The following is a 144,179-nucleotide window of genomic DNA, read 5'->3' on the forward strand; positions in this document are numbered from 1 at the left end:
AAGGTTCTAAAGGGATCCCCCTTTAAAGTGATATGGAGTTGGCAACCCCCACTCTGTGTCCAGAAAGTCCACTGCCAACAACCTGCTCTTCAGTTACTGAGAAACATGCTGCCCAAGAAGGAGTCTGACACCCAGCAGCTGCCAGTTCCTTGTGGGTATAAACCTCCCTGTTTTCTGGGTGCTAAGCATGGCCTGGGTTGATGCAGAGGTAGGATCTCCCCAGAATGTGGGACTGATGTGATGAGGTGTTCACTGGGGTATAAAGGACAAAAGCAGGGCAACGGCAGTGAAGATGGCTTTTGAGAAATATCTTGTCCTTTTCAAGTGGAGTGGACCAGTTCTATGAAAAATTGTGTCATAGGGAAAATGACTCTTGAGTTTCCAAGTTTTCTTTGTGCAAATGAAAAACTTAAAGAAAAACATGATCTCCTTTAAGCGCATGCTGAGTTTTAGGGAAGAGCCAGAACTGAAACCTTGGTGCTCTGACTTCAAGGTCCATTCTCTTGGCACCCCAGCACTAAGGATGACTCTCTTCAGATGGGGACCCACCCAATGGGGCCATCAAATATTGGCCATGCAAGCAGAATGACAAGTTTAGAAGCTGAGGGTTGATTGGATGTTTTTCTTTTTCTCCTGCTTTCTTTTCCTCTTCTTCTCTTCCTCCTTCTTCTTTACATCTCAAAAAAGGCAAAGGGTAGATTATTATCTTTGTAACTCTCAAGGCCAAGGTAAGTGTAATGAGTTGGTGTTTTTGTTATGATAAGAGACACTGTTGTGACAGCAAACCCTAAACTCTTACACAATGCCCATGCAGGTGTTCCTCTTTGGCAGGTAGCCTTCCATATGGTTGCTCATGGCTGAAAGAATTCACATGTTGAAGTCTGAAGCCCCAGTGCCTGAGAACATGACCTTACTTGGAAAGAGGGTTGTTGCAAATGTAATTGGTGAAAATGAAGAGTACAGGCCTCTAGTACAGCAGGATTTGCATCTTTATAAAATTGTATACAGGCACACGTATAGGCAGAATGCCACGAAACCTGAAGACATTCTTCTGTAAGCCAAGAGAGCATCATGACAGAGACCCTCAGAGACCTTCCCCTCAGAGACCTCAGAAGGCTCTGATCCTATCCTTGATAGCTTTTTGCCTCTAGAACTGTGAGACAATAAATCTCAGTTGTTTCAGCTGCCCAGTCTGTGAGACTTTGTTGTGGCAACTCTATGGGACAATTTATCCACCTTGGGGCATCATATAAAGCCTCACTGTGCATTACTAGAGGCTCAGCATTTGGCCAGTGGAAGAAATTGGTGAGTGTGTGGAGCACCTTGTAGGAAAGCTCTGGGGCAGGCCTGGAAGGGATCTACATGTCTTCAAGAGAAGTCACATAGTCAAACCTAACTTCAAGAAAAGTTGGGAAAAGTAGGCTAGTTGTGTGCCTATAAGCTAGGGGAAACACATCAACAGATAGCTTAGAGCAGAAAGTTACTAGAAGAAAGATACCTCTTCCAGGACGTTGGACAGTAATAATCTATCACCCATTCATATCTTAAAAATTAAATGGTGAGACTCCCCGGTGGTGCAGCAGGTTGAGCGCCGATCTGTGAAGCTGTTCACAGACTCTGCAGCACGAGTTCAATCCCGGCTGGCTGGGGAGAATCACACATGGCACGGTAGACCTCTCCTGTCTCGCCTGCTGCTCCCCTCAGCAGTGGATTTCATCAGTCTGCCTGTTCTGCTCCCTGCTCTGTCTCTAGTGAATCCTCTCACCCTCCCACACCTCTGCTCTGTACCCCAGTTCTTGTATAAAAATAAATAAATCTTTACTTTAAAAAAAAAAAATTAAATGGCCATGTGGCTAATCGTTAGCATTGGAAAACTCAGGTACTTTTTTCATGCAAAAAAATCACACTGTGATTGGATTACTGGGCTAGAATCCGGAGTGTTGTCTTTTGTTTCCTTTTAAATTAATCTGACACACCAATTGTGGGACATTTTTTTTTTAAGATTTATTTTATTTATTTATGCATACAAGAATTGGGATGTAAGCCAGAGGTGTGGGGGATGAGAGAGTGGGGAGCAAAACTGGTGGATCTACTGAAATACACTGCTGAAGGGAGCAGCAGATGATACAGGAGAGGTCTGCTGAGCCTTGTGGGTAGCTCCCTGGCTGGGGCTTGAACTCATGCCACAGTGGCCGGCAATAGCTTGATAGCATGGAAACTTAACCCCTGTGCCACTCCGGAGACTCTAAGGCACATTGGCTCTAAGTTTCATTTCTATAATTTTATTTTTCTAGAAGAGTATTCTAGCCTATGAGGGACCTATGGAAAGACTCTTTGCTCTAGAAGCTATGCTTTCAATTATTTACCTTTACACCTTTAGTTTTTTTCTCCCCCCAAGAAGTAAAAAGAGGAAAAAAAGATAGCGCAAGATGAGTACACTGGTATGTAGAAAACTTAGCATTTGACATTTACTTTATTTTAAAGATTTATTTATTTATATGATTGCTGGGGTACAGGTCAGAGACACGGGAGGGTGAGAGGATTCATCAGAGACAAGCAGGGAACAGAACAGGCTAATAGACCAAAAGCACTGCTGAGGGGAGCAGCAGGAGAGATAGGAGAAGTCTGCCACGCCATGTGGGTAGCTCCCTGGCCGGCCGGGAATCGAACTCGTGCTGTAGAGCCTGCAGACAGCTCAACCGCTGTGCCACTGGGGAGGCCCTGACATTTACTTGATTAAATTATGTCCATCCCACTTCTTTTGGTGGGATTCATTTACTTCTGGTTTCAACCTTTTTCCTGGTAACAAATAAAGGTGTTCTTTTTAAGAGCCAGAATACATTTATATATCTATCCTTGTGTGGTAGAGTGTCTGGTACTTAACAGGCACTTGTCAGATGGAATAGCTTATCACAGTAATACAATGTTCATACATTTTCATAGTCACACAATTTACCAAGTTTACTTGGTGACTATTAAGTATGACCTTTCTCCAGATACTTTGGAGACTCCTAATACAACCTACTTTAAGTCGGAGACTAAGGCCAGGTCTACAGAGAATTTGACACAAAGTGAAATTTATAAGCAGAGATGAAACATGGTTGCTCTACAGGAATGGAAGGTTGATATGAAATCTTCTGGTTCACAGACATTTTAGGACATTGTCAATGCAACCTCTCCCAAATGTTTTACACTAACTTTGAAGGAAGAAACAAAAGGGAATCTCAGTTTTTTCTAGTGCTGAATTCTTAGTTGGGAAAATTGAATTAATTTAGTCTTACAAACTCTGAAACTTCTCCTTATCTAAAGAAAAGACAAAATTCTAAAGCCTTCCTCAAATATTCAATAATTGAACCATTGTGGATATTTTTTGAGAATCCTTGCACTGAATTACTGATTTTTTTTTTTTTTTTTGGTACTAGCCATAGCAGTTCTAATTTCCCATTAAAATCCACATCCCTGGAATAAGTAAGTACCTAAATCGAAAAACAATCCCACAACTATAAAGAGGCTTATAGAAATATTTGTGCCAAATGGTAGATATACATAAAATGGCATAAAAAATAAAGCATTTTTTCCCTCTTCATTATATAAATGCTTAGCATGGTAGATTTATTTTTACTCAGCATAGATTTAATGATAATCATTTGCAGAGGTGCATCTGGAAGTACAATTGCAATGTTTCTGCTAACATCCTCTGGATTACCCCTAAATCCATATGGATTTCCCCAACTGGGGTAACACCTCTAGCTGTACTTTCCTTCCTTTGTTCTCCACTATTGATTTATATGCTCAGAAAGGAGAAGGGAACCAGGTGAAGGTGCTAGCATTGCTTGAAATTCTGTCATACCATTCTTGAACTTGCAATTGTTTAACCCTGGTTTGCTATAGAGTCAATTAATGGGACATTAGGATCTCATGACATTTTTTATAGGCCTTTTTGTCTAGTCTAATATCATTTGTTCATGTTTGCAGGTGACAGAAATACATATATTTTATAATCTATAAAGATCATTCCATGTAACCATATCATAAGCACAACTTATTTCACCAATTAAAAAAATAATTTCTAATATAATTTGTGCTGCATGATCAATCCTCTGAGACATATTTAGAAAGTACTGGACTGGGGACCCCTTACTAGGATCCTTCCAACTTTCACCATTCTTGGAGCATAGATTTCTAATTGAACCACTTCAAATCTTATTTACCTGCCTCTATACAGTATAACTGTATACATAATGTGGATACAGCGGTATTTTAAATAAATTACAGATACTATAAGAGAGTGACTGAGGGAATGAAAACTGGAATTGAGCTAGGAACAACTTTCAAAGATCTGTCTTAAAGATTTGGGGAGTTGCATTCTATCATCCACCTTAACTATGTCTTTTTTAGGACTATCTTTACCATTATTCTTCTCATCTACCTTCAGCTGAGATCATTCCTGTAAAGCAATATTTATAAAAGTAATTCATTTTCTCTATGTCTTCACCTCCTCACCCGGAAAAAATGAGGACAATAATATACCTATGCTATTATGTTGTTTTGAGAATATGAAGTAACTAAAATAAAAGCCTTGGCACTACGCCTCACATCTAAGAAATATCCAATGACTATTTAAAGAAAAACAAATGTGTGAGTACAAGGATGGGATTGTCCTAGGCAGAGGTACATAGGATAAGAGATGTCAGAGTTGCTCATGGAGTTCCTGGTCTCAAGGACATCATGACCCTATGTGAGAGACAGACAACAATGTAGTTGTTCAGTCTTATGCAAAATATAGCACCTGGACTAAACTGCTAATTATCATCAAACAGGTATTGATCTATCATAGGCCACTGGAAGTTTCCAATATGTACTAGGAGGATTAAGATACTGTATCATTAATGGTGGTATACAGAGCAAATTTCAGTAGAGAAAGTATTTGAAAATAACTGATATCTTAGAAAACAATGTTTTCTAAATGTTATTTATTCTAAATGTTTCACATTAAAATTTTGTGTTTCTTGGATGCTGAAAACATTTTCCAGGGCTCTTTTCCAGTTAGAAATGAGACTAATTTAGACAATTCAACAATTAACTACATTCGGTTGGCCTTTCTAAACTACAATATAGTTATTGAGCCCAAAAGCTGTAACTACAAAACATTTTGCCAGCCACAAGACAAGGTTGCATCAAATTTGAAAGCATATGAATTACAAAAGAGCAGAAAGGTTTATCTTTTTGGGGTTCTTTTGTTTATTCATTTTAGTGGGATATCTACCATATCACAGCAAAGTTCAGTGTTGCCATTTTCTTTGCCAAGTACAGTTCTCAACTGAAATTTCAGTGTGTGAATGTGAAGCATTTCACAAGACAAAGTGGTCAATTTAATAAATCCTGGACAAGAGCTAAAGTTTGTGTTGGAAGAGAAACACAGAATGAAGATTACTAACCTGCTGATCTGCAGATGTTTTCAATAGTTAAGTCTATGGTAGTTTTGATGCTTTAAGGTACTTTTTCATGACATGATAAATTATACATATCCTTCATATTTATGGCACTGGATAAATTGCATCAAATATTCAGGAAACAGGTATAGAACATTTTTCTTACATATCTTCTGTTCAAGGTGTGGAAAATCTAAAGTAGTAACCAAAAGTCACCCAAGTACTTACCATTTTGTTTTCTTACATACTAACTGTAATATAATTAGAGTTTATTTTATTTTGTTTTACATAATACATGTGTAGGTTCAAGTCTGAGAAAGATTAATTTTGAAGACATAAGAAATGTGTATACTTCAGTTTTATAAGATTCTTTATTCAAATCTATATGCATTTTTTTCCATTGGATCTTTAAGACTGTTACCATAATTCTAATAACTTAGATAGGAAAACATTTTAATCAACAATTGGGAGTTGGGTGGGATTTCTGTAAGGAATGAAAGAAAGTGAAGAGATGCCAAGATAAAGAGCTTCACAGAAATTACGGTTAAAACCAAGTCTCTTTTCCATTTGAAAATGTAGAATCTGGAAGCCACCGGAAGTGGCTGTGTTTGACAAGGTGAGAAAAAATTTATTTCTACTTAAAATCATTTAGTATCTCCAAATGTAATTGATTTTCATTTTTAAATCTTAATTAGATTCATTAATATGGACCATTAATATCTAGATTTTATACCTGCCTGTTCACCCAGACATTAACCTTACTGCACTTGATTTCATCAGCTATTTCATTTTCACAGAGACTCACAAGTGGAGAATGAAATTATAACTTTATTCTTTTGCAAAGTTTGATCTTACAAATTTCTTCCATTCATTTTTCCCATGAAGAGAGCTTGAAAGAGCAATTAAAATAAGATTGCTGAAGAGATCAAATACAGAAATGGGTTAATAATTTTCAGACTCATTTAGTTTTATGTTCAACACCATGTTAACCATTTAGGAAAGAATTCTTCATTAATTCCTTTGAAAAGTAACACACAAACTGTGAATCCTTTCTGAACCACCATCCATTTGGCCTCAGGTTACTCCAAGAGCATCTCCTTACCACTAATATGCACAGACTTCAGCATCCAGTCAAACTTGTCCACTGCAAGGTACAGTCACTTATTTTAAGTTCTAAATTAAATTTTAAAATAAGCTTGAGCACCCACATGCAGACAAACAGGAAGTTCAGTCTTTTACTCTCGAAGCTACTTCCTCCCCTTTAATATCTACGAATCCCAAAGGCACACACAGATTAGGGATTCAGCCCAAATTCCACATCCAAGCATTGCTCAGCCCCTTACTGCCATAATTCTCACCAACATAGTGTGACTAAAGAAAAGTTGCCCATAAAATCTAAAGGCCTTCAAGGAAGCTGGTTCTACCATTTGGGATTTAGAATGAAGTTAATTCCCTTCTTCTGATCAATGCTTAAATAAAGAGCACTCTCACTGGAATTCCTAGGTTCACAGTTTAATTTTAAGCTGAATTCCCAGGCAGCAGCTGTTTCAGGAATGCTGTGTCACAAGTGGTCTAGCAGCCCATGCTCTGAGGACCCCCAGTCAGCACTCCATTTGTCTTCCGAAGAATCTGAATAGTGAGAGTCAAACTAAGTAGCTTGTGATTATCAGGTCCTCACCCACAAGAGTAACAGTCAAATTCTCCTCACCTTTCCCTGACATTAGGCCTTACTCCCAATGTGGTTGGTTTACATTCTCCACCCTCTTTTCATAGATAAAATGTTCTTGCCAACGGTGAGTTTTCTAGGATGACCTAGAAACAAAAAAAAAAAAAAAAAGGAAAGAAAGAAAACAACAAACAAACAAAAAAAAAAACCAAAATAAATGCACAAGTTCAAGTTTCCAGGAAGACAGCCACTAATTTAGGTTTAATGCTATGCACTCATTCCTTCCTAGCAATAGTGTGTTAAGTCCAACTACCCTTTGAGGGATGTAGTCATTGGCTACAGCTGCTGTAACAAAACACCATAGACCCGATGGTTTAAACAGCAGAAACTGATTTTCCCACAGTTCTAGAGGATGGAAGTATGAGATCAAGGTGTCAAGTGGTCTGGTCTCTGGTGAAGCTCCCTTCTTGGCTTGCAGATGGCTGCCTGCATGCTGTGTTCTCTCAGGGAGACTTCAGTTGTCCTCCCGTGGCAGAGAGTGAGGTGGGCCTCTCCCTGGTATCTCTTATAGGTGCATTAATCACATCAGACCAAGCTTCACCCTTCATGACCTCACCTGACACCAATTACTTCCAAAAGACCCCATCTTAAATACCAATACATGGGGGGTTAGGGCTTGAACATAGAAATTTGTAGAGGAAAGAAGCATTCATAAGAGTAGATAAACCTCATTCCCACTTTTTTTCCACGTATAATATTTAGAAGGTACCTCTTATTTAAGATTTGTTACTGATATGAACCTATCAACCACAGTGAAACTTATCAACAACAAAATTTGTTTTTAAATGATTAAACTTTTTGAAAAGTTAAATAGAAAACAATCCATACTTTTGTCCAAATCTACTGGACTTCAGCTTTTATTTGTTCCTGCTTATTTCTTATTGTAAAATGTTACTTTTTAGAGAAATATCAGAAATTATCCCATCGTGGAAATACACACACATGTTTATATATTTATCTGAATGCAGTTAAAAATATATTCAGAAACACTGTTTACATTCTGAAAGTTTTCTTATGTAACCAAATAAATCTGAACATTTTTATATCTATGAATTCTGAGGTTTTATTGCACCATGACTAAATGCACCTGCAACTTCATTTACATGTAATTTTTATTTTACATTTACAGGAGACAGCAACATGCCCATTTCTAATATGTTAAATAAAGATTCATAACTTATTACAACAGAAAATAATAATATTTTTTTTTTATAGAGGCATGTTTTCTTTATTTTATTTGTTTGTTTGTTTGTTTTGTTTATGCATGCACTGGGCACAGCCAGAAGCATGGGAGGGTGAGAGAATTCACCAGAGCCAGAGCGGGGAGCAGAGCAGGCAGAAGGACCGAAGTACACTGCTGAGGGGAGCAGCGGGCGGCAGGAGAGGTCTGCGCGCCATGTGGGACCCTCCTCCGGTGGCTGGGGAGCAGCGGGGGATCGAACCAGCACCCCAGAGGCCGCGGGCAGCTTCGCAACCCAGCGCTCAACCGCTGCGCCACCGGGGAGGCCCTGGAAAATAATAATATTAAATAAATATTAATATCACTTCTACATGAAGGCTGATAGAATATTACTAGAAATAATATAATGCAACTTTTATCTTATCGATATGTATCCAATTTCTAAACTGAAAACTTTCTGCAATGAAAGTTTTCAATAACATAGAAAAACAATTGTTTCCTTAGGTTACCCTTTTCTAAAAACACACACCCATTGGAAGTCATCCTTCTGTATACAATCACAAGGAAAAATAGCATGACATTAAAGGCAAGATAACTCAACAATTTAAGACCCAGAGAAAAAGTCTGAAAGGGAGTTATGCTAACCACTATACCACCAACAATCCAGAAAAAGTTTGAGGGAAGAAGACAGCATAATTTTTTTTTAAACAGGTACTCATCCAGAGGTGTTCTTTTTTAAATATTTATTTATTTATGCATATAAGAATTGGGGTACAGGCCAGCGGTGCGGGAAGTGAGAGGATTCACCAGAGACAGAGTGGGGAGCAGGACAGGCAGACTGACTGAAATCCACTGTTGCGGGGAGCAGCAGGTGGGACCGGAGAGGTCTGCTGTGCCACATGGGTCATCTCCTTGGCTGGGGATCGAACTGGTGCTACGGTGGCTGAGGATAGTTTCATAGTGCTGAGACTTAACCCCTTGCACCACTAGACGTTTTTAATACAATTATTCCATTGAAAGTCAGCAGTGTCTCTAAGGTGAGAAAATTTCTCAAAGTGTGAAAGGGCCAGAAATTCTGAACTGGCAAGTGATTTCATGTACCCCTCAGTGTGCCTCCATGCGCCATTAATTTTAGATAAAGGAAGCAAAGATCCATGCTTTTTATAAGGTGGGCTGCAAATACTTTTCTATGTTGGAAACATTCCATTATTCAATTGCTCCAAAAAGAGTGTAAGTATTGTAATTTGTAAAACAAGCAGTGTGGCTACCTCCCCTACACTAGGGGAGCTCCTACACTAGGAGTTTACCATGTGTCATCTTGCTAGGGCCCCTATGTCAGAGACCCTAGGCACAGAACCATGACTTGGAAAAGCTTTGTAAGATTTTAATCCTTAGACATTTTCTTGTGTTCTATGTTTTGTGTCTCATTCTCACACACAGTAAGGCAGAGGGAGCTGAGGAGACTATATTTCTATACCTTACAGTTCTACTTGGGGAGAGAGGCATAGTGAAGGAACATACAGGGCAGCAAATTCTGCAGGAGAGAAGGGAGACAGGAATCATGTCGAATGAATGCCCACTGCCTCCCAGGCTCTGTGCAGGCCACTATGTTTACATTGTCTCATCCAAAGAGCCCAACAAATTTATGAAGTGCATGTGTTATTCTCATTTTACAGGTGAAAAAATTGGAACTGGACACCCAAGACTGCATACCCTGCACAACTGGGGTTTGAAGTTGAATCTGTCTTCTTGTGAAGCCCACCCTTCTCTGTAAACTACACAAACACGCACACATACACACATACACACGAACATACCATGTTGTTTCTAGAACACCTCAGTGTTTTCTTTTAACTAGCATAAAGTCACTTAAGTTACAGACTGTATGTATATCATTCTTATATATTGAACAAGTTCTCTTGTATTATGAGACAGTAATCAACTGGATCTTTAATTTTGAAACAGAACAATTATCATAAATGAAATGTTGCTTGAAGTTCTGAAAATGTAAATGGAACTGAAGAAAGGGTAGATTCATGACTTTTTCCCCATAGATATTTATATTTTTGTGACTGTCATTGAAAAATGCACAGAATTGATATGTTTGGGACCCTAATTTTAAGTAGAGTTTCTCTCTTACCTGGTGTCAACTTACGCACGTCAAGACCAACGGTGGATACTGTCACTGGTCTTGCAGTCAAATTTCAAAGGTGGCCTTAACACATTGCTGTTTTATGGGGAAAGAGAAATGCTGAGTCATGTCTTTCATCCTAGAATCTTGGTTCTTCTCCACATTACAGGCCTTGAGGCTGTTCACTTCTGGGCCTGTCACCTGCCTTAACATGCAGGGCCCTCTCATTCTGACATTCTCCAGTCAGCATTCTCTGCTGCACTGGCACTGCCTTCAATTCCTCTCTCTTCCAGGAATCCAGCACAGGTCATTGGAATGTCATCTTTGACAATGGCTTTTTATAGTGCCCTTAGGTGGCAGTCTGGCCATCATCCCAGCCATTGTACATCCTGTTGGGTTGTTGTAGGGGGAAAATGATCATGAATCCCATTTAATTCTTCTTCACTGCAACATTGTCACTCTACAACAAAGCATCTTGACGAAAAACTTGAGGAGAGAGAATCGTTCTATGAGTAGAGAGGCAAGATGGTGCCGTGGACAGAATGCTGCTCTTCAGTCACTCAACCACACAGAAGGCGGAGGCCACACCGAGTCTTTTGTTGCTAACTGGCTGTGTGTGTCATTGGGCAAGTCACTTCATCTTTGTGACTCAATGTTTCATTAACATAAAGCAACTGTAATACCTTCTCTACCTTCCTTAATCTGTTATAAGATTAAATGAGATTGTGTGTGTGAAAGTGCTTTGTAAAACTATAGGGCATGATATGAAACTCCAAGCTGCAGTGATCTTACCAGTTCCAACGTTCACCACTTTTTATTGTCTCTTTTAAAATTGTGGCACCTCATCAGACACTACTATCTTTAGGGTAATCAATTCACCCCACTTTGCCAGGAATTACTTTATTTATTTATTTTTAACATTTTATTTTATATAATTCTTACATCATTTTTCATTTTTGCACAGTGTATGCATTTTTATTTTGGTTATATTCCCCATACAATTGCACCCCCCTTATTCTGACCCTAATCTTTCCTCTCCCCACCCTCCCTAGTGAGTCTCTGGTTTATAGTTGCTTGTTGATTTTGATTTTCTAGAAAAAGAAAAATACCAGGTGGTCTCACTCATAGCAGGAATTTAGAAAACCCAAATAAGGGACCAGGGGAAAGACTAACTATAATAAAGGAATTTCTTTATTTTAACAAAAAAGTTAACATTCCGGAAATGCCGCAGTCTTGGACAAAGCAGGGAGAGATTGTCCTGGCAATAATGAAGTTACCTGATAATAAGTAAAGCTGACTGGAGCCAACATCTCCTTTTCACTCCCCTGCCCAGAGGTGTCTAGCAAAGTGTTTCCCTAAGTCTGTGCTCTATTCACAGAAACCCTCCTAAAGCAATGAGTTTCTCTGAAAAAGATTAAACTGGAGGGTGTCCTGGGCAGGACACCACCCCGAAAGCCAGGACTGACCCCCTTTTCCGTGTCCATCGGCAGGTCCTGGTGTTCTCTTTTTGGGGAGAGAGTAGGAAGCAATCTGAGCCCAGAACCTGCTACCAGGCAGCTCCCTCTCTTCCCCGCCCCCTCCCATCTCTTCCCACTCACATCCAAGGATCTCTCTATGTACCATTGCAGGCACTTGCACAATCATGTGAAATTTTCAGTCCTGTGGAGATGATGTAAGATGGTCATTTTTGGTTTTTAACCCAGAGCTAATAAAGGAATTATCTCAGCCAGCACTGCCCACTCTCCGCCAGCCTTGGGCTAGTCAATTCAATTTTCCAGTTTGGACCACCATGCTCCCACCCACGGCAGGAGAATGAAATGAGGTGGTGCAGTGAGGCCCCTCCCACAGGCGGTGACCCTGCCCCACTGTGGATGCAGCTTAATCAAAGGGCCGTTGTTTTCTCTTGGCTCTGAAACTCAGGCTGGGTTTCTCTGTAGCCTGATCATGGACAATTAAAAAAAAAAAAAAAAGGGACAGATCTACTCCCATTATGTTGACTCTAATACAGCAGTTTATGGAAAGAAAAAAAATTAAATTCTACCAAAATGGTAGCAGTAGAATCAATCCCTGGCTTTGAAACAAGAAGGAAACTTTGGGTGATGAAAGGAGGCTCCATAGCTCCACGGCTATTCATGACTGTCAGGAAAACAGTTCTCAAACTGGCCCAACGAGCTCGGCTGCTTCACTGTGAATCATCAGAACTACCACAGGCCTCTGATGGGCTGGCACCAAGACCATCTCACCTGTGGGAAACAGGCTCTTCAAATGGAGAGTTGCCACCATCACCTGTCATTGGCTTCTTGGTCTTCACCAGGGCGGGATCGAGGAGTCCCAGACCTGCCTTTATGGTTATGCTTTTCTTTATTAATCCCTTTACAAATGCAATGATGCATTTTATAGTGCATTTCTTGAAATGCTGATAATCTTGACAATGAAATGGATTTTAGGACTTGAGGGGATTGGGAACATGCATAACAGCCTGGTGTCTCTCTGGAAAGAATTAAATTGTGGATGTTTTCAATGATTCCATGATGTGCTAATAAATGTTTAACAGGTACTGGGGGCGGGGGAAGGGAAACTAAACCTGATTTGTAATGTTTGCAAATTTTCATGGTGTAAATACTCCCACCATGACCAATTTAGCTGGCTCCAGCATGCCCCTGGAAGAGAGTCTTGTTTTCCTTTTCCAAGGTCAATCTTACCAGATGAATGTTCTGAAAATAAATTAGGAATTTAAGTTCGGGGCCTCCCTGGTGGCGCAAGGGGTTAAGACTCATCACTATGAAGCTATCTGCAGCAATCCCAGCCAGCGAGCTATCCCAGCCAGGGAGCTAACCCACAAGGCACAGCAGACCTCTCCTGTCTCACCTGCTGCTCCCCTCAGAAGTGGATTTCACTCAATCTGCCTGTTCTGCTCCCCACTCTGTCTCTGGTGAATCCTCTCTCCCCCCACACTTCTGGCTTACACCCCAGTTCTTGTATGCATAAATAAATCTTTAAAAAAAATTTAAATTCATCAAAAGGTTTTAAATTAGAATAATCTTTCAAAAATTTCACTTACTTAGCCACCCTCCGCAATTTGATTTCTTGTTCATACTTTCAAGACTCTGCCATGTTTATCTTTGTATTTGAAATGTTTCTTTTTCTTATCTTTCTTTTATCCCTTTCTCAATGCCAAGAACTTATCTGTAGCTAGGAGATTTTTTCCCTGTGTTTATCTTTTACCTTTGTTCTTTCCTTTTTCTTAGATTATCTAAAAAAGTAGCATGTCACTCAGTAACTCTCTTTTATCAGTACTTAGAATATCAATTGACTTTTTATGACTTTTACAATAAAGTTTAAATGTCAGGGCTTCCAAATTCCTGTAGTAACATGAAAATACTGGACGCTACAACTCTCCATGCCTTTCCCCCTGTAACCTGCCCTGAGGACTCCTCTGGTAATCCCTTCCCCAGGTTTGTTCCCCAGGTTTTGTTCTGGGCATTTATCTTGGTCCCTGCTGCGTCCTTTGGTGATCTGTTTCTCAACAGTGACAGTTGCTGATACTGAATAGTCACCCTCTTGACACAAAGACAGTTGTCCTACTTGAAATTCTTGGTGCCTAACAAAATATCTGGCTCTACAGTAGGTGCTCAATAAACGTGTGTTGAGGGCCTCCCTGGTGGCACAGTGGTTGAGCACTGGGCTGCAAAGCTGCCCGCAGCCTCTACAGTGCAGGTTTGATCCCTGGCAGCCGGTGAGGGTCACACATGGCGCGCAAACCTCTCCTGCCATGCCTGCTACTCCCCTCAGCAGTGTACTTCGTCAGTTTGCCCGTTCTGCTCCCCGCTCTAGCTCTGGTGAATTCTCTCACCCTCCTGTGCTTCTGACTACACCCAGTGCTTGCATAAATAAATAAATAAATAAATAAATAGATAGATAGATAAATCTTTTAAAATAAATAAATAAATAAACATGTGTTGAACAGATGAATAAACTGAAAAATGATCATTGAGGTGATGCCATTTTTGATCCTTATTTTAATTATAAAATATCATAGCTTTTTCATTCCTTAATCATTATTTAAAAACTATGCTCATCAATACAATTGCTAAGGAGAGTGGATCAATAAAATATGATATAGCCATAGAGTAGGATTAAAATATTGAAGTAGAGTTTCAATATTTTCACCAAGAAAAAAATTACCTTTTCAACAAGTAAAAATTCCAGATGCAAGGAAAAATAAGCGAGCAGCATTACCTCTCTTACGTATATAAATAAAAAGAGCACACATCTATACATATGTATGAAAGTTTTCAGAAGCATATGTAAATGGATTTTTACTCTGTGTTTTATATTCTTCTGTTTGATTTTTGTTTGCCTTATACATTGTCTATATTTATATAATTTGAATATATAAAATAATTTTGTGTTATTATTTATATATTAATTATTCATTGAAATTATACACAGAAACATTTATATGAGAATAAAATGTTAGCAGATTATATGATAGGATTATGAACTTTTTTCTTCTCTAGAAATTAAATTCTTCTCTAGCAATCTTAAATGATACATATTTTTTAGCTGAAGCTAAAGGTAGCAATGTTCTCCACACTAGCAGATTAATCAATATTTTATATGAACCCACCTCCAGTAAGTGGGTTATCTTCCTAATTTATAGCTTCACTGAGACCTGCTTCCCTGACAATGGTTGCCAGGCACACCTCCTTCTTTCTCTCTCTCGTTTTCCATCACTCTCACTTTAAAGGCCTAAAGGTATGAAGGATACAGACAGGGAAGCAAGATGTAGCATTAGCATCATTTTGTGTGTGCTGGGAAAAAAGGGAGCTCTAAATGCGCTGAGCACAGCACCTGATCCTGTCCAAGTTACTCAGAGAGGAGTGTCTCCTTTGAAGCCTATTGGGAAAATCCTCAGAGCACAATCAATGAAAAATATTACTTCTTGCTTTGGTGCTGGCCTGTACTGCATAGAATTCCTATAACTGTCTTGAGAGGAATAATTCTCCTCCACACCCATCACATATTACTCTCTTAACCTTTTGCCGCAGACTAAAAAAAGAAATAGGATACAAAATAATACAGAGAGTAATTATTCACAAAAAGAATCAGTATATCAATATTAAAAATAAAGAAGATGCAAAGCACAAAGAACAGCAGAGACACCCTGAAGGAGGCCGCCCCACCCAAAGGCAGATGGCAAACAACACCACACGCCACCAGCGTAAGACCTTAGATTGATTATGTTGTGACACAAGGTAATTCCGGTTGGAGACTGAGTTCTAATTAGCTCTCTTGAGCTCTGGCATCATCAAGAGCCACCATGGAAGGGGAGTTTAGAGTCAGAAACCACAGCAAAAATGTAAAGATTAGAAGATGGGGTGTTGCCCCACCCTGGCACCCAAGGACAGCAGCAGCTCTTACAAGGCTTGGTGCTGGGGAGATGTGGGTGGTATGGAAGAAAACTTTAGGAGAAGAAGAGAAGGAAGCATAACCCAGAGGGATTTAAGCCATTCTAACAGTGGAGGCTGAGGAGGTGGCTTCAGATCTGCTAGATACCAACATACGTTTTGAGATTTCTGGGATCTTTATAGCTGGAAACAGATATCAGTGAGAAAAATCTTTGAGCCAGTGGAGATTTGGAGTCTTTGAGGTCCAAAATCTCTCCCATATGGACTGTTGCTTTTTCTTTTTTTTTTTTTTAAGATTTATTTATTCATGCATACAAGAACCGGGGTACAGGCCAGATGTGCAGGAGGATGAGAGGATTCATCACAGACAGAGTGGGGAACAGAACAGGCAGACTGACTGAAATACACTGCTGAGAGGAGCAGCAGGCGAGACAGGAGAGGTCTGCTTCGCCATGTGGGTATCGCCATGGCCGGCGGGGATCGAACCGGCACTGCAGAGGCTGCAGAGAGCTTCATAGCGCTGCGCTCAACCGCCTGTACCACCGGGGAGGCCCTGTTTTTATTTTTATTCTTTGTACAGATCTTCCTCAGCTGAGAGCCATAGCTCACTGCTGCTGACTAGAAACACAAGAAAATGACACAATACATATCGATAGCCCAGGAAAACATCAATATTCAAAGTATGGTTTCTACTGAATGTACATCAATTGTGCATCATCGTAAAGTTAAAAAGTCTTAAGTCAACAAATTGGGGACTGTCTAATGTGCAATCACTATATCCACAATATTTGGGTATGTAATCCCTTAAAAGATTTCTTCTAAAGAAAAAATAAACCAAATTTAGGAAACCAAAGCAGTGATATAGATAGCATTGTTTATCTTTTAAGACTTTTAAAAACTATTTGCATGGAATTACTCCATGTAATGCCAGTGTTGATGCTGTTTAAATTCCTTCAAGTCTTCATTTCTCCACCTAGATGTGTGGATAACAATGCCCACCCCACCATGATAACATGTGTAAAAGAGTATTATGAAGATTCTAGCACAACCAGTGCCTCACTGTCCAAGCAAAGGAATGAGAACAAAGACACTTCCTCTAAAGATGTCCATCCAGTTGAAAAGAAAGGCGTCTTCTATAATCAGAACTATGTGCAGCAGAGCAGTGCATTAATTTGGGTTTGCTCTCTTTGAATTCTCTCTCTCATTTTTAAATGAGCTTTTTTAATTTCTACCTCTCAGATATATTTCCTGGGAAGAAAGCAGAAGCCACCTGAGTGAATTGTTCTTCCTGTCACTTGCAAAATCGTAAGCCCACTGAAAAGATTGTGGGAGGCATCTTGGTGAAAGCTGGGAGGTGAGTACTTAAAAAAATGAGGAAAGAGGGAGATAGTGGGGAGGGGAAAGATATCTGTGAATCCCATGAGCACATAAGACTCCTTGGCTGTGAACCGAGGAAGCTACAGGCCTCAAGCTGAGTGATCTGCCTTAAGAGAGCAAGACACTAGCAAGAAATAATAGCCAGCAAACCCTCCAGGACCACTGCCAGGTAAAGTGAGGTGTAGCTTAATCTCTTGGATTACCTGGTATAGTCCCAGCAATATGTGACTTTTAGGGTTAAAATCAGGAAAATTCTGGGCAATTACAGATGAGTTGGCAACCCTAGAAGGAACTAAATGGCTGCTGTGAAGAAGTGGAGATAAGAAGACCATCTCTTGTTTTGTGGGCACTATGCATATTTCTCCAACGGGGAGTTGCTTATGGAGGGAGAGGGTGTTTCAGCCATGACTCAATGCTTTGGGCCACTCCGATTCAACTTTCATGCCTTAAGCTTCATGTCTCATACAGAGGTTAAAGAGACTGACAATTCCTTAACAAACTTGGGGGCAGATATATTTTGGAATTCAGAACTTTGTGGATTTAGATACTGCACTTCTAACACACAAACAATGATATAGCCAAAGTTACTGCAATTAAAAAAAGAAAGCTATTACAATATGTGTTCTTTATATACATGGTAGCTCTAATACAGTATCCCACAATCATACCCATTGATATTTCTGTAGAAATATTTTGTAATATTTACATAAAATGAGAAAAATTTAAGAATGTTAAAGAATAATAAATAGGCACATGTCAGTTCAGGTCAGATTATGTTGCCAGTGAGTTCAGTCTCGTTTAAGTTTTGCCACCAATTTGGTCATAATGTTCAGAAAATTCAAGATCTTGGAGTTATGGATCATTGTTATATTTATAAATATTCATAAATATAAGAACAAGTCCTCAATTTATTACAATGTTAGGTTAAAGATAAAATCTATCTCATGTTTTCCAATATTGACTTAAAATTCTGGAAAATCAATTAACATATGATGCTATTTAATGCATCACAAAATTTATCAGACTCTCATATTGGAATTAATAATGCACTGAAATTATAATATAAGAACAGTCCAATGTCCTATTTACACATTATAGATTTTTATCTAGAAAAACAAGGTGCAATTATCACAATTTAAAATAGCTTTCTATAAAGGTCAATTGAAACGCTGCACTTTCTTGACCTGATAATGAAGAAGTAATGCATTTTGCCTTGCTGATACAGTTATAGGCTGAAAACCATGGGGGTTTTGGCCAAGAAAGCATTGTTTAATATCACTGTGAAAGCAAAGTCAAGGACATGCGTTTACAAACTGTATCAGGGCTCTAGGAGAAACAATAAAAACAATACCAATGAAGAAGATGACAATGATGGTGATGATAACAACTTGCTAGTAAGCCTAGAAGGTTTGGTTATAGTGATGGTACTGAATGATGTGAAAGAACAGTTGTTCTCTGTCCTGTTTTGAAAATCATGATCTTCAGTATCTGAAAAGCTGTGCCAAATAAGTGTACCAGCTCTCCAACTTTGGTGGTGTCATTATTATTCTTCAGAAAGATAGCCTAGATCTAATTTATTCAGAGCTTTGAAGATAAGATTCAGAGTCTTAAATCCAATTCAGTTGTTTATCAGTTTTAAGTGAAAGAAGCCCAGGCTCTTTTGTCATAATTCTTAGGTTCTCCTTTCCACAGGGAAAGCCACAGGGGATGAGAAGCTATCTTGGACATTTTCCCTCTAATGAAGCCATGTAGAACATGTACCTACATTGAACTTTATGCCCACATTGGCACTGATTTTAGTTTGCTACATAATATGCAATTTCTTTCCTAATTACATATGATGGTTTGTAAACTTTGACACTTTGGACAGGTTCTTTTCTTCTTCATTTCATGTGGTTTTCAAAAAGCTTCCAAATCATTCTTCTTGTCAGAGCCGTTTACACTGCCTTTTGAGATCTTGGTGTCCTTATTCAAGGCAACCTCTTATTCTTATTCCTTCCACCTCCATATTCATGACAAACCCATTACATGCCCTGAAATCTAAAATATTTATGTCTATATGACACTGTGCCTCTAATTATTGCAAATGAGGTTCCTTATCTCTTTCATGCTATTCCCTCAGAGAAGGAGTCTATGAAGAGCTGTGATAATCATCTTTTTTTTTTTTTGTCAGCTTCTTTCAAATCTTCATAAAAATTCTCTTCACACCAACTACCCAATGGCAAAATAGTCCCTGAAGTTGCTTGGCCTGAACCCTGGGCTTACAGTACTCTTATGACCTGTGGGTCGCCTCAGTGCCCTGTGGGATTCTGTAATTGGAGCAGTGCCGGCAATTACATAGTCACAGCCAAGGCTGCCTACATTTTCCTTATTCGTTCTGACCAATTTTGCATTCTTTTCTGCTTCTGAGCATTATAGACTAAGAGGACCCAAGGAAGTTTTAATTCAATACTGTTCTCACCCAATTTTCCCCAGGATTCCTGTTCACACTAACCTGCAACAAAAGACCAGAATGGAAGGCCAGCCCTCATGTTAGATCCACTATTAAATGTAATAACTTCTTTCGTTAAGCCTTAGGTGTGGACGTCTATTTCTTCTCCTTGTCAATCTATAATTAATCACCCTAAAGAGTAAGAAATTGGAGAGAAATAGAAAGTCATGGAAATGAGCTCATAATTAAGAGTAAATTATACAGATTTTATTATTTCATGGTATAAGCCCCAAACCATCCATGCTACAGTTCAAGCTAAAACCTCAGTGGGCGGTTTCTGTTTTTAAAAGTCTGCATGTTGGGCCTCCCCAGGTGGTGCAGGCTGTTGAGTGCAGCGTTGTGAAGCTGTCTGCAGCCTCTGAAGCACCGGTTCGATCCCAGCCGGCTGTCAAGAATCCCACATGGTGCAGCAGACCTCTCCTATCTCACTCGGTGCTCCCCTCAGCAGTGTATTTCATCAGTCTGCCTGTTGTGCTCCCTGCTCTGTCTCTGGTGAATCCTCTCACCCTCCCACGCATCTGGCCTATACCCAGGTTCTTGCATAAATAAATGAATAAATCTTTTAAAAAATTTAAAAAAATAATAAAAGTCTGCCTGTTCGTAAGGATATAATTATAAGTCAGAGATATCTAGACTTACTTAAGGTTTTTGCTTGTTTGTTTGTTTTTAAAGATTTTTTTTATTTATACAAGAACTGGGGTACAGGCCAGAGCATAGGAGGGTGAGAAGAGTCACCAGAGACATAGGAGGGAGCAGAACAGGCAGACGGACTAAAAACATGCTGAGGGAAGCAGCGGGCAAGACCGGAGAGGTCTGCCGCGCCACGCAAGTATCTCCCTGGCTGCCGGGAATCGAACTTGTGCTGCAGAGGCTGAGAACAGCTTCACTGTGCTGCACTCAATCTGCACCAGGAAGGCCCAGGTTTTCTGTTTTTTGGTTTTTTTGTTAGAGTGACTCTGTCCTATAACAGTTGATGCCATAAGAACTCAATCAATGATGCCTACTTATTCCTTAAACCAGCTCACACACCCCATAGGGTGGAATGAAACCAGGAGGAAGCCGGTGTGTGGACTGTGTAGGGACTCTGAGCTCACAGAGACTAAGAGAGACACACTATTGATTTTTATGTGTCAGTTTGAAAAGGAGACACTGTTCCTTCATCAGGGTTGTAGCTAATGTCCTTTCTTTCCCACTGGGAGCCAACAATTTCCCCTAGAATTTTAGAGACTTTGAGATCTGTCTGCCCAGTGCCCAAACTAATAAGGAATAACATTAAATGGCCAGCACAGAGACTACTCCTAAAGTGAAATAATTAGGCTTCCGCTTAAAAATCATCATTGTGTCTCCTACTTATGATGAATTCATAAATAATATTACTTGAATTAGTAATGCTTTGAGTTTTCCCTGCAAACACAGAACATTTGGTATTCTTTTTTTCTTCCCACCGCCTGTTACCTTGAAAATAAAATCAGGTCATCCATAAAAGCATTAGATTGTTATTTTTAAGGTGAAATACTTTTTGCAAGAGTTACATCAATACCACAAAGTATATTTAACACAAAACTCCTAAAGAAATGAAGCACCTGAGAGGAACACACCCCCCCCCTGGCCCCACCACCAAGCATGCTTCGCAACAGCAATTTGTATTTAGGAAGGTAATTTTTAAGTAATCAGGTGAGCTGCCACAAAGTGACTCCTCAGATACCACCTTCACGATACCCTGGAGAACTTCCTACTGAACAAGGCCAGGGAGCACTGAATGTTGGTCTCTACTCACCCTCTAGCCAGTGGGAAATGCATCGGTCTCTTGTTCCCAATGCATAACATGGGAAATAATGCACTTCAAAAAACTGCCTTCAGATTCAGATTCATATGACATGCAAGCTAGGGCAAGAAACTTTGCTTTATTTACTGATATATCCCAAGCACCTACAACAATGCGTGGCATAGATATCCAAAGAGTAAAAGAATCCCTACTGACACAAAGAATAGAGGGCTTGGGCCTCCCCAGTGGCACAGTGGTTGAGCGCTGGGTTGCGAAGCTGCCCGCAGCCTCTGCAGCGCCGGTTCGATCCCCGGCTGCTTCCCCGCCACCAGAGGAGGGTCCCACATGGCGCGCAGACCTCTCCTGCCACCCGCTGCTCCCCTCAGCAGTGTACTTCGGTCCTTCTGCCTGCTCTGCTCCCTGCTCTGGCTCTGGTGAATTCTCTCACCCTCCTGCGCTTCTGACTGTACCCAGTGCTTGTATAGATAAATAAATAAATCTTGAAAAAAAAAAAAAAAGAAGGGAAAGCTTTAAAAAAAAAAAAAAAGAATAGAGGGCTTACAATCACCAAAGGGAGGACTTTCAAAGCCATAGAAGACCAGCACAGTAAAGAGGGATCCCCCAGAGTCCTAATCTACCATTTCTAGCTTCTCTATGTCTGGGTCACTTCTGGCCTCTCCCTCTCTCTATGCAGAAGACAAAATGGAATTTTCCTTGGGTACAAGTCTAGGAGTGGAATTGCTGGTTCATGGGACATGAGCGTATTTACCATACTACGTTATAATCATTTATTTGTCTATCTCTTCCAAGATCAATGCATCCATTGGGCAAAATGGGCACACACACACACACACACACACACACTGAATTTGAAGAAAGTTTTAGTATACAATATTAAAACTTTATCTTTATACCAACACAGTGGTAAAATACCACTTTTGATATTTTTCAGTGGAGTAACAGGCACAAGTGCACAGAGCCCATGACAGTCATGCTGCCCACCCACCTCCAGGCAGCTGTGAGCTCACTTCATGTAAAATCACATATTTCTCCTTTTGTAAATGCATGGTCTACCACAAGATCTGAGAAACATCTGGTGCTTAATATGTGTTTAAGCAACCACTAAAATGAAATTAATGAATATGCATTGCTAGTGAAAGTCAGGCAGAAAAAATATTGGACACCAATATGATTTAAATGCATTAAGAAGAAAGGGCTGATACAAAAACAAGTCAACAGGAATAAATCAGATTTTTAGGAATGGGATGCCAATAGTAGGTGAGGATGTCTTGGAGGAGGCTTGGGAAGTATGAGGCTGAAGCCAAGGAGGTATGGAGGGCATCTGGGGGAACATGTGGGTGCCAAGTCTGTATTTGGCAGGTGGAGAAGTATTTCCTGGCAGACTGATAAATAATGGAGTTTGAATGGTAAAAGTGCACTTGAAAATGGTTCTAGTTCCAATTCCTCATTTTACAGATGAGAAAACTAAAGCCTATCAAATGATTGGGAAGTTGGAACCTGATTCTTTCTTTTTTTTAAAGATTTATTTATTTATGCATACAAGAACTGGGGTACAGGCCAGAGGTGTGGGGGATGAAAGGATTCACCACAGACAGAGTGGGGAGCAGAACAGGTGGATTGACTGAAATACACTGCCAAGGGAGGTCTGCTGTGCCATGTGGTTAGCTCCCTGGCGAGAAATTGAACTTATGCTGCAGTAGCTGCAGACAGCTTCATAGGTTGCATCTTAACTCCTTGCACTACCAGGGAGGCCTAGGAACCTGATTCTAATACACTTTCACTGTTCTCTCAACTCTTCCAGTGGCCAGAACTGTATTTCCAAACAAGGCAGGGTGAAATGAAGGACAAACTTATCATTCATATGTTTATTATGCATGTGTATAATCACATAGTGTGAGCAATTCCACGTAGCACATAATGAAAGAGTCATTTTCAGAAATCTTAATAGACTGCAAGGTTATCCTCAGGTCACATAATGGAATATTTTCATTTCTTATCTCTCTCAGGCCTACTTGCAACTTTGACTTGGAATCAAAAGCAATTGCCCCACCACCTCCCAAGTAAGAAATATCATCCTGTTGACACTGGTAAATTAGTCAGATAGCTAAAAGTTCAGTGGCCAAATCTGCCTAAAGTGCAACAGAACCCAAAGTCTCTCAGCTTGTCTGTCAACACGACAAGGAGGAGGTGAGTTATAAGCAAAGTAAACTGTGACTCCCCTATTAACAAGCAGAGGGGCATAGAAGGTGTTTTTACCTTCACACCAGAACCAGTGGATTATTGATTCCAAAACAGTCCTGGTTCCACAGGGTCTCTCTGGGGTTTCTTTTATTCCCACAGTTGACTGTGGGAATACAGTTGACAGTTGACTCCGAATACCTGACCCATTCTTAAATCATTTAATCAACATAATAAAGAGCCATTCTGCACAAACCACAGACCAGGATATGGAGATGCAAAGATAAATGAAGTTTGGATCCAGTCCTCAGCAAACTTAAATCTAGTTGATCATAAGAGTCTTACTGTAGGCCTGCAAGATGGTGTTCGGATCACGAGCACCATGTTCAGGATCAGTTGGCTCCATTTTAACTCTAGATTTTTTTTATTAGTGAATATCTAGGAGCTTCTGGAATAAAATCATTCCCCACTTGCGAACCAGAACTGAGGATGCTAAAGAAGAAGGGAATTATGGCGGGCGGGCGTGTGTGGGGAGAGGTGAAGTGAGTGGGGGTGGAGAGGGCATTGCAATCTGAGAAGTTCTCAGGGACATTCCAGTTCAGTAGAACCCTTGACAGGAATTAAACTCTATTCTGGGATAAGCTTCACTGTGCAGTTTCCCAAATGAGAGAACTATTGGGTCAGTACATTTACCATCCTTGTAAAATCAACCTACATGTAGGTCACAGCGCCTGGCAGAAAGAGGCAACCTCCGCTTTCCATGTAGAGACAGTTATCACCATGGATACATGGGGTAGGGAGGAGGCCCTGGTCATTATCTCTGGTTCAGAAAGTTGAAGTCACCCTTTAATAAACTGACTCCTGCCCCAGGTTTTTGGAAGGCAGACCCACTTCTGTTTGTTACTAAGGACCCAAAACTCCACAAGCCCTCTTTCCCATCAAATTCACCTATGCAATAGGAGCCAATGAACCTTTCTAAAATGCTACTTTCCATATGTCCTTCTCACAGTCCAAAATGTTCAATGATTCCCTTTGGTCAGTAGGAAAAGACTAAACTCCTTCTCTAACATTAGAGAGTCATCCACATTTCATAGTGCCCACTGCTCAATCATGCATGTCGACACATATGCAGGAAACTCATAGCTTGCCTTACACCCTCCTATCTCCACATCTTGCCTACACACTTCTGAAACTGATGAATATCCATCCCCTCTCTCTGCTTATTTATTTATTTGACAAATGTTTATGGCGCACTTGCTCAGTTCCAGAAACATTACTAGGTTCTGGAGATCCAGAGATGAGCAAGACACGTTCCCTACCACAGGAACTGTTTTGTTCAGTGCTATGCAGAAGTATAAAACATTATGAGACAGGGGCCTCCGAGGTGGCGCAGCAGGTTGAGCGCTGTGCTGCGAAGCTGCCCACAGCCTCTGCAGCGCTGGTACCATCCCTGGCCACTGGCAAGGGTCCCATAAGGCGCGACAGAGCTCTCCTGCCATGCCCGCTGCGCCCCTCAGCAGTGTATTTCATCAGTCTGCCTGTTCTGTTCCCCACTCTGTCTCTGGTGAATCCTCTCACCCTCCACGCCTCTGGCCTGTACCCCAGCTCTTGTATAAAAATAAATAAATATTTTTTAAAAAATAAAATAAAACATTATGAGACAGGTAATGGTGGCATTTTATCCAATCCAGCAGGTTGGGGAAGGATTCAATGATGGAGTGATTTTTAATCTGAGATATAAAATATTAAGAAAATCTAACCAGTCAATAGTTTGTTCCATGAAGAAAGTATCATGGGTAGAGTTACAGGTCAAAACTGCAAGTTTTGGCTCAACTTGAACTTCTTATGAAGCTTTTCCTGGACTCCAAAGTGCATAATGAAGAACCGCTTCCTCATCTTCTGAACTCACTGACAGCCAACATTCTGATGGTGGAGCATTTCCCTATATGCTTAGTCACTGTTGGGGCTATGATAATGTTAACATTTATTCTTCATCTTCACCTGGGTTAAATCATGCTTTAAAGGTCTTACAATACTTATGAGCACCTGGATTGTAGTAGGAGCTCAATAATATTTGTTAAATAAAATGCTTCCATATGGATAGCATAATGACCTTGCGAACATTAGTTCACTGTCCCCTTAGATCCGCTCAACTGGCCCATGCCAACACCAAATAGCCAAATCATGTATAATACTAAGATAGCAGAATAAACATAAAAGGGACTATGGATACATGTAGTGAAAAATGTAATTCTTGGAGGTAGGGTTTGTGTACCTTTATACCTGCCCAATCCTTCTATACTGTATCAAACAGATACCCAGAATATTTGCATATAATTATTCAATATGCTATACAATTTTAAATCATGAAAGAAGGGGAAAAGTTCATTTATGGATAAGTGTGAGTAATTTGACCTTAGCCCAAGGCTAAAATTATCATGTTGAAAAGATTTCTAATTTTGCCATAGATGCTCAGCTTTATTACTTTGTACACAAAGGGCAATTAGCTTCGATAATGGTTTCTGATATTCAAGCATTTTTCTTTTGTACATCCAACTGAATTGCATTTGGAATAATCGCTCTCTCTGAAGCCAATAGGTCTCTGGGAAAACACTGTGAAGAGAATGGAGATGGAGATCCAGGAAGGACAAAGTAGTGAAGCTTAATACAGTCTTTTATCTTCTCTATTAAATGGTCATGCAAATAAGCAGCTCAAGTGAGCCAACCTTCTTGAAACTGATATGATTTCCTGGATGCCTCAAGAAAACATAATGTCTTTAAGTTCTGAGTTGAAACACTTAAATAAAGCAGTAAACTGAAAAGCTATATTTAAATTCAGCTGTTCATTGTCTTTTCAATTCTAATGCTTTCCCACTTACTGTATTTTTTTTTTCCTTTCAGACATAATAAGCCTTAGTTATGAGGGAAAGAGACTGGCAGGAGAGACAACCAGGCCATTCAGGGTTCCTAACGGTCTCATCAGATAATCACAAAGCCCTGGGTCCACTGAGAGAGCACAGTTGTAAGGGGTGGGGGAGGCATGATGGCATGGCCGCAGCTACCTAGTCTGTTCTGAGACTCTGCCACAATCTTTTCCACCAATTCATTCAAACAATTGTTTTCTTCTACTCTGAATCAGCTAATTATTTGATTGAACAGAGAAACAAGTGGTTGCTTTGACATTAGGCACTAGCCCAATGCTAAACTGAAGTTTGCATTTTATCCTACCTGTTTAATTCAACAAAATTTGAGATTCAGTTTGAGATACAAACTAGCTACAAATCATGTTCTAAACCCAGTAAGTCACTGAAAGCTTATTTTGTGCCTTCAGAATTATACAAATGTATGTAAAAATAGTGTAAGTTAGATACCATTTTTTGAAAAATCCCAAGAGCCAATGAGATCCTTTCCTAGTTTATTTTCTTTCTCGTGTGTGTGTGTGTGTGTGTGTGTGTGTGTGTGATATGATTGTATTATTTTAAGAGTAGTTGGTTCTAGTTTATTTGCTTTTGTTCACAACCATCAGGTGTGCTTCCAAGAACTCTTGGATTACTTGGGATGGTCCATAGTGAATGATCCTTCTTACCTTTCCCAACTTTTCCTCTTCATCTGTCAAAGGACGAAAGAGTTTAATGACACCAAGTCTGTGGAAAAATGGCAGGTATTCACCTGAGGGACCTAAACTTGTCTCAGCTTTCCATGATGCTCTATGCTTCTTCTGCCACCCCCCTTGCGCCTCCAACCCATAATCTTACCTTTCATAAAAGAATTACAGACATGCAAAATTTACCTAAATATTTAGGAGAAAGTTGGTAAAGAGATCTCATTTGTCATGTCAGTTCAGATTGGTAGATTGAAGGCAGTGGCTTGGCTAACTATGTTCAGGCTACGTGGAAATAAAACAGTGGCTGACAATGCCTAACAAGTGGGGAACACACCAGGCATTTGCCAACCCTCCAGCACTAACATACTGGCCAGGCTCTATGCACTGGTTCAGAGGGAGCACCACATAGGTGGTGAGAGAACGCTTCTTCTCAAACTGACTTACAGAGTCTCCACCACCCAGAAAAGGGACCTAAGCAAAGCCAGACAAGAATAGGTCTGTAATGAAATGGTTGAGTCAGAGCAGCAGAGTCCAGAGTAGAGATTCTAGTTCCTTCCTCACTCCCATTCACTTGCCCTGTACTGCACAAGACACTTGGGAGACAGCAAGGCTAGAGCTTCCAAGATGGTGAAAAGTGGGGAAATGACCCCTGCCTCTTGGAGCTGCCCCTCCACTCCACTAGCTCTGGAGTTCGTACTAAATATCTAGGATTGCCTCCAGCAATCCTGGAAAACCCTAACCCCACCTTGAGGCAGTGTCCAGTATGTTTTATGGGCATTGTTCACCCTTCTAGACAGCATGTCCCTTTCCAATAAGGAGGTCTATGACTTCATTCTGTGTGTTTATTCAGGTGTTTCTTTTTAATGGCAGTATTGTGCTTAAGCTAGATAGGGGCTCAAAAATGACCTCATATCTATGGCTTCTCTCTTTTAGTTTTGTTCCCTGAAAAATATTTTGATTCCTTTTGCTTTTTAATTTTAGCCCACAGTTCTCATTTTCATTTTATCCCTTCCTCCTTCTCTCTTCAAGCCCTACCCCCTCACTCTTACTTACTCTTTATCACCATGCCATCTTCTGTTTTAAAAAAAGTATCTTTTATTGCAATGGTCCCTATAAATAGCATAACAACAAGCACACATATCCTTGCTGTGGATTTCACATGTGTGTTTGCTGCGAGTCTGATGAGCTAGGTGGCTCTTCTCTCTCACCAGTGGAGTAAGGCAGGCAACAGGGGTGCACCCGGACACCGAGCCTCTGCCACTTAGAAGCTGTGTGCAACATGGATGGAGCTAGAAGGAGTTACACTCAGTGAAATAAGTCAGAAGGAAAAAGAAAACTATCAGATGATTCACTTATAGGAGGAATATAGGGGAACCAAATAAGACATCAGGGCAAAAATATAATAACAATAAAAAACACAGCAAAAACAAACAGACAGTTATAAACCAGAGACCTCCTGCCATGGAGGAGGAGGGAGAGGGATCAGGTGGAGGGAGGAGCACAGGGGACTGAGGTGATGGTGCACGGGTGAATTGATGAAGGAAACTCTATGGGGACTGCAATTGAGGGGGTGGGGGGAAGCAAACATTGTTTAAAAGTGAGCAATGATGTAAAATATAGACAGAGAGATAGATAGATAGATAGATAGATAGATAGATAGATAGATAGATAGATAGATAAAAATTAAAAATTAAAAATTAAAAAAAAAGAAGCTGGGCCTCCCCGGTGGCGCAGTGGTTGAGCGCTGGGTTGCGAAGCTGCCCGCGGCCTCTGCAGTGCCGGTTCGATCCCCGGCTGCTCCCCGGCCACCAGAGGAGGGTCCCACATGGCGCGCAGACCTCTCCTGCCGCCCGCTGCTCCCCTCAGCAGTGTACTTGGGTCCTTCTGCCTGCTCTGCTCCCCGCTCTGGCTCTGGTGAATTCTCTCACCCTCCCGCGCTTCTGACTGTACCCAGTGCATGTATAAACAAACAAACAAACAAACAAATAAATAAATAAAAACATGCCTCTATAAAAAAAAAAAAAAGAAGCTGTGTGATTAGGGGCAGATCAACCTCTCTATTTCTTCCTCTACAAAAAGAGGGTAGTTCTTCCTCCCCCTCTGCTTCTGAGGTTTTTTTAACAAGGATCAAATAAAGAAAAATGTCCATGAAATCTCTTTGTTATGTGCAAACTTTTATGTAAATGTTATGTTGTCATTGCTATCTTTTTGTAAATCTGGTTACCTCACTGTAAGGTATGAATTATAATGGAGGATTTGATTGTCCTTTGTAGCACTGGGTCAAAGAACTTAATGCTTATTCCAAGTAATTTTTACTCATTTTGAAGCCTCTTTGTGGTTCCCCAAAATGGCACCTGATTTCCTAAGATCAGCAGTTAATAACCTCACTTAAGAGGGAGAAGCTACTGGGGCAGCCTTCAGCAGTCAAAGAAATGCCATCACCATTCTCCAGATGTTCCTACATCACTCAGGTTTTGGTCTTTGCCATCCTTAAACTTCCTTATGAGTGGTTTGGAAATCTCCAGATCCCGTCCAGCTAGCTAGAGATAAAATTGTGTAGGAAATGTGCTTCCAGGCCAAGGATATGGATTTTGACAGCCTTGCATTTGTATCTCAGTTGAAACACCTTCAATACTGAATCTGTTACCCTACAGGATCTTAAAGACAACTAGTGATCTCCTTTAATAAAATGATAAATTGTGTCTAATCTGTGTTATGCTGCTTGAGAACACTTTTTTAAAAATTTCCTCCTTGCTTATATTAAAAAGTGATTTGCATTGAAAAGGCAATGAATATTAATGTGATGTTTTAGGAGCTGACACCTAACCAAAATCTCAAATATTACATAATATAATCAATTCATCTTTCAGTGTAACATTTCCTCACCAACTGTGGGAATTTGATTTCTGAGAGTCCCCATGGTAGAAGAATTCATGAGAAATAAAATGTCATACAGGGGGAGAAAAGATTAGTAGAGCTAGGGTACATGGTAAACCAAAGGCTCTTTAAAAGACATTTCTGTCAATCTCAATGAAACAATAAAGGCAGCACAATCTGTAAAGGAAGAATCAACGAGACGATGAAGATATCACCATTTAGTCTCTCTACCCAAAAGGGGGTTGGCAAGTAGGGACAAAGATGTTGCTGAACAGGAGAAGGTCAGTACTTCTGGCCTCCCTGGTGGCACAGGGGTTAAAGACAGCACTATTAAGCTATCGCCAGCCCTTGCAGCCTGAGTTCAATCACCAGCCAGCCAGGGAGCAACACACATGGCGCAACAGACCTCTCCTGTCTTGCCCACTATTCCCCCTCAGCGGTGAATTTCAGTAGACCTGTCTGTTCTGCTCCCCACTCTGTCTGTGGGGAATCCTCTCACTTGATCCCCCGGTCCCCTACTGCACTTTTGACTTACACCCCAGTTCTTTTTTTTTTAAGATGTATTTATTTATTTATACAAGCACTGGGTACAGTCAGAAGTGCAGGAAGATGAGAGAACACACCAGAGCCAGAGCGGGGAGCAGAGCAGGCAGAAGGACCAAAGTACACTGCTGAGGGGAGCAGTGGGCAGCAGGAGAGGTCTGCGCACCAGGTGGGACCCTCCTCTGGTGGCCAGGGAGCATCCCAGGATCGAACCGGCACTGCAGAGGCTGCGGGCAGCTTCACAACCCAGCGCTCAACCGCTGCGCCATCAGGGAGGCCACACCCCAGTTCTTGTATGCATAAATAAATAAATTTTTTTTAAAAAATCAGCAAACTAGAAATAAACCATAAAAAGAAGGCAAGGAACTTTCCTACCAATGGAGATTAAAAACCACACTACTGGAAGACCACTGGACTAATGAGGAGATCAAAGAAGAAATTAAAAAATTCTTTGAATCGAATGACAAGAGGGCACCAATATCCTAAATGTATGGGATGCAGCAAAAGCAGTAATAAGAGGAAAATATATAGCAATAGAAGCTCACATCAAGAAACAAGAAAGAACTCAAAGAAACAACCTAATCTTGAAGCTCAAAGATCTAGAAAAAGAACAACAAAAAAACCCCAAAACCAGTAGAAGAAAAGAAATAATAAAAACTAAAGCAGAAATAAATGAAATCGAAACTAAAAAAACAATCCAAAAGATCAATGAAACCAAGAGCTGGTTCTTTGAAAAAATCAATAAAATAGACAAACCCCTAGCCAGGCTCACAACGGAAAAAAGGGAGAAAGCACAAATAAACAGGATCATAAATGAAAGAGGAGAAATCACAACAGACACAGCAGAAATCAAAAGAATAATCAGTAACTACTCTGAACAGTTATATGGAAACAAGTTCAACAATCTAGAGGAGATGGACAAATTCCTACAACTCTATAATCACCCAAAGCCAGATAAAGAAGAAATAGAACACCTAAACAGACCAATTACAAGCAGCGAGATTGAAATGGTAATCAAAAACCTCCCCAAAAACAAAAGCCCAGGACCTGATGGATTTACAAATGAATTCTACCAAACATTCAGAGACGAATTGGTGCCTATCCTTCACAAACTCTTCCAAAAAATTGAGAAGGAAGGTATAATACCTAATGTTCTATGAAGCCAACATTACACTAATACCAAAACCAAACAAGAACAACACAAAAAAGGAAAACTACAGGCCAATCTCCCTAATGAACACTGATGCAAAAATCCTCAATAAAATTTTAGCTATCAGAATCCAACAATGTATCCATAAGATAATTCAACACGACCAAGTAGGATTCATGCCAGGGACACAAGGATGGTTTAACATCTGAAAATCAATCAACGTTATCCAACACGTCAACAAAAAGAAATATAAAAACCAAATGATAATATCAATAGATGCTGAGAAAGCTTTCGACAAAGTGCAGCACCCATTCATGATAAAAGCCCTTGAAATTCTTGGGATACAAGGAACATACCTCAACATCATAAAGGCCATATATGACAAGCCAACAGCCAGTATCATTCTCAATGGTGAAAAGCTGAAAGCAATTCCATTAAGATCTGGAACAAGACAAGGATGTCCACTCTCACCACTGCTTTCAATATAATACTGGAAGTCCTAGCCAGAGCAATAAGACAAGAGAAAGACATACAAGTAATCCAAATAGGAAAAGAAGAAGTCAAACTATCACTATTTGCAGATGATATGATAATATACATAGAGAACCCCAAAAACTCCACAGAAAAACTAATTCAACTCATCAATAAGTTCAGTAAAGTGGCAGGATACAAAATCAACACGCAGAAGTCAGTAGCCTTCCTATACACAAAAAATATATCTGAAGAAGAAGAAATAAAAAAAAAAACATCCCTTGTATTATCGAAACAAAAAAAAAATCAAATATTTGGGAATAAATCTAACAAAAGAGGTAAAGGACCTATACAAAGAAAACTATAAAAAACTGTTAAAAGAAATAGAAGAAGACACAAAGAAATGGAAAGACATCCCCTGCTCATGGATTGGAAGAATAAACATTATTAAAACGGCCATCCTACCAAAAGCAATATACAGATTCAATGCTATTCCAATCAAAATTTCAATGTCATTCTTCAAAGAAATAGAACAATTATTGATGAAATTCATATGGAATCACAAAAAACCCTGAATAGTCAAAGCTCTCCTGAAAAAAAAAGAAGGTAATGGAGGCATCACATGCCCAGACTTCAAACTATACTACAAAGCCATAATCATCAAAACTGCATGGTATTGGAACAAGAACAGACATACAGACCAATGGAATCGAATAGAAAATCTAGAAATAAGCCCACAGATTTATGATCAACTAATCTTTGACAAAGGAGCAAAGACTATGCATTGGAGCAAAGAAAGTCTGTTCAATAAATGGTGCTGGGAAAACTGGGTTGCTACATGCAAAAGAATGAAGCTTGACCACTACCTCACACCATACACAAAAATCAACTCAAAATGGATTAAAGAACTAGACATAAGACCTGACACCATAAAATACATAGAAGGAAATACAGGTGAAACACTACGTGATATGCACATCAAAGACATCTTTACAGACACATCACCCAAAGCAGTGATAGTGAAGGCAAAGATAAACAGCTGGGACTACATCAAATTAAAGAGCTTCTGCACAGCAAAAGAGACAATAACAAAAACAAAGAGAAACCCCACCGACTGGGAGAACATTTTTGCACACAACACTAATGATAAAGGACTGATCACAAAAATCTGCAAAGAGCTGATGAGACTCAACAACAACAAAGAAAATAATCCAGTCAAAAAATGGGCAGAAGAGCTAAAAAGAAACTTCTCTGAAGAGGAAATGCAAATGGCCAACAGGCATATGAAAAAAGGTTCAACATCACTTGTAATCAGGGAAATGCAAATCAAAACTACCATGAGATACCATCTTACACCAATGAGAATGGCACATATTAAAAAAACTAGCAACAACAAATGTTGGCGAGGGTGTGGAGAAAAAGGAACTCTTCTGCACTGTTGGTGGGAGTGCAAACTGGTCCAACCACTATGGAGAGCTGTGTGGAGATTTCTGGACCTACTAAACATAGAGCTTCCATATGATCCAGCAATTCCACTCCTAGGTATTTACCCAAAGGACACAGAAACATCAATTCCAAAGAACACCTGCACCCCTATGTTTATAGCAGCACTATTTACAATAGCTAAGCTTTGGAAACAACCCAAATGCCCAAAAATAGATGACTGGATCAAGAAGATGTGGTACATATACACCATGGAATATTACTCAGCATTCAAAAAAGATAAACACATGCAATTTGCAGCAACATGGATAGCGCTGGAAGGGATCATGCTCAGCGAAATAAGCCAGAAAGAAAAAGAAAAATACCGTATGGTCTCACTCATAGCAGGAATCTAGAAAACTTAAATAAGGGACCAGGAAAATGAATAACTATAAGAAAGTGAAAATCAAAATCAACAAAAAACTATGAACCAGAGACAGTTTTTGGGGAGTGGGAGGCGGGAGGAGAGGGATTGGTGTCAGAATGGGGGGGTTGCAAATGTATGGGGAATATAAAAATAAAATTTATTATTTATAAATAAATAAATAAATAAATAAATAAATAAATAAATAAAAAGGTCAGTATTTCCCATCGGCTTGGGATGGAATGGGATGGAAGGTGGGCTGGTTGTCTTTTCACTCTAAGCAGGCCACGTGAAACCAAGAACAAATTCCAAAATTGCACTTTGATGTGCTAAAGATAGGCTGGGGAAGTATATCCCCAACAGCCCCAACAGATCAATTAATGTCATGGGGATATATGAAGGGAATATAGGCAAACTATGAAAGGTGAGCATAGAGCCCAGTCAGGTGCTGTGGAAGGAGAGAGAGAAGCAAGACAAGTAATAGGTCAGAGCAGAAAAATCAGAGAAGAGGCATTAATATTGCAGTTTTCACATATTTTGGGTACACTATTGTGTAGACAAATCAGATCCATCTAAAGACACAGAAGAGTGAGAAGCAACACATTAATATCATGCCAACTATTCTTAATAAATAGGAATCACAATTTAGATACCTGGGAAAATCCATTCTTTCAGTCAGTCATAAAAGGAAAAATAAAAATGTATACTAGAGTGTTACCCAAAAACTTGAGATTGGGAATGATTACTATTACATTTAAAAACTTCTGTCTTCTTTCATAGAATTTCTCTCATGTTTCATTTTAGATGTCCTCCAATCTGCTCAAAAGCAAATGGTTCAAAGATCAACTGATTTCAAAGAAACTTAAATTTTAGAATCTATTTTTAACTCACTATTCTACATCTGAAGAAAAGATGTTTCCTTGACCAGCCTTCATCATCTTTATTTCAATCATAAGTGATCCTTATCCCCTCTGATCTAAATGTTGGTATTAGAAAGACCGACCTTCTTGTAACGCATTTGTGACTGACTTTGTCCAGATCCCAGGAGGCCTAGAAGCATCTTGAGTTGCTGGTTGCTCTAACCATTAACCTAGTCTGCCTTTGTAATGTTAAAAAACATTTAGTTGTTTCCTAGGGCCACTGTTACAAATTACCAGCAGTGGAGTGGCCTAAACAGCAAAACTTTATTATCTCACAGTTCTGAGGATCAGAAGTTCCACATGGGTCTAAGTGGGATAAAATCAAGGTGTTGGCAGAGCTGTGTTGCTTTCCAGAGGCTTGAAGGGTTAAATCCCTTCCTTGCCTTTTCTAGCTTGTAGAGGCCTCCTGTGTTCCTTGATTTTGGTGCCTGTCCATCTTCAAAGCCAGCAAAGGTGGTGGATCAAGCCCTCACTGGCATCACTCTGACAGTCTTTTCTGTCTTCATCCTTCATGTTGAAGAATAGTCCTTGTGGACATTGTTTCATCCAGATAATCCAAGATTATCTGCCCATTTGAAGGGCAGTTGATTAGCAATGTTAACTCTATCAGCAATTTAAATTCTCCTTTGGTGTGTAAACATATTAGAGGTACTATAAAAATCTGCTATAGATGGACCGATGACCCATAGTCAGAAAAGTTACTGCAGCTTAGACAGGAAACCCTTCTTTTTCAGGACTGTCATAGCCACCATTTACAAAATGTGTAGCTACCAATGAATGCAATATAGTGTCAACTACACGAACATCCCTAAAGTCTTCTATTTGTTCTGATTTTTTCTTTTTCTTTTTATTATATCAGATATATTGCCCTAAAAATTGTGGTAGTGATATCAGGAATAAAAAAAAAATAAGGGGTTTTTAAAAATGTTTATTTGAGTACCTACTGTGTGCCAAGTATAAGTTCTGGAAGCAACTACTGCATCCATGAGTAAATCAACTGGCCAAAATATCTGCCCCCAAGGCACCACAAAACAAGTAGATAAATACATAGTATGGCATATGGCAATAAATGTTTGGGGGGAAAGGGAATCAAGGAGGATTGAGAGAGACAAGGAGAAGGCAGGGTATTCTGTTATAACAGGTGCTCAGAGATGACTTCTCTGTGAAGGGGGCATTTGAGCAGATGACCTAAGGCTAGGTAGGGAGCCAGGCTGATATATAAGTAGAGTGATGCGCATATGAATTTGAGGGGAAAGACATGAGCACACTATGCATGTCTGAGAAGCACCACAGAGCAGTGTTCTAGAGTGAGCCAGGGTCAGCGTGGAACAAAATGTGTCAGAGATGGAGCAGGGAGTAGAGGACCTGGGGAAAGTGCCCACCTACCACACTCACAAAAAGTACCCCAGTGCCAGTGTTAACTAATGTGGAGCTGCCCTTCAAGAAGAAAGTGATTTTATGCTCTTGTGTTCACAGAATTCTGCGGGACCTGGCTGCAGACCAGTCTCTGAGCATGGTGGTACTCAACCAAAAAGACAAATTTTTTCCTTAGACAATGGAAAGCCAGAAGTTTATGATTAACTTACACATCTGTTAGATTATCTTTTCCATTATTGTTTTTATCAAACAGAGTAGACTAAACAGTTGAAATGATCAATTAGCTTAATTACAACTTGGAGCCATATTCCCTACCGTGAAATGAATTCTCCCCACACTGATGAGGTTATGCGTTTGAGATTTACATGTGATGTTGCTACCATGATTTTGGTTTAGAATTACTCTAATTCCCCTCTTTGTGGGTTCCTGTTGAAAACTCAGTGTTAACTCTCAATATTCAGAACACATTGGGGGAAGCACACTGTGGATTCTGCCAATAGAACGTTCTTTTAAAATTCTCTTCAGTTTTCAGATGTCGCATGGAAAGCTTGTGATTAGAACCCAAGTTTGGTCAAAATCAAGGTCAAAAGCTGTGTTCTTTTACCAAGAAAGAGTAAGGGGGTAGGAAGGTAACCTTTAAAAGGAAAGAATGGTTTTTAATTGGGATTGAGTTTTTGTACTAAGAAATTGTATTTCCAAAGAATAGGGGTTGGCAAAATTTGGGAAGTATTATTTTAGTCTTTGTGAGCCATATGTCTTTTTTGAAACTACTCAAATCAGTATGGAACTAGTAAAGGAATGCATGTGGCTTGTTCCAATAAAGCTTTATTTACAAAGCAGGTATGGATCCAGCTTTGGCTCACAGAACTTAGCTTGCATCTCCCGTGATGCAGGAAAACAGATAGGGAAGTTCTTTCTTTGCCTTTTCTCTCTTTGTCCCCCTTGCTCAAGGAAGGATATCCAAATTAATTACAATTATTAAAAAAAAACAATCAAACTAATACCAAGTGGAGTTCAGTATATAAATTATTTTCATAGTCATAGAATGATACAAAATATATTGATGCTTAACCTAACCTTCACAAGAATAACCCTGCTTTTGTAATAGGACATAGCAACTTTATTGTTAAAAGAGGTTTCCCTTCAGTCATTTCCTCCCTCCTGCTGTCTTTGTTATCATGTGAATTCTGATGAACATTCTGGGGGTCACCATGACAATTGCGTCAAACTTCTATCAGACTTCACTGCCTGAGGCCAGAGAAACTTTCTAATTCTCATTGGACTCTGGCTATAAAGCAGATGAGCCCTCCTCAGTCCTGATGTGATGTGCTAGCCGTGCCAGTCTCTCTCAGGCATTCTAGGACCTGTCTGCACAGTATCTACAGCATATCATGCAGTTCTGTGGATGGATACAAATCATTAGGAATTTGAACCTCCGGAAAGAGGAGAGAGACCCAGATAGGACTGCTTCACACATCTCTTCAACTCAACTATAAACTCTTGGAAGGTTAAGGCCATATGGTATCTTTCCTCTACCCAATAAGAGCTGTTACAGAGCAACCCCAATATAAAACAGGTTGCCTGAATGTGGGTCCTCACCCATGCACTTAAAGGGAACTTAAACTGCAGACACACACAGAAGGTTAATCAAAGGTTTAGTTACAAGGAAAGGGGAAATGAGGAAATGAATAACTCAGGGAGAAAAAGCGGTAGATAAATTTGTAAATGCGTCTCACCTGTTCTGCTGACCTGGAATCCCAAATGACCTGCAGAGAGCTGGCTAAAAGCCCAGTGCTATAAGGCCAAGAGGCTGACCCCTGCTTACATGGCTGGTTAAATACTCAAACAGAGAACATGGCTGCTTTACTCTACCCTCATCCTCACAACTCTCCCTCTGGGGCTCATGGGATTTGTAGTTCCCAGTGTCTTGATGGAGTGGGGGTGGAGTCCACAATGCCTGTATGGAGTTTGCTCAGGACATCCTTTCCCCCTAACAGGACCATTATTATTCTCCAGAGGGAGAGAAGAAGGAAGGAGAAGGGGCGGGGGGTATTAGTCATAATGGAAGTAGGGAGCGAGGGAAGGAAGGTGAAAAGGAGGAAGAAATTCTTTGGGGAGGTTTTTAAAATTTGGCTTTTGTTATTCTTGCCTCATTCTATTGATCCTACTGCCATTTTCTGTTAACCAAAGATATTAATGTACCCATCAAAACAGGGAGGTAGCGCTTTTTCCCACACCAGAACAGCAGGGTCCTGTGTATAGTTCTAAGCTGGTAAATGTTTAACAAATGACTCGGGGAGGAAAACAAAAGCCCTGATTCATAGCATGTGCCAATTTCCATAGTATAAACACTCGCCATGGCTGATTTCAAGCTACCTACAGGACTGACAGAACTCAGGGCTGGGAAGAGATGCTATGATCAGTTCTTGGGAGCTGTGACAAGCTGGCCCCAGCACACGACTGCTTGTGTGGGAGTTTCCAAGATGCAGGAGACCTGCAAAGACCAGAGCCAGTAGCTGGAACACCACAGAACACAGGTCACAGAGGCTAACTTCCCGAGGCACTCTGCCAGCTTTTTGCAAGAGGCTACTTCTCAGAGTACCCTGAGAAGTCACATGGTTTGTAGACTCAGTTCTGTGGGAGGTGGCTTGGACAGCAGCCACAGTGAAGCTCTGATAAAGACCTAGACAATCAATAAAGGCTTAGCTGCACTTCAGGTGAAATCTGAAGTCCACAGCAGCGGACCCTTCATATTCCCTGAAAGCTGAGAAGCAGCTGTGCCCCCCTTATTTTGGCAGCAGAATTATGCCTGGAGCTGCACACACAGGCACCCCCTTAAACAAGTGCTGGAGGAATTAAGTGCTGTGTTGTGACTGGCAGGTAGCCAGTTCCACTAGGGGATGAGGAAGCCATGCAGGCCCGTGAGCCTAGACAGTTCCCAGCCTGCTCGCAGGCATCCAGGTGAGATGGGGACATTATCTGACATGGAGGCATCACAGGGAGTGAGTGAAGGGTTAACTGAACAGAGGACAGTTTAGGCATGTTGTTGGAACGATTAAATCATACCGGTTCATACCAGTTCTTGAATTTTGCCCTGTCCTTTTTCTTACCAGCTGGGAGAATTGGTGAGTGGGCACAGAGGGAGTGGGAGTAAAACAAAGAAACTCTTTATAGTAAAACAAACAAGAGGCTGTGGTTTGTATGCATAAAACAGAAACCCCCCCTTCCCTCTACCAGGCAAACTTGTTACCTCGCCCCATGTAACACCCTCTGCTTATTCTGCCTGGGTTGTGATCAGAGAGTCCAGGCAGATTATTAAAATGTTGAGAGTTGTGTCCATACAAAGACTTGTACATGAATGTTTATAGTAGCATTGTTTATAAAAAGCAGAAGGTGGAAACAACCCAAGCTTCCCTCTACTGATGAACGGATAAACAGAGCGTGGTGTATGCAGACAATGGAATGCTATTTGGCCGCAAAAAGAAATGAAGTACTGATGCATGCTACACCATGGATGAATCTCGAAGATACGATGCCAAGGGAAAGAAACAGGACACAAAGAACCATGAGTGACCACATAAGATTCTGTTCAGATGAAAAGTCCAGAAGAGGGAAATCTCTGAGACAAAAATTATTTTAATGGTTGCCTAGCGCTGACAGCAGGATGGGAAAATTACAAAGTCATTGCTAATGACTATTGGGCTACTTTTTGAAGTAGTGAAAATAAATGTCTAAAATTGACTGTGTTGATGGTTGTATATAATTGTACTACACTAAAAGCCATTGATTCTACCCTTGAAATGGGTGAATTATATGGTATGCAAAGTATATTTTAATAAAGCTGTCCTCAAAAAACGCTGAGGGGGGCCTCGCCGGTGGTGCAGCTGGTTGAGCGCAGCGCGCTGTGAAGCTGTCCGCAGCCTCTGCAGCGCGGGTTTGGTTCCCAGCCAGCCAGGGAGATTCCCACATGACACTGTAGAACTCTCCTGTCACACCCGCTGCTCCCCTCAGCAGTGTATATCGGTAGTCTGCCTGTTCTGCTCCCCTCTCTGTCTCAGGTGAATTCTCTCACCTTCCCGCGCCTCTGGCCTATACCCCTGTTCTTGTATAAAAATAAATAAATCTTTAAAAAAAAATGCTGAGGGAAGCTGATCAGAGTATGACCAGCTGTGCCTCTATCCTGCCTTCCTGTTACTCCCATGGGAGTTTCAGAGAAGCTGGATGCTGGGTATAGGACAACATGGGACACTGAAGCAAAAGTCTTCAGACATTGAAACTAATGGGACAAAGCATAGTGAAAGAGAGATTAAAATTATACATAGGTGTACCATCACACCCTTTCAGGTACCCTATTCTGACAGCCAGGAGATATCCTTGACACATCCTTGTCACTCATCCTTGCCCAATCGTGGATAGCACCTAGGTATTTCAAGCCTCTCCTCTTCTCTCCGCCTCTACTGCTAACCCTAGTCCAAATTATCACCTGAACACTCCCAGAGCTTCCTCATTTCCATCTCTGTAGAAATTATTCCTTTTCCACCATCAGCAAGAAAGCTCAGCTGTAAGACTTGCACTTGTTTCTCCTGTCATTCCTTTGTTTTTCCAAAATTGCCACATAATATCATTACTTCTCGGTCATCCCTTTTTCTTTTCTCTTTACTACCCTCCTATTTCTCTTTTATTTATTTATTTATTTTTTATTTTTTTCCGTCCTGCTGGCTAACTGGCAGCATTTTTTTAATTTTATTTTTATATTCCCCATACAATTGCAACCCCCTTATTTTGATCCCAATCCCTCCTTTCCCCATCCCCCCCATAGAATGTCCTTGGTTCATAGCTGTTTGTTGATTTTGATTTTTTTCTTTCTTATAGTTACTCTTTTTCCTGGTCACCTGTTTAGGTTTTCTAGATCCCTGCTATGAGTGAGACCATCCGGTATTTTTCTTTTTCTTTCTGGCTTATTTGTTGAGCATGATCCCTTCCAGCTCCATTCATGTTGCTGCAAACTGCATGTGTTTATCTTTTTTTGATTGCTGAGTAATATTCCATTGTGTATATATACCACATCTTCTTGATCCAGTCATCTATTTTTGGGCATTTGGGTTGTTTCCAAAGTTTAGCTATTGTAAATAGTGCTGCTTTAAACATAGGGGTGCAGGTGCTCTTTGGAATTAATGTTTCTGTGTCCTTTGGGTAAATTCCTAGGAGTGCAATTGCTGGATCATATGGAAGCTCTATCTTTAGTAGGCTGAGGAATCTCCACACAGCTTTCCATAGTGGTTGGTCCTATTTCTCTTTTAAAACAATAATTCTTAACAAGAGTGCTTGTGATTTCATGAAAAGTCTCAAAACAGAGAGACTTTGACTTGTATTGAAGACCTCTTAATGCAGAATTGCAGTGATTTTGGTGACACATTTCATCTATTGTCTAAGCAATGAATCAGAGGGTTTTGGCAACACCCTTTTAGACCAGAAACATATAGGACTGCTTTCCTGAGGGAGGATGAACCCAGGCATTATTTGGAGGGGAGACAGAAGTCATGATTCAGATAATCCCCAGGACCATGGCCAGATGCTGTTGCCTGGCAGCTTCCCACATGGATCAGAGCTGGTATTACTTAGAGCTATCCTCTGAGCCAGCCCTGCCTTCTTTCCCCACTTATAGGTCTGCAGAAGTGCTGGATGAAAACAGGGAGAATACATGCTGAAGGAACAAAGACCACTCAAGGAACTGAGTGGAACAGTTGGAGCTCACTGGAGAAACCCATCATTCATGACCCCAACTGTGGTGGAACTTCTAAACTCACCACCTCATCTGTCCAATGTGATTAGAAGTATCCATGGCAGAAAGACACCAGGAAATACAGGAAGTCGGGTGTCACCCCTGCAGAGAAGGTTCAGAGGCCAATGAAGATGGAGAGCCAAAGAACTGAGGAGACTACATGTGCTCCTCCTGCTAGATTTAATTATTAAAATAACAACCCTAAGGGCCTTCCCGGTGGTGCAGAGGTTGAGCACTGGGTTGCGAAGCTGCCCACAGCCTCTGCAGCACCGGTTCAATCCCCAGGCTCCGGCCAGCGTCCCACATGGCTCACAGACCTCTCCTGCTGCCCGCTGCTCCCCTCAGCAGTGTACTTTGTCAGTCTTCCTGTTCTGCTCTCCATTCTGGCTCTGGTGAATTCTCTCACCCTCCTGCACTTCTGACTGTACCCAGTGCTTGTATAAATAAATAAATAAATCTCTAAAAAAAAAGAAGCTATAAAAAAATAAAATAAATAAAAAATAAAATAACACCCTAAGCCATTCAATAAGTATAAACAAGTCCGAGAAGTTATGATTTCTTCTCTGTGTTATCAAAGTAATTTGAAAAAATAAGTACCTCTGAATTGCTGGTGCCCTAAAAACACACATTGGAACTGTCTTTGGAGTAACACAGCACTTCAAGAATGAGAAGATTTTCCTTATATAGAAAGTTGCCTGAAAGTAGAACACACTTCTTCAGATTTGACTATTCCTTATTAAGCACCAACTATATGCCAGATGCATGCTCAGCAATTCTGCATACTGCCTCATTTTCTAATCCTAACAATACAGTGTTATGGTGACTCAAGGACAAATTCCAACCATTCCATTCAAATGACAATAAATCTAAGAGTTTAACAATACCTACCTAGACTGTGGATCACATTTTACAAATGAGAAAATCAAGTGTGTCAGTTGTACCAACCAAATAGGAGACAGGTTAGGCATGCAAGGGACTTATTGCGGGATAGAAATGGAATAGGTAGGGGTAGTCTTTAGACCCCAAGGAGGTCTGTCCCTGGTAAAGGGAGTGGAGGAAGGAAAGTAAAATAGGAAGAATCTAGGGGCATAGGGCAGATCTAAGACTCAGTCAGGTATAGAGGGGTCCTCAATCCAAAATTTCCCACTGGAGGAGTCTCAAGTATGTCCAGAATATGTCTGCCTTGACCTCCCACTGATTGGGAGAGTCTACAGTTTGTCTGGGGTGGATCCAGAAGGGCAACAGCTGAGGTAGAGAAAGAGGTCAGCGCACCTGTCAATTATTATGCTCCTACATCAGGAGATCAGAATAGTGTGTTTCCATGCTTTACACACCAAGTTATTAGGGCATTCAAATAAATTTTCCATTCACCCAAATTTTCAGTGGTCAAACTATAACTCAAATCTGGACTTCAAGGGTCTTTAGTCTCTATTTTTCTCATTGTGCCCAGTAGATCCCTTATTTGGGGTGGTGTGGAATTTTAGGTTGTTTGAATTTATCAGCCAAGTATTTCATTTAAAAGGAGTTCTCCTTTTTAATTGTTTCAATCAGCTCACTTACATGTTGGGAAGCATTTGCCATCCACCAGATTGTCCAGGATAGAATTTTATCCAGGTTTCTGGGTACGAGCTTGAGTCAAAGGACAACCTGACACTCTTGAAAGGTAACCAGGCCTCTTTGTACTTCAGGCATCTCTGAAATAGGACTGGCATTCTTGTTGGAGACACAACACCCTGCCCTATAAAACATCTATTCTAGAAGCTGAAACTATAATACAGTAATCAGAAATACTAGCCTTTAGCTGTGGCCAAGACATGCTTTTATGCCACATGTACCTCCCTCTTTCTTTGCTTGTTAATGGGGGGAGGGGTTCAATAGCACAACAATTCATCCAAGTTGTCCTTTCAAAGATAGCAAAGAAATAAGATGTTAAAGACATTTCTTTCTCTGAGGAATTCATTCATTCCACAAATACTTATTGAGCACCTATTATGTTTGTGCCAGACCTGGAAATGGCATGCTGAACATGGGGACTGTAGACAAGACTGTTGTTATCATACAAATTTTCCTCCCAGTGAGAGGAGGGAAAAAATAAACTACAAACAACACTGAATAGCAATAACTGCTGGAAAGAACATGAAATATCGCGAGGGTCTTAAAAGCAATGGGTGAAGGCAGTAGGGCTTAAATAACATAGTCAGGGAGGGCATCCAAGCAAGGGAATATAAAAATTCCCATGTGAGCCCACCATGTCAGGATACAGGAAAGAGCAGCCCAGGCAGAAGGAACAGCACACAGAGGCAGGAAGCTGCATCTTGCTTTTGAAGCAACAGAATGGAGGTCTAAAGCTGAACCCTGGAGATCACAAAGGGTGTTATGGGTCAGACAGTAAGATGGGCTCACTTTGCAAACCACGGTCAAGATTACATTTTTCTTTCCAGTACAACTGAAAGCCATGGAGAGTTTAAAGCAGAATAGTACTAAGAATTGATTAGTGCTGTGGGACAATGCATATGGGGACAAGAATAGAAGTAAAGAGGCTATTGAGCAGGGATTTTAATGATCCAGAGGGAAGGTGATGCTGGTAACAGAGAAGAGGGAAAAATGTGATTAGATTCTGAAAGTCATACAGAAACCAAATAAACTCAACTTCATCTATGCAGCATGGAGGCTGAAATCATGGTTTCTCAGCCCTGGACATAGGGGATGTCACTTAGGGTGTCAAAACGATACAGATGGACAGGGGGCAGGGTCTTAACCAGAAAAAAATAAGAAAGCATAGCATGCCCCACCCCCACCCCCTTGAGTCTATAAGGTTGAAGTGAGCTCTGATTCAAAACACTAACACCGGGCCTCCCTGGTGGCGCAAGGGATTAAGATGCAACCTACGAAGCTATCCGCAGCCACTGCAGCACGAGTTCGATCCCCCGGCCAGAGAGCTATCCACATGGAGAGCAGACCTCTCCTGTCTCACCTGCTGCTCTCCTCATCAGTGTATTTCAGTAGATCTGGCTGTTCTGTTCCCCGCACTGTCTCAGGTGAATCCTCTCACACCCTCCCCCACACCTCTGGCCTGTACCCAGTTCTTGTATGCAGAAATAAATAAATCTTAAAAAATAAAAAAACACTAACACCTGTTAAGCTCCTCTTTTTTTTTTTTTTTTAAATTGTGAGTGTCTTCATGATTGATAAGACTTTGTCCTTACTGATAATGGATGATGGCTGCACACCGAGACATTACAGGACACCGGGTGAGTTATTTAATACCAATTATAATTAATGATTATACAGGGCTGACTAGATAGCAGACACCAAGGACTTTGCCTGTGTTCTGTCACAGGCCAAATCTCATAATCACCTATGATATAAGATTAGTATCCTTATTTCATAGATAAGAAAACTGAGACCAAGAGAGGGTAAGTTACCAAGCTTATTACTCTCACTTTGAAGTCTCTCTTCTACTATGTTTGGGCTGAAAAATGCCAGGAATATTGCACCACCAAGGCTGTCTGCAGTGAAGGGCGCCTGGGCCATGTTGAGGGGGTCTCTTCTGAGAACTACCACCCTGGTGCTGGTGGCATCATCATGGAAGTGAACTTTCCCACCATGGGCATTGCTGATCTATCATGACTGTCAGAAGGATCCAACAGAAGACCCAAGAAGAGGGTTCCCAGGCTTCAACAATCAAGGAGCTAATCTACTAAAGCCATGGTCCAGCTGAAACCAAGGCATTGCTTACCCTTATGGTGAGGAAACATTTAGCAATAAATTCATTCAGTAATTATTTATTGACCTTCTAATTGTTGGACCATATACTAGGCAATGAAGGTAAAAAGGAACAAAGCCAATTCCTGTCTTCAAAATTCCTACAGGTTATTCTGGACCCCAAGAGGTAGATTGGTTACAGTTCATAAAACAAGAGAATGAATAAAATATGTGTCCAAGTATATAAGAGAAAATTGCAGAACATAGAAGAGAACTGAGTTGGCAGAATCAAAATTAGGATCTAGAACCCATGTGGGCAGGGACAACGAGGGAAAGATGAATTTAAGAAAAGAAAGGGGGAAAATACTCAGGCCACTCTGGAGAAATTTGGAGTACTTCTAAGAGTTTCAGAAAGTTCACTGGAAAAGGTAGCATCTGGCTATATTTCTGCCTGAGGCTATTGTCCTTCTTTGAAGCTAAAAGCACTTGCCATCTGCTTGATGATGCAAATGTTAATACAGGAAGCTCTTCGCTTATGACTTATATTATACCCAAGAGAGATGGATCACAAATCTAACAGCACATGGAATGGAGGAAAATGTGTTCTTGGGAAGCTCCCAGTCTGAAATCTGACTGTTCTTAAGAACTCTTCGTGAGACAGTGAGCCAGAATTACAGGGATTATGTATCAATTGTTTCTGATTTGAGAGAAACAGAAGTCTCCTTTGGCAGAAGGAGGAAAGTTGGGACTCTGCATACTTGGAGGTCTAATGACCCTGCTCCCTTCCCCACCCCATTCTCTTGGTCATAAGAAAGATCTGTGCATTTTCAATGGCGAAAGGGTCATTTGGATAGGAAGAGAGGAAAACAAGGGAGGTTTCTGGTGAGAGTCCCACCCTTCCCTCCAAGCTGGAATTGCTCATCTGGGTTCAATTAAAGAGGTGGGGACAATGTTTCCAGTGGGCAGCATTAAAGCATCTTCTGAGAAAGAGAACCAGGGGTTTCGGGGTTCCTATTGCATTGGCTTGAATCAGTAGCTCCTTTGGAAAGACCAATGTCTGTGGGGTGATAAGGAAAGGGGGGCATCTCTGGGTAGAGTGTCTACCCCCCATCCATCCTCTCAGCTCTGTGCCTAGACTTCCCTCCCCCACACCAGCCATCTGGAGTTACCAAATGGAAGACACCTCTTTATCTTTTGGAAGATAAGAACTCTTCTATCAGGAATAATCTTAATTCTTTGTCATTTAAATTGAAAATATTTTATCCTATTTGCTGTTACCTTCTAGTTTTTTTATAATTCTTTTTGGCTCAGGGAAGAATTATATTCATACAGTCAGTTCTACTAATCTTAACTTATAGTTTCCACCTTTGGGTTTATATATAAAGAAGTCTTCAGTACCAATATTCAAAGCTATTCTATATTTATTTGAATTCTTTAATCTATTTTTAACTTGAGTCTAATATGAAATAAACACCTAATTTTTTCCACATCTTTAATATTTCCAGAAACACTTGTTATTGTATTGATTCCACCAATAATTTAAAATGCATTTTTATCATATACAAAATATTTTATATACTTAGATATGGTGGTTGTATTACCACAACCTTGTCAAATATTCCAGATCCCCTCCCTACCGTACCTCCTGTGCAGGAGGTTAAAGCATGTCTTGTTGAATTCATATGTGGACAAATAACTTGTGTCAGTAAATGAAGGCCAGCAGGAATGGCACGTCTCACTTATGAACAGGAGATTTGCAAGCCAGTAAGTGGCTCGCCATGTCCCCTGTCCCTCTGTAACAGCATCAATCATGTTTCCAGATAGATACTGCTCCATCAGCTCTGGTCCTGGAATGAAAGCAACGTGGGAGAGATTTCAGCTAACCTGAGATGCATGCACACTTCGGGCAAAAAGTAGATCTTTGCTATAGTAAACAACTGAGATTTAAGGGCCTTTTTTTACCACAGCTTATCCAGTCTATCTTGACTAAGATATGTTTCTGGTCTCTCTCTTATGTCTACTCTTTAACTAGCAACACAGTCTTAAGTCTTAGTTAGCTAAGATTTGCCCAACTAAGACTAAAAGTAAGAATAACCTCTCATCTGAATGTCCTGAGAATAAAATCAAGAACAAAAAATATGCCCAAGCCACGCCCTCGCAGATTTTAATGGTTTGTTATTGTATTCTTACATCCAGTGTTCCAGAATGCAGAGTGGCAAGGATGGATAAACACTTCAGAAAAAGCAAAAGAGTTGCATTAACATTGTCTGGAAATCTCTGGGTTTTGGGGTTCCCTTTCCTCCGTGAACACAAGAGCCCTGACAACAGACCAGGTCCCCACGGGGTCGTCTCATCACCATTCCACCTGTGGTCACCTCTGCCAGCAACTCAGCTTGGGCCTGACTCAGTGTCAGCGCTGGGTTGCCAGAAGCAGTCGGTAACTTGAAGAACAGAATCCCCCAAGGGAGAGAGAGAAAAGGAGTGAAGTGGAAAGGCAGCAACATTTTGCCAAAATCCATTTCTTCCAAACTATAGATGCTGATGCTGTTTTTTCCTCATGATTGCAAGCATGTCTAGTGGGACAGGAGGGCTGCTGTGTTGAAGTGTGTAAGGCACTGAACTTTCACAAAGGTGGCCTTGTAGTGGAAACACCACTGTCTGGGTGTGAAATGAGTAGATGCAAACACCAAGGGGAATTTTCAGAGGAAGAAAGTATTATAATGCTCTGCCTGTTTTGGGACGTGACTCGTCCATCCCCAGAAAGGCAGAGTATAAATCCTCCCCGCAGCAACTGAGAGCTGCCACTGAAGCCAGGAGAGACTCACACTTGCATCTTCCTGACCTCAAACCTGACTTCACAGCCTCTGCTTTAGCCAATAATGAAAACTGAGGGATTCAAGAAAGAATCATATTTGTGTATGATAAGATCTAATTCTGCTCTTTTGCCCAAATTTTGACTTTGAACAGCAGCCAAAATTTGACTTTTTAGGCTAGAGATCAGGGCAAACTGTACTGTTTCCAACAGCATTTCAACTCCAATCCCCCTCCATAACCACCTCCACAGCCCAGCAGAGATTCACAGACATATAAATCAGAGTTGGCTCAGTTTAGAGGAGGATGGAGAACTGGACACCACCCAAACAGAGAAGTCATACCCAGAACAATTAATTACCAGCAACATACATTCCAAACAGCACATCATAGTAACAGGGACTTCCTTAGCTGGGTGTTTAGGAACAGAAGTAATTGGGAAAAAAATGGTAACAATTCTAACACTAGACTACATTTGTGCTCTAGACAGAATATTGATGTCTCCTCCAAATTCACAGGGTGAAGTCTAGCCCGGAGGAGATGGTATTTACAAGTAGAGCCTTTGGGGTGTGCTTAGGTCATGAGGACTCTGCCCTCATGAAGAAAAGTAGTGTCCTTATAAAAGAGACCTCCAGAGCCCTCTCACCGCCTCTTCTTTGTGAGAACACAGTTTAGAGACTGCTGTCTAGAAACAAAGAACAGCTGTCAGCAGAAATCAAATCTTGATCTTGGACTGCCCAGCCTCCAGAATTGTGAGAAATAAATGTTTATTGTTTACAAGATACCCGTATATAGAATTTTGATACAGTAGCCCAAACAGATAAGAAAACTTTGAACAGTGAAATGAAGAAATGAAAATTCTCTGCAGCTATTTGAGGAAGTCCTGCCATGGAAAAACTGCCTTGGGTACAGGAAGAGACAGCAGTGAGTGAGATGACAGAAAGCACAAAGGGAAACAAACTGGACCAAATTTAAGGTACTCTAATGGCCCCCTTAATGAGAAGCAATCCAAAGGAATGTACTGTATACGTTAGTGGTGATTATGATAGCCATCCTGGTGATGTTATTTAGTAAACTCTATGTGGTTCTAACTCATAGCTTCGGTTCAATCACTTGAATTAATAAAAAATTTTTTCTTCGAAAATTCTGAGGTTGCAAATCCTTTCAGGCTTTTTAAAGCTATCTATCTGAGTTACATAGACCCCACTGCCAAGTGAAGTAAGGATTCCAGGCCCAGACTGGCCAGCCCAGGTAGCCAGCACGCCTTACAGAATTGCACCATCACAAGACTAGCCCTGTCTGTGTGTGTGACAAGTTATACTTCACATCTATCATCTCCTTTCATCCTTACAATGCCTTTGAAAGGAAGTAGGGTAGATAATTTACAGATAAGGAAACTGAGGCACAGTAAAGGCAGGGTCACAACATTGGCAGATGAAAATACTTTATCAATGAAACTGACTCTAGGTCTTTTCCTCTGGTCCCTGTGGCCCAACTGGCAAACTCCTCAGAAAGTGCTGTAAATAGCCCATGTGCAAGTGAACAAGGACAGATGTGTCTTGGCCACTTTGAGGATGGCTTCGAGCTTCTTTGGGATCCATTCTGAGCCCAGAGGTGAGCCCTCAGCACCCAGATCTAAAATGTAAGATCTTCCTGCACCCTGGGGAGGACAGATGGGCCCATGTGGAGCCTCATCCAGTGGAGGCCATTGAGAACAAATAAAACCATGAGAAATTCTGAGAGTCATTGGAGCTAGATTCTGTTAGGCACACTTCTTAAACTTGTCTTTTCACATAAAATCGTTGATACAAACGAAGTTCTCTTTTCATTGATCACTTTCTCTAACAATGGTCAAGTTAGTATACTTTCTATTTCAGTCACATTTTCCTTGGTCTCATCAACTATTGACTGTCAGATGATCATGAAAAAAATGAGAGGTTAGAGAGAAAAATCACACACAGGTACTTAGGAGAGAGAAATGGACTGGCAGAAAGCCAATGGGATTGTGAATAAAACAGTTATGTTAATAAACTCCCTGTCAAATTGCCTCAGTTTCTCTAAATACCAAAAACTACTCTGTCTCAGGCCCACCAGAACCACCTAGTTGATTCACACTGCAGGCTAGGTCAGTTCAGTATCCTTAAGTCAACTCCCTTTTGAGTAGTGTTTGCAGTTCACATAATACCAGATGAGCAGACTGGTAGGTAAAGTAACACTCAGAAGAGTATTATGAGCTCTCGGTTTGCAAGTGGAGTTATTAAAAAAAAAAATCAGCAATTTAAACCTTAATCCCTGCTTTTGCTTGAACTAAGGGAGACAAGGACAAACTTCTAGCTGTTCTTCCATTTGATAAAGCTGAGTGCAGTGGCTATAAATTAGAAATAACAAAGAGAGCCATGAGGCAGCACTTACAGCACCCTGGAGCCTTTCTGGAGCTTTATTGACTGTTCTGCAAGATTATGGAAACAGCAGATCTGGCATGGGCCCTGGCGAAGGGAAATGATTTGCACAAGTGGCTGAAGGACTTCACCGGAGGCCGCACTGCTAGGTGGTACCAAGCATGGGTAACCACGAGAGTATTTTATGAGTCTCTAGAGTCTACTTCAGTATGGCTAAAGGTGCTCTTAATTGGTTTTCTATTCAGATGCATTAAATTAACTTTATCTAAAAGTATTGCTTCCTGACTTCACTGAGGGAAAATTGGATTTAGATTTAGAGTCACTGTACAGATGCAAAATATACTCTAAACTCTTCTCCTTCACCATAGTTTATGAGCAAAGAAAAAGCAAATGATTTTGCCATTCTTGATTTGAATGTAAGTGCTATTATGTTTGATACCAACATACTTTTTCACTTCTTCAGGATGTTATCAGAAGAGTTTAGGAAAAAGAGTCAGATTTGGACTCCTCTATGCTGTGAGTCACTGCAGATGGGTAAATCTTTTCATTTAAGATAAACCAGTATCAGAACCAAGCATATTAAAACAGCCAAGCCTTGCTATTACAGTCAGATATCTCTAGACACAGAGAAAGAGCACTGAACCGGAAGTCAGAGGACACAGGTCTGAGGACAGTCTGAGGACAAAGTACTGAGACAAATCCATTCTCTTGAGCACATCTAGAAAATAGATGCACTATTATTAGACTAGACTAGACTCTCTCTACATTTCCTTCTTAGACTAAATCATGCTCACACATGGCCATTTTCCTCACTACTGATTATCATAAAATTTGGAGTCAATTTTATCTCCAAAATCTCTGTGTAAATCCAAGCATAATAAACTCTGATTTCTCTAAAATCTGAATGCCCTGACCATTCAAATAATCAAAATAGCTTTTACAAAATTATATAATATTCATAATAATAATCACTACTTTGTATAATATTCCCAATTAGCTTCTAAATCATAAACAAAAGATTCATTTCTGTTCAATTTGATTTTATGAAGTATGTTAAAATGCACCCCCAGGGACATTCTTAGGAAATAAGAGACAAAATTTATGAAGAAAAGATGAAACATCCTCTATTATTCCAGCAGATTTTCTAACCTCACCCATGAGAATGTTTACACTGATTTTTTTCCTTGTAAGTCCATCTCCTTTCATTTGCACTCACCTCATTTCCATGTTATTCTTGGCATCCAGAAAAGACAGAAGTTTTTTTTAAAAAAAATCAGAACCCTGCCAGGCCAGAAACATAAAGAAAAGAATCACAGACAGCTTTATTTCACTAAATCTTGAAAGAACTTATCCAATGTGGGAGGAAAGTTTCATTAAATTCAAAATCATGTAAGAGGAAACTTCTTAGATGTTTCAACAGAGAACAAAGTGCAAACATTTAAGGCATTTATCTTTTCCCAAAGAGAACAGAAGCTGTCCTGTCATTTGCTCAGTTGCACAGGGCTAGGCACTTACTACACATTAAGTAGGTGCTGAGTTCGAGCCCCTGTGGCAAGGTCAGTCCGCTCTGGCAAGCCTGTCTCAGCTAAGCATAAGGTGCCATGGGTCAGAGAAAAGGCTGAGGAGAAGATTCCTGAATACCATTTGCATTAGGGAGAACGTCAGAAGGAGTTACTCCTTGCCTTTTCATTCTTTTTTGTCTTGAAGGCATTATTTAATAGTGATCAAGACCATCAGACTCTCAAATCAGACAGGCTGAGTTCAAATTCCAACTTAGCCACCATTAGCTGAGTGACCCTGGGCATGTTCTTGAACCTCTCTGTGCTTCACTTTTTCATTGAAAAATGAAACCATAGGGCCTCCTTGGTGGTGCAAGGAGTTAAGCACAGCACTATGAAGCCAACCACAGCCTCTGCAGCATGAGTTCAATTTCCGTCTGGCCAGGGAGCAACCCACATGGCGCAGTAGACGGCTCCTGAATCACCCGCCTTCTCCCCTCAGCAGTGAATTTCAGTCAGTCTGCCTGCTCTGTTCCCCGCTCTGTCTCTGGTGAATCCTCTCACTCCCCTGAACCTCTGGCCTATACCCCAGTTCTTGTATGCATAAATAAATAAATCTTTAAAAAAATGAAATAATAATAATAATACTGCATCCTAGTTGCCTGGTACATATTCAGGGTGACTTACAGGTTCTTATCTCAAATGGTTTGGGTTTTAATGTCTTATACCTTCCTTTAAGATTATTTGTAGGATTCAATGAAAAAATGTGGGGCCTCCCTGGTGGCACAGGGGATTGAGACGCAACCTATGGAGCTGTCCGCAGCCACTGCAGCACAGTTTGATCCCCCGGTCCACCAGGGAGTGGCCCATATGGCCCAGCAGACCTCTCCTGACTTGCCCACGCCCGCTGCTCCCCTTAGCAGTGTGCTTCAGTCAATCTGCCTGTTCTGTTTCCCGCACTGTCTCTGGTGAGTTCTCTCACCCTCCACAACTCTGGCCCGTACCCCAGCTCTTGTATGCATAAATAAATAAATCTTTAAAAAAAAAATAAATGAGAATATGTGTGTGAAAGATGTCTGAGAGCACCTAGCATTTAGTAAGATTTCAATAACTGCAAACCATTGCCACTATTATCTCATTACCTCCTTCATTATTATAATTAGTCTGGGCTATGCCAATGACCCCTCAGGAGAAAGATACATTCTAATGCAGTGCAACCACTAAAGGTAGCAATTATGAAGCTGAGTTAATAGAAAAAGTTCTAAATATGCTAAGAATACCTGTTTAAGAATTCAAGGGTATAAGCTTGGTATTTTAGAAACACGTCTATCAGAGACATTTTAAAATATCAGCACTTCAGAAAAGTTCCCATCTATGAATCATTTTGTCCCTAACCATATATTAGATAATGTGATCTGAAGTTCACCTGGCTAAAGGTGTTGTAAAGGTCACATGGACCAGCACAATTTCCCTTTAGTACAACTAGAGGAAAATGAAGCACAGGAAAACATTTGACTCCAAGTTAACAGAATTAGTGGCAAAGCTTATCTAAAAATAAATCTATTTTCAAGTCCAAATCCCAAATGCAGAAGCAAATCTTATTTAGTAACTTTTTTTGCACAACTTTTAATAAAAGAGCATATCATTAAAAAATACAAATCCATAGGCAGTTGCAATTATATTGATGCAAATAGAGAGCATTTTTGTGGGTTTGCTGGTTGAAAGAAAGAACTTCTTCCTGAATCAATCAGAGCAGAAGCAGGAGACAGAAACCACACCAGTTACTTGTACAGAGAACATAGTAGAAGCAATTGTTAACTTGATGTTGAAAAACTGCAAAGACAAACAAAACACTACCATGGAAGCAGCAGTGGCAGGAGGTAGCTATTTATACTACTCCTGGGGAAACAAAAAGAAGACCTAGGAATTGTTAAAACTAGAAGCTCAGAGAAGGGGCTCCACGGTCCTGAAACTTGGACATCTTAGAAGGGGCAGCTGTTTGGCTGGTGCTGGTTTCTCAGAGCTTGGAGGATGGGCTCCAGGGACCCAGTCCCCTGAAGAAGGATTAGTTATCTCTGCTCTGACATCTCTAAGGGGGCACCAAGGCTGATTCTGAGGACTGGAACAGCTGCAGCCTGGATTCACCTGCTGCTTCTGGAATGAATGTGACTGTGGGATGAAGCAGCTTTGCTAAACATGAACAAGCACAGGAAACAAATGGAAAGAAGGAAGTCCCTTCCACCCTCCTCCAGGATTCTAGTCTCTATCACTTGAAATTGGCAAAGATAAACCAGAAAGCATCTGGCAAAGCAAAAAAAAAAAATGTTTTGCAGAGTCAAGCTGGGTTGACATTACAAAGTAGAGAAGGAAAAGGTAAGAAAAGTGTGCTAAGAAATGATAACTCGGTTGGCAGAAGTTCCTGGAAGAGGGGGAATTTACAGCATTTTCACTGCCTTATCATTGTTTATATTCAATCTGGTAAGCTGCCTTATCTACTTTTCTTGGCTCCCATTTACATACTTTCTATCACAACTGAGGTAAGAAAATTGTCTTACCAATCCAAACATATGTTTTTATTAGACTTTTAAATTAAAATCAGAAGTTTTATTAAAAATTCTAACACTGCATCTTCACCCTAAAACCCTATAAAATTATGATTTATCCATTATACTTATGCTCATCTTCAAGAAATAAATACATATGAATATGTAACTCTAAAGATGCTGAAAGACAACACTGAGAATATAAGGTCTATATAACATATTGGTAATGGAATTGCTTATGGAATACATGTATCACTGGGAAATTCTCAGTGTCTTTGTCTTTGAATTGTTATAGAGAATGAATTGTCCTGAGAGATGTGCAACCCCTAAGCCAAGCTGCAAACTTTATTGCATTTCGCTCAAAAGTAACTAATAAGTTGCATTCGACTTCAATGGAGACCAAATCCGAAATCATTAACCAAAGACTAGTACTCCTATTCATGTAAGAGTGATCAATCAAAAAGCTTTTTCAGAATACCTACTGCCAGCTTGCAGCTGAATATAACTTTGTAGCTTACGGTTAAAACTAGGGACTAATACAAGGGGCTGGTGTTGAAGTGAAACAAGTCTCCTAACATATCTAAATGGGTTTGAGTCTGAGACAAGTGGCTGCTCACCTCCTGGCAGTGGGGCATTTGGAATCCAGCTGCAGCACTTTTCCCAGCCTCCCTTGCAGCACCTGTGGTCCTGTGATAATGTCTCTCAAGTGGACTGTGACAGAGTTGAGGTCATGTGACATCACCCACATGTTCCTCTGTGTTTCCTCCCTTCCCTTGGGCTTTTACAGCAAAGGCAATGACTGGAGTGACATTGGAGGCCACAGATGCAAGACAACTGAATGACACCATCCCAAGTTTGGGAATGACAATGAGAGTGGAGACCACCCTCTTCCACCCCAATCCCCCAGAACTTCTTCCCTGGGCTGTAATAGAAGAAATGAATTCACATAGGTGAAGACCAATATATTGCATAAGAAAGATCTGAAGTAGTCAAATAATAATAAATCCTTAGAATTCTTAGAAATGATAAGACCTCATATGGATCTTAATTAAGAACCATCATAATTTATTCAGTATCTTAACATGCAGAGACTATGCCAAGAACTGACATGAATTTACTGTTACAACAACCTTCACATTATGTATTATTAAACTTTCCTTTGCAGATGAAGAAATTGAAGTTCAGAGCACTCTGGTAATTTCCCCAAAGTCATACAGATATAACGAATGGTAACCCTATAATTTGAACACAGGTAATTCTACTTCCAAAGCCAGTGCAGGCTGGAGGTGGTCTAGGTTATGAAAAGGTACAAAGGCATGTATTATCATGGTGATGGGAGGGCTGCAAGTTGCAACAACTATGAAACTTTTCTTTTCCACTAATATTTTTGTGGGAAAAGAGTCTGCTTGCTCTTCCCTTTCAAATCAGTCTTGACTTCTGAGACTTGAACTGCATCGCTCTTGTCTCCATCAATGTTACTGGAATGGGAAAGCCCAGAATAAATTATCAAAGTATTTAGAGATGAAAAGAAAACCAAACACCCCACCCTCATCCACCACCACCCACACCCCCAAGCAGGTGCCCATACTGTCTGTGAGAAGGTTGGATAGAGGCCAGATGACAATGACAATAATTTGGGCAAACCTTTCTAGTATGAGGAGTCCTGGCAGGATTAGAAGAGTAAGGAGAAAGGATCTTGGCCATAGAACAGAAGAAGAAGCCTAATCAAAGAAAAAAAAAACACATTGTTCAAGATTACCAATATTTGCATAGATAATCAAGAGCTCACTATATATATATATTTATTTATTTATTTATTCATTTATTTTTGGTGTTTGGATGACCCTAGAGGAATCCAAGGCAAATAAACAATTGTAGGCCAGGGGATGTCTAAATAAAACTACATCCTAGGTCTTGGGAAATCATGCAGAGCTTCAAATAGAGGAAGTGGACATCAAAATGGGGAGGAGTATGGACTATATTTCCAACATTGTCTTTCAGTTGTTAGAATTGATTTTTCATCTTAATGAGAATATAAGTCATTCATATTACAGCTGATCCTGTTGCTTGAATTGACATGCAATAGCTATGGAGAGCCTTCTGCTCAGCCTGCTGTACCTCGGCATCCCCATGCTCTAGACTGTTATCATCCTCAGATGCCTTAAGTTCTCCTTAACCAAAGGAGATAACAAGCAATAACCAGTGACCAAGAAGGGTAAGGCCACTCAGACTGAGTGCCAAATACTTTCACTGCACATGCATAACAACAGAAACTGTGGCTGTCCTAAGTGCTGTGTGCCCAAAATGCCTGCCCTCTTGCCTTCCAAGCACGTGGTAGGATGGCACTTCCTGACCTTTAGGTGGTCACATGTGGCCAAGTAAATAATTCTGATCAATGAATTAGGAGAATTGACAGCATCACTTTCAACTGGGAGCATTGAATTGCTGATATAAGATCCTTCAAAATTATCTTTTCTTCCATCACAGCAAGGGGCACCCTTTGAGTTAAGGGTGCATGGGGTGCACATAGTTTGAGCAAGAAATAAACTTATTATTTCAAGCCCTTGGGATGTTGCAGTTTGTTGTAGGATCTCACCTTTACTGACTGAAAATAACAATTAGCTGTCACTGAGTGCTCTATCCTAAACACCACATAGTCATTTATTTGTAACAACAACCCTTTAAGATGGCTACCCATCAGGCCAGATGAAGATGAGGAGGTACAGAGAGTTATATAAATTGCCCAAGATAGCATCACTAATGCAAAAGGTAAAACTTGATGCAGGTGCAGAAAGTCTGTTGCCAGAGCCTCAACTTAACCACTGAGCTATGCCACCTCTTGAGCAGGATTATGCATTTTAATTTGATCTCTGTAACAAGTTTTAATAAAATTGCTCATCATCAGTAACATACACATTGAAAGCTGCAGTAAAAACATCATCATATCAAAATCACATATGCTACCATCAAGTTTAACTCTTGTTTGCAGTTAATTGCAATTATTTTATAAGAAGAAAAAATTGGCATTTGAAATAATTGCACCCCAGATGTCACCACTTAAGTCGCCAAGTTGCATGACAATTTTTTAAAAAGTAATAGTACGTATGTGAAATAAATAACATATAACCATGTAGGTTGTGCTTTCTGCAAGATTTGGGTCTACCCTTTTGAACCTGGACTCCCTGAGTTAAAAACAGGAACAAGAAACATTAACTATTTAGCATGTTTCATTTTAGATTAAACAGATTTTACTCCCTTTCCCCTGGTAATTATATATAATTAAAAAGCACCAAGGAATGTGCGTTAAAGCACAATGAAGCAATGATCACGTGAACAGGGGCTTATTTTAACTCACCGCTGAGGGGAAGTTGCTTTTATTCAGATTAATTTGTGAAAGAACTGATGAAAACATGACAGTGAGACAGAAGGGAACATGCTCTTTCAAATTGCTCAGCTCAGAAAACATGATTAATGAAACTCATCTAATTGCATAAATGCTTCAGAAGGCATTATTACCGAGTACACTTAAAGGTCATACTCCTATGTAGTAACTTTCTCTTCTGGGAAAACCCAGCCTGTGTTTCAGAACCTTCACTGAGTCAGATTGCCTCGAATCACTGTCTAACACAAGATCTAGCTGAATAGCTATAATGGTCAGACATCATTTCAGTATCATGCTCACTCGTGTGTATTCTCCAGAACAAAGACAAGTATGTAAATGCCAACTCTGTCAATTAAGTCATTTATCTGTTAAAAGGCACTGTCAGTGCATGGGTGCATTGGTGAAGGAAATTCTATGGGCACTATAGAGGGGGGGAGAGAGGAAGCAAACATTGTCTAAAAATGAACAATGATGTAAAATATATATTTTTAAAAGTATCATTTCAAGCAAAATCTTAATATGTTCATCTCCAATAAATCTATTCAGTCTTACATTTAAAAAAAAAAAAAAAGGCGCTGCCACGGGCATCGCCTGCATGGGACACTGAGCTGGGTGCTCTGGTGTGCAAAGCACAAGGGTGGTGACACCTCCCTGAACCCTGGGGGCTTATCTGTGCCAGGCACTACCTCATTTAATTCTCACAAAAACGCTAGATCCGGACCATGATTTTCACTATTTTTAGATCAGGTAGGAAGTGGAGCTCTGCCAGCACATACAGAACGCTATCTGGTGACTTCAGTGTTTGGGGAAACAAAGCCTGGAAGGAGGTTATGCAGGGCTGGGTTATATGGCAATTTTAAATGGGTGGTGGTGAGTAGGGAATGTGATTAGAAAAAGGCATTTGAGTAAAAACCTAAAGGAAGTGAGGAGAAAGCCACAGACCTCTCTGGAGAAAGGGTTTTCTAGGCAGAAGGAAGAGCAAATGCAAAGGACTTGAGGTGGGGCCATGTTGAAGGGACAGCAAGGAGGCATGTGTGGCTGGAGGGAGGGGAGCAGGGCCAGGAGCAGGATTTGTCAGCGTGGAGGGGCCAGTGCCTGGAGGGCTCTGTTTGTCACTGGATCATTGCAGTTCTGTACATTTTACTCTAAGTGACAGGGGAAGTCCTTGGAGTACTTTCAGCAGAGGTGGGGCATGATCTGACAAGAACAGAATCACTCTGACTGCTGTATGGAAACAGAGCTAAGGGCAGCAAGGAAGAAGCAGGGAGGCTAGGTAGGAGCTATTGCATGAACCGGACAAAAGGTGACAGTGTTCTGGCCCAGGGAAGAAACACGGTGTAAAGATAAGGTCAGGTTCTGGATAGACTACATTTTAAAAGTAAAAGCAGCATTATTGCCAGGTGAGATATGGCATAGAGAGAGAGGAGTTAGGGTAGGTGTGAAATGGTACTGAAGCAGTGCTACACAGAGCCGTAGGACAGTGCCAAGTACAGTGCCCAAGGTGGGGGACAGGCCACTGTCTACGGGTTCTCACCCATACCCTCAATTGCAAGACCACTCGGGCTCCGGGAATAACAACAGTGGGGGTTTATCTTACAATCAGGAGATGGGGGAAACAAAGACTTCCGAAAGGCACTCTCCCACCCCAGATAGTGTCTGCAGTGTCTCTGTCCCAAACAAAGGTTGTTCATTCAAGATAGTGCTGTCCTGTCAATGAGGGCCTGGAGGTGGTGGTATCCTGGCAAGCAAGGAGCCTGGCCTCAATTCATGGTGGCAGCTGGAGGTGCTCACAGGTGGGGTTGCTGAGCCAAAACAATAGTCAGAAGGCCAGACAGCACCGGATGCTGCACCAGACAGCAATGGAAGCAACAGCAATGGGAGATGGTGCCAGATGATCAAAAGTAGTGACCAGCTCTCAAAGGTGACCAGACAACCAGTGCTAGTCACCAGTCAGCTGTGCTGGACATCACTGGCCAGGAGTGCTGGTCGGCACCAGTCACCAGGTGGCATTGTCAGAGAGACCAGTGTAACAGCTTTTTGTGAGCTGCTGGCCTACTCCAACAACAAACGGCTCTTTGAAATACTGGGTCAAGGCCAACGGTGCTCCTTGCATGCAACGTCAGAGGCGGGGTGGGAGGCAGATGGAGCAGCCAGGTCTCTGTGAAGGTCTGCAGGTCTACAGAGTTTGACTGCTTGATGCTTCTTCTTTCTTCAGAACTCAGACACTGATTCCTCTTCTTTTTTCAGGGACCAACAACCAAATACTCTCAGGATGGCTCCTCTCCTGCCTTATATCCTCTTTCAGGGTTTCCCACCTACAAGCCTGATTGGAAGATTTTCGATCTTAAATGACTAACAGGACCATTTAGCACATCAGGTCATTTCCCATTTTCAATCTGAATAATTAACAAATGACCTGAGCTTGAACCTGACTGGTCCGTTTCAGGATCTAGCTGCAGGCTCATGGGCTGGAACCAGCCCCAGTGGGGCCACAGGCAAGCTGCACCCTGAGCCCCCTCAGCAGGTCTGGGTGTCATAATGCAAGGGGAGGGAAAGGGAGGGGAGCCTGAAGATTGACCTCTGCAGGGAGCCTCTATGCGCCTCTACTGCCTGCTGCTCCAGGGAGTCACAGTGCTGGGGCCCAATGCCCCTCCCTGCAGCCTTACCAGAGGGCTTGGTTTTGATCCTCTGCCAGAGACACAGGGCAAATTTTTCACTGCAGTCCCAATGGTGCTGCATGCCCTGGGGCAGTGTTGGGATGACGACCCTCTGCCAGCAGCCTGAGCCTGAGTGGGGCCACTGTGACAGGTGGTAAAATGCTCAGCACTCGCTGCCACTCCAGGGCTAGTGCTGGGGTGGCCACCAAGCCTGGCACACTGATGTGGACCTCCCTGAAGGTGCCCTGCAATCTCCCACTGCTGGCTTCAGAGCCCCTAAGGCTCAAACCCAGTTTGCCCTGGAGGAGGGGTCAACCACAGTCTACATGCTTGGTGGGCAGGAAACTCCTGCTGTCACTGCTGCTACCACAAGCCACTTGCCACTGCCTGTCACACTGGGGCAGCAAGGTGGGAAACCGCCAGTGCCACTCAGCTTCCAGGCACCACTGCTTAGGCAGCAGACTGCTGCAAAGTGGGTCATGCCCAGATCAGGGCCAGGTCTTTGACCTGGCAACTAGAAATCTAGAATGCTCCTTTACTAAAGTGGGGAAACTGAGAGGTGCAACTTTGGAATCCCAGTCTGGATCATTTAAGTTTGAAATATCCATTCGATGTTTCAAGTGGAGATGTCAGAGACTAACTGTCCTGAGCTAAAGAGTCAAAAAGAGCTGAAAATATACATTGAGCATCACTGGCATAAACAGTATTCAAAGACAAGGGAAGGAGTAAACCACCAGGGAAGGATAATGCCAGAAGACTATATCCTGGGTCAACACCAATGTTTCCAGGTTGGATGATGAGGAACTAGTCAAGGGGATTTGAGGAGACAGTCACAGAGACAGGAAGAAGACCACAGATTCCAGATGACTGACCTGCATCAAGCAGGCTAGAGAAAAGAGCATTATCCTAGCTCTGCCTACTTCAGGGGTATTTGAAGTATAAGGAGAGGATAAATGGACATCCTCTGGAAAAGTTAAGAAGGCGGCTATGTCTCCAAGATGCTTAAGAACTTCCAGGGTGTGTATGTTAACTAAGTATATTGATTTTTTAAAATAAATGTATACACATTTATTATATTGATTTAAAATGTAGGATTTTAAACACATCAGTCAAACAAAATATATGATGTAGAGAGCACTTTAGATACTAATACCTTGTAAGATCATCAACATGTTACAAAATCCGTGCCTGCTCCAGGCATTTGATTAGTTTTTGATAAGTCTTTTGGTGACTGTGGCAGCTTAAAGAGAAAAAGTATTTGCCTCTCATTGTATCGGCATCACCTAAGGATTTAACCTCCTGCTTTTTTATTGGAAGCTATGGAGCTCTTACTCTGGAGGGTAAGCAACCAAGACTACCTCTTAAGACAGTGACATCCGAAACTCAGTATCTTTTAACTTTCTAAGTTATCTTTCATATATTTAAGATCGATGTTTAGGATCAGGATATTTGTGCTTATTAGACTTAGATTGTGTGTATTAAACACAGGTTCATAATGAACCTATGAGTATTTAGGTAATGGCGTTGACAATGGCCCATTTACTTATTCAACAAAAATACTAGAAAGGCAGCTTAAGGCATTTGCTTATTGTCTAGGCCCTGAAGTCAGATCATGTAGAGTCAAATACTAACTGGGCACCTCAAAAATAGAGAGCAGCACAGGACCTACCTCAAAGGCTTGTGTGGGACTTCATGGGTTAATATTTCTAAAACTGGCATCTGCATGTGGTCAGTACTACTCCCTGGTCCAACCCCTTGCTGTAGTCTCATTCCGTAGCAGGAAATCATTCATGCAAACCCACTGTGTGCTTGGTATTGTCGTCAGGACTAAGGACACCATGGAGAATCAGACCACATAGGATGTGGGGGCTCGGGGGGTCAGAAAATAAACAAGGAAACAGATAAATGGGATAATTATATTGTATATAAATTATTTCACAAAGCATGTGACAGAGAGACTAGGAGTGGAGGGAAGTGAGGAAAGACCTTTCAGAAAAAGGGAAATGTGCTTGAATGGTGAAAAGATGCCTGGCACATGAGGAACCAGGGTACAGGATTCACAGCAGCGAAAACCACAAAAGCTAAGCGATAGAACCATGAAGACAAAATAGTCAACTCAGTTTGTAAAAACAGACCATCTCATTTAATACGGGCAAGGCATGTGAGTCAGACACCAGTGGGGAACATATCCATGGGGGAACAGTTCACACTCAAGAGTGAGAGTCTTAGCCTATGTGGAAGAAGCATTGATCACATTTGATGCTCCAATATGAGCAGTTAAATTCCAATGTAACTGACCTGCAAATTTTAAGAGTTTAGAAGCATGCATACTCCTTTCCCCATCTCTCCAGCCCCCCCATTAATGTAAATACAATCTTTTTAAATATGTGCTTTGAACCAGGGCAGGACAAGAGACAGGTAGAACTGTCTGTCCTAAATGAGATGACTTTCCTGTATATCTTCTTTTGACTACAGAAAAAATCTGCTGCTTCAGTTCCTTTCTGCCAACTGCAGCAGAAACGGCATGAATTTGGACAAGTGGGTTCCCTGGTTCAGCCCCATGCTGGAGGCTGTCCTCAAATGCTAAGAGAATCGCCACCTAATGTCATGCAGCTCAGGCAAGCTTTCTACCGCAGCCTCCCTCCCCCACCACCTTTCTGCTTTGCAGCCTGATGGATGAGCTTGTGCCTTTGTGTCAGCCCCAGCCCTTTGCTTTGTTTCACTTTTGACAACTACAGGCTTTACAGGAAGCCAAACAGGTTTGGAAACCAGTTTGTTCCCAACAGACCTGCACAGCAGGAATTTACCTCTAGTACAGGGATCTGGGGCAGTGCCCGCCAGGGCACTAGGGAGTAGGCCCAGGTTCCAGAGGGCTCCTGGGCATCCCATCTAAACAGATTCATCAGTCTGCTCACTGAGAGAATAAAGCTGGCTCTCCCAATCTAATTACAGGGTAACTGATTTATTATCCTGAACTTTGGTGCATGGCAAAGATAGTGTTATTTGTGCCAGTTTATGGTATTGGGCCAAAAGATGAAATACCAAGTCAGTCTGATTGGTTCCAAGAAATCATTTGCACAAACAGAGTTTCTGAGCATGCCAATGTGTGTTCAGGGATTATGCCACGTGGCTTAGTCTCTTTGGCAAAGCCCCTCTGAGAAGGAAATTACAAGTCTTCATATATTCAAAACTATTTAATAGCTGGCAAGCTACTGACATCGGCCTATGCTGTTGCCAAATCTACTGAAATATCTTAAAAGGTCCATCCTTGTCAGGTTAGTTTATAACTAAATAGAAACACCACACATGACAGATGCTGCATTTTCTTTTAAGAGAGAAATATAATCATTTATCTCTTACCATGGTCCCTATCTGTGTAAACATGCTAAACCCCAGAAGGGAAAAGAACATTTTGTAAAAGACTGTAGGAAGCCATATGAGACCATGGTCCAGGGAACAGACCTCGCAAGGGCAGTGACAGGGTTAGAATAACAGCTCCTCCACCTGACAGCTTTGTGGCCTTTGGCGAGTTTCATAACTTCAACAAACCTCAGTTACCTCATCTGTGAAAGTAGAATTACATGTTATTATGGTGCAAGTGGATCTAGATAAGTTCTCTGCACAGCACGTGGCACAAGAGGGGCATTCAACAACCAATGTTTCTCAAATTGGTAGAGGCCTGATGATGAATTCTCTAGATTTGGAAATTCCTTAGAGACCTATTTACACGTATGTTCACCTTTCAATCATTGTGTAAAAATTAATAGAGCCATGTTCAAAATTAACTAGAAGCATTGGTGAAGGAAATTTTATGGGGGCTACATCTGAGGTGGGGGGAAGTAAATATTGTTTAAAAATGAACAATGTTGTAAAAAAATAAAAAGTTTAAAAATAAAAAAATAAAATAATATTTTCTTTAAAAAACAATTAATTAAAAGCTCCAGTTGTGTTAGAGTTGGGACTCATGTGGAATCTATATTTATGGTTACTTTGGAATCAAGTAGTACTACGTGAATTACCATGAGGTAGAACGAAGAGAAGAAAAACAGTTGATGTAAAGGGAGCATCCTTGGCAGATGAAGGCACATGATACCTGCGGGTTCTAAGTTCAGAACAGAGGAAAGTAGGAAAATCGGGCGACCCCACAGCACTGGACCCACAGAGACTAAGATGGCAACGAGCTTGCTCCACAGTATAGCAGCGAGAAACATTCCAATTCACGAAACAATATCTGACAAGTTAGCTAACACTGTTATTTTGACATTTATTGGTTTGGTAACTATTATGTAAAATGGTCTTGATTACATTTGTTTGCAAGTAGTAAAGGAGTTCATACCTGGCTATAGGCTTTATTATTTAAGTAAAAATAAAAACAGTGCTTCTTAATAGTTGATATCCTAACAAACTTTTTCCCTATTAAATGAGTTCATAGATTATTCAGTTTTCAGAAACCCAAGCTAGAAATGTGTTACTGTTAGTATAATTATCATTAAAGAAATAAAGAAATTGATGCAAGGAATAAACAACCTTAGGTTATCTTAAGTGGAAAATATAGGCTATAACACTATATATACTATAGTATTAACATTGTATTGAAAAATCGTGCCCAGGATAAACAACAACATAAAGCAGTATTTGAAATCATAATTGTCACATAGAGGTGATAAAGTTATGAGCAATATTCTTTAGAATTTAAAGTATCTTTAATGGATATGAATTTTATAATTTTAAAATATATGTCTTGAATGGAAGCCACCCCTCCAGGGTGACAATGTAATTTGCAACTAATAGAGGCTGATTCCAGAACAGCCACTGAGGAGGGCAACCCCTCACTTCCCAGCATTTACATGCCAAGCTCCCAGCCCCTGATCCAATAGATTCCTGTATGTTGCACATCAGGGCTTATATACTCCCCTGGTAGCTCCAACAGATGTGTTTTATAGGGCAAGTTTCTCCCCTCAAACACCTTTCTGGGAATTCCAATTCTTTTAAGTACTGGTGAGTTCCAGGAAACGTCTGCATAGCTGTGAAGCTGGTTGCCCCCAGCAGTCTACTCCCTTTGCTATCTTCCTGGTCCACCCTGGTAAACTGGGAAATAGGCCTCTGTGGGTTTTCCTGTCACTCTAGCACCGCTTTTGGCACCTCTGCCTTTTCCCTGACTTTCTTCCCCAAAACTTAGTCATTGCATGATGCCCATGCCTGACTTTCCTTGGTTGGGTCTCCAGTGCTCCAGCTCCTGCCTTGTCAATACTGGGATAATGGGAATACCGGGAACTGGGGCACTCCTTAAGGCTAATTCAGTTAGAAACAAATAATATTACTGAAAAAAAATCAGTAATGAAAAAATAAGAGGTGTTTTATATGCTATATAGATGCTATATGTTTAAACATAGGTAACAATGTTTTTAATGGATGTGTTATATAACATATTTAACTCAACATATACAAAATGCCAAGGCTAACTGGTTCACGATATACATTCTCTACATGTAGGTTACTATATAAATATGTGTGTGTTTGTGTGTTTTAAATTCTTTTTTAATACACAAGCTACCCAAAGCACATCATACCTTTGGAGTGGGTCCTGGCGTTGGTATTTATAAGCGCCCAGGTGACTGTAAGGTGCAGCCCATCCTACAGCCTTCAGACAAATCGTTGTAGCAACACCGAGAAGCCTGACAACATACACTTAAACCAACCACCTGACCAGGAGTCCTGGCTTCCCCACTGACCTGCTGGCTGTATGGCCTTGGACAATTTAATGTGCCCCCTCATTTCCTCATTTGTAAAGTGGAGAAGATGCTGATAAAGATATTGCCTCATAGGGCTGAGGGGAGAATGGAGCAGGCGTGCCTGAGAAGAACTCGGGCAGCCTTGCCTCCAGTGGGAGCTCTATTCCGGCTGGTCTGAATGATAATCATTACTACTGTCAGCTGACAGTTCTCTGACTCAGGGAACCCAGGGGGCAGCTTCAGGAATGAAAAAACAGCAGTTTCTCTGGAGCCAATTTGTCTCTGCTCAGTAGGACCACAGGCTATAGACAGGGTTTGTAAAGGTTCCTCTTTTCCTCTGAAACATGATCTTATAAAAACTCCTGTCCTGAATAGACCTTTGCTGGGCTCCAGGCCACACCAAGTGCTGCGTTAAGGAGACTGGCGTGCAGGTGGGGGGGGGGCGGTGGTTTACTGTGGACATCAGCCACACTCCTCTCCTACCCCACGGAGCTTAAAGGAGCACCTGACCAGGGAAGCTTTTCATGGAATTAGAAAAACCCATTTCCACAGGTGGCCCCAGTTTTCAAGGGGCCAGTGGCAGCCTTCAGAAGTCTTTGGCAGCCTCCCCGATGCCCTTCCCTGTGGGAACAGGGGCACATCCGGCTGGGGTGGACTCCCCCCCACCAGTTGACTAAGCCTGGCTCTGGAAGAAACACCCTCCCAAGCCAATGTGCTGCACACCTGTTAGTGTTTGTTTTTAACTGACTGTGTTGATTTAGCGTTGGACCCAGCAGGGGATGTGGTTACAGGGCTATGATAAGGGCTTGAGCGGCTCCGGCTGAGGGGAGTGCCAAGTTGAGTAATGAAAATTGAACCGCCCCATCCTCTGGTTTAAAAATATCTTTACCAAAATTATGAAAGCACCACAAAACCAAAACAAAGTATAAAACATCCCTCTCTCCAAGGGGAGTTTCCTTACCCCTCAATCCACCAATCCAGAAAGCAGCTCAGCATATTGGAACTAGGACTCACTGTGGGGGCAGGAGTTCTGTGTCTTCTTAATAGTCCAGCTCTTACCAGGGCTGGCAGATTTCACCTCTCTGTGCCTCAGTTTCTTCAGCAAGGATGGGAAGGGTTTGAATGCACAGATTTGCAGGGTCCCTTCCAGTGTCCCATCACCTTGCCTATCATGTCAGTGATTTCCCTGCTTCACTGATGCATTAGCACATTCAATTCTTGAGCACAAATGATGCACCCGGCAACATGAGAAAGGGGAGATCAAAGCAAGCCAGACATCATCCCTGGGAGCAAGGGTGTAAACAAATAGGCAGAGCCAAGGCCTTTGTACACTCCTGCTGGCTACAACAGATGTTCAGGGGAAAGCTGGTTTTTGCAAATCAGGATCAGTAGTTTTTCATAAAGAAGGTGACTCTTCAGGGGCCTCCCCGGTGGCGCTGCGGTTGAGCGCTGGGTGGCGAAGCTGCCCACAGCCTCTGCAGCACCGGTTTGATCCCCAGCCGCTTGGTGAGGGTCCCACATGGTGCGCAGACCTCTCCTGCTGCGCCCGCTGCTTCCCTCAGCAGTGTACTTTGGTCCTTCTGCTTGTTCTGCTTCCCACTCTGGCTCTGGTGAATTCTCTTACCCTCCCGCGCTTCTGACTGTACCCAGTACTTGTATAAATAAATAAATAAAATCTTAAAAAAAAAAAAGGTGTGTAGGGGCAGGACTGGGCACAGTGCAGGTTTTCTGATCCCATGCAGACCGGGTAAAGGAGGAGTCAGAGTCCTCAGTGGTTTTTTGCAGGTCTTTTATTGGGGTTCAGCGGGTACATGGCAGGCAGTGGTGCTGGGGGGCTGGGAGGCTGGCAGTCCTCCTCAGCTGAATCCCATCTACCTATGCCCACACCCTATTCCAGGTGCCCGCCATCAGGCATGCATTCAGGACAAGGATCCATCATCTATCCTGATGGCGGAAGGGCAGAAAAGCCTGATATTTTCTTTACCCTACAAGGTGACTCTTCATTTGAGTGTTGATTGATGAGGAGGTTCTTGCCAAGGTGGGGGGCAGTGGGAAGGGTGATGTTATAGGCAAAGCCTCAACAAAGGCTGAGCTGTAGCAGCATGGTGTGGTAGGGGATTGCAAGCACCTTGGGAAGTTAGAAACCTGGATTGGGAGGGGGTGTGTGAACATATGTGTGTGTGTGAGAGAGAGAGAGAGAGAGAGAGCACAGCAGTAGAGGGGCATATTGATAGATATTGGAAGAGATGAAAATCCAGTATGACCACACCAAACATACATGATATAAACATGCAGAGGAGGGCCTCCTTGGTGGTGCAAGGGGTTAAGACACAACCTATGAAGCAATCCCCAGCCTTTGCAGCGTGAGTTCGATCCCCTGACCTGCCAGGGAGCAACCCACATGGCGCAAAAGACCTCTCCTGACTCGCCCGCTGCTCCCCTCCACAGTGTACTTCAGTCAATCTGCCTGTTCTGTTCCCCACTCTGTCTCTGGTGAATCCTCTCACCCCTCACACCTCTGGCCTGTACCCCAGTTCTTGTATGCATAAATAAATATTTGAAAAAACACAAAAACTTACACCTTCTTTAAAAAATAAAAAATAAACATGCAGAGTAGTTGATGACAAGCAGTTTTTAGCACAACTTCATGCAAATAGTGACAAAAGCAAAATAACTAAGAGATGAGAACAGGTGCGTTGTTCCATCTGACTTATTTCTTTTCCATTGTTGGATAGTGGAGGTGACAATATCACCCTGTTTCCTTGCTTCCTTCTTAAATGACAGTGGTTGAGGCTTCAGGACTTCAGTTTACAAATTGTTGGCTTTAATTTGTAGGCTTTTTCATGTCCCTTCCATTTAAGTAACGCAGATTGAGAAACTATCACTTCCTAAAAGCTTTTAGATGAATTCCATCCTAGGCTTCGCATTCCCTTCCACTAGTATACACTTTACTTCTATCTTGTGTGTGTGTACCTTATCATCTGGCAAGCAGAGATTATATCATGAATATTTTATCACCCCATAGTGCCAACATAGAAGAGTCTATTAATAGCTAAATGATTTAAAGAATATTCCCACAAGCCTAACACATGTCTGGCACAGAGCAGGTGCATTAGAAGAAAGCGCACAGGCTGTGGAGCTGGAAAGTGCAGGGCTTTAACCCTGGCCTGCTCACCTCAACATTAGTCATCCTGACCAAGTCATTTCACTCTGAGTCTCACAATCTTCCTCTGTAAAATGGAGCTAATAATAATGCTAAGGAATAGATTTTTAAAAAAGATAAAATCATGCCTCTCATAGAGATATAAAATGAACACATACTAAAGACTTGATTTAACTGAAAAATGTTAAATTGGCTCAAGGAAAAGTAAAAGAAAGACAAATTTATATGGAGCAAAGCAACACTGAAATGAGTTTACAAATAGACAGCCACTGTTTTTTTCTCTAGGGGGCATGAGTGGGTAGAGAAACCGACTTAATTGCATCCAGACAGAAAATATCTGTGTATCTATAGACAAGAATCATTTATACTGTTACCAGTTATCTATAATCTATAGAATTACAAATCCACTGAAAAGCAATGAAAGACACAGAGACCTCACCCCACCCTCACAGAGCCAAAATCTGGTAACTTCCCACAGGAAGCCATTGTGAGTGGACACTAAGCAATGTGTGATTTTCTACTGATTTTCTCTTGAATGCCTGGCTGTCCTCACCTGCACCCTCTAGTTGCCAGAAGGATTAGATTTCATGTATCTAGAACCTCTTGCAAAGTCCTGAGAACATACCAGTTACCCAACAAGTGATAACTATTTTTTATTATTAATATGTCAGAAAAGAAAACTGCTTCTTGGGTGAGTTTTTGTTCACCCATCCTGAATGTGTTTTCTTCCACTGCCATGGTTACACATCATCCAATATGGTGCCAGGCACTGCTGGTGGTAGATTTTTGAAGGATAAGCTTTATTAAGGACAATATTCTGATAAACTGTGAAGTAGATTTTTAAAATGATTGGTGACTCACCTGATGAGTTAGGAAAGACCACAAAGATGAAAAGATGCTTCCATCATGTTCTTTTTTGAAAGACAGCAGACCTTGATTCCTATGAATGTCAGATAGTTGGTTAAGCACCAACAGAAGCCATTGTGAGTTTCACTTAAAATGCAATTTGCTTCATCGTAGTCCTTATCCCAACATAGATCTCTCTGACACCAGCTGGATTTGCCATTGTAGCCATGATGACATCCCAGCAACATTTTCTTCAAGCAACTGTTAGGGGAAAGGATGTCCTGAGCAAACTCCATACAGGATTTGTGGATGCCACCCCCACTTCATCAAGACACTGGGAACTACAAATCCCATGATCCCCAAAGAGAAGTTGCAAGGAACTAAGGGCAGAGTTAAGCAGCCATTTTCTCTGTTTGTAAATAAAACCAGCCTTGTTAGTGGGGTCTAGGGCACTTGGCTTGTGCCCTTGGCCAGGCAGGTTTAGTCTCAGCAGGTCATTTGGGATTCCAGGTTGGTGGAACAGGTAAGACACATTTAAGAATTTATCTCCCTCTTTTCCCCTGAATTGTACATTTCCTCATTCCCCTTCCCTTGCAAATAAACCTTTGTTAACCTTTTGTGTGTGCCTGCAGTGTAAGTCCCTTTTAAGTGCATGGATGAGGACCCACAGTCAGCCAACCCGTTTTAGAGCAGGGTTGCCCTGTAATACAACCAAAACAGAATTCTGATGGCACCACTGCCTCTGGCAATTCAATTCTTGTGAAAAACAAACTAAGACAGTTTTCTGAACTTGCCCCATCTTAAATGATAGAAAGGGAGCTCAATAAAGTGTCTGTTGGCATGTGAGTGTGAATATGTAGTAAAATACTCCAAATTTAAAGTGATGTTCTTTGCATATAACTGAAATAATTTCCTGGCAGTAAAGAAGGACAAGGGATAGGGACAAAAATTAATGTATCTTGGATATGTCTCTGATTTTAATAGTTTGGAACCAAAAGTGGTTCCATTTGCCTGTTCCCTTTTTCTTTTTAAGTCTCTCCTTTTTGGATGGTAACAAAGACTCATCCGATTTATACTTAATGGTGGACTTGATTTCTAGTAATTTTCAAAAGCTAGGAAAAGACAGATTTTCTTTATGCTGAGCAGTTTCTGGAGTTCCAGTCTCCTTCCACACTTTCAGGCATCCTGCTTGGGACTTGGAGGAAGACTGGCCTGGAGACAAACTTACCTTATTCCACCCCAACTCCACAGCTGCGCATTACTCTTCCATGCAGAGAAAGAACTCTTTGATTGGAAATAAAACTACTGTGAGCACAGGTAGGGGTAAGGGCAGTGGGAAAGGAATGATGCCTTTGATCAGAAGGCACAACTCAACTACGGATAAAGGCAGGATTAGTGTTTTGACTCAGGATTATTTACAATTATTTCATGAGTCCCTGAGAAAGATCTGGTCTAAACATCACTCCATTTTGCAAGAAAATGCCAGAAATTCCACAATTTTGAGTTGTAGTTCATGGCTCAAGCATCTGATAGTCTGCAAAGATGCAGGTATCCAATTCCCCCTTGGAATCTCAAGGAAAGAAATGGCCACCTAGGGCCTCCCCTGGTGGTGCAGTGGTTGAGCGCCGGCCTGCAAGGCAGCCCGCAGCCTCTGCAGTGCTGGTTTGATCCCCGGCCACCAGCGAGGGTCCCCCATGGTGCAACAGACCTCTCCTGCCACACCCGCTGCTCCCCTCAGCAGTGTATTTCGTCAGTCTGCCTGTTCTGTTCCCCGCTCTGGCTCTGGTGAATTCTCTCACCTTCCGGTGCTTGTATAAGTAAATAAATAAGTAAATAAATCTTTAAAAAAAAAAAAAGGAAATGGCCACCTAATATAGTGAATTTTTTTTTTTAATTGGGAGTGCCTTTGAGACGCTGAAGACCCCACACCTCAGGACAATGCGTGTGGGAGCTCCCTCAGTTGGACTTTCCTCCCATTGCCAATGAAAGAAGTCAGCTCTGGCTAATTTAAGCAAAGGAGACATTTAATGGAAGGAAATGGAGTAGGAGAGAAAATAGAGCTGCTTGGGATCTGGGCAGCAGGACTAATTCCTGGTGGACACAATGTTCTTGTAGCTGCCAATGGAACGAATCCAATTGAGCCATTGTTGCCCTTGCTGAAGCAGGGTTTCCTGAGAGGAACTGTTTGGTCTAAATCAGACCCACAGTCCCTCTATGTCTAAAAACAGTGAAACTTACTAACCGGCATTGACACTAAGGACACTATTAGGAGGAGTTCAAGGATCTAAAGGGAAATAAATCAGGGTCCTCACGTTACTGAGAGAGGAAGAAATGCTACTGGGCTGGCCAAACCCACTAATGCCTGCTCAAAACACCCACTCAAGGACACCTGCATATCAGGTAGTGGGGAGTCGTGTGGCTTTGTCACTGACTTTCACTCCAAATACGGGAGTCTGAAACACCCTGACTAAGCGACTGTCTGTGACGAGTATTCAAATACCCTCTCCAGGACCTCCCCCAGTGGCACAGGTGATTGAGCGCAGTGCTGTGAAGCTGTCCACAGCCTCTGCAGCACAGGTTCCATCCCGGCCAGCCAGGAAGATACACATATGGCGCTGCAGACCTCTCCTGTCTTGCCCACTGCTCCTCTCAGCAGTGTATTTCGCCAGTCTACCTGTTCTGTTCCCTGCTCTGTCTCTGGTGAATCCTATCACCCTCCCGTGCATCTGATCTGTATCCTGGTTCTTGTATGTATGAATAAATAAATCTAAAAAAAATAAAAAATAAAAAACAAATACCTTCTCCAACATAGTTGATTTTCTGAGAGTATGTTTTCTCTTAGAGGATCTAGAATTAAAGAAAATTTGGAAGTTGTGATAGAAAAAAAATGAGGATGAAGCTGCCAAAAAGTTGCTAGAAGCAAAGAAAGAAGCTAGAAACAGTAGAACCAGCTTTTCTCAGGTGTGACCTAGACGAAGTCATCCCCAGGTATGGATGTACGTATTCTCTGTCTGGCTCTCACAGAGGCCTCTGCTGGACATGCATTGGGCCCAGTGAAACCAAAGTGACTAGAGTCCCAGAAAGAACAATCAAGCAAGAACTACTGCATGCAAAATGATGCCCTGCAGTGAGTGGCACTCTAGCACCTGACCTCTAGATTTCTGATTTCCTGGTGTAAGTACAGCACCAGAGAGACCCATGATGGGGGTGAAGGGGTGTCTTTCCTCATCGCAGCAGAGAGGTGGCCTGGACCTGGACCTCAAGTGACCTTGGATACATCCCCTGCAGACCAGGGACCTCACAGAGCGCCTCTTTAATTGCTTGTTTGGGGCCTGGCTCTGGGGAGAAATGAGCTTCTCTTTAATGACATCTCCATTTCATTCCTTTTAAGCTTGATTCCCAAACAAGGGGTACAGACACCCTATGAAGCCCGAGTGCTTTCTGCCCCTGCCCATTATTCCAGGTGCACCTCAAGTTCCTTGTACTCACACACACTAATTTCAGCTCCACTGACCTCCTTTTCAAACTCCTCTTCTTTCCTAAAACCTCAACACTTCATCATGCATGGAATCCCAGACACCCTCCTGCCCTGCTCCATCTCGGCCAGCTCCAAATTATTTTTTATTCCCTGATTAAATTTTGTTCCCCACGAAAATCTTTTTTTGATGCAAATTAGACCAGTCCCCCACCCATTGGTCCACATTTTCTTTTCTGGGCACTTCTCAAACTTGAAAATTATTGTGGTGTTTGTTATGTCCCTATTCCCTTACATGACAAACTCTAGAAGGGTAGAGGCCACATTTGTGTAATTCACATTTGTAATCCCCATGCCAGGCACATCATAGATGATCATTAAATATATGCTGAGAGAATATTGTGCAATATTACTCTGAAGGAGAGGAACTGTCAAGGAAAAATAGAAGTGAAACTCGTTAAGTGAGTAAATTTAGAGGATGATGTACATGCTAACAAGTATAGAGGTAAAAACAGAGATAAGATAGAAGACTCTGGCAGAATTGTAGAATATCTTTCATACTTTCAACCTCAGGAGTGAAGGGAGCCAAGAAAACATATGGAATGTAGCCAAAGAGCATTAAGGTTTTAGTTAAAGCTAAAGCCCATGTATCACATTTGGTTGCCCTGGCAACAGAATTCCCATCTTATAATAATGATATGATAATACAATAATACAAATACTAAAAACTAACAATTTTACCTTTGGGGAAAAGCCAAGGTGAAATCTTGGAGTTTTATATTAAAGAGCTAAACCAAGACATAGAATATGACAAACTCACTTTTAAAATTATTTTTCATTTTTTAATGATGGGCCATTGCTTTACATCCTTGTTAATATTTTGACAGTATAGGATTTCTCCTCTCAGGTAAGGTCACTGTAGCTCTCCCAACACCAAAGCACCCATAGTCCTCCACCATAATCCATTGTGCTCACCCTTCTCCCCTTGATAGATATTGATGAACAAGCCAATAGAAAAGAAATAAAAATAAATGTACAAAGGAGGGAACTCACAAAGAGGAAAACTGAATGGCCAATAAGCATTTAATGAAATTATTGATCTCATTATTAAGTGGCCAAATATCAGTTAAAACCATAATGAAATATCCTTTCACATCCATTAATTTGACAAGGATGATGTAGAATGATGATATCTGGAGTTAATGTGGAGCTTCTAGAACTCTCATGCATAGTGGGTAGGAATGAATTCAGCTTAACTAGTTTGGGGAGCACTGCAGCAATATCCAGCAAGTTGAGCACATAGATACTCTATAACCCAGCCATTCTAATTCATACATGAAAACAATCACTGCAAAATTATGCATAAGAGCAAAATGGGAAACATCTTAAATGTTTATAAATAAGATCATGCATAAATAAATATTGGCATATTCCTACAATGAAGTACTATGGTAAAAGTAAACAAACATGGAAAAACTCACAAATAATGAACAAAAGATCAACTCACAAGAAGGTGCATACAATAATAACAGTTGTAAACCACAAGTTATAAACTCTATAGACAATAAAGTTACAAACTTTATAAAGTCTAAAGGTACGTAAACCACAACAACTATATATATATATACTAAAAGCACAAAAGTAGGCATGGAAATAACACATAAGAAATTCAGGATAGTATCAATAGTAATCTCTGCAGGCCAGGTTTTGAAGAAAACACCATTAGGAAAGGTACTGGAGATTTCAACTGTATCTATAATGTTATAATTCTTTGCTATGGAATGACAACAGGAGTGCTTTTAATGTTATTCTTCATGTGTTCTTTTTATGCCTGATGTCGAATTTAAAAATTAGTAGATATTTAGGAGTCTTGCTATGAAAGAGAAAAAGAGATAATGGGGCTGGAATAAAAACATCAAATGATGTTAATGTCTTTAAGTCCTATGTATACACATCTATGGGTTTTCTTGCTCCAGCTCTCTGGCCCACAGATTTTGTTCTATAACATCAGTGACAAACAGTAGTGAAAAGATTCCATGCTTAAATAAATTTGAAGAATGCTGGGTTAAATGGCATTCAGTAGAGTTCTTCTCTTATTATAAAACTTGTCAGAGTATCTGAAATGTTAATGGTACATGTGTTTGTAGCATTTCTCCCACTTGAGTAAATCTGGAATCATTTTTTCATACAGCAAGTCAGGGTAACAGTTTCCATAAAATATATTTTGAGAAATTTACCTCCCAAAGTTTCATTTTCCTTTTGTCTGCCTCTATCCGCACGTCTCGGCCTGTCCATAAATTCCACTCTCCTTCCATTACCTGTGTCTTTGTCACTTTGATTCCATGTCTTCCCACCCACAACTGTGGCTCTTTTTCATGGAGGCAACATGGCACAGTGAAAGAACAGGAAGTAGGAATCCTGGCCCCACTGCTTCTTATATGGGGGACCCTGGAATATTTCATCTCTCTGTGCCTTGGTTTCTGTCTACAAAATGGAAAGCAGCATCAAATCCCTTATATCACAGAGTGTTGTATTGAGTTCATATACACAAAGTGCTTGATCCTTTTTTGAATTTACTAAATGTTGACTTATGTATATGATAGGGTAAAAATAACTCTTTTTCCGCACTCATAGCAGCCATACCAGGCTCTAAAAAACTTTTGGAGATTATGTGAGATTCCTATGGCTACCGCAACAAAGTTGCCCATAATGAGGGACACAGAAATTTACGGTTTCAGGGTTCTGGAGGCTAGAATCTGAGATCAAACTGTCAGCAGTGTGCGTTCCTTTTGGGACTTTGAAAGAGAATCCCTTCCCAGCCTCTCTCCTAGCTTCCAGGGGGCAGTCTTGTGTTCCCTGGCTTCTGCTATCTCACCCAGGTCTCTACTTTCATCTTCGTATGACATACTCTATGTGCATGTCTGTTCCCAAATTTTGCCTTTTTATTAAGACACAAATCATCTTAGATCAGGAACCCATTCTATTCCAGTATGACTTTATCTTATCTGATTACATTTGCTGCAGCCCTTCTCCCAAATGAGGTCTCATTCAGAGATGTTGGGCTTAGGAATTCAATATATGAACACAGGGCACACAACTCAACTCCTAACACAGGCCAATTAAAATAACATCTATGAAAATGTTGCTATATTCTTGTAGGAGTTACAAAATGTAAGATCCTGTGTGTGTCACAAATGACCACATATTTAAGCCCCTAGGAAGCTATCACTGCAGCACGCAGCCAGAGTTGGCTCAGCACAGCTCAGAGAGCTTCAGGGAGCAGTGTTAACAGAGCTTGTCCAGAGACTCTCTGTTCAGTTTTAAATCTATCCCCAGTCATTGATTGCTTTACTTTGGCTAACAGAGCAAAACCCACTCTGTGAAGAGTTACTACCTGTATGAGGTTTACGTATAAGAAGAGCTACCGCAGTATGCAGAGACATTAAATAATTGCCATGAAATATCCCAAATTCTCTGAGCTAGTCCATGGTTAAACAGACAGATAACCATCTTGGCTGTTGTGCAGGCTGCGTTATGCCCATGGCCCCCAAGGCACATGCTTTCTCAATGGGCTACTTAGACATCATTTGCCCTGGAGAGGAATTGACCCTTGCAAGGCTATTCCCACCAGAATGACCTCGTTAAGGTAAACCAACATTGCCTGGTGGTAAAAGGCATTAATTCTGAAGTCCAACTGCATGGATTTATGCTCTGATTTAAGCATTTATGTGAGATCTTGGATGAGAGACATCAGCGCCCTTCACCTGAGATCCCTGCTGTGAGTACGGAACAAGATGATACATGAAACAGAACAGTGTCTGAAACAGGCTACATTCAATAATTGGTAGTTGCCATTAATCTCAGTGTAATGAGATTAATCATGTTCAGATAATCTTTCCCTTTTAAGTTTTAAAGTAAAAAGAATAATTATTCCAACCAACACAACCACTTTCATTTTTGAACATTTAACTTCTAAGACATTTGGAGTGTGAATATAGGTTTGTATTATGCTGCTTTAATGTAAGCAGTTTCCGTGTTCCTACATAGCTGTATTAATGATTATATAAGATTTGATCAAATTGAGACATCAAATTTTACCTAACAGTTCTCCTATAGTATGGAATTTTTGTTTCGGTTATCTTAGGTACCACGACTAATGTCACTTTGTACAAATCAGTGATTTCTTTTCTCATTAAAAGCAATTAACCAGGACAGTCTCCCTTAAATTCTGCCTAATGGTCTTGCTTCCATATTGTTTTAACCTAAATTACATTTCTCAAAATCTATCTCTGCCCCTGACCTTTTATGTTCCTCAGTTTCTCATTATGAAAGTCAACTCTCATTAAATATTTCTTATTCTCCTGTAGATTCTAGGTTCCCCACATTATTCCTTACTGGGTCATGTCACCCTTGGGTCCACTCATCCCTTCCTCCTATTCTTTGCCTGCCAAACTCCTCTTAATCCATCAGCACTGAACTCAAATGCACTAACCCCCAGGCTTAGCTTAGTGCTCCAGACATACTGTTCCCAGGATACTGTCTGCATTTCTTGGCATTCTGAACAACTAGCTGTGATTGTACATTGTAGGTGTTCACAATGCTCAAAAAGCAGGGGTTGCACATGGTAGACGAGTAAGTTAGTTAATGGACAGATGTATGTATGAAAAGTTAGAAACTGCTTAAGTTGCTTGTTTTGGATAGGAAAACAGTGGTTAATAGGAAGGGCTTCAGAATCAGATAGTCTTTGATTTGATTATTTGCACTGTGCTAATTAGGAAACCGCGGGAAATATAAGTCAATCTCTCTGAGTCTTGATGTCTTCATCTGCAAAATGAGAACATTTCTGTTATCACCTTTCTTGGAGGATTAAGATATGGATTCACTGTCTTAATAAATACAATGCATGCATCAAGTATATGGATTACATGCCAGCTATTAAGATTAGAAAAAAATAGACACTGAAAAGCCAAACTGGCCAAATGTATTGTTCCCCTTTAGATTTTGTCAATAGACCCAGGTTCTCACCTCTTAGGCTATATGTGGGGCAGCACCATTAGCTTACCAGGACCAAGTAACATGTTTTCTTTTTTTTTTTTTTTTTTGATTTATCCATTTATACAAGAACTGGGGTACAGGCCAGATGCGCGGGAGAGTGAGAGAATTCACCAGAGACAGAGTGAAGAACAGAACAGGCAGACTGACGAAATACACTGCTGAGGGGAGCAGCAGGCGAGACTGGAGAGCTCTGCTGTGCCATGTGGGACCCTTGCCGGCTATGGACATCTTCACAGCGCAGCACTCAACTGCCTGCGCCACCAGGGAGGCCCAACACATGTTTTCAATGAGTTCATTGAGTTTCTTGCTCTAGTCTTGATGGACATATTCTTCTCTGGTCTTTCACCATTTCCTGCTTACTCTTGTCAGTACTCTTATGTGACAAAAAGGACTGCAGAAGACACACCCTGCCATGTCCGTCTCCAGGCATTTTCCACAGCTGATTTGTTGCCTGAGATCATACCATTTTTGTCTTTCCTTTGATTTGAGGGCTGTTTCTAGTCACTCCCATAAAAGTGTGAATTTAATATGTTGATATATCAAGTCAAAAATAACATAACTCTGCTGATGATCAAAAACTACACCTAATCCAATAAAAGATTATTGGCCCCTGCAAAGGGTCACCAAACAGAATTATCGCGAACAAAGGAGGAGGAAAACAGAGGAGAAAGTGGAGATCTAAATGGCATTCCTGAAAAGTGACCAGAGCAGCAGAATGGTAGTATTCTGTGGGCATCTCAAAGTGGGGCAAAGGGAAGACAGATGTCGTAGGCCACTTCAGGTTTGTCCGGGGATCAGCCTGCCCATATCCAGCAACACCCCACAGCTTTTGCAAGGTTAGGGAATGGGCTGCTGGCTCTGAGGGAAATCAAAGCCACCAGGCAGGATCAAGCCCCCAGGCCTTGATAACACAGGCCAGTTCCTGCTAGACCAGACACACTGATTACAGGCTGTCAGGCCATCCAGAGACAAGTAAAGATGTGCTCACTGGCCCTAGGAAGGCACCTTAAAAACTTGAAACTTTGCACTTGATTAAGGTCTGTAAGATAAAAGACAGTATAAAATGTAAATGACTGCTATGGAATAAAACCAAAGCAATGCCAAGAATTTAAGTGCAGATACAAAATAAAATCATAACTGTTTGTTTGACCCAAATGCCTGAAACATCTTGAAAGAAGGCACATTTCTGTACCTGAAGAATATAAATCTTGGGTTCAGAAAGAGTCAATGTGGAACATTTTGAGCTTGCTCAAATTCACTTCCGATTAGAATTACTGTTCTGGTAAATCAGCCCATATTTATTTGGATGTTATAATGTAGAAGACTCACTGCCAGAATGTAATGATGATGATGACAACTAATATTTATTATGATACCACACAGTTGACATGAAATTTTTCACTTGGTGGAGGATGCTTGCTGAACTACAAATAATGCACATGTTTGCGTATCATGGTGCAAGGTTTAGTTTTCTTTCTTAGGAGTTTACAATCCAGTCCAAAGGAGAGACATGTTTCAAATCAATACAATACAAGTTGGATGAGGATAAGGACTATAAAAAGCTAATAAATTATGATTGTCAAGCACTAGGCTAAATAACAGAAGTATAATTTATTTATTTATTTTTTAAAGATTTATTTATTATTTATACAAGCACTGGGTACAGTGGAGATCTAAATGGCGGGAGGGTGAGAAGCGCGGGAGGGTGAGAGAATTCACCAGAGCCAGAGCGGGGAGCAGAGCAGGCAGAAGGACCGAAGTACACTGCTGAGGGGAGCAGCCGGCGGCAGGAGAGGTCTGCACACCATGCGGGACCCTCCTCCGGTGGCCTGGGAGCAGCCGGGGATTGAACCGGCGCTGCAGAGGCTGCGGGCAGCTTTGCAACCCAGCGCTCAACTGCTGCGCCACCGGCAAGGTGCCGGATGTATTATTTAAAATGTACTTTGAACTTTCAATAGGTGGAGGTGAGAGACGGGCATTTCCAGCAAAGAAAACATCATGTACAAGGGCAGGAAATGGAAAATTGTAGCATGTTTTCAAAGAGTGATAAGTAATGCAGAAAGAGTAGGTTGTAGTGGACATCTGTTACTTTTTCCGACTCAATATCTATTCTCTAGTCTCTTCATAATGTTAAGTCTATTTTCTTTGGGGACATCATCTAGTCAGTATCTGAAGAATGGAGTTGACCTGACTCCTTAAGTTAAGGCGGCACCTGCAACCATCACTTGGCTAATCACTACCTTCCACTCCCTGCATGTGGTCATCAATTCCATGTTGGGTGCCCAGCTCAGGTTACACAGTGACCTGAGATTAAATACCAGGGATTACGTTGAAATTTAAAGAAAGAGGGATTCTCTTTCCACGAGACATTCTCTTTCCATGGCAGCTGTAACAATAATGAAGACCTGGAATTTCTAATTCCAGTCTCTTTGAGGGTCTCTCTGAAGAGAGTGACTGCCACACAAAAAAGTCAACACATTATACACCTAGATCTGTCGTGTCTGCGACAATCTGCCCCTTAACTTTTCAGATACAGGAGACAATACATTCCCTATGTGTCAAGCCAGCTTGAATTGTTTTCTGGCTCTTGTAGTCATGAGAATTACTATATGTACCTGAGACCAGATTGGAGAGAGCCTGGAGTGCCACATGGTGGGATGTCTTTCTCCAGTCAACAAAAATCATGGGATGACTTAAAAAAAGTGATGGATTTTGAAATTACATGCCAAAAATAGTTTGAAAGCAGTAGTGTAGGCAGGGAAACCAAGTAAGTAATTTTCACAAGACAAAGTCAGCGGTGAAAATCATTGGCTCTTTGTGAGTTCTATGGAATCATCACTGTCATTTCTGAAGCTCAGTTTTTCTTGTTTTTTAAAGATTTATTTGTTTATGCATACAAGAACTGCGTTGTAGGCCAGAGGTGTGGAGGGTGAGAGAAGTCACCAGAGAGAGAGTGAGGAGCAGAAGAGGCAGACTGACTGAAATCCACTGCTGAGGGGAGCAGCGGGCAAGTCAGGAGAGGTCTGCTGCACCATGTGGGTCGCCTCCCTGGCCGGGGATCAAACTCATGCTGCAGTATTTGAGGGTAGCTTCATAGTGCTGGTGTTTAATCCCTTGCACCACCAGGGAGGCCTCTGAAGCTTGGTTTTTCTAAGCACTGCATGCACATAAACTCATATGGCATACAGGTCAACCCTATAAGAAAGATTCAGTTACTCTCATGTAGCACACAACTCTGAGAACAGTCTGGTTATGATCACCATTTTGTAGATGAAATTGAAGTACCAGGAGGTTAAAAAATCCCCAAGGTTCCACAGAGAACCAAAGGGCATTCATGTCCCAGGGCCTGTCCTAAAGGAAGACAACTGCCAACACCATGAACTGTTAGAAGTTCCAAATTCTCTTCCCAGTGCCTGCACTCCTGTAGAGCCAGGAATGGCCACGGAGCAGGTTTTCTATGATCCAGCAGACCTGGTAAAGGAGGAGTCAGAGTCCTCAGTGGCTTTTGCAGGTCTTTTATTTAGATTTACCAGGCATGTGGCAGGCAGGGGTGCTGGGGGGCCGGGAGGCTGGCAGTCCTCCCAGCCCCCAGAAAATCCTCACTCTATCTGGGCTCTCTGGCCTTCTCTCCGCTTCCCTTCTTCTCTCAGCTTCCGTTCTTGCTTCTCTTTCTCTCAGCTTCTGCTGGCGTCCCCGTGACGCCGCCCTTACAAACTCAGTCTCTCAGCCCAGGTGCACCCACTCCAGGTGCCCGCCATCGGGCATGCATTCAGGACCACAGGCTTCCCTCATCTCTCCTAATGGCGGGAGGGCAGAAAAACCTGATACTTTTTCCTTACCCTACAACTCCCCTCCTCCCATTACACTGGATGCTTACATTTACAACAACTTCTTTGACCTAGGAAAGAAAGCTGGAGGTGTTTGCTCTAGAATGCCCTTTAACCTGTCACTTTTTTAAAATTTATTTATTTGTTTATTTATATTTTACATCATTGGTCATTTTTAACAGTTTGCTTTTTTTTTCCCCACCTCAGGTGTAGTCCCCATAGAATCTCCGACACCGGTGCACCCGTGCACCATCACCTCAGTGTCCTGTGCTCCTCCCTCCCTTTCTCTTCCTCCCCATCCCCTGCTGGATGTCTCTGGTTTATAATTGTCTGTTTTTGTTTTGTTGTGTTGTGTTTTGTATCATTATTATTTTTCCCCTGATGTCTTATTGGGTCCCCCTATATTCCTCTTACAAGTGAAACCATCCAATATATTTCTTCTTCTTTCTGACTTATTTTCACTGAGCATAATTCCTTCTAGCTCCATCCATGTTGCTGCTAATGGCATGAGTTTATCTTTTTTGATCACTGAGTAATATTCCATTGTGTATATACCACATCTTCATGATCCAGTCATCTGTTTTTGGGCCTTTGGGTTGTTTCCGGGTTTTACCTATTATGAATAGTGCTGCAATAAACATAGGGGTACATAACCTGTTACTTGTTAACCAGAATAAGATGCTGGCCTTGTCCAATTAAAACATAAACAGAGCCTTAGAGGAAATACATAAATATGACAAGAGCAATGTGGAGGAATTAGGATGTCAGGGCACTACTCAGGGAAATGCCAAATTGCACTAGTGTCAGCAGAAGGCAAATGGGATGTGAACAAGGAAAGAAGGACCTACAGAGAAATGACCCTCCAAATAAAATCCCTATGTTGTCTTAGAAATGTAGACTTCTGTCAAAATTTCCAAAAGCACATTCTTTAGCTGTGCTCACCTCCACAAATGACTCCTGCCTGTGTAGTTTCAGTGGGTCCTTGGATACAAGGAGATGAAGTCAGGCCTGCAAGAGCTGTCACTGTCAAGTACCTTCTCTCTGCCAGCCCTTCCCACAGTCCCAGATGGTCTAGCTTCTCCTTCACTGTCATTTCCTGAGGGAGTGGGAGAAAAGCGAGACTTAGAAAAGAGACAAGAAGCATAGAATTTGCTGGTACCAGCTCTGCCTCTCATACAACCCACCAAGCAGGGCTGGTCCAAAGAAGCCCTTGGGCTGGTAAGTGGTTGATGCTTGACCCTGAGTCTGTGACCCCCACCTGCCCACCCTCCCTGGCAGGAAGAATCACTCACTTCTGTCCCATTCAAGCTACCAGTTCCCACAGGGATTCTCACTACATTCTTATTGCAGTGATATTAAGGGTTAATTTTCACAGAAGTCAGATCCACCTGGGTCACTGTGGTAAATGCATTAATAGGAGCCTCCAGGGGAGAATTCAGAGAAACGCCATGCTTCCTGAATCATTCATTTATTCACCAAACAAATATTTATTGAGAACCTACAATGTACCAAAGACTCATCTAAGTGCTGGAGACAGAGCGGTGAACTGTTATCTTCACAGAATTTTATTCTAGTAGAGAAGACAATAAACAAAGCAATAACTATTCCAGATAATGTCAGGTGGCTAAGAGTGCTATGAAGGAAAATAAAAGTGGCGAGGGGTCGTTATGGAGTAAGGGGCTTTAACTTCAGAAAAGCTGCCATGAAGGCCACCCTGAGAAGGTAGCACAGTATGCAGTGAGACCAGAGGCCAAGTGAGATTCGGTCAGAGGGAAGATTGCACCAGGGTGAAGGAAAGGAAGGAGGAAGATTCACTTCTGAGAGTAAGAATGTCCTGGCTTGGGCCTCCCCGGTGGCACAGCAGTTGAGCGCTGAGCTGTGAAGCTGCCCACAGCCTCTGCAGCGCCAGTTCAATCCCTGGCTGCTGGCGAGGATCCCACATTGCACACAGACCTCTCCTGCCATGCCTGCTTCTCCCCTCAGCAGTGTACTTTATCAGTCTGCCTGTTCTGTTCCCCGCTCTGGCTCTGGTGAATTCTCTCACCCTCCCGTGCTTCTGACTGTACCCAGTGCTTGTATAATAAATAAATCTTTAAGAAAAAAAAAATGAATGTCCTTGCTTGAAGACAGCGAACAAGCTGAAGAAGAGTTGGGAATGAAGTTGGAGAAGGAGCCACAGACAGGGTGATAATTTTGTTCTATATTCTTAGGGTGGTATGAAACCACTGGAGCATTTTTTATGAAAGAATGATATGATGAGATTTTAGAGATTCTGAGGCAAAAAGAATGTAAGAAGACAGACAAGGAAGCAGAGAAACCAGCTGGGAAGCTTTGAGAAGGTCCAAGTGAGAGATGAAGGTGAGCTGGATCAGGTGCTAATGGTGGAGATGGGAGAAAGTGGTCAAGTTCAAGTTTTGGAAGCAGAGTCTAAAGTTTCATTTTGTGGCTGTGTGCTGGAAACCTCTGGTGACTGTGTCGCTTGCCTTTGGCTCTCTTCTGATTTCAACCACAGCTGTGATGGACAGTTCCCAGGAGCTCCCCTTTATTTTGTGCTATTTTCCCAGGACCAAAGGGGACCCCACGGCCTGCAGGCAGATGCACTTGAATATAGATGGGCTGGATTGTTCCATCTGAGCAAACATGAAGCCACTGGAGACTGGAGTCAGATAAAGGTTTCAGTCTCCTGTCTTTCAGACAAAAGATTCCTAAAGGCATCTCATGTCCTTCTCAGAGGCCAACCTGCATCAGTGACCTTGAACACACCCCTCATGTTAATTTGTTCCCTTTCCCTCACTCTCTCCACTCTCTCATTCTTCACCAGCATCATTTCCAAATAAAGTTCCTTCACTCAATTCCTAAGTTCAATCTCTGCTTTGGAGAGTTCAAACTAAGATAGGGAATTTGTCCATCCTACCTATTGCTCTTGCCACCAAGCCCTGCCCCTCAGTACCCACAGTTCTCTCTCCATGCCCAACGCACTTGAGAGAAACACCAGGAGATGCAATCCCCATATACTAGTTTCTAATTTTCTACCAAGGAGCTATGAGGTTTACAACCAGAAACAGACCTTTTCCTCAATTCCTCCAACACATCCATTATCCACCCCCACTTCAAAGGTCAACATTGCCATTCTAGCTTGTGGAAATTCAACTGAAAACAAATGCGCATTATAGGGGGAAGTAATCATGGATCTCTTTTATTTGTGAGAATATGGAATACTATAAAGAAGACATAGTCTCACAGTATATAAATGACTTTGTAATGGACCTGAATGGACACATTGCCAAGTTAATAAATGATAAAAGGACGGGGATATGGCTGAGTGATAATTCTGCTGAGAGATAATATGCTTAAATGAGACTTGGCAAGAATCACTTAAAGTGCTGTGGCTAGTAGGTTCTGAATGTCCTTTATTAGAAACGACTACAGATTAAAGAGATAGGAGACAAGTGAGTAATACAAAGCAGAAGAAATCCCTAAATCAAAGTAGACATTTTAATAACTATGCTTTAAATAAATCCCCCCTCTGCAGCGGTCTAATGTTTAGCAGCTGCAAATAAATATGACACCAGGAAAAGCTAATCAAAAAAATTAATAATGCGGGAAACAACAGAGGAAACTGAAACAGCCCATTTTCAGTCCCTTTGGGGGTCTGCCTGCCCCCCACCTAGCACCCCAACACCTTGCTGTTTCCTGGCTTGGAGCTCTGGAGCCATCCAGATTGAGTTTGAGTCCTAACTCTCTTAAGTTTCATCTCTGTGAGCCCGGTACCATTCCACACCTCAGTGTTCATGTCTACAAAAGGGAATTAGAACATCTGATGAAGTTGTTCCAGGAGTTAAGTGGCCAAATACACGTGAATGCTGAACAAACACTAAATAAAATGTGTATTTTGTTACTGTCATTACCAGAAGGGAAGTAGAGGAAAAAAGAGAAGAAAATGCATATCCCTGGAGGCCACTAAGTTTCTTCCAGCAGGGCCAGTGTTTCCACAGTGTGATCAGAGGGTCCTGATCGGTGCCCCAATCAGTAGATAAATTTTGGATCTCATCCTTACTCGGCCTTATGCATTATTCAACAACCACGTATCCACGGGATGTAAGTCTTTACAACCCTTCAAGAAATCAATAAGGTAACACATATGAAAGACCATGAAACTGTTAATACTTTATCCCACTGATGGGAATTTATTAAAAACACAAAAGAATTAGCTCTAGGCCTACTGATGCATAGGGAGGTGTTATAAACAAAGGCATAATATCACATGCAATGTCAAAGACCAATAATACAGGAAAATTTAAATTTGTTGTCACTTCTCCACAGTAAAAATTATGTACTATTAAAATTATAATTATGAACAACAAACCCATAGACGCATGAAGGGCTTATGGTATCATGTGAAGCAACCGAAGGTGGCAGAGAAAATTGTTGAGTATAGTCTGATGTAATCTGTAAATTATATATGGATAGGACCAACAAAATATGCAAGATTAATTGGGGCATTACTTATTTTTTTTCTTTTTCAACCCTGGTCTATATATTTGTCATAATGTTTTAACAATTAATGGGGACTGGATGTTGGGAAGAGAAGTGACTCTCCCTTTCCAAATCCCAAGGCTAGACAGGAAATAAAATATACAAAGTGCCCACCAAAGTTCTCTTTCTCCCAGAGACACCACTAGCCCATTCTCTGTGGAAGAAGATACTCTATAAAATTCAGATTTCTTTTTTTTTTAAAGATTTATTTATTTATGCATACAAGAACTGGGGTACAGGCCAGAGGTGTGGGGGGTGAGAGGATTCACCAGAGACAGAGGGGGGAACAGAACAGGTAGATTGACTGAAATACACTGCTGAGGGGAGCAGCAGGCAAGACAGGAGAGGTCTGCAGCACCATGTGGGTGACTCCCTGGCTGGGGATTGAACTCGTGCTGCAGTGACTGAGGATAGCTTCATAGGTTGTGTCTTAATCCCTTGTGCCACCAGGGAGACCCTGCAGATATTTCTTTTGTGTTGAACACTGGTAGAGCCTTCCCATCCTCCACTGGAAGCTGGTGAGTGTAGGATTCTTCCAGGAATATCTTGGCAGGATTGCCAAAGGGGAAGCAACTAGATTCAAAGATTAATTATTTTGGGCAGTATGCAGAGGAGAATTAGAATGACTAGCTGAATAAATAAATATATGTGGTATAAACTCTGAATTACATAGTATAATAGAAATTAGATCTTTTTTCCCTTGACACCAGCAAGTTGTGTACTTTCTAAGCACTCCTCTCCTGCCTACTGAAAATTATATTTAGACCAACCCAAGAAATATATTGCGCCCAAGATCCCACAAAACACTTGAGATGTGACTCCCAGATGTAGAAGGAAGTAAATTTGCCCAACTGTGCTATCTGCCCCTTCTCCAGAGCAGCCAATCTAGTCTCCATGGTTCTGTGGGAGGGGCTGGAACCCAGGCCCATGACAGCTGAGGCCCTTGGCAGTCTCCCTTCAGTGCCACCTGCTCCAAAGGAGCACAAAGTGCAGCCCAGGCACCTCACAAGAGGGGCTGAATCTTTCCAAAGAGACTGCAAGTGCATGTGTAAATGTCCAGGAGCACAAAACACAGTTACTACAAAAGGGAACTTTTCTGTTGAGTGCCCTATCTCAGGGACCAGGTTTTTGGAGTCCAAAATGTTTGAAACTCTCCCACGCACTGAAGAAAAATGAGAAAAGGTAGTTTATGCCATAGATATAAAATAAGTGAGAAAGTTGGGCCTCCCTGGTGGGGGAAGGGGTTAAGCACAGCACTGTAAAGCTGTCTGAAGCCTCTGCAGCACAAGTTCGATCCCCAGCCAGGGAGCTACCCACATGGTGCAGCGGACATCTCCTGTCTCACCCGCTGCTCCCCTCAGCAGTGTATTTCAGTCACTCTGCCTGTTCTGCCCCCCATTCTGTGTTTGGTGAATTTTCTCACCCCCTGCACCTCTGGCCTGCACCCCAGTTCTTGTATGTATGAATAAATAAATCTTTTTAAAAAAATAAGTGAGAAAGTTCTGGTCCTTTATCTTGGTTTCTGTGCATGCTTGTCCCATCGGATTTCCCTGTCAAGCTTACCTTGCCACATGGAGGGACCCACTTTCACTAGAGATTTGACTGAAGTTGGTTTGGGACAGAGATGAATAGATCTGCAGTGTCCTTGCACTCTGTACAGATTCCCACATCTGCAACATCTTCACACTCTCCTGCTGCATTGCTCAGAGAACATGACCCCACTGACACTGAAGGTGTGGTTGCTCTTGGACTTCGAGCCTGAGCCCAAGAACAGGGCAGGGCACTGGGGAGTGGCTGCCCACTAGGGAGCAGGTTTCTGAAACAAGCAATTCAGGATCTGCAGACTTCCCTTTGACCTGCTCACCTCCAACTTGTGTTTCCCAGTAGCACAGGCCTGGCTAGCAGGGGAGCATTCTTTCACCACAATGATTCAGTCTAACCTGCCCAGTGCCCCAGCCTTCCATAGGCCACATGGGTGATAATACCAACGGCCCCATGATAAGCTCCTTTCCAGCAGCCTAGAACACACACAGCACCCCTTGACACACAGACACTTCATATTTTCTGGAGCAAATCCACCTGGATGTTACAGTTTTGTAAACAGAAGGCATTCATCAGGAAGACATTAATACAAATGTCACTGTTTACGTCACTCTCCCCCAAAGCAACAGCAGCCTGTTCAAATGCCAAAGGATATGGAGAAATTGGTGAGGAGGCACTGGAGACAGAAGCCTCGCTATTCCTTTTCCTGGTCGTGCTGCAGACAGACAGCTTCCTGTCTTGGCAGCCCTCCAGCTCTGCTTCCTTTTTTGAAAACTCTAGGTACCCAGCCTCTAAGCCACACTGCTTGCTCATTCGGAGCATGTCTGCAATCTGCTTTGAAGGGGATAGTCATAAATAAAGACTGGCTAGGGATCCCAAGCTCCAGCACCATCACAGTCCTTTCTCTGAAAGAGGAAGCCATATTCTGGACTGTGCCTGTGGCCAGTGTTTTAACTTTCAATCTGTCATGGCTACTTGGCCTGAAGGTTTGATTCTCTATCATCCCAAACTATGGCAGATCTGCAAACATCTCTTTTCAAATTGGAAATGTCTCCCTGCCGCACTGGTACACAGTTTGGGGAAGGGATGTCAGTCTGGTTAAAGAACATTATCTGGCACTATTTCTCATCTACTTCCTCTGCACCATAGAGCACGTGTCCTCATGGTTAAGTCCTAGTCTCCCTTTAAGATTCAGATCTTATCCCTCCATCTAACAAATAGGGCTGAAGAACCCACTTTATGTGCCATCATTAAATCATAATCAACTACCAGGGAAGATGACAATTTAAAAGGTGATATATATACACAGCCTAGGGTTGTAGCTGCTATGGGAGTGACTTTCTTAGTATAGAAGAAGGTCACCTCCTCCCCAAATCCTTCCTGACTCTCCCCAGCCACCACTGTAGCCTCATTGTTGTGTGATCTCAAAGGCACACATCCCATCAGCTCGCTGCATGTTGGTGCCTAGATGATGCTGCCCAACCCCTGCATTCCCTGTCATTTTATTAAGAGGCCTTGAAGGTCATGGATTGTCCTATTAATATATACCTTGTAAAAGTTCAGTGATAGAAATAAATGAATCTTGATGAAAGCTACTGTTGTCTACGTGACCCCAATTATGATCAATAAGCATTTTAAAATCTCTGGTTTGGCGAGTTCAGAGTGAAGATATTTTACTATTTGAAACAGAAGTATGCAATGAGCAGGAGGGAGCAGGCAAGCAAAAGCTGAATTAGGCAGTTAATGCAGGATGAGCAAATGGTAGTTAATGCAAGATGAATGAAGAGGGCAGTGGGTACTTGGAACAGCTGCTGAATCAGAGGGCAAACCATCCAGCAGCAAGGCTAGGACAGGGGCGAATCGAAAGGCAGATCTCAACCAGGTATTTCTGAATCACATCCATACTACCACAAATGTGTGGAAGTTATTTCAATGCCAGAGATATTTTTGAAATCCTATTAACGTCTCGGGACTTAAAGTCACATGTTACATCTGGATAGTAATTAGACAACCCAATGCAATAATGAAACAATCAGTTCAAAATTTCCTAGAATAGTGCTTCCCAGATCTTAATATATCTATCAAACCCCTAAGTATCTTGATAAAATTCAGATTCTGACATAGTAGTGGGATAAAGCAGAGTTTCTGCATTTCAAAAAGATTTCAGGGTTCTAGCCATCCATACACCTCACTCAGTTGTCAATTTTCAAAAAAATCAGAGGTAGGACCTCCCTGGTGGCTCAAGGGGTTAAGATGCAGCACTATGAAGCTATGTGCAGCCACTGTAGCACATGTTCGATCCCCGGGCAGGAAGGTGACCCACATGGCACAGCATATTTCTCCTGACTTGCCTGCTGCTCCCCTTAGCGGTGTATTTCAGTGGATCTTCCTGTTCTGCTTCCCACTCTGTCTCTGGTGAATCCCCCCACCCCCAGCACCTCTGGCCTGTACCCCAGTTCTTGTATGCATAAATAATCTTTAAAAAAATAAAGATATACACTACTATATGTATAAATATAGAATATATATTCTGTGTGGAAATCTTCGCCATAACTTTTGCATGTCCTCCTGAATTCCTTCTGAAAAATTCCTCTAGGTAGAATTTGTGGGTCACTGAATGTGCAAAATTTTTAAGCTTCTCATATACATTACCAAATGGAACCCCAGCAATGCTGTGCCATACATTTCCACCAGCAATCAAGGAAATGCCCAAAAAGTTTCATCAATTTTTTTTCCAGCATAGGTTATTTATTTTTCATTTGTCGAGTTACTTTTGTTTGAATTCCTTTCATACTTATCCCTGGCTCTGGTTCCATGTGGTTTTGCTTGTTCATTGTTGTGCCCATAGCTCCCTGCAGTCAACTGTCCCTATAATCTTGGGGGCAGCTGTCTGCCTTGTGCCCTCCTCTCTTAGGGGTCCAAGAAGAGTTGATGACTTTTATTTAGTTTGATTAGCTTTTTATTTGTTACTCAGACAGAGCAGTGACTCCCAATTTCCTTAGATGTGGAATGAGAAATTGGAAGTCTGTTTCTGATTTTTAGAAAGTCCTATGTTTTGATTTTTTAAATAAGTCCTTACTATTAATCTTGCTTGTCATGAATTTGTCCTTTCTGTATTTGGAATGGCTTTCCCCACAACAAGATAAGAAAAATATGTACCCATGTTTCACCCTCTTCTTTGTGAATTGAGGTATAATTTCCTATAAATTGGTTTTAGGTGTACACTGTAATGATTGATATATGTATATATTGCAAAATGATTTCCTCAATTAGTTAGCATCCATCACCACACATAGTTATTCTTTCTAGTTTATAAAAGCTTATGACATTACATATATATGGAAGGTTAAAAGGTACATTACAAGGAAATTCCCCTTTTGTGATACACAGTTTTTCTAAAACAAGGTTGTGCAACTAACTGGCTTCCCAACAGAGAACTGAGAACCGAGAAACACTGAAGGTCGACATCTTTTAGGATCATAATATGAGCTTGAGAAGCCAACTTCTCTTTGTTCCACTAGCATGCACATCTCTCCATAGGAAGGACAGGATGTCTTTCACCCATGCCAGGGATACATGACAGAGACTAATACCCCCCAAAGATGCCTACATCCCAATCCCTGAAATTTGTGAATATGTTACCTTCATGAAAAAAAAGAAGATGTAACCCATTGATTATCTCATTGTCCCCAAAGTAATCACAAGAGTCTTATAAAAGGGAGCGAGAAGGCCGCAGACAAGGCAGGCAGGCCTAGAAGAACAAGATTTGAAAGTGAGATGCTGCCACCTTTCAAGATGGGGGAAAAACCAGAACTGACACCTTGATTTGAGGACTTCTGACTTCTAGAAATATAAGATAATAAATCTGTGTTGTTTAAGCCACTGAGTTCATGGTAATTTGTTATGGTAGCAATTACAAGGGGACTAACAGAGGATTATCAGAATACAAGTCAAGTACTAGCCAAATCCCTGTACATTGGCTCCTGAACTCTGCTGCTTCCCAGCCTGTGTCCAAACCCCTCAGCTTGAGCCATACTAGTGGTCTCATTTCCCCATTTGTGCATGTTTTCAGCGTAGTGGTGTCTTACCCAGAAAGAGTCAGCTGCAATCACTTGCCTAAAAGTGAAAGGGCAGGAAAAATTGAGCATTTGGTTCTTCTAATTATTCCAGAACATTCCTGTGAGTCCTCAGAGTCCTTTGGTTTGATTTTAGTTTCTTCAGAAACTACCTTTTAGAGTTGTTAGTATTAAATGAGTGAATACAAACATGTAGCCCTTCACACATTATCTGCAGCATAAAAAGACTCCATTAAGTGCCAGTTGTTGTTGCTATTTTGTGTTAGGGTTTTCTAGGGAAACAAAACCAATAGGATGTGTGTATATTATATGTAGATGAAATTGATTTGGAGGGATTGGCTGGCACAATTATGGGACTTGAAAATCTGAAATCTGCATTATTGGTAAACAAACTGGAGATCTAAAGAGGAGTGGATGTTATTCAAAGGCAGTCTGGAAGTAGAATTCCTTCCCCCTCAAGGTCCTCAGTCTTTTTCTCTTAAGGTCTTCCACTGAATGAATGGATGAAGCCCATCCATATTGGGGGTGGGGGGAGGCAGGGGGCAATCTGATTTACTCAAACTCTACTGATTGAAATGTGAGTCACATCTTTAAAAATATTTTGACAGCAACAGCTAAACTGATGTTTGAAACATCTTGGCACCGTATCTTAGCCAAATTGACAAACAAAATCAACCACCACTGTTGTTTCCTCTTTTATTTCAATGGCTAAAACTTCCAGGAAAATACAATAGAAGTAAAGATAACACTATGCAGCCTTATCATATTTGTGGTTCTCATGGAAATTCCCCAATATGTCTTCATGAAGGATTTCTTTTAAGTACTATTACATGACTAATCTTGTAGGGTAAATTAAGATTGCTCAGGGTTGACCTCTGTGGCTATCACCTGTGGCCTTGAATGCAGGAGGCTCTTGGAAGTGTGGGCTCGTGGTGTGCATGCCTCATGGTGAACACCTGGAACATGGTGTGGGCATAAGTAAGTGGGCACAGCTAAGCCGAGAGGCGGGCTATAAGGGCAGCGGCAGAGGACGGGTGGCAGAGGACCGTTCAGTGGACTGTGGTGGATGGTGGCAGAACAGCTACAGAGGAAGAGACCAAGAGACTATACCAGAGAGAGCCCAAAGAGAGAGTAAAGATTTGCTGGGGGTTGGGAAGTCTGCCAGTCTCCTGCCTCCCCTAACCCCCAACTCCTGCCTCGCCAGGAGGTAGAATTGGGGTAGAAAGGACATTAAAAGCCTGAAAAAGCCTCCGAAGTTTCCAGGACTCTTCTTTACCCATCTGCCCAGATCCATAGAGAACCTGCCCTGTGCCTTGCTGGTGCGACTAATCTCCATTCTTACTTTAGCATGTTCTTATTTTATCACTTTTAGTATATTTTTATCATAAATGGGTACCATCCGCTAAGATGATTATACTTTTTTCTATTTTGACTTATTGAAACATGTTTTATTTATAGATTTCCTATCAATAAGATTCCTTGCATTCCTATGGTAAATTGATTTGCTTGGATTATAGTTTTCTTTGATGATGTCGCGGAACTTAATGACAATATTTCAAATCATTTTTAATTTGTATTCCTAAATCAATGTCAGCTGTGTCTGAAGACTTGTGGTTTTAATGTTTTTTGAGGGGAGGATCTGTTTTATGTGATGTTTGCTAAAAGTTTAGTGTTAAGGTTTTAATTTTGCTAAGTACACCGTGCACCTTTGCAGCAATTCAGGAAGCACGACACCAATGATATTTTTAGGATAAGATGCACGGATCAGGGCCTCCCCTGGTGGCGCACGGTTGAGAGCTGGGCAGTGAAGCTGCCCACAGCCTCTGCAGTGCCGGTTCGATCCCCAGCCACCGGCGAGGGTCCCACATGGCGCAACAGACCTCTCCTGCCATGCCCGCTTCTCCCCTCAGCAGTGTATTTCGTCAGTCTGCCTGTTCTGTTCCCCACTCTGGCTCTGAATTCTCTCACCCTCCCACGCTTCTGACTGTACCCAGTGCTTGTATAAATAAATAAATAAATCTTTAAAAAAAAAAATTCTCAAGCAGGGAAATAGGAATAGCCAGCTCTTATTCAACTGGGGTGGCCAGCGGAACCCTCTGTGTTTTGTGCTATAGGCATCCATCCTATATTCTTTGAGTTGTAACTTTCCTCTACAAAATCAACAGTATGTAAAGCTTCCCCACCACTGAATCCGGCATGGGCCAGCTTGGTTTATACTTCATGTGGTTTGCTAGAAAACAAGTTCAAACAACAGAAGTATAAAATATGAGCACCACTCCTGGCTGAAAAAGAGTGTCAAGGTTTGGCTTGGGTGATCTTGGAGAGGACAGTACAGAACTCAGGGCATTAGAGTTTAGCTACCCGGGGACTTTTGTTTAAAAGTCAGGGTTCACTATGAAGAGCTGTGTGGAGATTTCTTGACCTACTAAACATAGAGCTTCCATATGATCCAGCAATTCCACTCCTAGGTACTTACCCAAATGACACAGAAACATCAATTCCAAAGAGCACCTGCACCCCTATGTTTACAGCAGCACTATTTACAATAGCTAAGCTATGGAAACAGCCCAAATGCCAAATGCCCAAAAATAGATGACTGGATCAAGAAGATGTGATACATATACACAATGGAATATTACTTAGCAATCAAGAAAGATAAACACATGCAGTTTGCAGCAACATGGATGGAGCTAAAAGGGATCATCCTCAGCGAAATAAGTCAGAAAGAAAAAGAAAAATACCTGATGGTCTCACTCATAGCAGGGATTTAGAAAACCTAAATAAAAGACCAGGAAAAAGACTAATCAGTACAAAGTAAAAATCAAAATCAACAAGTAACAAGCAACTATAAACCAGAAACACACTGGGGGGGAGGGGCAGGGAGAGGAAGGACTGGAGTCAAAATAAGGGGAGGGGGGTGCAATTGTATGGGGAATATAACCAAAATGAAAATGCATACATTGTGCGAAGAAGAAAAATGATGTAAGATTTATATAAAATAATTTTTTTAATAATAAATAAATAAATAAATAAATAAATAAAAGTGAAGGTTTGATTGTGTTCACAGTCGCTGCCGAGTCACTCTCTAACGCCAGCACCACCTCTAGCTCGCCGAGCTCCAGCCAAAGTAGAAGGGGGGTAAGTAAGGAGGTCTCTCTACCAAGGCTGGTACAAAGCAGACTGCCCGCAAATGGACCGGTGGTAAAGCACCGAGGTAGCAACTGGCTCCAAAAGCCACTCGCAAGAGTGCGCCCTCTACTGGAGGGGTGAAGAAACCGCATCGTCACAGGCCTGGTACTGTGGCACTCCGTGAAATTAGACGTTATCAGAAGTCCACTCAACTTCTGATGCACAAACTTCCCTTCCAGTGTCTGGTGCGAGAAATTGCTCAGGACTTCAAAACAGATCTGCGCTTCCAGAGTGCAGTTATTGGTGCATTGCAGGAGGCAAGTGAGGCCTATCTGGTTGGCCTTTTTGAAGACACCAACCTGTGTGCTATCCATGCCAAACATGTAACAAATATGCCAAAAGACATCCAGCTAGTGAGTCACGTACGTGGAGAGCATGCTTAAGAATCCACTATGATGGGAAACATTTCATTCTCAACCAAAAAAAAAAAAATTTCCCTTTTCCTGTTATTGGTAGTTCTGAACGTTAGATATCTTTTTTCCCATGGGGTCAAAAGGTACATAAATGTATGGTTGCAAGTGGATTAAACTAGAGACACAGGAATCAGGTATTGGCAGTTTTTCCATTTTCATTTGTGTGTGAATTTTTAATATAAATGGCAATGATTTTTAATATAAATGGCAAGTCAAAATGTTGCAGCGAACAAGTTTCAGCAGTTCAACTTTATAATAATTATAAATAAACCTGTTAAATTTTTCTGGACAATGCCAGCATTTGGATTTTTTTTAAAACAAGTAAATTTCTTATTGATGGCAACTAAATGGTCTTTGTAGCATTTTTATCATACAGTAGATTCCATCCACTCACTCTACTTTTCTAACTGAGTTCTCCTACATGCAAGTACATGTTTTTAATTTTGTCTGTCTTCTGTGCTGTTCCTGTAAGTTTGCTATTAAAATACATTAACCTATAAAAAAATAAAAATAAAAAATAAAATTGAGGGTTCATAGGTGATGTGGTGGTGGGAGATTTATGGGGACTACACCTGATGGGAGAAATCAAAAACTGTACAAAAATGAACAATGATGTAAGAAAATTTAAAAGTTTAATAAAAAAAAAAAAGTGAGGCCATCCATGCTGCTGCAAGTGATGATGTCAGAAGGAAAAAGATAAATGCCGGATGGTTTCACTTACATGTAGGATATAGAGAAATCAAACAAAGGGTCAGGAAAAACACAAAACTTGCATGCTGACCAGAGATCTGAGGCATCCAGCAGGTGAGAGGGAGAAAGAGCGGTCAAAACAGGGGAGGGAAGCACACAAGGGACTATGGTGATGGGTCAGGGGGATATGATGGTTGAAGAACTCCAGGTACTGCACCTAAGGGGGGAAATCAGATACTGTCCAAAAATTAACAATGATGTCAGAAAATAATAATTTTAAAAATAATTTAGAAGTGGGGCCAGCAATTGCAGCCATAAATCCTGATTCAGAATGATGTAGAAGCCTGCCCTGCCGCGCTGCATGCTGTCCTCACAGCAGATGGCCGAGATAGGGCTCCATAACACTCCCAGACTACAGAGACCAAGAGCCAACTGCAACGCCAGCCCAATAGTCACCAAGGCCAGGCTTTACACTGAAGCTTCTTTATAATTAACTCTTGTTTTGCTTTCTGGTCACGGAGTTTTAACTAGTCACGCAACTGAAAATTATTTTCATAAACCAGCATCATCCAAACAGTGTTCTGGAGAACACTAGAGGCCACTGATGTCAGTCGGTATTCTAATAGGAAGAAAGGTTTGTCTTCAAATAAATTTGGAAAAGCTGTTAAGCAAAATTCAACTTATTATTGCAGAACCTCACAGATTCTTTCTCATTTTGATGTCCTTGGTGACCTTAAGCTTTTTTCCACAGCATGCCTATTAACATTTCCAAATATATCATTGCTGGATGTAATATATTAGGAAGATAATCTTCAGTAATCAGCGTTATCGCCTACACCTACTAAGTGCCTACTAGGCATTGAATAATGTGTTAGGGATTTTACATGCCACATCTCACTTAGTCCTGGCACCCTCTCTAGGAAGTAGGTGGAGTAGTTTTGCACAGTGGTGTAGACAGGTTAAGTAACTGTCCCGTGATGACAGTACTAGTGAATCACAAACCCTAATATGCAGCCAGATCTGTCTGATTCCAAAGTCTAAGTGCTTTGTGGATAAGAACATTTGTTCTAGCACTATTGCACTTTGAACTAGTTTCCTCATAAAATGATACACCGTGAAAATACATGCTGCTCATGCTCTGTGAACGCTCGTATCCTCTCTTGCCCAGATGCAGCCCTGCGGATGTTTTTGGCTATAAAACCCCTTTACACCATGCTACAGCGACGCTTGACCAAGGAGAGCTGAATCAAGTATATATGGTCACATCACATGTGTTGTTTTCTTTCTTGTGGCCTCTTCCTGACATCTCTGTGTCAAGAGGTGTCTAAGTGATGGTCCCAGACCTGCAAATAAATCAAGCTGAATATTAAAATGCAAGGTGATTGCACTACAAGAACATAGTGGAAGAAAGAAAGGGTAAAGATTAGCAGGCGGTTAGGGATTGTAGAAATCCCTTGGAGAATTAAGGACAACACTGTGACCTGGAAAGAGTGACTAGCCATTGTGTGAGACTCTGGCTGGAGGCTTGCCACAAACTCAGATTTGAAAAGGAGGGAAGAGTCAATGCCAAACAACTTGCTGGAAATTCATCGGTACAGACAATTCCATATCCTGCTGCGATTGGTCCCATTCAAGATCCCAGAGCCTGGTGCTGCCTCTCTTAATAGCATCCACATTCCCCGCTCCAGTAGCTACTCTTTCTGCACAGAACCTTTCATACATACAAATGAGAAGATTGCAATTACATAGCTTTGCATATCAAAGCAGGATAGTCAATTAGGACTTACCTAGACTGACCATGTTACTTAGCAAGGGCCATGGTAACAAATTTTATGGGTGTCATGCCCTGTTTAGAAATTTTCCATCTCAGGAAGTCTGGGAATGAAAATGGTCAGATATGGAAGATGTAGTTTGCAGAACTCTATAGGCTTAAGTGTCCCCTCATCCTTTCTGGTCAAAAGGCAAGAACTTTTCCATGACTTAACTGTTGTTATATAATAAACACCCCTAATTCTAAAGACTTAAAATAACTAGCATTTGTTGCTTATGATGAGTCCACAGATTGGCTGGTAGTTCTGCTGATGTGGGATTGATGTAACTGATTTTAGCTGGATACACTCGTGTATCTGTGGTTAACTGGTCGGTCATCAGGAGGCTGGTGGTCTAAAAGGGCCTGAGCTGAGACAACTCACCCCCACTCCATCTGGTCTCTGATTCTGTAACCAACTACTTGGGTTCATAATCATGATAACTTCAGGGGTTGAGGCGAATGAAACCCCAGTAAGCACTGTTTAGTGGGGATGGCTTATTTGCTAATATTTCATTTACCAAGTCTCATGATGAGTTCAAAGTCAGGATGGTGAAAACAACAAAGTTACAATGGAAAGGCCATAGTGCATACTTGCTTAGGTCAAAAATATCTCAACTTGAATTTGAATCACATGACAAAGAGAATGATAAAGATGGCCAGGTTAGAGTTAAGAAGAACCAGGCTAAATTTTCCCTTCAATGACTCACAATTCCAGAATTAGTTCAAAATCCAAATCATAACAATAGACTCCCATTGTACGACTTTGATGAACTAAAGGATACATTACTAAAGGGAATCAGGATATGCTTCCCCAAAATATAACACTGCAGTGTAAGAATTAGTAAACTGAAAATAATTGACAGTCAACAGATGCAGGAAGAAGGCTTCTTGGAGCTTCCCAAGTCTGACTAAAAGCAGAAACTCTTGGGAAATCATAAATTCCCTCTTTGGCGTGGATCTGCCCCCATGAGAGAGATCAAAAGTAAAGCTACCACAAATTTCTTCTCCAGGGTAGTTTTGTTTTTTTTTAACACAATTTTTTTTTAAAGATTTTATTTATTTATTTATACAAGCACTGGGTACCGTCAGAAGCGCAGGAGGGTGAGAGAATTCACCAGAGTCAGAGGGGAGAGCAGAACAGGCAGAATGACGAAGTACACTGCTGAAGGGAGCAGCGGGCGGGTGGCAGGAGACCCTCGCGCCATGTGGGACCCTCGCCGGCGGCTGGGGATCGAACAGGTGCTGCAGAGGCTGTGGGCAGCTTCGCATCCCAGCACTCAACCGCTGCGCCAACTGGGGAGGCCCTTTCCAGGGTAGTTTTAGGAACCGAAAGGAAGAACAAGATCACTCACAACTGGAAAGACAAACATCACAAACCTAATTATCTAGCTCTCTATTCTCCTAAACACTCATTTTTCTTTCCTAAAATAAAACACAAAACCTACTTGTCCTTCCCATTGAAGCCTTTCTCCCCTCTCTCCTTCACCTATTCAGCTAAATATGTAAACCCCAGATTCTAACCAGGGCTTTGAGTTACTCATCACTGAACACTCCTGCTAGAATCTGCAGCTATACATTTTTTTCTCCAATTAATTTCTTTTGTCGATTTTAATTTGCAGGACTTAGGGGCTCAACATTAGAGGATAGAGAAAAAGTTTCTTCCCCATACAGTACCATCCCTACAAACTTTTCTGGTCAGGAACTAAACTGTAAAAATACCCCTACAGCATAAATCACTGGAGTTGGGGTCCTCTGTTGTTTGCAGCCAGTAACAGCATACTTAATAGACTACGGTGTTTAAGATGTCTATGAAAAACTAAAGCAAGATGTCAAAGAAATGATGACTCTAGATTTGAGGGAAGAGGTCTGAATGGGAACTAAATATTTAGAGGTCATAGGTTTACATATAACTTTTAAAGCCACATGGCTGGAGGAAATCACATTGAAAAGAATATAAAAACAGAGAAAAGGAGCCCAAGATGAGTCTTGGGAGATGCTCATATTTATAGAGATTAAGGAGGAGGACAGGAGACATCAAAGGAGACCAGTGTAACCAACCAAGAGGAAAACCTAACGAATATGGTGTTTGGAAGCCCATAGGGGAAAGGAAGGATTTCAAGAGGAAAGGGTTGAACTGTGTAGAAAACTTCTGAGAAATCCTGCTCCAAGCCCTTTGTACGTGCAGAGCTTCATCTTGCAAAACAAGGACCCTTGTCCTCCAGGCTCAAAGTTAACTGAAATTTCTTTTCATCTGTCTCACATCTGCACATCATGCCCCCTTGCTTGTATGGTTTCACCTACATTGCATCCTTCACCTAAACAGGCCCCTCTCCATCTGCTCTCTCCAACTCCTGCTGCTCCTTGCGCGCTCAGCTTCAACACTGCTTCTTCAGACATGTCTGGGGGACCCCGACCCTCTGTCTCCAAGGAATGGGACAGTTTCCCTATTTCATTTGTCTGCTTGGGCTGCCATAAAGAGCATCACAGGATAGCAGGTTTGAAAAACATAAGTTCATCTTCTCATAGTTTTGCAAACATGGAGTCCAACATTAAGGTACCGTCACGCTTGATTTCTGGTTGAGCTCTCCCTCCCTAGCTTATAGATGGCAGACTTCTTGCTTTGTCCTCACGTGGTCTTTCCTGTGTATGCACACAGAGAATGCTCTGGTGTCTTATAAGGACACCAGTCTCCACCCTTATGACCTCATTTAACTTTAATTAGCTCTTTAAAGGCCCTATGTCAAATGCAATCACACCAGGTTTAGGACCTCAATATACAAATTTGGGGGAGACATAATTCCGTCCCTAACATCCATCAAATCACTTATTGGACGATAACTTCTCTGTTCCATGCTGGCTGTTAGTTCTGTGAGGCCACGCCTAGCAATGCTTATGTTTTGTTTTCCATTCAGCACAGGAAATGCTAATAAAATAATCTGCCCACTAAATGAGTGAATGAGACCATGGAATCAGAGTGCACCTCATAGCCAGCCAAGAGTAACCCACATAGCCAGCCAAGACTGTCCCCCAATTGAGAATTCACTCCCCAGGAGTGTTCCACTTTCAATGGTTAATAAACTTTCGCTTTGAAATAAATGGAGGGAAACCTAGGGTGAATTAGTAAGAAACTATAGAATTTTAAGAGGTTTTAGTAGTTTCAAGTAAGCCTAAAATTATGTCACATCTGCTTTGCAATTTGTCCACTATTTGCCTTCAAGCAAATGATGTGAAAATGGTATAAAATTGGATGAAAGCCCCTACTTAAGTGAATGAACAATCATCCTGAAAATGAGTTTATACAGTGCTTTTATTTAGCAAATTCTATTTGCTAAATTACAAGTAGGGCAAAGATAAACTTTAATCCAGACTTCAGAAAAAAAAAAAATCCAGACTTAAAAAAAAAAACAAAAAACGCAGACTTCAGTCTGCGTTCTGGTCTCTGAAGTTCTCACACTTTAAGAAAGATGAAAATGGATGAGAAACGGGGCTTGGGAAGAGGCTCTGAATTGCATTATTTTTAAACTCTTTTTGCTATACACTATGAAAGTGGTGAGTTCGATTTATAGAGCTTAAAATACTATCTTTAGAAACAGGAAGTCAGCAATGGTTCTGTATTCATCTCCTTCTCTTCTGAAGATTGCACATACATGATTTTAAAGAAACCAAAATGACTTAGAAATACAGAAACTGGCTTTTTTTAGGCATTTAATTTCTAGGTTTTCCTAAACTCTAAAATGTGTCAGGGCGAGGGGCAGAGGGAGATTTCTTAACAAGTTTCCAACTGCTTATTGGTATACACCCTTCAAGGGTGTTTTTCTTCTGGTTTTATTATTATTATTATTATTATTATTATTATTTGTTTGTTTTAATAAAATGTGTTTGGGTAAAGGTTGACTTGGGTGGTAAACTCCAGGTTTCGCCACTAGAGGAAATGGTCAGCTACCCAAGGGACCAGTTTTCTCTGTGTAGCTGGATTAGGCAGCTATTATCCAAGAGCTGCCCCAGTGAGTGAGGCTCAGTGACATGTGACAAACAAGCTGACTCTCAGCCTGTGCTGACACACGCTGTACTAACAATAACACTCCAGCAAACACACCCTCCTGTTCCTCCTCCTAACCTCAGGCTGCATCAAGTGGACAAATGATTCTAAGAGGCAGGCCAAACAAACCCTCTGGCTCCAAGAATCATTGCAAGGAGCCAGTTTCTTAAACAATAGGGAAGGGGCAGATGCCGCAGAAGAATAATTTGGATAATTATTTCATTTTAGCACAGCCCAAAAGCAATATAACTTTGACCCCTTGAGGCCCTTGATATAAATGCAGATAGGTGGGTGTCTTCTATTATAGTATCTTGTGGTATTCTAGAAAGGGACAAATACGGTCCAGAGATTTGAAGAGATTGCCTAGAATCTGTAACATCCAGAAGGAAATGGTAATTGGGCACCTGAACCACTTCAGGGCTAGTTCAGGTGTGACCTCATTCTCCCAATTTAATGGTCACGATCCCCAGAGAAAAACACCTAGCAGATGCTACTTTATAACAAATATTTCTCACTTTGGCCACCAGGCAGCTCTCTAAGTAGCTATAACCAGCAGGTCCTAATTTTTTCTCTCTTTTTAAAAAAATAACATAAAAATTAATGTGGAATGTGGATGTTCATTTTATATTGTCCATTGAAGGGGACATATTAACATTTATCCATATGAGAAATTATACATATATTGCATGAAACATTTTATAATACATAAAATATATAACATTATTTCTTTAAGAATGCTTTTCCTGGGCCTCCCCTAGTGGCACAGCAGTTGAGCGCTGGGTTGCGAAGCTGCCTGCAGCCTCTGCAGTGCCAGTTCGATACCCAGCTGCTGGGCGAGGGTCCCACATGGCGCGTAGACCTCTCCTGCTGCCCGTTGCTCCCCTCAGCAGTGTACTTCGTCAGTCTGCCTGCTCTGCTCTCCCCTCTGGTTCTAATGAATTCTCTCACACTCCCGTGATTCTGACTGTACCCAGTGCTTGTATGAATAAATAAATAAATCTTAAAAAAAAAAAAAAAGAATGCTTTTCCTGACCAAATCACAACTTAGCTTCCTATTAAATATTCTCCTTCCTATCTTACTATAGATAAAAGACTTCAATTTTGTTGGAATGCAAATTTGGAAGCAGTCAATGCCAGGTTGAATTGAGAGCATGCAAAGACTTTGGGGGATACAGTTTGAAGCACTTGGTGGGTAGTAAGTGTTGGTGAAGGCTGTCTCTTAAATGCCTGACAGTTTTTGGCAAGGTCCAAGTTGGCCTGATAAAAGGGTTATGGGTTTCTCTCCAGCAGAGTCTGAGACAAGATGCACACTCTGGTGCTGGCTATGGCCCACTTCCTTCCCTTACCCTGATGGGATACAGAAGACCTCAGCACCCCTCAGACTCCCCAGCTGCCAAAACAGCATCTGTCTGCGCACACACACACCACCCTCAGTGTGCACTGACTGGGTTGGTACAAAGACAACTGATCTGGGACCACAATGAAGTAGGTGTTTATACTTATTTTGATTTTGTTCATATCTGATAAGTCAGAATTCCCTGGCACAGAATCTGCTCAATTTCTCTTTAGCTACAATGTATTCACAAATGCTGCTATGACTTATTTGCTTTATATCTTCACTAATTTGGGCCTTCAGCTTTTTCATGTGTAGCATGGAATTGCAATGACCTACTCACAAAATTGTTGGGACTTGAATAAGAGGAAACAATGTGTGCGTTAGTGCTTGTAACTTGGAACAAAACAACAGTTGTTGATAAGATCCTCTGACCAAGATCCCCTGTTCAATAGCTAAACTTATTTGTGTAGATATGAGAAGAGGATTCTGGGAGGATACATTATTAGCCATTTTCTAGCTTTGTGAACTCTAGCAAGTTAATTAACTTTTTAATCTATGAAATTGAGAAAATCTTCTTAATTTTTTTCCAGAAATTAAAAACTTTTGCAAGAATTAAAATTACACCCTATTACACTAAGTGTGATGCCTGCCACAAACAGATGCCTTTAAAATGGTAGATGTGGCTGTTGTGCTCACTCAGAAGATATTCTGATAAATAAAGCACTTGTCTTCCCTGATTTACTAGTGTTCTTTCTTGCTCAAGAACAGCCTCCCTCAGTTACTATTATGAGTGTGCAAGGGTGTGTCTAAGGAGAATGCAGTCTGTGGCATAAAAATAAATAATTCATAGACTGTACTTTGAACACTTTGCTTGAATTTTTATAAAAATTAGAATTTCAATTTCCTAGACTAAGAAAAAAAAAGTACCCAAGAAACTTAAAAACCAAACCAAACCAAACCAATCTTTCTAGGTAACAGATTTACAAATTTTCCATCAATTTTGACACCATCTTCTCTTCTTACAGGAGTAAACTGAAATAAGTTTCTCAACTACCTATGTACCTGGATTGAAGAAGTCAAGTACATTTCTAATATTGTTGATGACCTAAAAGAAGTTCAGGAGTCCTAGAAGCAGAATCCCCCATGGCTAGGCCTCTACTGGATTCAGTTTTACCCTCCCAAGAAAAGGAGAGCTAGTTTTGGGGTAAAATAGCAGAAACCAAAGAGGCAGAAATTAAAATGGCAATGGGTTGCAAAAACCTGTCTCATCCATCCACTAAAGGCAGTTTCTCTCTCTCACCTACATATTAAAAGGTGACATCCTGGCTCTGCCAGGACAGCCCCATTTAGGTGCATTCTCATAAACCCAGGTAACGTGGCAACACAGGGACGGAATTTGTTGATCAGTTGGTCATCAGCTGTGATTTTATCTCGGCATAGGGTGAAACCAGGAGCCAAGAAACAGACACCCAGCTCAGGAATTTCCATTTTAAAAAGAGTTTTCTTACTTGTCACTTTGCAAACAAACACATAGAGAAGACAAAACACTGCAGAGGCTGCAAATAGATCTCACCTCCCACGCTAATCCCAATCACCCTGAAACCTGTGGAAAAATGGCTCTGAGACCATCTCCATGCTCGGGAGTGACTGGTATGATCTAGAAAGGCTGCTCACAGAGGGCTCAGGAAGTGGAAACAGTAAGACCCATATAATGTATTTGCCATCTTTGAGCTCCCGTCGTATTAAGTAGACACACAAAACAATCTAACACCAGAGATAACGTGTCACCGAAGAAGTAATATCATCTGCAGCATGTTTGTCTTTGAGGATCAGCTGCTCCTTGGAATGCACAACCAATCTGCTTCCAGAAAGACATTGCCTGTAGGACTTTCTCACAGTAGTCCTGTATTAGTTTAAGATTCCATACTACGTGGTTTGACTGCTGTTCTTGGTGCTATCATTTTCCATCTCTCTCTGAGTCCTTGTTTTTGTATACTCCTACCTAAATTACACCGTTAGGTTGGAGAAACACCTCTGGCTAATTAGGAAAACCAATAACTTTTTTTTTTAAACTTCATACTCTGTGTTTAATACCTTTCATAGTGGTTCACTTGGCTGAATTTATCCCTATGCTAATCTGTGCTCCTTTTTTGCACCCTTTTCTCAAGGTAGCAATTTCCTTCTGGTACCTGCTACTTAAAATAAATCTAAGGTCTTCAGGTCCTTTCAAAACCAGAAACTTACCCTCATGACTGCCAGGACAATGACCTCAATGACTGGGGATCACTGGCGCCAGGCTCCAATAACCACCGCAGCCATGCTGACCATTAATATCTCTCTGTGTCCTATTGTTCCAGTTCTGCTTCCCAGGAGGGGCTGCCCCGTGGTGTGGGGCAGGAAATACTAGTTTCTAGGCATACTGCCAATAAAGGTCCTTAGGTAACTAACCCATTTCACAAACTTTCCCCTTCTTAATTAAAAATTAATGCTACCTCTGCAGAAAAATCTCTTCTGAGCATTCAAGTCCTTTCAGACTCTTCCCTTTGGGTAGATAATAGATAGCATCTTCAATCCCCTTTTGGACAGCTACAAATGCAAAGAGGCAAAGAAAGGAGACTTGACAGGTGATGAAAATACCTCCCATGTGCCAAAATTGTGCTAGCTTCTGAGCAGTTTCCCCTCTGCTCCATCTCAGGTGCCAAGCCCACTCTGACCCAGCACACAGGAGGGCCAAGGCAGAAATCCCTTGATAAAAGAGAGAAAGCAGATGGAAGTTGTTAGCTTGAAGCAGAAAAAATCTGAGAGTTTTATGACTGCTACCTCCCCTTTTATCTAGGTCTAGCTACATGGATACATCCCTTCGGACTCTTGCTGGATGTCCTGTACCTTTTATTTAAATGACAACCACTGTCTGGTCTCATCACTGCCACTACACCAACACATAAAGAAATTACAGGAAATTCATGAACTCAGAGGATAATTAAGTAAAAATTGAGAGTATAACTGATACACATCTAGTCAATTGGCAGCTATCAGGAAGGGTAGGTCCTGGCGCTTGCATAAAATATGGATTGATAAACCACTATCAGAAACAGGAGACAGCGGTGAGTAATGTGATTCAAGGAAAAAAGAAGGTCTATTTCACACATCAAATAAATTTACCTTCTAGGGGGACTTCCTGGTGGTGCAAGGGGTTAAGCACAACACCAGGAAGCTATCCGGAGCCTCTGCAGCACGAGTTCAATCCCCAGCCGGCCAAGGAGCAACCCACACGGTGCAACAGACTTCTCCTGTCTCACCCGCTGCTCCCCTCAGCAGTGTATTTCAGTCAATCTGCCTGTTCTGTCCCCCATTCTGTCTTTGGTGAATTTTCTCAGCCCCCGCACCTCTGGCCTGTACCCCAGTTCTTGTGTGTGCAAATAAATAAATCTTAAAATAAAATAAAATAAATTTACATTTCAGTCTTCCATATGGGGAAAGTATTTTGCTTTTCTCCCATTTTTCTACCATTTATGACAGAGTTCACAGTCTCAAATTCTCAAGATTGGATTAAGCCACTATAAATAGACCTCAGAAAATCTACTCTGACTTTTAGACCTTGGCACTTAGATTCAGGAATTTCCTCTCTCCTTCCTGATTTTAAAAATAAAATAAATAAATAAAAATACATAAAAATCTTTCCTATGCTGTTGGGTTTTCTTCCCTATGTTAGTTTCTCTTTTACATGATACCCATGCCAAGTGATGAAAAGACTGCAGGAAAAGAATGCAGGATTGTGTATAATAATGTTAAAATGAACAGAATAAATGGCTCTGGGGTAAACGTCCATGTGAGACCCTGAGAGCTAATCAATAATTCCAGGCACCAGTGGGCAGCAAACATAAATTTGATAATGTGAGAAAATCCTATTCTAACTTATCTGTACTTAAATCATCTGACTCGTGTCCCAGAAGAATATATAGGTAATGTTCACCAGATTTCCAAGAGGTGGGTGTATGGAGCTCTTCCCATCACTAAGGAAGAGGCTGTGGGGTTGTTAGAAGGGTGACCTGTCTTAAATTACACAAATGGATGTTTGGACACATTGTTTCTATGGGAAGGAATACAGGTTTCCCTCCATATCTGAAAGCAGAATGGTCCTGTAGGTTATTTTAGGGATCTGTAAATATTCAATTTTTCCCCATATAAATAACCTACAAAATTATACCAAGTAGGATCATTCTACTTTTGTGTAGTGGATATAACCTTGTTCTAATGGATCTCAACCCGACTTTCAGGGAAGAACAGGATGTGCAAAGAGACACAGTTATTACACCAGAATCCATGTCCTGAAACTTGAATTTTAATTAAAGAGGTTATAGCGTTACTCTAAATTGGTAATGAACATTATTTTTCAATTGGTAATCTTAGTCTTAAAAACTCTGTAGTTAGCATTTACATGTGAAGAGAGAGAATTCTATCCTACATTTCTGATTGCTTAACGCTATTTTTTTTTTCACTCATTCAGGGTTAAACTAAATAAATGCCAGTAATTTTCTGCTAGATTGTAAACTCATGCTGTACAGTCTAGAGATGTCAATTGTTTTGATGATGATGATTGGAATGTCTTCTACAATTTACTAGTTATTCTCATCCAATGCTTTAAAAGAGTTGCCATGATATGGTGGTAAATTTCCAGACTTGATTTTATTTTAATTTCAACAAACATTAATAGAAAAATAATCATAAGTGGGACAAGCCCTGGATTAAGCAACAAAGATAGGAAAATACTTCATGCACATGATGTGAAGTGATTCCTATAGGCCCCTAGCAACACAGACCTCAGATTGGCATGAAGATGGCATGAGTGGAGTTTTTCAGTGAAGGTGAACTAGAGCCTGTACTTTAGAATGGAATATAAAAATTTCTTGTATTTCAAGTGAAGATAAGTCTACAGTGAGAATGCCCACTGAGTTGCTATTCTTTGGGATACTCCAAGATAAGAAAAGAAACATTTATGTGTCCAAGCAGCAATGAAAACATGTTGGGGACTCCCTGGCATCCAAAAACCTCAGAGACAGTCGCTGGTAGGACAGTGCACCACATGCACCATTGTACATAGATGTTCTTTCTACCAAGGTCACTGATACATGTGACTGTGTGTGCTCTGAATAGAGGATGCCCTTAAAATAGTAGGTGGGGTCAAGGCCACACAGGGTATCCTGGTAGTTCGGCTGACAGAGGAGGCCAATAAACCTCTGCAAACTAAGGTTCCTTTTTTTATTTTTCTCTAGTCTTTAATCTGTCTGTCAATGCCAAGTGACTTTAAGAAATTGAGTAGTCGATTCTTTTGGCAAGTTTTGCTTAATAGGAAGAAAAACCCAAACAAAATAAATAATGACCTCCCTTGCAGGAACTTTTCAAGTAGTCACTTCAAAGACTGCAAAACATCCTTCCTACTCCAACCACAGTGACCGCCCAGCTGAGGGGACAACCCTAAAGGAGCATCTGGGAATTGAAGATGAGGCCTGGCTGTCTGGCCGGTGCCCCCCCGTCTCCCTTAGGTACTTAGAAGTTCTCATAAACAAATGCATGTGCCCCTGTTCCCTCTCGCTCAGACCTCCACGCTGTCCCTCAGAGATAGTCATTATACCCTGTTAACTTCAGTCATTGTTCCCAGGGTCCAGCCTTCAGGGCTCAGCCTATTTGTCCCAGTGACAGCATGTTCGAAATTAAATGCCCTTCAGATTTCCTGGTAAATGTTAATAGTACCAGGCACTCAGAAAGCTATTCAAGTAGACCTTTAATAAATATGCTCACCATTACCTAGAAAATAAGAAATAAATACTCTTGGTTAAAATAAAATGTCAGCTGTAACTTTTTTTAATGGAAAAAATGTGTCTGCAACATCTAATATAAAGTTTTTAACTAAAACATTTCTAAAAAGAAGAATAGTGTGAATGCTAAATTGGACATGAAACATTGCCAATTTCTTCTTTTCTTCAGTGAGGAAGCTGAGGGAGTTTAAGTGATTTGCATGGAGAAATTATACTTTAATTTATAAGTAATTATAAATTAATTATTGTATAGTAATGTTTCACAAAAATAGAAACTCAAATCCTTACATATTTTTATCAATAAACATACAGTGACTCTTGCCACTGTATGAGCCACACTGTAGGGGGCATCCGCTAATAAGCATCCGCTAGGGATGCTTATTCCTTTCCTTAATTTAGGCCTGACGGTTGTGGAGTGGTCAGAGCCAGCCCACAAATGCTCACGGGGTAGGATTTTCCTGCAACATAAAGAGTACTTGTAGATTCAAGAGAAGGATTCCTCTCAGATCCAACCCTCCTGGAAAATTCCACTATAATCTGTGAATCAGAGAGAAACTGGAGTCAGCCCCTGTCTTACAGGATAGCAGTTCTTAACCATCGTGGAGTTTGTTCTCCCACATTTGGAAGGAGGCAGCAGTGCCATCAGCTAGCAGTCTCACTTGAAACAGCTCTAGTCTCAGCTGTTGCAATTTCTTAGTTCTTCCAGGGCTTGGACAAGGCCTCAGGGAGGAGAACGGGGCAAAAACACTGAGTAGGAGATTATTCCGGGACACTGAGCACAAGAGAAAGCAGGAGTGCTGCAGAGACCTGCTTTCCCACCACCACTGCACCTCCCTCCCTACTCCCAGAGCTTCTCAGGAACTCTCAGGATTCCTAATTTAATATTCTCCAGCCAGAGACATTTCTGAGGGGGTGGGGGGAGCACCACACCCACCATGATCTCTATTTTTCTTGCATTCCCAACAACTCCACAGAAGTAAGAAAAGACTTCCATTGCAAGTGTGAGAGATTAGATCTTGCAATATTAGTCATTGTTTTCTTTCTTTCCAGAATTTCCTGACCTTTCCCCTAGTGGGCAGAAGTACCTACTTTACAGAAGAATTAGAGTTGTTATGACTGGAAGACTGAGAGAAAGGAAAGATTATTTTTCAGAAATTTTCCACTGAAGGCACATCAGAGAGTTTGTGGGAAAGCTCAGCTTGCGGGTGGCCAGCACCAGGTGGAGTGTGGCTGGCTCCCCTTCTTTGAGGGTCTCCACATCATAGTTCCGCACATTGTTCACAGGATCCTCCTGCAACACAAGAAATCACTGAGCCCAGGTGGAAGACCTTTTGTCAATAGTCCAGCACCACTTACAAGCTGGAGTCCTTGAGGTCAGAGGCGGTGTTAGGGAAGGGAAAGTCACAGTGGTGCCAGGTGAGTGGAGATGGGGCAGGGGAGGGGGGTTTACCCTGTGGCACAGTAAATAAACAGTGACGTTTCTAACAGAAGAGGGTGTTTTGAAACAATAAAAGGTTTCTGATGCCAACCTTCCAAAAGACCTAAGGTTTCTGTGGAGATGCTTGTAGAGATGACCTGGTGGTGGTGATGTTTATTGCTGGCCTCCATTAGCTGGCCTGTTCACTTCCAAAACATTATTTTATTTCATCTTTAAACAACCCAATAGAGTAGATATTATTTTATGGATGAAGAAACAGATTCTAGTGCATCTGCCCTTAACCACTACGCCACCTCTTAACAAAGCTGGATGAGAATAAGGATAATACAGTTGCTCAAATGTTCTACTTTCTGAAAATATACCTATTTTTAATGACAGCTTCTATTTTAAATAAACGTGGAAAACTACATTTTCAATTGGAACTTGAAAGTTCCCCCACAAAATAAAAAGCAATCCACCTATGTGGTTTAAGGGAACTCCTAAATTATTTAACTACCTACTTGAATACAAATATAGACAAGGAACTGGAGCCTTGGTTACTCCAGTGAGTCTAAGAATCAAAAGTGATCCTTTAAGGAACTAGTCAAAGACCAGCAGCCCTAGGTCCTAACCTCACCTTCAGGGCATAGGGGCCCTGTCAACTTGTTCTCCACAGTGAATTGGCCATATCACTCCTCCTAGGTACCACGTTCAAGAGCCCCAAGGAGCAGTAAACTTTTGGAGAGCTTTGCCAGTGGCAAGAGAGTGGTAAGGGAGATGGTTCTACATTAGTATTCAAGTCCATCCTTTCCAGGGGAATTTGCTGGGGAATTCCTTTTACAGATCATAAATAAAGAGGGCAGTTCTCCATGTGACCCTCCCCATCTCAATGAAGTTTAGTGCAACAGAATGAGTGGGTAAATAAACTGACCAAGTCTGAAGGCTAATCTTAGGATATTCGAGGTATTTGCAACTTAGATCCCTCCATACATTTCCCTGTGTATGTAAAGCAACATTTTTCTGCATCATTTAAGAGAAAAGAAAATTAGCCAGTGTGAGCTGCCAACAGCTGGCTGACAACCTTGAGCAGCGGGTAGGTTGGAGTCGGTCCAGATTTTGCATAAGGAGTTCATTTTGGGTTAGTCAAAAGGGGAAGAGTTGGCCCAGATCCTGTTCCACAAATTCAGGAGCAAGGGGTTGCAACTCCCTTCAGAAATTGCTGGAGGGGGCTCTGCAGATCTATTTGCCAGGTACTATTTGATGTCCACTTGCTTTTCTACCTGGTACGAAAGGAACCATTAACTGTTGGATTTTCCTCCAACAGTCAATGATTCAGGGCAGTAATTAAACCAAGAAGGCAAATTCCCCCTTTTCTCTATCTCCCTTTTATAAAACGCTATTATTCCTGCAGGCTCAAGATTTTTTAAAGCTTTTTCTATATACTCTTGAATCTTCCACACCTTCACTTTGAATTTAGCTTATTAGACTGAGGCTGAGTTTACTAACATAATAAAGGACTGTAATGTTTGTTGAAGAATGAAATCCTCTTATTCTAATCTGTGACTTTCTATTTCAGTGTGATAAAAATTTTATCTTTCAAATAGTAATAGTCATTTTCAAAGTGATAAGTAATCAATGTAGAAAAATTAGACAATGCTGAAAGAGATAAAAACAAAAGTAAAATTCATCACAAATCACACCACTGGAGAAAACTAACCATCATTCACATTTAATGGATGTAATTTTAGTCTTTTTTTCCCCTACATATATTTTGGGTATTGTTCCATCAAAATAAAATGTAGCAATATCTCTATTTTTAAGATGTGCATAGTACTGAAATATATAAATGTGCTTTAACTATATTAATAGATATTTCTGTTAATATAAAAAAATACTTCAATGAACTCCTTGTACATACATCCTTACCCACATGCTCAATTATTTTTTTATGACAAATTCCTATGATCAAACTTTGCTATACATTTTTTCAAGGCCTTTGATACATGTTGCCAAATTGCCCTGCCCCTAGAAAACTTGTACTATTTCCAGCCTCACTAACTGCATAACAGTGCATTTTCCCCTCCTACACTCAACAAATACTAAGTATGCAACTTTTTAAATGTTTTTGAGAGATTAAAATTTGGTACCACCATATTTTATATTTTTCTTTGACTATTAACAAGACTCACCATGTTTTCATATGCTTATAACTTTGTTTTTTTCTTTTTTGAACTGTTTTCCCTTGTGCTCCTTTTTCTGTTGGGGTTTTCATATTTTCTTTCCTGATTTATAGAAACTCATTATATACAAAGATGATATTTTCTAGCTATATTTCAGGAAATTTCATTGCCCTTGAGATATTAATAGGCATGCTAAAGGAGGGAAGACTTCCCTGGTCAGATTTAACACATCATTTCCTACACTTAATTGACCATCAACTTTTTTTTTCACTGAACAGGCATTAGAATTGTTCAGGACACAGATGTTCTGGGCAATGTTACTTTGAGAACTTGCTTTGTCAAGGATATTGATTTTTTATCTGTTACAAATGCGGCATCATTTGTCTTTTTCTCTACATGATTTTTTCTATACAGCTTTTAATTCATGTATTCAAATCTCAGTATTTTACTCTTCAGTGCAGTAATTTACAAATAGGAATTTCCTTATCTCTCGGTATCTCAACTTTGTCATCTAGACAATGGGAGAAATAAATAGTAAATACCTCATAAAGTTGTTGGAATTAAATTACTTAATTTAGGTAAATCACTAGAATTGTTTTTCATACAGTGTGTCATGTCTATGTTTAAAAAACCCACACTCTATTATTTTTATGTTAATTAATTTTGGTATTAGTTATAAAGTTTGCCTTTCCCCCAATGGTTAGCCAGGTTTTTCCAACACCATGTATTAATAAATGCTCCCTTTATCACATACTATCTTGTTCTGGATTTTTCTTTACTCGGTCTATTCTGATAACAAGACACCTCTTTTCTTATTCCTTTTCAGAAAAGTCATAGCTAGGTTTGCCTGAATCTAGGGCAGATATTGGATCCCTCTTAAAGTTGACCCAAAGGATACTTGGTTGGGGTAAGGGACTGTAGTGCCAGGATAGGCACTACAATTGGCGTAGTCGACAGGATAATTCAAAGCAGACAGGTATGGAGCCTCTGAAGAACTCATGAAGGACTGAGGAGTAGCAGACTGTGTTTACCTGTGACAACACTGGATGTGCCATGACAGCACAGGTGGTGGCCAAAGTCCAGGAGCTGCTGGAAGAGCTAGAGATGCAGCAGGAGCAGAGGAGGTGGACAAGGTCCGGGAGCTCTGGGACAAGACCTCGCCTGGAGGAGGAGATGGCCCATGAGGACCAGTCCACAACCCCAAGGCAGCAGGATCATCAGGGGGAAGGGGGAAAAGGACCACAATTCAGAGCTTGCCAGTGCTGACACAAGGAACAACAGATGAACTTGGACTGACAATCCTGCCAGAAAGCGGAGGAACTTTGTTAGAGTAATGTTATGTTTTGGGGACCCTGGGACAAGATGGTATTGTTTGTACACCCAGGAAATGGGAATCTGTGGGTGGCCAGTGGGCCTTGGTATTTAAAAACAGCCTGTGTACTGCCCAGAAACCCTAGGCCACCGCCCAGAGAGGCAATGGCCAGAGAGGAAGAGACAGGCATGAGAAGAGCCCAAGAGGCTGAGGGAGGAAGCCCTCACCAAGTTCTTTGCAGCCAAGCAGAGGAAGAGCCAATTTAGAAAGGCAAAAGCTAGTACTGAGATTAGGAAGCCCTGAGTGGCTGTTAAGCAGCCTAAGTATGCTAAGGAAGGCCAGTGGGTCTCTTAAAATCATCTGTGGGAGGGTCGCTACATGCAAAAGAATGAAGCTTGACCACTACCTCACACCATACACAAAAATCAACTCAAAATGGATTAAAGAACTAGACATAAGACCTGAAACAATAAAATACATAGAAGGAAATATAGGGGAAACACTACGTGATTTGCACATCAAAGACATCTTTACAGACACATCACCCAAAACAGTGATAGTGAAGGCAAAGATCAACAGCTGGGACGACATCAAATTAAAGAGCTTCTGCACAGCAAAAGAGACAATAACAAAAACAAAGAGAAACCCCACCGACTGGGAGAACATTTTTGCACACAACACTAATGATAAAGGACTGATCACAAAAATCTGCAAAGAGCTGATGAGACTCAACAACAACAAAGAAAATAATCCAGTCAAAAAATGGGAAGAAGAGCTAAAAAGAAACTTCTCTGAAGAGGAAATGCAAATGGCCAACAGGCATATGAAAAAATGTTCAACATCACTTGTAATCAGGGAAATGCAAATCAAAACTACCATGAGATACCATCTTACACCAGTGAGAATGGCACATATTAAAAAAACTAGCAACAACAAATGCTGGCGAGGGTGTGGAGAAAAAGGAACTCTTCTGCACTGTTGGTGGGAGTGCAAACTGGTCCAACCACTATGGAGAGCTGTGTGGAGATTTCTGGACCTACTAAACATAGAGCTTCCATATGATCCAGCAATTCCACTCCTAGGTATTTACCCAAAGGACACAGAAACATCAATTCCAAAGAGCACCTGCACCCCTATGTTTATAGCAGCACTATTTACAATAGCTAAGCTTTGGAAACAACCCAAATGCCCAAAAATAGATGACTGGATCAAGAAGATGTGGTACATATACACCATGGAATATTACTCAGCATTCAAAAAAGATAAACACATGCAATTTGCAGCAACATGGATGGCACTGGAAGGGATCATGCTCAGCGAAATAAGCCAAAAAGAAAAAGAAAAATACTGGATGGTCTCACTCATAGCAGGAATCTAGAGAACTTAAATAAGGGACCAGGAAAATGAATAACTATAAGAAAGTGAAAATCAAAATCAACAAAAAAACTATGAACCAGAGACACTTTTTGGGGAGTGGGGGGCGGGAGGGGAGGGATTGGGATCAGAATGGGGGGGTTGCAATTGTATGGGGAATATAAAAATAAAATTTATTATTTAAAAAAAAATCATCTGTGGGTGACGCCCTGCTCACTGTTGAGTAAAGGTGAGAAGTTGAGGAACCCGTCCTTGGGGGACGGGCGAGGAATGGGGCTGTGGTGGAGCCCACAGCCGTAAAGGGGACCCAAGAGAGGCCGCATGTGGAGCTTGCATCTATGGATCCCTCACCTATGTGCTTGTGCAATGGGTTGGCCTGAGTGCAGGGATCTGCATGTTGCATTGGTGGCTATGAAAGCCCAGTGTTGGAATGACCGCAGACAGAAAACCCTGAGGATTGGGTGATTACCCCCAAAGAGTACAGAATCGCCAATCCAAGAGTGAGTGCATCCTGGGGGTGGATGAGGTGTGTGGCTTGTGGCCAAGATGGTTCTTGCAGCCAGATGGTTGGCTCCTTGAATAAGCAGTGCCTTCCGCTGCAAAAGTGGTGGATCATTTGCTGGTGCCAATAATCGTCTTTTACCACTAGGGTGGTGCCCTACGTGAAATTATTTGTGTTCTGTTGTATTTTCTTTTGTGGGCCATGGCTGCTGCATTTGTGTTTGTTAAAGGAAAACTTGTATATACTTGTATATAGATTGTATGGCAGAAAACCCGAGGGGGTGGATTGTAGGGTAATTGGTTTTCAGGCTTTTCTACCCTCCCAACATTAGGATTGTCCTGCCTGATGGGGCACCTGCAGTTGTTACATTGTTGTAAGCGTTCTTATTTACTTCTGTGGGCTATGGGAGGAGTATTGAGAAAGACCACCAGAGAAGCCCAGAGTGAAGACTTGCCGGGGGCTTGGGGGCCTGCTGGCCTCCTGCTCCCCAACCCCCACACCTCTGCCTGCCTGCCACCTGCCTGCTGCCTACCTGGTTGGGGCACTACATGCAAAAGCTCAATACAAGCCCAAGAAAGCCACCGAGGGCTCCAGGATGCTCTATTACCTGGTCTGCCGGATCATAGAAACCTGCTCTGTGGCCATCCTGCCACTACAAGGACTTTGAAAGTGGGTCTTGGCTCTTCTACATGGTGATTGGGAAATACATATGCCACAGCCATTGAGTCTTAACTGTTCCTGTGCCTGTTGTTACTCCTTGATATGAAGGCCTAGTTGGGGTTACAGCCTGGGGATTCCCAGGAATATGTGAATTCGTTGTTCTCCTTAACACAGAAAATTAATGGCCTAAAATTTCATTTGGTCCCACTCCTTTCTATTGCTTCAGCCAAAAATCCTCTATATTACCATGTAGTGCCAGGAAGGCACAGACTTAGTTCTTTATGATTCTATGCAGACAGGTAAAGGAGAGTACTGGGGCCCTCGTGCCTTTTTCAGGCTTTTATTGAGCTTTTACATGTAGCACAGCAACCAGGTACACAGCAGGTGGCGGAGAGCGGGGAATGGCAGGAGGCCAGCAGGGCTCTCAGGCCCCAGGAATCTTCCCTCTTTACTAGGCTCTCTAGCCTTCTCTCTCCTGTTCTTCTCTTGGTGAATATATCAATACTGCAGACATGGCCCACAGACGTAAACAATACAACTAAATACAACAATGTAACAAAATGCAGGTGCCTGCCACCAGGCATGCAATCCTAATGGCTGGATGGCAGAAAGACTGAAAATCATTTACCCTACGTGCCAGAAATGACCTGACAGAGAGAGAACACTAACCTGATCTGTCCCAAGTGTGGAAGGAGAACCAACTGGTCACAGCTGAAAGGAAGATATGTGTAGGAACAGGAAAGGGGCACTGAGCAGGTTTTCTGATCCAGCAGACGGGGTGAAGGAGGAGTCAGAGTCCTCAGTGGCTTTTGCAGGTCTTTTATTTAGATTTACCAGGCACATGGCAGGCAGGGGTGCTGGGGGGGCTGGGAGGCTGGCAGTCCTCCCAGCCCCCAGCAAATCCTCACTCTATTTGGGCTCTCTGGCCTTCTCTCTGCTTCTCTTCTTCTCTCGGCTTCCGTTCGTTCTTGGCTTCTGCTGGCGTCCTGTGATGCCACCCTTATAAACTCAGTCTCTCAGCCCAGGTGCACCCACTCCAGGTGCCCGCCATCAGGCATGCGTTCAGGACCACAGGGTTCCCTCATCTATCCTAATGGCGGGAGGGCAGAAAAGCCTGATACTTTTTCCTTACCCTACAATATGAGACTGGGACACCTCAGAAAGGTAGACTAGAGCAGCTTTGAGGACATTTCTCTGAGGGAAAGCAGAGGCCTCAGAATTGTCTATAGGACCTGAATCGCCGTTTTCCCTGCATCCTCTCTTGTTCACTCCACTCCACACAGCCTCTGTGCTGTTCCTCTAATGTGCTCCCACCTCATGTGCTGGCCCCCCTGGAATGTTCTTCTCTGATTGCTTTTGTCTGATTCATTTTAAGGTGTTTAAATGTCACCTTGTCTGTGAGGTCTCCTGGACCAAGTCCTGTCAGTGTGCGTTCCCCCCTCCTGCCTGTTCTCCACAGCGCTATGGCTGTCTGACAAACTATTTTACTTACTTTTTGTTTATTGTTTGTCTCCCCACCCTAGAATATGAACTTCCTAAGAGTCTATATTTTGTTTTATATTCTCAGCACCTGGAACAGTGCCTGGCAAGTGTAGGACGCTGTGATTCTTTGTAGATAAAGAAATGAATGTGCCAGTCAGACATATCTTGCACGGTATTTGTTTCAAAGTCTGTTAATAATAACACATTTCCTCAGAATGTACCCAGACTTTGGATTTTGAAACTAATATCTACAAATATATTTCTAAAGTGAGGTGGAGGGGGGAGGCTGTATCTCTTGAAAGGAAAGCAGGCATGTCTTCAGTGACTTACTAGATGCCCTAAGTGCATACCTGAGATTGGCACAGGGCCATGCAAAAGGAGATATGAGTTTAAACCATGGTGAGTGTAGGGTAAGGTTAAAAGTATCAGGCTTTTCTGCCCTCCCGCCATTAGGATAGATGACGGAACCCTGCGGTCCTGAATGCATGCCTGATGGCGGGCACCTGGAGTAGGGTGTGGGCCTAGGTAGATGGGATTCACCTGGGCCAAGACTGGGCTTTTAAGGGCGGCATCATGGAGACGCCAGCAGAAGCAGAACAATAGAAAGAAGCAGAGAGAACAACAGCGAAAGAGCAGAGAAGAACCACAGGAGAAGCAGAGAAGAGCAGAGTAGCAGAGACCACCAGAGAACGCTGGAGAGCCCAGAGTGAAGACTTGCTGGGGACTGCCAGCCTCCTGGCACCCCCAGAACCCCTGCCTGCTGTGTACCTGGTAATTCCCAATAAAAGCCTGCAAAAGCCACCGCAGGCTCCAAGACTCTCTCTCTCTTCCTTTACCAGGTCCGGCCTGCTGGGATCCTAGAGAACCTACTCAGTGTCCTCCTGGCACTTACAGTGAGATATAGCACCAGGCACCCACCAGGATAGCTATAATGAAAATCTGGAAAATGCCCAGTGTGGGGTGGATGGGGAGGAAATGCAGCTCTCCAACACTTAAAAAACTATATGGCAGCATCTACCATACACATAACCTGTGACCCAATACTTCCACTCCTACCTAGACTCAACAGAAGTGGCTACAGATGTCAATCCAAAAAACAGGTAACAAAATGTGCATAGCAGTGCTATCTGTAATGGCCAAACTCTGGAACAAAGTAGTAAGCTCAGTTTCTTTTCAAGTATATGTTTACATAGTGGAATACTGTATGAAATGCATGATCTATAACTACATGCAATGACATGGATGAACTATGTAAACATGATATTGAGCAAAAGAGTATGAGACCCAGTGAGCGTATACTTGCATCCATAGAAGAATATAAATGGGTAACACTGACTCATGCTGCTGAAGTCTAGCATGACCTGAAAAGAACATGAGAGGTGGGGGTTCTGCTAATATCCTGCTTTTTGAGCTAGGTGTTGGTTTCACAGAAATATTCAGCCTTTAAAAGTTTGTCAGGCTGCATATGTTGGCCTTTCTGTAGGTAAAAATATTTGAAAGCTAGGTTGGTGCCTTAGAAGAGGAGCAGGCTGCTCATTTGCTAAAGTTACTTGTACCACAGCTGAAACTATTCCAGGAAGCTCTGCTCCAGCACCTGGTGAGTGTGGGCTAGGTTGGAGGGTCTCGAGGGCACCTTCCCTGCATTTAGCTAGGACACATCTCTGAGATGTTGCAAGAATGAAGAATGGAAAGGGCCAGATGTGAGGGAGAGGCTGGCAGAAAGCACCTGGTATTGGAGGTCACTTTTCCAGTTATTTTCATTGTACCACTTATATTTGAATATATGGGGATTATTTTATTTTTATCAAGGTAACAATAGTTGGTAACATTTTATGTGATTTGGGACTACATCAAACAAAAAAAATTCTGCACAGCCAAAGAAACTATCATAATAACAAAAAGACACCCTACTGAGTGAAAGAAATTATTTGAATATTGTATGTCCAACAAGGGGCTAATACCCAAGATCTCAAAGAACTCTACAACTCAACAACAGGAAAACAGCCCAATTTTAAAAAGTATAGAAGAGCTAGGAAAACGCTTCTCCAAAGGAAATACAGATGACCAATGGGTACATGAAAAACATTATCAGGGAAATGCAAATCCAAACCGCAATGAGATACCATCTCACTCCTATGAGAATGCCCCAGATTGAAAAGACCAGAAACAACAATTGTTGGCGAGGATGCGGAGAAAAAGGAACGCTCACACACCATTGGTGGGAATGTGGACTTGCCCAGGCCCTATTCAAGACAATACAGAGATTTTGCGAAGTATTAAAAATAGATCTTGGGCCTCCCTGGTGTTGCAGGCGGTTGAGCCAGCGCTGTGAAGCTGTCCGCAGCCTCTGCAGTGCAGGTTCAATCCTAGCCCGCTGCAGAGATACCTACATGGTGGGGCAGACCTCTCCTGTCTTGCCCGCTGCTCCTCTCAGCAGTGTATTTCAGTCAGTCTGCCTGTTCTGCTCCCCACTCTGTCTCTGGTGAGTCCTCTCACCCTCCCATCTGGCCTGTACCCTGGTTTTTGTATGCATGAATAAATAAAATCTTTAAAAAAAAATAGATCTAGCTTATAGCCAAGCAACCCCATTCTTGGGTATCTATCCTAAGGATGAAAAAACACTAACTCGGGCCTCCCTGGAGGTGCAAGGAGTTAAGCACAGCACTATGAAGTTGTACACAGCCTCTGCAACATGAGTTGGTTCTCCGGCCAGCCAGGGAGCCACCCACATGGCACAGCAGACCTCTCCTGACTTGCCCGCTGCTCCCCTCAGCAGTGTATTTCAATCAATCTGCCTGTTCTGCTCCCCACTCTGTCTCTGGTGATTCTCTCACCCCCCCCCAACATTTCTGGCCTGTACCCCAGTTCTTGTATGCATAAATAAACACGTCTTTAAAAAAAAAAAAAAAACCACTAACTCAAGGTATCTGCATTCCTCTGCCTAGGGTCATTTATGACCTCGAGGCAAACACTGTCTCACATCAGGGCCACAATGAGGAAGACCCCCAGCAGCCTGTATTCAGGATAGCCAGCACAGCTCTACTTTCCAGTCAAATACAGAGGCAAGAAAAATGGCCTCTGCTTATAAATGAATCTGCAAACTTTGCAGTAGAGACAAAGACAACAGAGAGAAAAAAAAACTATACATGGGGCAGGTGTTATGTGATTTCTGAGGAATGGGCTGCCGTGGGACCTCTGGCTCACAAGTACAATATCCCCAGGCCCCTTCCTTGGTATCTCTTAGGGATCAATGAGAGGCCTCCTTTGTTTTTCAGATAAATATTACAGAAATTAATTCCTTGATATGAGTTCAAGCCCCACCTCTACCAGCCCCCCACCCCCCCACCCACACACACACACACACACTTATCTTTCATTCCCATTAAACCTCTCTTTACAGGCCCCTTCATTCTGGTTCATTAGTTTCTCACCAAACACATTTTCAGACCTATGACCAAGGTATCTTAGACCAAGATACTCCTAGGAGTATCTTGCAGAAATCCACCTCCCCATCATTTAAAAATATTTAGCTAACTCTTTACAAAGTTACCCAGCACCTCGTGGGTAAAGGCCCAGGTAAACAAGGTTCACCCAAAGCAGGGCCCCTGAGGTCCAAAAGCCTGCCACAAGTCTAAGCCACTTTCCGGTGCGAACCCATAGGAAATGGGCAGAAAGGGCCAGGCAAGTCTGGAAGAAAAAGAGCAAAATCGAAATCAAGATAAAGGCTGAGATTGTAAGCCTCCCCAAAGGTCTCTCACCCCTGTCTGTCTTTCAAGTGTCTCCTTCCATGTCCCACAAGTCCCTGGTACAAGTCCAAGCAAGCGCAGTTTCTTCTTCACGTGCCTCCTCCAGATCTTCATCTTTCTCTGCTGCTTTTTCTTCCACAGCCCCACCCTTCCTTGGGTGGGGCAGGAAACCTGGAATCACCCCTTTCTATGGATATCACACTGTTACGGTAGCAACAACAAAAAAATCAGTATTTGTCCAGGCTTAAAAAAATAGAGGACTGCCTCTGAAAACACATTTTTACTTCCTAGATTTCAAGCAGTTTTAAAATACTCAGTTTCAACTTTGCCTCAATCTTTTTTTCAGAAATTGCACATTTTTCAAAGCACTGGTTTTAAAAACATAGCTATTGGGCTCAGCATACAAGATGAACCTGCACACAAGGTCCATGCAATTTTAATGCCCACTGGCCCACTGATAAGCACCAAGAAGCATACAAGAACCAGGATGGAGGGCCTCCCCTGGTGGCGCAGCGGTTGAGCGCTGGGCTGCGAAGCTGCCCGCAGACTCTGCAGTGCTGGTTCGATCCCTGGACCCCGGCGAGGGTCTCACATGGCGCAACAGACCTCTCCTGCCGTGCCTGCTGCTCCCCTCAGCAGTGTGCTTTGTCAGTCTGCCTGTTCTGTTCCCCGCTCTGGCTCTGGTGAATTCTCTCACCCTCCCGTGCTTCTGACTGTACCCAGTGCTTGTATAAATAAATCTTTAAAAAAAAAAAAAAACTAGGAGCTGTTTGACTAGAGCTGTCAAACCAACAAACGTTCACGTTTTGTGATTATTACTACCCTCACCAGCCATCTCAGCAGAGGTTAATTTGATCATTCAATCATTCATTCATTCAATGAACATTTCCTTGCTCGTCTACTAGTACAGATACTATACGATGAGTTGGAATTAATCTGTGACTAAATTATAGTTTCAGCCCCCAGAATATATGATCTACAGCCACATAAATAGATAACAACACTTGCAAATGCTTTCCCTCTCCTTGGTATGCTCTTCTCCCATCTCTTTTTTTTTTTTCTGGCTAATTCTATGCAATCCTTTAGATCTTGGCTAGATCTTACTTCATCTAGAAACCTTCCCTAACACTTCAAGTCAAGCCCTTTCTTTGCACTTCCCAAGCATCTCACTCCTATCTTAGGCCTTTGCACTTTGTATTATTGCTCCTTATTTACATGTCTGTGTCCCCTCACCAGAAAATGAACTATTTAAGAACAAGAGCCATGCTACATTCTCCTTTTCATCTCTAATAAATAGCACATTACAGGAGCTCAATAATTGTTGAGTGAGTAAGTGAAGGAGTGAGGAAGGTGTTCTCAGGGTTATTATTGTTACAGGGCAGGGAGAGGGGCAGCCCAGACCCTGCAAACCTGCCTGCTCTAAATAGGTTCTGCCATCCGCCGCATCAACATAAAACATAAGACTTTAATGGGAAGGAACTTTAATACAGTTAGGAAACAATACAGGAAAGGCAAAGAATATAGTTTCTAAATCAAGCACCCAAAGTTACCCATCCCCTCTTGGGTGAAAGTCCACCCAAGCAGGATTGGCCCAGAGAAAGTCCCCAAAGCCTGCCACAAATCTAAAGCACCTTCCAGTGGGGACCCACAGGAGAGGATCAGAAACAACCAGACAAGTCTGGAAGGAAAAGAGTAAAATCAAAATCAAGACAAAACCCGCCATTGTCACCTCCCCACTGGCCTCTCACCCACGTCTGTTTCAACCAGTCCACGACCAAAAAGCAAGTACAGTTTCTTCACATGTTTCTCTGCTCCATGTGCCTCCTCCAGGTCTCCTTCTGGCTCTCCATCCTGCTTCCTTCCTTCCTCAGTCTCCTCTCCAGCTTCTTCTCTTCCTGCTCAGCTCCACCCTCCCTTGGGTGGGACAGGAAACCTGGAACCTCCCCCTTTCCTGGGTGGTCCCTGTTACAATCTGAGAACACAGAGGAAAGACACCAAAAGGGACTTCCTGTAAGAGGTGACTGTTAAGTGAAGTTATAACTGATAAGTTCATGTCCTCCAGTCTCAGGCTGATTGGAAGGTAAGGAGACACTCCATGCAGATGGACAGATGGACAGTGTGGTCTATGTTAGGCCTATGTTGATAGAAAGGAAAATGTGGATCATTAGGGGGACAGAACAAGCAGCTAGAATAAGGGGGCAGGGGACAGGGAGTCCTCACCAAACCAGTTCAAACTCCATTACCTTCTTTGTTCCCATCTAAATGAATGAACAAACACACATATTTGCAAATCCCAGGAACTGATCTCCAGCGAGTAAGACAAAAAAAGCCCTGGGCCTCCCCGGTGGCGCAGCGGTTGAGCGCTGGGTTGCAAAGCGGCCTCTGCGGCGCTGGTTCGATCCCCGGCTGCTCCCCAGCCACCGGAAGAGGGTCCCACATGGTGTGCAGACCTCTCCTGCCACCTGCTGCTCCCCTCAGCAGTGTACTTCGGTCCTTCTGCCTGCTCTGCTCCCCACTCTGGCTCTGGTGAATTTTCTCACCCTCCCGCGCTTCTGACTGTACCCAGTGCTTGTATAAACAAAACAAACAAACAAACAAATAAATAAATAAATAAAACATGCCTCTATAAAAAAAAAAAAGCCCTTAACAAGTATGATGGGCAGTGCCCTTCTCTGCCCTAACTTTCCTCTGCCCCTGCCACTTCCCAAAACCTGGCTCTTTGTGTTCAAACTGAGAGGAATCTATTGCCTAAGCTCTCCTTACTCCAGTGTTTTTCAAATACTAATTTCAGTGATTTAATCATACTCAAGGCAACCAATATCCATTTAAGGTAATCCCCGACCTTCAGAAAACCCACTTCTATTTTAGGAAGAACAGTTGATAATACTAAGTCATTAATTCAACCATCGTTTAATGAGTTCTTTCTCTGGGTCAGGCACCATGCTGATGGCCAGAGATTCAAAGATGAATGAGACTTGATCTGTAACCTGCTCGCTGGATCTTTAACCTGCTCACAGTCTAGTGAAAGACACTCTGGGACATGGAAATTGCTGATGTCGGGTCACTGTTAATCTGCCCACACCAGTGTTTCTTGAAATGTTCACCTGGGAACTAGTTAGCAGTGCACATTCCTGGTCCCTTTTCCTGGTCTACTGAATCAGAACTCAGGAGGTAGTTGCTGGCAACCTGGGTTTTAACAGATTTGCCAGAGATGCTGAAGCTCACTTAGGCTCAGGAATCTGTGACCTCAGGTCACTGCTGAATCACACCAGGTCTCCATGGCCCTGTGAGCAATTTCCAGCCTTCCCCTCTACAGCTTCTCTTCTGTTCTTAGGAAACTACTGAGAGTAATAGGAATGTTCATTCCAGAGTGGCATCACCTTAAGAGAAGTAAAATGCTATTTTCTCACATCATGGCACTGCTCCCTCAAGTAGCAAGGAGGGTTTCATGGAGATTGTTGTGGCCTGGACTAAACTGGCCAGAATCATTTTGTTACAGGGCAGGGAGAGGGGCACCCCAGACCACACAAAACTGCCTGCTCTAAATGGGTTCTGCCATCTGCCACATCAACACAAAACATATGAGACTTTAATGGGAAGGAACTTTAATACAATTAGGAAATAATATAGGAAAGACAAAGAATCTAGTTCCTAAATCAAGCACCCAGAGTTACCTGTCCTCTCATGGGTAAAAGTCCACCCAAGTAGGATTGGCCCAGAGCAAGGCCCCAAAGCCTGCCACAAGTCTAAAGCATCTTCCAGTGGGGACCCATAGAAAAGGATCAGAAACAACCAGACAAATCTGGAAGGAAAAGAGCAAAATCAAAATCAAGATAAAAGCTGCCATTGTCTTCTCCCCACGGGTCTCTCACCCACATCTGTGTCACCCAGTCCACGACCAAAAGGCAAGTGTCGTTTCTTCACATGTGTCTTTGCTCCATGTGCCTCCTCCAGGTCTCCTTCTGGCTCCCTATGCTGCTTCCTTCCTTCTCAGTCTCCTCTGAAGCTTCTTCTTCTCTCTCAGCTTCTTCTCTCTCTTCTCTCTCCACCCTTCTTTTGGGTGGGGCAGGAAACCTGGAAACTCCCCCTTTCCTGAGGACCACCCTGTTACAATTTCAGTGCCGGCTTAGAAGGATTCAAAGATACTGTAATCCTTGTCTCCATTCTGCTCCCCGCCACTTGGAGGGAAAAAAATATATCAGCTCAAGAAGCAGGAGCTGCAGTCATTCCCATTTGTGGGGATGGAAATGGGGTAAGCTGAGGTCTCCCTGGTGGCACAAGGGGTTAAGCACTGCACTATGAAGCAATCAGCAGCCTCTGCAGCATAAGTTCGATCCCCAGCCGGCCAGGGAGCAACCCACATGGCAAAGCAGACCTCTCCTGACTCGCCCACTGCTCCCCTCAGCAGTTTATTTCGTTAATCTGCCTGTTCTGCTCCCTGCTCTATCTCTGGTGAATCCTCTCACCCCCAGTATCTCTGGCCTGTACCCTAGCTCTTGAATGCATAAATAAATAAATCTTTTTTTTTTAAATTGCTTTTAAAAAAAAAGAGAGATGGGGTAAGCTGAAACAATAAATAATTTGAATGGTTAGGAAAATAAAGGCAAGGGGCAGAAGATCAGAGTCTGAGAGGTGAGTCTGGAGCTGGTGGTGGTTCTAAGCAAATTCAAGCACATGGCTTCCTCTCTGGGGTTCTGGTAAAAGCGATCTTGCCACCAACGCACAGTTGGAGCTCTTGGCCGCTGTTTTTGGCTTAGGGCCCAAAACAGGTCATTAGTGACCTATTTTCTTTGCAGTGAGACCAGCCATATCTGCAGGCTCCTGAATCAGCAGTTTCTCCACTCCCTGGCTCCAGGCTACAAAGATGACACCCTTGTCATGGAAAATGCCACCCCAACCCTCTCCCCAGCAACAAGGAGAGTGGGTTTTGTTATAAAAATGTCGACTTTGACCCCAGGTTGCCCTGAGAGCCCAGCTGTCATGTCTCCTCCAAATAAGCTGCTGAACTTGGAATTATCTTACCTAATGATTAATCAGGACTAAAAATAGCCTCAAACTGCCTGTGCTTTGTTTAAATCCTACTTAGGAGCAGTGGTGGTTATTGTGTTGTTTTTTTCTCTAATTGCTAAACCATATCTTAATAGGCTTTGAACCAAAATATGAACAGAATTAAGCTGAATCTATTTAAAAAAAAAAAAAGAGGGCCTCCCTGGTGGCGCAAGGGGTTAAGACATAACCTTTGAAGCTATCCACAGCCATTGCAACACAAGTTCGATCCCCAGTCAGGGAGCAACACACAAGGCACAGCAGACCTCTCCTGCCTCGCCCACTGCTCTCCTCAGCAGTGTTTTCAGTCAGTCTGCCTGTTCTGTTCCCCACTCTGTCTCTGGGGAATCCTCTCACCCCCTGCCCCCACACATCTAGCCTGTACCCCAGTTCTTGTATGCATAAATAAATGAAAGAAAGAAAGAAAGAAAGAGAAAAGAAAAATGCAGCCTTTTGAATTGCATATTGATTTGAGATGATCAATTTTGGGTGGATATTAAAAGCAGCCAGGAATTGCACTCAGAGTCTTCTAAGAATACTCTCAAACACAAATTCAGGAAAAGAAAATTGCCACTGTTTTAAAGAGCTACAAAACATAGCATGTTACCAGGCAGATTTAGACACGGCACAGAGCTCCACGAGAGGGCGCCCGCCCCACTCGTCTGTCTCCAAACTAGGGTGTTTCCCTAGGCCCTTGGTGGCTGGCTTTCAGCAGTGTGGTCTCAGGAGCGAATACTCAGTATTGAATACTCAGTATCTTGAGTAATGCCACTTCTGGGATAGCTCATTATGCGCAAGTGACGTCTGTGACACCAGAGGCAAAGGAAGGGGAATCTAAAATATTAAAATTAAAAAGGAAAATACAAAACATAGCTACACTGGCTTCGCTCAAGTTGGATCTTTCTTTGTGTGTTCATTTTCTTGATACTGCCATAAGAGTATAAGAAGAGATGAAAGAGGAGATGAAAGCACAGCCATCATAGTGATCTGTGTCTAGCCCAAAGTCAGAAACAAGAGTGGGCCCAACCACACAGTGTCAATTAGCTGTGCCAGATATTGGGGAGACCCTTCTCCCTCGTTTTCATTTCTCCTAGCTCTCTAGCTACAACTTTCTTCACCCAAGCAGCCCCAGGGCCACTTCTTCCTGCTCTGGATCTGACAGGGGATATCGGGGTTTGCCCTGTAACAGATCCAGTGGCTTCAATTCATGTCCCCACTTCCCTAACACAAGCTTACTTATACCCCAACTTAAAGCACGCTTTAACCTCCTCAGAGACATTCAGGGAGACTTCTAGAGTTTGTCTTGATTTAGTTTGTGGACAATGAGGATCAAATGGACTATAGTGGAGGATTATGGGTGCTTTCAGGGTAGGGGTGGTATAGTAACATACATCTGAAAAGATGTGAACCCATACCCCTAAATCATATACAATACCTAAATATACATATTTATATATAATATATATTATATGTATATAATATATATACAATATGAAGAAAAGAAAAATCAGGTTAGAATACATAAACTGATAGGAAAAAAATGGCATTCATGGAGGACTACACGGTAAGCAAAATAGATTGACTCCATCAGACATAAAAGAAGAATGAGCAATAATGCAAGGTAAATGAATTAGATTCAACATAAACACTGAACATGCAGCTGAGCTTTGAAAAATAACCTCTACCCCACTCCCAACACACACACACACACACACTTAAATTCAGAGACCAAGACTCCTCATGTCCCCAGCATAGAGTCACAAATCTGCTCTGAACTGAGCCTACTCACCTGGAAAAAAGCATAATAAAAACGTCAGTTCTACTTCAGAGATTACTCAGGGTTAAAATAAGATAATGGATGTCAAATCCTCTGTGGGTTATGCAGAGTTACAGAAACACAGTATTCACCCCCATGGTTGTTCAAGCATTAATAGATTGACGAGAAAAGAAGGAAAAGTTGCAATAAGTTTATTGATATTACTCATAATTTAGCAAACAGATGATCACTAAGTCTCCTCTTGAAGACAGTGATTCAATGAATCCATCTCTTGTTATAGATTATCCAATTTTATAGATTGAATGTTTGTATCCTCCCCAAATTCATATATTGAAATTCTCCCCCAAAATGTGATATTAGAAGGTGGGGGCTTTTGGAGGTTATTAATTAAATGAGGAGCCCTCATAAATGAATGCCCTTGTAAAAGTCACGAGAGAGCTTGCTACTCTGCCCTCCTCTGTATATGGGTACAGGGAGAAGTCGGCAGTCTGAGACCTTGAAGAGGGTCCTCACCAGAACTCCACTGTGCTGGCGTTCTGAGTCTTGGCCTTCCACAGCCTTCAGAACTGTGAGAAAGAACTTTCTATTGTTTATAAGTCACCCAGTCTATGGTATTTGTTACAGCAGCACAAAAGGACTAAGACATTCAAGTTGACCTTGACCTTGAGGAATGTTCTCAGAAATAAACATTGAAAGATTGTTTGCAAAAATTTTACTGTAAGAGGGCCTCCCCTGGTGGTGCAGCGGTTGAGCCCTGGGCTGCGAAGCTGCCCGCAGCCTCTGCAGCGCCGATACCATCCCTGGCCGCTGGCAAGGGTCCCACAAGTTGTGACAGACCTCTCCTGCCATGCCTGCTGCTCCCCTCAGCAGTGTATTTCTCAGCAGTCTACCTGTTCTGTTCCCTGCTCTGGCTCTGGTGAATTCTCTCACCCTCTGACACTTCTGACTGTACCCACTGCTTGTATAAATAAATAAATAAATAATTCTTTTAAAAAATTTACTATAAGAAATGTTTATTATAAACTTGTGAAAAAATTGGACACTAAATATCCCACAGAGTGATTGATTTAAACTTCTATATATCATGAATTAATATGCATCCATTGAAACAATGTAGAATTTGTAATAATATAAACTGAATCCTTAATAAAAAATTAACAGATTAAAAATAGATCGCTAAGCAATATATATATATGTATATATTGCAAAGTGTATGTGTGAATATATGTGTATCTATATGATGGGTAATGCACGCAGCATGTATATTGAAGAGCCCAGAAGAATACAAGCTTGTTTATAATCTAAGGGGGCTGGAATTATGGATCATTTTAATTTTATACTTTTGAATTTTATTTCTTTTCTACTATTCTATAAGGGACATATATTGTTTGGGTATTAAGGGAAAAATAATAGTTACATATAAATACACAATTCTGAGCTCTGGGAAAGACCAGCTGGAGAGATTTGAGACCAGGGATTCTTTGATTCTTTGAGGACATGCTCAGCAATGTCATGGAAGAGACTCGGGACCCAGAGCTCTGGCCCCGGGGCACTTATCTAAGTGACTCAGGCTTTGTCTGAGATTTCTGTTTAACAAGCTCTATTGTGCTTGCTCATGGAATGAGAGCCTGACTCAGAGATGGAGAGCAAGTTTTCTTCTGAAGTCTGTGTGGAGGGACAATAATCCCAAAATCTAGAAAATGTTCAATCTCAAGCCAGTGGATAAGCAAATGGATGACTAAGCAACATGGTGATTCTGTAAAAGGAAGAGGGTCCCTAGAAGACAATAAATGGATGAGCTCCTAGCTCGTTGTCTTTGACAGTGGATGGGAAAGAATAAAAAAAAATTAAGCAAAGAACTGTGACAGTTGACACAGAAATATGCATTATTCATCTGGAAAAGCTCAACCTCTCCCCAGAAGTATCCAGCAGTCTTTATGAATGCATTTTTCCCCACTCAGTAGAGTCAGTCTAGGTATAATAAAAGTGCTGAAGGTCACAGCTTATATTATTAAAATTCTAGCAAATACACTAGGTCTTGAGCTTGGAAATGCATGCAAATCTTCTCATTTGAATAGTTGATTTAATATTGTTAGTTCACCCTGTATCATCTGGTTAGAACTCAGGTCTAATGAAGCCTCTGGAGTTGGTTTTATTCCCATATAGTCTTGTTAGCTTCAGAGAGAAAATTTTCCCCACAGCCACAAAACTCTTCTCATAAGCCTTAACCTAGATATGTCAGAAGGAGCAGGAGGCATCATAACTCCTGGGAAAATGACCCTAAATCCCTGTTCCACTGAGACAGCAGCCCTGTGTTCCTATAAACAGGAAACTCTTGGTCATTTGTTGGGGGCTGGGGGGAGGAGAGGAGGCTAGGAGTGAAGCTCGGGTTGGCAAACATGATGCAAAGCAAGGATTTGCCAGACAGGAAGGGTAAAAAATGACTTCTAGCTGGCTGTGTGGTTGAGAGTCACCCAGGTGGGTAGTGGTGATTTGTGGCCCGTGGCTCTCCAGAAGCAGGAAAAAAAAGAAAAGGTGAGACTAGAAGATGAAGATGAGACTAGCAGTAGCGGGGAGATTTTTCTGTCCCTCTTTAATATGGCAGCATTTCTCCTTTCTCTCCTTTGTGCCCCCATACCGCCTGATTTACTTCTATCAAAGTATGTGTTACCCAGTGTACTCCTGTCTATTTGTCTATGTCCTTCAGTAAATGTCAAGGCCAGAGCGATACTTAGCTTATCCATTACGGTGAATAGATTGCTACCCCCAAGGCCAGCACACTGCAGGGTAAGTGTAAATGCTTAATAAATAGGTCTTAAATATAAGTAAACAAATGATGCATGCAAAGATTAGCCTTAGAAAAGAAATGAGTGAAGATGGACACGGAACTTGGAGAAGATCAAAGTCAGTCCCTTGGGCGAACTTCAAAGACAGGTGTTAAGTAAGGAGGAGGAAGAATTATGAGATAAAACGAGGCTGAACAGTTTAGTTTGCCTAGATATCTGCTGGATATGCAATACTTTGGTTGTTATAAATTGCAGAGTATTTTCTTCTGTTCCCTATACCTTTTCATTTAATTGATAGCTGTGTATTTCAAAGACCCTGGAGCTGATGAGCTTGTAAATGAGGGGGAAAATGGTGAGGGGCCATGTCACCAGGCTATTTCCCTTAGCTATCGATGAGAACAGGTATAAAAATGCACTAAATAGAGTATTATGTTGCAAGAGGAAGGATAGTTCTTAACATGTATGCATAGTTGTCTTATTTGAAGGCTGCTTCTCTTTCTCCTGTATCATTCAGTTGTAAAGGAGGTTTGTCTCATTAACCCTTCTTCTTGATTAAGCCCATCAACGCAAACCAGGAAGATGGTCTAGTAACACACACAGGTATCCTTTCCTGAAAGATCATGGCATCATTCCCTTTATAAATTCCCATGTGAAGACCTGTGTCTAAAGATTAAAGGTCACAGTTTCTAGCAGTAGTAGTTAACAGGCCCAATTGTGTGCTAATTTTGGCTTTGGTGCACATTATAGACACAGATGTTAGCAAAGGTTTAAGAAGCTTAGCTAGAAGTAGGGGTGGTTGAAGAAAGACAGTGATATGAAACCTACTCTATAATCTGCATTATTCTCTTTGCTAGAGGGAGCCCTGCAGAGGGGGAGCAATCAGCAAAGAAGTAGGTAGCCCTTGTTCTTGTACATGTGAGCACCCTCTAGTGACATGGTTCTAGAGATCACAAAACTGGCCTGGGAATCTCGACACCAAACTGTGCTCAACATCAGCAAAGCAAAATTTGGCTTATAAGTAAGCAAGATGGACCCCTTTCACCCTCTCCCTTAACATTGAACACCCCGCCCCAGAGCAGATCTTTGTCCTCAGGCCTCAGCTCAAATGCCTCTTCCCCAGAGTGACCTTCCCAGATGTCCCCCAGATATCACTCTGTTTTGTTCATGGCACTTGTCACCATCCGAAGCTGTCATGCACAATACTTGCTTGTTGACCGTGTCCTCTGATATACATAAGCACCAAAAAAGCAGGACCCTGACTCTGTTAAATGCTGTATTGTAAGCAGTAGGTCAGTCTCTGGCACATAGAAGTGTGACCTTTAATCTTTAGACACAGGTCTTCACATGGGAATTTAATTATTAGGTGTCAAATTTAGGAGCAGCCGAATATGAAGTTCAAGATAGCGGTGGGAGAAGCGCCATGACTGATAGAGTGGAATCTTTCCTTGCAAGGAACTGTGCATTTCCTAAAAATGAGAGAGCAGGGAGCAAAGTGATACTTACGTCATAGGAAAAGTCCTTTCCCAGTTGAAACACATGTTTCCTCTGACTCTGCATTTCTGCGCCTGGTTGGGGAGCACCTCAGCAGCCGCTGTGAAGGTGAAGGGCTGGGCTAGGCAGTGCAGGACTAAGGAACTATGCAAGTTACCCCTGCGTTATAATGTGAGGTATTCACACAGAGCTCACAGAAGGCACTTGATGGCTTTCTCTTACCATTTGGGTACAGTAAGAAAATATAAAGCAACAAGTGGCCTCCCAAAGCTGTCTGCAGCCTCTGCAGCCACTGTAGCACGAGTTGGATCCCCAGCTGGGAAGGTGATCCACATGACTCAGCAAACCTCTCCTGTCTCACCCACTGCTCCCCTCAGCAGTGTATTTCAGTTCATCTGCCTGTTCTGCTCCCCACTCTGTCTCTGGTGAATCCTCGCAACCCCCGCACCTCTGGCCTGTACCCCAGTTCTTCTATGTGTAAATAAATAAATCCTTTAAAAAAGGAAAAAGAAAATATTAAGTAACCAAAAACCTCTAGGAATTTGTTCAATTCTTTTGAATAACTGCCATCCTTGAAAAGGTGTTCATGGAAGGGAAAGCAGAGAGTTTAGCTCACCTGTAATGGTTTTCCATCTGAACATGCAGGTCAGAAAAAACAAAGATAGGTTCCTACATGGCACCCCCACCCCCTAATCCCCATTGCTGCTCTGCACTGGTCTGCCATCATGAGGGTAGGCTGTATCCCGCCCGCTGGGTTCTCTCTGAATACCTTTGTCTCATAGAAGGATTAAGGGGTGCACCAGCCTGTTGAACAATATGAAGCTAATGCCTTATTCAGGTGCTGGCTTTCATTTATATCAGATGCAGTGAGGGGTGAGAGGGAAGAGCAGGGGAGAGGCATCCTCAGAACAACAGCCCTACCTAAGGTTCCTTTAGTACTTTTTACAGTCGACAAAGCTCTTTCATTTAGATCATCTCATTTTAATTTTAATCCTCATCACCACACTTCATGTAAAACAGCAGCAGGTAATTTACCATCATCATTTCTTTAAAAATTCTTCTTTAAGAAGAATCTGAGGTCAAAAGAGCTAGACTAGCTCCAGATCACGGAAGGGAAGAACTAGGTCTCCCCGTCTCCAAACGCAGCATGAAAGGGCACATTTCCAAGGAAAGAACCACAGCTGGCACTCTCTTTTGTCACAATTCAACTGACTCTCCATACAGCTTTATGCAGATCCAAGATAAACCTATTTTATGGTTTTCTTGTGTCTTGTGTCTGATCAAGGTCACCAGGTAGGTGGCTTAGTGCAGTGCCTGGCACGGGAGGCCATTATTGAGTGGAAGAAAGAAAAGAGGAGCGAAAAAGCAAAGAAATGATCTTGGCTGCAAAGCACACCGCAATCCTCCCTATGAACATGATATAGCAGAGACCCACGATAGTCGATTGTCACTCAGTAAATAAGAACATAGAATTTTAGAGCTGGCAGGGGCCCTGGAGATCATAACAATCTGTGCAGCTTTGTTTGCTGAGTTACTTATGTTCTACTGCCTGCCCCAAACCCCACATCAGCTGGTCTGAACACACATTCCCATACACCAACATTAAAAGCAAATACTTCCTGGACTAAAAATAAAGCACACATAAAAGTCTGTTTAAATGAATCATTCTTGTTTTGGAAACTGAAAGGGGTGGGAAGGGAGCAGTTGACGTGCTACCAGGCTGGTGGTGATGTGGACAGTGTCTCTTTAATCCTCTGAGAACTTCAAGTTGAAAACGTTGTGAGGGAGATGATTCCCTCCCTCGGGACAGAGGATCCACTGACCTTCCCCTGTGGGTGTTAGTTTTGAATTTTCTCTCTCTCTCTCTCTCTCCCTCTCTCTCTCTCTCTCTTTCTGTCTGTCTCTGTCTCTCTCTCTCTCTTTCCCCATATCCAAGAAAGTCTCCGTGCACACTCTCCACACTCCCAAATACAATGTTTGCCCTACTTACCAGTGATTACCCAAAGTTCAAACCCAAATGATCACAGTTCCAATTATCTAACTTAATACTCTGATTTTTTAAAATATAAAATCTCAATAGCCTGCACTGAACTTATAAGCTGATGATCTGGATGACAGAATGCTGTGCTGGATGGAATATGGAATTTGCAATCATTAAGACTATGGTTCGAATCCCTGCCCTATCACTTACTAGTTATGAAATTGCAGCAAGCCACTTATCTTCTGTCTTCCTTTTGTAAAATGGGGTTATAAAGCCTAATCTCAAAAGCTAGATAGAAGCATTAAAATTAAAATTTTTTAAAGATTTATTTTATTTTTATTTTATGCATACAAGAGCTGGGGTGTAGGGCAGAGGTGCAGGGGGTGAGAGGGTTCACCAGAGACAGAATGGGGAGCAGAACAGGCGGATCCACTGAAATACACTGCTGAGGGGAGCAGTGGGTGAGACAGAAGAAGGCTGCTGTGCCATGTGAATTATCTCCCTGGCCAGACCTCAGTGGCTGGCAATAGATTGATAGAGCTGATACTTTAACCCCTGCGCCACCAGGGAGGCCCACATTAAAATCAAATAACACATTATGGTGCATGTGTGGATCTAGCTTAGTGCCACACTGTCTTGATCAATGAGTTATTCTCATCCTCCAAATAAAATGACTATGTGCCTGGACAAGCCAGAATTCCTGGGTCCAAACCATGCCCTAATAGATCCTAAGTATGTGACCTTGGGTGACAACACTAACCTCTCTACAGCTGTTATCTCCAGTATAGAGGGATAATGCTATTTTCTAGACCAAAGAGTTATTTGGGGTCACTCATTCAATCAATGTACACAGACTTAAGAATCCACGAGTCTTGCGCACGATGTGCACTGAGTGTTAGGTATTATCAGCATAATCAGTCCTTCTCTTCTAATGGTTAAGTTTGAGATTTTTTCTTGCTAATCATTTTTTTTTAATTTTCTTACATCATTGTTCATTTTTGCACAGTATTTGGTTTCTCCCCTCAGGTGTAGTCCCTGTACTTCTCCCACCAACATAGCACCTATGATCCATCAACCCAGGCCCTTATGCTCTTCCTCCCCTGTTTTGACCCCTACCCCTCCCCCTCCCTGCTGGATGCCTCAGCTATCTGGTCAGCATACAAGTTTTGTCTTATTCCTGACTTTTTGCTAATCATTTTCTTGGAAGAGGAGAGAGAAACAACATTCTGGGCACCTTAGCCACTGGGTGAAAAATCCCAAGGGGAGAAAATGAGAAGGAAAATTGACTGTCTGTAAGGCATTCCTTGTTTATGTCTCAATTTTTTCCAAGACAAACCATGAAGAGAAACAGAGTGACTGGAATCCAAGGTCTTGTGATACAATGAAAAGACTGTCATCAAATGTTTGCTCAAGAATATAACTGTCCATAGTCTCACTCAAAGCAGGAATTTAGAAAACCTAAATAAAGGACCAGGAAAAAGACTAATTATAATAAAGTAAAAATCAAAATCAACAAGCAACTATAAACCAGAGACACATTACGGGGTGGGGGGAGGAGAGAGAGTAGGATGGAAACAAGGGAGGTGGGAATTGTATGGGGACCATAACCAAGATGAAAATGCATTCATTGGGCAAAAATGAAAAATGATGTAAAAATATAAAAAATTTAAAAAGAAAAGAATATAACCATCCATATGTAGGTCCTATGAGTCCTCATGAGCTATGACAACACTCATTGTTTTCAATTAAACTTTATTTTTCACTTATCAGTGGTTTACTATCACAATTATGCTGATTTTGCCCCAAACTGTGAAAAGAGGTTAAAAAAAAAAAGATGAACAAAACAAATCTTCAAACCAACTTGCATTTCCCAAGGGCTAAATCCAGAGAAATTAGAGCTGGTGAGCCCTAGTCAAGAGCATGAGCCAGTTGAGCAAACATAGATTTTCCTGATATATTCCACATTATCATGTCAAGTTCCTGACCCTAATCAACCAAGGTCAAGAACAAACTAGTCCTTTTAAAATTTTTATGAAAGAAACTGCTGTGTGTTTTTCTCTCTGGACTCTCTTACTTGGAATACAAATGCAGCCTGGCTCTTCCAAGCTTTGACTCACAGCTACGGTAGAAATAGACTGAGCTGAGTTTTTGGTGATTTGCTGCCTCCATCAGGATCAATGAAGAATATTTTTTAATAACTTTCTATTTATTTAGTCCTGAGACGATGCAATGATTCTGCGTCAATAGAGAGCAGGGGTATCCGTTGAAGATGGGTTTTTTATTTATTTGGGTACAAATTTTAGTTAATTAAACATTTCCACAAGATAAAAAAGACAGAGGAGTAATGGAGAAAGAGCTCTGTCTTTGGAGAGAGGCAGATATTAGATATCATTCCAGGTCTGCCCCTGCACTGTGAGATTCAGAGAAAGCCACTTAACCCCCTGAGCTCATTGGCCTCAGCTGTCTCCTCACTACCTGCCTACAGGTTCTAAAACCCATCACGATCTGTCCCCAGCTCCAGTCTCATCTATACCCACTTTCCAGGCTTACAGTGACTCATCCTTCAGGTCTCCCTATGGACCCCACTTCCTCTAGGAAGTCATCTTTTTTTTTAAAAGATTTATTTATTTACTTATACAAGAACTGGTGCACGGGCCAGATGCGCGGGAGGGTGAGAGGATTCACCAGAGACAGAGTGGAGAACAGAACAGGCAGACTGAGGAAATACACCGCTGAGCAGAGCAGCAGGCGAGACAGGAAAGGTCTGCTTTGCCATGTGGGATTCTCGACGGCCAGCCGGGATCAAACCCTTGCTGCAGAGCTGCAGACAGCTTCACAGAGTGGCGCTCAATTGCCTGCGCCACCAGGAAGGCCCTCTAGGAATTCATCTTTGAAGCCACCTCCCAAGTTAAAGTCTGGGTTTTATGCCCTTCTGTGAGTCCAGAGCGCCCCTGCATGTCCCCCCCCCAATGCATTTGCACCACCACACTGTTGATTTACCAGATCATCTCCCTGGACTGTGACCTCTGTGCAAACAGAGGTCATGTCCCCATGAGTAGCACTAACTTCAGGGCTTAGCACAACCAGACACACAGGAAGCATTCCACATGCATTTGTAAAGTGTATGAAGACTGATAAATGTTATTTTGTTTGTATCTGGAGGGCCCTCAGATGAACGTTACTGCATGAGGAGCTGGGATATTTTCCCAAGTTGTTGTACTGAACAAGAGTTGTCCTCATGGCCAAATCATATCCTTTAGCACAGATTCCACCTTTCCCTGGAAGCTGAGACTTTCCTTTTCAACACCACCTGCCCGCCGCCTGTGGCATTCAAACTAGCATCCCAAAATGAAGTTCTGTGCCTGACCTCATGGCCAACTGATCCTCCAGATGCCTCAGTCTTATTCAATGGGTTACATAAGATTCATTTTCATTTGCTTTCTTTGATACCAGGAGACAAAATGATGGTCTTAAGTGAAGAAAGAGCTAAACTAAGCATCTTTCTTTTTCCCTTCTCCTTGCTCATACAGGTCAAATTCTCTAGGAACATACTGGAAGGATAAGCGTATTTCACATCACTCCTCTCAATTAGAACTTGCTTCTGACCACCCCATTCTCCTTTCTGCTCAGCCATGGCTCCAGCCTCTCTCCTGTTGGTTGCCATTGGGATCTCCCAGACAACCCCCCTTTTATGGGCACTTCTCCCCTCTTGTGACCTCAAGCAAGAGGTTGATGTGCAGCTGGCCACACATTCAAGTACATGGACCTTTTGTTCTACATTATGTCACACAGAGGAGTGGAAGGGTACTGATCTTATCTGAACAGCTGGGGTAATTCAAGGAACTGACAACAGATGTTCCCCTTAAAAAATTTAAATCTGTACGCTGTTTACAATTCTTCCCATGGCCTGAGGGAGAACTATCCAAAAAAGAAAACTTTTCTTGTGGGATTTTCATCATGGACACAAGCTTGTCTTTAGACAAGCTCTTATTTCTCCAAAACGCCTTGTTCTTCCCATTCTGCAGAGCAATAACAGGAAGCTTTAGAAAACTAACTCACTACCCAAAAGACCTGATCTTGACCCAGAAGCCACCACCTCCCTAGTGGTACATTTCCCTAAGTCTGAGTCATTCAGCCTAAATTATCGGAAATTTGGCCATGGAGGACCATCCCATTCTTCATCCTACTGTAGCCGCCTGAGTAGAAGAGTGCAGTGGTTACAAGCAGGAATCCTGGAACCAGGGAACCAGGCTTGGCTATCACGCCAGCCTCCCAGTTGTGTGAACGTGGACACACTGATTAGCCTCTCCGCGCCTCCATCTCCTTACTTGTGATATAGTGATAATACTAGTGAAACTTTACAAGCAGTGAACTTTGAAGAATTAAAACACATCACGAACAAAGCTCAGTAAAGAAGAGTGCTCCATAAATTTTAGTTCCAGCTATATATATTTTCCCACCAGTATTTTTTTTCTGCTGATCTAATGAGTAATTGTTGCAGTAGACATGTACACATTTGCAGACATCTTCTGAGAACAAATACTAATTCCCAGAGATTGTACATCCTGGATTTATTTCTCTGAATGACTCATCAGGAAATCTCAAAGTAGAGTCAACACAGAAATTTCACTTCTTGTGAACTTTCAGTGTACAGATTTCCACAAGGTACAAATGGAACACTTCCTGCTGTTTGCATTTTGACTAAAGTCTCAAAAACCTTATAGAAAGCACCCCTCTCCTCAGTCCTATAGGGACCTGCCAGATATCAACACTCACTAAAAAGTGGCCAAACTGGTCTTCACCTCCACACCCTATAAAAGATTTGAAATTCCCAAGGGGAACTTGTTGAAGGGAATTTCCAAAAACAGAGAACAACTTGGCTGTTTTCCTTTCACCAGGGGAGTATCTGACATGTGTCTGCTAAGACTTGAGGCCATAGTAGGGTAGAGACCACTGTCTGCCTCTTGCTCAGACCATTTCTGAAGCTGCGGGAGGAGACAGAAGACAGGGACAGCAGGGAGAGCAGACTGTATGAATGCCTGAATCTTCACTAGCCTACTGGACACCATGGGACATGTATCAAGGCATCTCATAAGGACACCACCTTGGAAGGAGGTCCACCAAGATCTAGGGGGCCCCAGTGGTAAGATGCTGGAGATTCAACCACTGGGACAGGAGTTGGGGTAGAAGGAGAAAAATGGGTCACAAGAGGTCAGTTGAAGGGTGTATCCCCCATGTCAGGAAGCAAGGACACACAGGAGTCCCAGCGTGGAGAATCTATGACGAAAGGCCAATACCTTGGCAATGCTGACTATGAGAAACTCACAAACTATGAAAAGACTAATTGCTTCTCTTCCCCTTTTACCCCTACTTCCCAAAACTGGAAACCAAAGGTAATGAAGCCAATGGAGTCAAAAAAAGGAATGAGCAAATGGACCATTACGATTGAATTCTCCTTTCTCATTTTAGGACGTGCAACCAACGGTCAGGTCTGGGCTCAGCAAGAGAGCAGTCTCACCTTGGATTTGAGATAAAGTTTCTGTTTAAATTCTGTTGGTTTCTTTACAACCTGAAGAATTGTGATCATCAGAATAAGACTTGCTTTTTGTTGTTGTTGTTGTTGTTGTTTTTAACTTGAAAATGACCAGACAACTGAAGATAACAAAGAAAACAGGCTGAAGAGCTTATGGTTGCAAGGTGGACTGAAGGGCGAAAGTTAAGCAGTTTCCTTTCCCTAGCTGTTGGGCTCAATCCATTCATGATACATTGGCTTAAAAAAAAAATACACACACATATTAAATAATTGGAATGATACAGAGAAAATTAGCATTGCTCCTGAGCAAGGATGACACACAAATTCGTAAAGTGTTCCTTATTAAAAAACAAAACACATGCCAAAGCAAAAGCTCATCAGCCCTGTCCTATAGCATCATAAGATTGTGCACTGTTGCTTGTGTGGTCTTGGTATAAATTAACCTGATCCTCAACAGAAATGTCTGTAACTTTGATGTTGTTAGGAGCAATCCTATCCTTTACCCCTCTTTTTTCCAGCCTGCTGGGCAGAGAAGAGCATGCCCATCAGTCACTTCTTGAGCCCACAAAGACCTATCTTACAGATTGAAGTAAGTGCTCCTAATGACATCAAAGTTAAAGTCTTTCATCTGCCTCAGTTTCTCCCTAGAGAGAAAGCATTAAAGTTTTCATTCTTTAATCACTGAAACGTTGGAATCTTACTGTTATGTGGAGAAGAAGAGGTAAATTTAGTTGGGGAGGAAAGTAATTTAAGGTCTCTGGCCAACAAATAAAAACTATCTATGAAAGAAGCAAATGCAGAGATTCAGAAGATGCAAGAATGAAATGATGCTCCCTTTCTCAAAACAATAATAAGACAAGACGATGAAAAAACCCAACAGGCCAGTGAATTCCAAGAACAACTCAGCGAGGTAACTGGAAATCCCCTTTCTCTTTCTCTGTTCTTGTTTCCTCCCTGTCTTCTTGCCTCCAGGACAAACTCAAATCATTCCCTTCCTTGATTCCACCTTGATTATTGTTCCACCTTTCTTCGAAAGCAAGCCCGCGCACCAGCATGTCTTTCTTTAACAAAGACACAGGGAAGCAAATACAAATTCCATGTGGAAACCAAAATTCAAGGCTGGAGGGTGGTATGTTTTCATTCGATGTTCCGCAGTTCTGAAAGCTTTCTATTTGGTAGAAATTCTTAATTTTCTTGAAGTAGCTGAAGGAAGCACAGCTGGAATAGCAATATCTAAATAAAAATGCTGCTGATCCGCTAATATTAACTAGTCTAAAAATACCATGAGGCATGTGGTTTTCATTACAGCAACAAAGCAACTATAGTATGACAAGCAGCCTGGCTTCCAAGATCACCCTAATTTACATGATATTGTGTTACACGTGGAGCTGTACTCTTGGGTTTAAAGCAAAACAAAAGTTTCACAGCAAGAAGTGAAGTGAAGACGTAGGCATTCAGCCAAAAGTTTTGAAACAACCCAGGAATGATTTATGCTCATAGTCACATGACCCACTCTGCTCAGCACTCAGTCATATGTCACTTATTCCACTCATTTGGAACTTCTCACATGTGGCTCATATCAGAGGTCATTGTGTATAAGATCAGGGCAGAGACTGTTTCTTGATCAAAATCACATACCACGTAGCATCTTCCATGTGGTGTTCAGCACACATGGAACTCATGGGAAGCAATACCAGGTATCCAGACTCGCTATCGCTGGATAGAACCTGGGTATGTCAACCCAGAGCTGAGTTCCAAACCTAGACTGCCGACTAAATTTGGACTAAACCCAGACTTTTCTCCAGCAAGTAAGTAAAATACGCAGATATCTCACTTTGGTGTTTTAAGAGTCTCTAGGTACGAGAAAAAACACCAGTGCTCAAAATGCCTCCAAAGAGCACTTTAGGGCAAAAATGGTGAAAAGCACTGAAAATATGCATTAACTCTGAAAGTTCAATGCTTAGTCGAAAGAGGTACTTATGTTACCTTTCTCAAGAAAGCAAGCAAAACACACAGATATCTCACCTAGTTGTTTTATTTTTTTTTCACCTAAGTGTTTTAAAGGTCAC

General features: G+C 41.8%; 1 pseudogene across 1 annotated transcript; it reads left to right on the forward strand.

Annotated features, from left to right (window-relative positions):
* The first annotated feature begins 18,498 nt into the window (after nucleotides 1-18,498).
* On the forward strand, nucleotides 18,499-97,102 carry LOC311185354 (histone H3.3C-like; annotated as a pseudogene). The gene is made up of 2 exons: nucleotides 18,499-18,651; nucleotides 96,695-97,102. The product of its transcript is annotated as a histone H3.3C-like (transcript).
* Nucleotides 97,103-144,179: the final 47,077 nt, after the last annotated feature.

The sequence above is a fragment of the Talpa europaea genome, assembly GCF_964194135.1.
Source record: "Talpa europaea genome assembly, chromosome: 15".
Classification (NCBI taxonomy): Eukaryota; Metazoa; Chordata; class Mammalia; order Eulipotyphla; family Talpidae; genus Talpa; species Talpa europaea.